This window comes from Pseudophryne corroboree, chromosome 5 (assembly GCF_028390025.1).
Source record: "Pseudophryne corroboree isolate aPseCor3 chromosome 5, aPseCor3.hap2, whole genome shotgun sequence".
Lineage (NCBI taxonomy): Eukaryota > Metazoa > Chordata > Amphibia > Anura > Myobatrachidae > Pseudophryne > Pseudophryne corroboree.
Window position 1 is genome coordinate 569,316,622 of NC_086448.1, and position 144,179 is coordinate 569,460,800.

General features: G+C 43.2%; 1 protein-coding gene across 6 annotated transcripts; it reads right to left on the reverse strand.

Moving 5' to 3' along the window:
• Positions 1–60,141: 60,141 nt before the first annotated feature.
• SALL3 (spalt like transcription factor 3) lies at positions 60,142–116,597 on the reverse strand. Of its 6 annotated transcripts, none has more exons than XM_063923323.1 (5): positions 116,512–116,597; positions 110,107–110,172; positions 67,481–70,420; positions 66,924–67,264; positions 60,142–62,810 (listed from the first exon to the last, which is right to left on the reverse strand). In XM_063923323.1, the coding sequence occupies exons 2-5, from the start codon at positions 110,156–110,158 to the stop codon at positions 62,379–62,381; spliced, it is 3,765 nt and encodes a 1,254-aa protein (XP_063779393.1). In that variant the 5' UTR covers positions 110,159–110,172; positions 116,512–116,597; the 3' UTR covers positions 60,142–62,378. The 6 variants fall into 6 exon arrangements, with proteins under 6 accessions (XP_063779393.1, XP_063779389.1, XP_063779391.1 ...); XM_063923319.1 differs by having other exon boundaries at positions 116,369–116,597; XM_063923321.1 differs by lacking the exons at positions 110,107–110,172; positions 116,512–116,597 and adding an exon at positions 81,034–81,773.
• Positions 116,598–144,179: the final 27,582 nt, after the last annotated feature.

The following is a 144,179-nucleotide window of genomic DNA, read 5'->3' on the forward strand; positions in this document are numbered from 1 at the left end:
AGTAAAATGCAGGCGTGTCCAGGAGAACGGAGGGCGGAGGAGTGACGTCAAAGCCGAGCCCATCAACGCTGGATCCATTGCACAGGGTAAGTAGGTATAGGCCTAGTCTTGTTTTGTGTGATTTTTTTTTTAGCTTAGCAGGGCTGCACAAGCGATCGCAGCCCTGCTAAGCTAAAATACACTCCCCCATAGGCGGGGACTAGTTGATCGCAGCTTCACCAAAATAGTAATAGTTAATATGTGCAGCTGTACAGTTACCAAGATAATAGATTCAAGTTCTACTCATCACTTAATACATTTCTTACACTGGTAAGATGTATAAAAACACTTTGATGTTTCTTAAGCAGTACTTTCTAAATTTTAGGTCTATTACATTATGGAATTATTCAGTAGTGTACTTAGAGATTGATCTTGTATAGGAACTGTTGTATGTTATAAAGTCCAGATTAAATGCAAATGACCAACTGCATATAACGGTCAACTGGTTAGTGGATAAATGCCCAAATTAAAATGATGTACCACCTAAACTGCACACAACATCAATGAACTTTTATATCCTACTTATTAACCTTTCTCTGGGTTTGCATGAACAGATAGAGAGAAAATTTACTCCGAAACCAAACTTAAAGTCCACAGTGAATTAATAGAAAATCATGAACAATACAGGCAAGGTGACTTCAATTGTTGATGCCTTTGGCAAGAGTCCATTCAAAATCAGTGGAGTTCAAAGCACTTCATAAGCTTTTCAATGAATAAATATGTGTTGTTTAAATGTTTGTAAGTTCTCTTTGAAGGTAGTTATGTAATTACTTTAGTACAGATGTCCCTGCAAGTCTTTATCCATAAGGCATGTCAGGTCCAATCATCCCCCAATACTCCTCCTCGTCAACGTGTTTCAATACTCCAGTGGTATCTTCCTCAAGGCATGAGGAGGATGTGCTCCCAGGAGGGAAGATACCACTGTGGTATAAAAATACAATGGTGAGGAGGAGTATTTGGGGATGATTGGACCTGGTTTTCAACATACCACTGCTTTGTTTGTCTGCCTTCCTTTTATACTTTTTCTATGGTGAGAGTTCAATCCAAACTTATTTTAAGTATTGTTCTGCTATTTGTCTGTTTGAATTTAATTACGTATTACATTTGGCGTTTCTTTCTCTATTTATCACCCATATATATATTGGGGAGTCTTATGAGGATGGTAGTTAGAGGTGAAAGGAAAAAAGAGTGAGATCTGAGCTTAACAAGGCATGGTCCTCTCCCTACGGTGTATGTGCTTTATCCAGTAGACTGATTTTTGCCTATAATGAGTGGATTCCTAGCTAATGTTGAGTCATTACAGTATTGAACTATGGAATATTTCATGTTTCTTTGAGTATGTTTAAAGTTGGGAAGAACAAGAACTCTCAGAATCATTGCATCTATTGAAGACTACAATTCATTTTGGTCATATATAGCACCGGTGGACCCATTGGTGACTGTGTTGGATTTTACTTGTATTCATAGTGTGGGTTGACACTATTTGACAAGTTGGCACATTTGCAGCTTTTAGTGGTACTTATGTTTTCACTATCATTGATTTGCATGCTGTTTTCAATCACATATATCTCTTTAAAGGTGCTGATCTGATACAGCATACATCAATTCTGTGTAAACTTTATTACGCATTTCATGGAAATGAACCGCTGCTCACTTATTCAAACAGGGTATGCTTGAAAATTTTCTGATGATTGAAATCCCAAATCTTAAGGTAAAAAAGCAAACTTTGGGCCTAATTCAGATTTGTATGCAGACCCGATGGTTTATGTACAAATCCGATGGTGTGGGGTCTGCGCAGGTGCAAGACCTGTTTTACGCATGTGCAGATTGGGTCTTGCAATATTGCTCATAGTTGTTTGAGGAACGGAGAGGGGGCAACACCCATGCACTGTTCTTCAAAAATGTAAGGTGGTGGCCAATCCCAAAATCCCCAGGATTGGAAATTCCAATCGCAGGATGGAATCCTGGTCAATTTTAAGCCGGGATCCCGCTGATCCAGGGATTGGCCACCATAGTTTGCAATACAGGTAGCATTTTGAAATGGGGCCAAAAAGTTACAGTCTTGTCGGGTGGTCTTCTGGTTGCCGAATGTCGGGATCCCGGCGCACAGTATACCGGCGCTGGAATCCCGACACCCGGCATACTGACACATATTCTCCCTCGTGGGGGGCCACAACCCCCCTGGAGTGAGAATAAATAGCGTGGCACGTGTAGCTCGGCGAGCGCAGCGAGCCCGCAAGGGGCTCATTTGCGCTCGCCACACTGTCGGTATGCTGGCGGTCGGGCTCCCGGCGCCGGTATGCTGGTCGCCAGGAGCCCGGCCGCCGGCATACCATACTACACCCGTCTTGTCTGACCACAAAACTTTATCCCACATTTTAGCTGGATCACTGTGATGTTTTCTGGAAAACTCTGATATTGTTTTACTTCATGTTGTTTTCCTTCAGTGTGTTCTTTTTAGCCACACTCCTATACCACTCATCCGGGAATGCTCCGGACAGTCCAGTAATTACAAAGACTGTACGGAATTTAGATGCCTGCAGATGGGTGATGTTCGGGAATACTCTTGCCCACTATGATGCTTCATGCCTACAGGTCACGCCCGCCACACACCTCTTTCCAAATGCACATACTGTACATCAGTGCCGTCACTGTGGGTGTAATTCACACCTGACCATAGCAGCAAATTTGTTAGCAGTTGGGAAAAATCATGGGGGTAATTCATACTTGATCGTAGCAGCAAATTTGTGAGCAGTTGGGCAAAACCATGTGCACTGCAGGGGGGGCAAATATAACATGTGTAGAGAGAGTTAGATTTAGAACAGAGCATTTTCTCCTTCATGGAGAGGGTCAGGTAGGCAAGTATGGCTACATGTGAGCCACAGCCTGCAGTCACTAGTGATAGAAGCACTGGTAAAGGGATAAACGGGAGATAAGTTTGTCCCTGGTATTTGGTCTATGGATTTTAATCACCCAGGAAATATCTGTTTTGCTAAACGAATTTGATTAGAGTTTGGGCTTTCAGTTAAATGGATGTGGATATGAGAGAGAAGGTAGGGCTCCATCCACAAGGTCTATTTCGGGTCTTTAGACCTTCAGCCTGAGAGCAGGATAATTTAGTGCCTGCACCTGTAAGAGGCTGATAAAAGTTGTGTCAGCTTGGCTCAGGGTCTGACTACCTGTGGAAACAGGCAATAAGCTTGTGATGAGAAACTCAATTACTGACTGTAACTACTGTGCATATGCCTGTGTCTGTGGTAGGTGCATTAGGTCCTACCACCCTGAGAGAGGAAATATGTTAAGTTTTGTTAGTGCTGAGATGGGCTAGGAATTATTTTTATGTTTTATATGCTGAACAATAAAACTAGCCACGAAAACCCTGGTCTGATGTTTTCTTGGCTGCTGAGTGTTTGGAGATGCCCATCTACCCTATGAAAGGGCACCCCTACCCTGATCTCACAATTGGTGGAATTGAATGTGAGCAACACCCTAAAAATTGCAGCAATAGGAAACATTTTGAGTTAAGATTTAAAGTGATACACACCAAACTTGTTTTGGACTAAAATTTAAGTGACACACACTAATCTTGTTTTGGACTTTAACGCATATACTCTGAAATCCATGGTGGTGGCATCATCAAATATTTAGAAAAGCCAGATTCTGATATTTTGCTTCAAACCTACACCCAAAGTTAACATGGAAGACATTGTTAAGGCCTTGCTGTAGGCTACATCAGCTCAGCAGGAAACCAACAAGATTCAGCAAGAAGCTACCAGGGCTCATAAAAAAAACGGGTGTGGTATTGAAAGTCGACAGTAACTAGGTCGACAATGTCTAGGTCGACCACTATTGGTCGACAGTAACTAGGTTGACAGGGTGTCTAGGTCGACAGGGTCTTTAGGTCGACATGTTCTAGGTCGACAGGTCAAAAAATCGACATGAGTTTTTAATGTTATTTTGGTGTCGTTTTCTTCGTAGAGTGACCGGGAATGCCAATTAGTGCACCGCATCCCCTCGCATGGCTCGCTTCGCTTGCAATGCTTTGGGCATGGTGCCTTCGCTCCGCTACCGCTTCGCTCGGCACAGATTACCGTTCCAATCGTAGTCCACGTGGATCGTTAAGTATGAAAAGGTTAAAAAAAAAGAAAAAAATTGTGAAAAACTCATGTCGACCTTTTGACCTGTCAACCTAGAACATGTCGACCTAAAGACCCTGTCGACCTAGACACCCTGTCGACCTAGTTACTGTCGACCAATAGTGGTCGACCTAGACATTGTCGACCTAGTTACTGTCGACTTTCAATCCGGATCCCCCAAAAAACACCAGGGTTCAACTATTGGCCTTTGAGGCAATCCAGAGGTAACAGCAAGTGGCTATAGAGAAAAAATTGGCACACCTTAAAGGAGCTAATCTTGTTTTGGACTTTATCAGTGGATGCTTCCACTGATATCCAACTAATACTCACTCCATATGGGTCAGTCACTTTCTGTAAAAAATGACCCAGAGTGATGATGTTGAAGCATACAGTGGTGCTTGAAAGTTTGTGAACACTTCAGAATTTCTATATTTCTGCTGAAATTTGGCCTAAAATTACTTCAGATTTTCACACAAGTCCTAAAAGTAGATAAGGAAAACCAAATCAAACAAATGAGACCCAAAAACTAGACAAGCTAATTTTTTTTTTAATTGAGGAAAATGATCCAATATTGCAAATCTGTGAGTAATAACTGCTTGTAAACGTTTCCGGTAATTGTTGATTAATCCTGAACATCGGCTCAGAGGAATTTTACCCCATTCTTCCATACAATCCAGCTTCAACTCTGTTATGTTGTTGGGTTTCCTCCCATGAGCTGCTCTATTCAGGTCCTTCAACAACATTTCGATTGGATTATGGTCAGGATTTTGACTTGGCCGGTCCAAAGTTTAAATATATTCTTCTTTAACCATTCTGTGGTCAAATGACTTGTGTGCTTTGGATCGTTATCTTAGTGCATGACCCACGTTCTCTTGAGATGCAGCCCATGGACTGATGTCCTGACATTTTCCTGTCCAGGACATCTGTATATTATGTATATCAGCGGATTCCTCAGGTGTCTAAGGAAGCCGCTGATATACATAAAAAGGTGGAGAAACGCGTTATACAGGAGCCCAAACCACGTGGAGGGAATACTGGCTGAGGTGCAAGCATTAACCAGCTAAAAGTACCCGGCAAGGATGGTATGAGATTAACTCCAGGGGGTGACCTGGTTCCACCAGCACTGAAAAAAATCGGTGAACACCAGCAGCAGTGGGCAAAAGGGCCATTACTGGAGATAATAACAAAAGGAGACTCAAACCTGGCTCTGTGGCTATTTCTTATAAGCAAGCATTTTTTGAGCAATTAAGTGGCTCAATCTGAATCTCACAGAAGTATTGTGTGCTTCATTGTGGTAATTATACACATGAGACTGAGAGATTTTTTTTACTTTTTACAGTTGGACTGCTTTATATACAATGTGATCAGGTGCCAAGAATCAGTCCAGAGATATATGAAAAATGTGATAGTGCTTTTTAAATTGATGATTTGTAATTTTAGGTGTAATATTTATGTGAATTTTATATGGGATGCTATATTAAATTTTTATGAAGGTAATTCCCAGCATATTGAGTATTAATTAATGAAATAAATTATAGGTTTATAATTGGCACAGCAGCTTTGTCTTAAAGTGCTTTTATTCCTTCACTTCTGTCGCCATTCCTTACCTGCAACAGTGATTATTGTGTTACATTCTGATCCTGCATTATAGCCCTGGTTCATAGCTGTGTCCTCTCTGCTGGTTCTCATCTGTGTTAAAGTTCAGTGCTGTACTTCAGTCTCCACATCTCAGTCCTATGGTAGATTCCACAGTATGCTAATCAGTACACTGAAAGTATCTTGTCTCTCAGCACACCATCACCTACACCCTGTATTGCCTCTCAGCACACCGTCACCTCCCCCTGCGACGTCTCTCAGCGCACCACCTCCCCCTGCGATGGCTCTCAGCACACCACCACCTCCCCCTGCATCGTCTCACAGCACACCATCACCTACCCCTGCATAGTCTCAGCACACCATCACGTCTCCCTGCGACGTCTCCCAGCACACCACCACCTACCTCCTGTGTCATCTCGCAGAACACCACCACCTAACCCCTGTGTTGTCTCTCAGCACACCATCACCTACCCCCTGCATAATCTCTCAGCACACCATCATCTCCCTCTGCAAAATCTCTCAGCACACCATCACATTCTGTTTCTGTGTCACCCCCCTTAATTCTGTGTGTCTCAGTGTGTCCACCTTTCATGTTTCGAGGTGTCTCTCTCTCTCTCTCCCTTTCTATGGGAGTCATTCAGACCCGATCGCACGCTGCCTTTTTTTCGTACCCGTGCGATCGGGTCTGAACAGCGCATGCGTATGAACCGCAATGCGCAGGCGCATCGGCCGCCGGCAACAGGGATCGCCAGGCAGCGACAGAACTAACGAAGAAAGCGATCGCACCAGCGATCGCAAGAAGATTGACAGGCAGAAGGCGTTCGTGGGTGGCAACTCACCATTTCCAGGGAGTGTCCAGAAAAACGCAGACATACCCAGCCATTCAGGAGGAGGATTCCTGACGTCAGCACCGGCCCGGATTGTCGCAGGGGGTGAGTAAGTCCCGGGCTGTGCAGAAACTGCACAAACTTTTGTTTGTGCAGCTCACTGCACAGCTGATCGCATCTCTGCACAGCGATTACCCCCTGCCCTGTAGGCGGCGATTACCTGGTAGCAGCAGTGCAAAAAACTGCCTGCGTGCGACCAGGTCTGAATTGGGCACTATGTCTCTCAGTGCCCCCCCTCCTATGTCTGTCAGTGTCTCTCCCCCCCATGTCTCTCAACGTGTCTCTTCTAGCACCCCCCCCCCCCTTATTCTATTTATTCTAATAATATCACAGGGACACCTATCTTCCCCCCCTTATCTCCTGGAACTTGGGAGCCGGCGGGGGGTGAGGCAGCTGGGAGATGGGAGCTGAGGACAGGGAGCCGACAGGGTGAGGCGGCTGGAGCCGGGAGCTGATAACTAGGAGCCCGTGGGGCGAAGCGGAGGGCAGCAGGTTTGCCCCCTGCAGTGTCACGCTCCCTGCAGCAAGAGGATGCTCCCTGCAGCAAGAGCTGGTGGTGGGTGGGAAGATGGTAGCTGATGGTGGAGGGCAGGGGAGGACTGGCGGAGCTGCGGCAGGCGATGGTGGGTGCAATGGTGGCACAGTGGGACGTGCAGGCCATGCAGGTGCTGGTGGCTCCCCCCTCTATTGAGCCTGCCACGGCGCCCAGGGCATGTGCCCTGCTCGCCCTGTGCTTGTTACGTCTCTGGTTATAAAATTTAATTCTGTTTTCAATATAACGGAGGTACCTGTGCACAGACTACCCCCACCTTTCTTACTTTTTCAAAGATTCATAGGTAGAGGCTGATTTAAAGCCAACTGTTAAAGCAGATTCTTTCATTTGTGTAAGCCTGGAGACTTATGTGTTATCATTCCACGTGGTCATTTAAGTTTAAAATGCAAGGAGGTCTTTGCTCACGATATTTCTATTTATTATACACAGTGTTGTGATCTTCCATTCAGTCATTTATTATTTAATCTGCTGCTGAACCTCTTGTCCCAGTAGCTGTTGTTTTGTGTTCTGTTATGTGGTGATGTATTACAGTATGTGCATGTATTCACTTCCTGTGGTATCTAACTCTACTGCACAACCTCTTGCTAGTGTTTCTTACTGTAACACAGTGTTCCCTTTGGGTACTCTATAAAACCTATTTATCTGAATTTGCATTGCTGCAGAAACTCTTTCCTATGGCTCTAGCGTTATTACTATACAGATTCTTTATTCACATTTATACTGTACCCAATGGCGTGACAGCACCTCCCACTTCTCTTGGGATACGGTCATTAGATCGACAATACTTAGGTTGACAGTCATTAGGTCGACCACTATTGGTCGACATGCACTAGGTCGACATGGAAAAAGGTTGACATGCGTTTTTCACATTTTTCTTTCATTTTTTGAACTTTTTCATACTTTATGATCCATGTGGACTACGATTGGGAATAGTAACCTTGCCCGAAGCATGGCGAGGGGACACGGTGCACTAATTGGGGTTCCCCGTCACTTTACGAAGAAAACAACACCAAAAAAAGTAAAACAAAACTCATGTCGATCTTTTTCCATGTCGACCTTGTTCATGTTGACCTAATGACCATGTCGACCAACAGTGGTCGACCTAATGACCAATACCCCTTCCCTTTGCCGCTTCCAGGAAGGCACTGACCGCGTCATGCTCCATGTCCTGTAGTGGCTGTGCTTTGCTTTACCACCAGCTGAACAGACAGAAGGCAGCACCAGCGGTGAGTGAACTGCGCTGCCGCTGCACAGGGACAGGGCGGAGGGGGAAGCGACCAATGTGTTGTACTGATGCTGGAAGACAAATAATTATGGGCTGGGAGACACAGAGTGAATTAGGGTGTGTGTGCAGGTTGAAAGTGAAGGGGGTGCAGGCTGAGAAGCACAGAGTGAAGGGGGGGGGTGTCAGGTTGACAGGCACAGAGGGAAGGGGGGGGGAGACACAGGCTGAGAGCCACAGAGTGAATGGGAGGGAGGGTGCAGGCAGAGAGGCACAGAGTGAAGGGGAGCATACTGATAGACACAGAGAAGGGGGCAGGCTGAGAGGCACAGAGTGAAAGGGAGTAGGCCTAGTGGCACACAGTGAAGGGGGAGCAGGCAGAGAGGCACAGAGTGAAGGCGGCAGGCTGAGAGGCACAGAGTGAAGGGGCCAGGCTGAAAGACACAGAGAGAAGGGAGCAGTCTGAGAGGCACAGAGTGAAGGGGCAGGCTGAGAGACACAGAAAAGGAGGCAGGCTGAGAGACACAGAGGAGGGGGCAGGCTGAGAGGCACAGAGTGAAGGGGATAAGGCTGGAAGACAGAATTAAAAGGGACTGGATGAGAGACACATATTTAAAGGGAGCCGACTGAGAGTAGAGGGGGTAGATTATGTGTGGCTAAAAGACGCAAGGGGGGGATGATGGTGTGGTTGGGAGACGCAGGCGAGAGATGATGGTGTGGCTGAGAGTAGTGGGGGGGGGGGGGATGCGGTGGCTCAGAGACCCAGGGTGTGGCTTACGGTGTGGCTGACAGACGCAGATGGGAGAGAATGGTGTGACTGAGAGTAGCAAGGAGGAGATGATGGTGTGACTGAGAGACACAGAGTAGATGATGGTGTGGCTGAGAGAAAGAGGGGAATATGATGGTGTGGCTGAGAGATGCAGGGGGAAGATGATGGTGTGGCTGAGAGATGTATGGTGAGATTATGGTGTGGCTGACAGTCGCAGATGGGAGAGGATGGTGTGGCTGAGAGTAGCAAGGAGGAGATGATGGTGTGACTGAGAGACACAGGGAAGATGATGCTGTGCCTGGGAGATAGAAGGTGACACATGTGGCATGAGTCTGGTTGAACCTATGTTGTATGACGATTATTTGATTATAGTCCTACACAAACAGGCATCTTCTGGACCATGTGATTTGCTACATGAATAGTGAATATCGACTGAAGATGCTGTCTGACCAGGGAGGATACATTTCTTCAGAAGTTCTCCATTGTGAGAAACCACCATATAGGTAAGGTGCATTTGGAATGGAAAGGAATGTTCCCAAAGTGACGAGAAATGAATGGCGTGTCATGTTGGCATGCCCCCATTTTCAGTGTCCATCTACATTCCTGCTGCCTCTCTCTGTCTCTACGTTCCTGCTGCCTCTTTGTCTTTCCCTAAATACCTGCTGTCTCTCTATCTGTCCCTGCATTCCTGCTGCCTTTCTGCCTGTCCCTACATCTCTGTTTCTATGCCCCTGCTGCCTCGTTTTGTCCCTTTCTGCCGGCAGTCTCTCTCTGTGTCCCTACCACCACTCTCTCTGTCTTTGTGTCCCAGCTGTCACTCTCTATGGGGGTAATTCAGACCTGATCGTTAGGCTGCATTTTCTCACAGCCTGCGAACAGGTCCAAACTGCGCATGCACCGCAATGCGCAGGTGCGTCGGACGACTGCACCGTCCATGGTGCATAGCAACGGGATGCTGCGAGAAAAGCGATCGCAAGGAGACTGACAGGAACAGGGCATTTGTGGGTGGCAACTGACCATTTTCAAGCAATGGCCCTCATTCCGAGTTGTTCGCTCGCTAGCTGCTTTTAGCAGCATTGCACACGCTAAGCCGCCGCCCTCTGGGAGTGTATCTTAGCATAGCAGAATTGCGAACGAAAGATTCGCAAAATTGCGAATAGAAATTTCTTAGCAGTTTCTGAGTAGCTCGAGATTTACTCTGCCACTGCGATCAGTTCAGTCAGTTTCGTTCCTGGTTTGACGTCACAAACACACCCAGCATTCGCCCAGACACTCCCCCGTTTCTCCAGCCACTCCCGCGTTTTTCCCAGAAATGGCAGCGTTTTTTCACACACACCCATAAAACGGCCAGTTTCGACCCAGAAACACCCACTTCCTGTCAATCACACTCCGATCACCAGAACGAAGAAAAATCCTCGTAATGCCGTGAGTAAAATACCTAACTTTTGAGTAAAATAACTAAGCGCATGCACTCTGCGAACATTGCGCATGCGCAGTAAGCGACTAATCGCAATATAGCGAAATTCGGCTACGAGCGAACAACTTGGAATGAGGGCCAATGTCTGGAAAAACGCTGGCATGTCCAAGCTTTTGAACGGAGGGTGCCTGACGTCAATTCCGGTCCTGAACAGCCTAATGTGATCGCAGCGGCAGAGTAAGTCCTGGGCTCTGCTACACATGCGTTCACACACTTGCACAGCTAAAATACACTCCTCCAGTAAGCGACAACTATCTGATCTCAGGACAGCAAAAAAAGCTGCCCAGCGATCAGGTCTGAATTAGGCCCAGTGTCCCTTCACCACTCTCTGTCTCTATGTTCCTGCTGCCATTCTCTCTCTCTGGAGACCTGAGTTGGGGGCCCCTTAAAATTTTTGCTATGGGGCCCACAAAGTTTTAGTTACGCCCCTGACTGTACCTTATGACCCATTGGAGAATACTTTATTATACCAGGTACTGTTAATTTATCTTTAGTTAAATACACCAATCCTTCAAAAAACTCTACTATACAAGCTGAGGGTCTGGTGACATCCAAGTACCGCATATTCAGCATTAAGGGAACACAGCTGTTATTGGGGAATATCTGGGTTCTCATTCTAAATTTTTATCTCTAGCCTATATTTATAGATTTGTTTTAACACATCCTTACCATTTTTGGCCTCTGCTTACATGTCTAGTGTTGGACTGGAGCATGAAGGGTCCACCGGGGAATGCTTAAGGGGAGTGATCAACTACCAGAGGGGATGTGGCCCATCACCAGAAGCTTGGCTGACCATTAAAGAATGCACGGTCTGGGCCTCTTTATAAATATATTTAGTAAAGACTAATCGTGCATGCAGAGCTGTAACCAGATATTTTGGTGCATTGCTTCTCCCATATAAACAGGTTAGCATGCGTCGTAAAAATGTAGTCTCCCAGGGAAGGGGCATGATCATGCAATAATACACACAGTTTCAATTATGCCGCACAGTACTGCAAGATTATTCACATTACATCACACAGTAGTGTCCCTTATTCACATTACACAGCACACTAATGCCCTTATTCACATTACGTCACACAGTGGAGTCCTTTATTCATGCTATGTCACACAGTAGAACCCCTTATTCACATTATGTTACACAGTAGAGCCCTTTATTTATGTTATGTCAAACAGAGCTCCTTATTTACATTATATCACATAGTAATGCCCCTTATTCACATTATGCCACACAGTAGAGCCCCTTATACATGTTACATCACACAATAGTACCACTTAAAGCACATTATGCCACACGATAGTGCCCCTTATACACATAATGCCAGTGGCATATTCAGGGTGCTTTCAGCGCCGGAGTTGGGCTAGGCATGCAGTGGGTGCCAGGCTAGGCATTGCAGTGGCACACTGGGCCAGTGAGGCAGGGGGCCATTTGTCCCCCAGATCGCTACAATATGAGAGATCTACAGTTCTGTGCAAAAGTTTTAGGCAGCTGGGGGAAAAATGCTGCAAAGTAAGAATGCTTTCAAAAAATAGAAGTGTTAATATTTTTTTTTATCAATTAACAAGATGCAAAGTGAATGAACAATACAGAAAGCTAAATCAAATCTAAATCAAATCACTTCTAGGTACACTTGCACACCGTTTTTGAAAGAACTCAGCAAGGAGGTTGTTCCAAACTTCCTGGAGATCTTACCACAGATCTTCTATTGATGTATGCTTGCTCGATTTCTTCTGTTTCTTCATGTAATCTCAGACAGGCTTGATGATGTTGATATCAGGGCTGTGTGGTGGCCATATCATCACTTCCAGTGCTCCTTTTTCTTCTTTTTTTATGCTGAAGATAGTTCTTAACAACATATGGCTGTATTTTTTTGAGTCATTTTCCTGCTTTGGGATAAATTTGGAGCCAATCTGATGCCTTTGTGATGATATTGCATGATGGATAAGTACCTGCCTGTCTTTCTCAGCAATGAGAATACCATTAATTCTGACCAAATCCCCAGCTCCATTTGCTGAAATGCTGCCCCAAATGTACAAGAAAAATCAACGATGCATCACAGTTGTCTGCAGTCACTCATTATTGTATGTTCTCCAGCCCTTCAGCAAACAAACTACCTTCTGGTACAGCCTAATATTTCACATTTTGACTCATCAGTCCAGAGCACCAGCTTCCATTTTTCTGCACCCCATTTCTTATATTTTCATGCATAGTTGAGTAACTAGGCCTTGTTTCCACATAGAAGGTGTGGCTTTTTGGACGCAATTCTGGCCAGACTTCTCCAAACAGTAGATAGGTGTAACTAGGTAGGTCCCGCTGGTTTCTGCCAATTTTTAGCTGATGGCACTGCTGGACATCTTCTGATTTCAAAGGTAAGTAAGCATGATCTGTCTTTCATCTGATACACTGTTTCCTTGGCCGAGCGCTGCATCTATGGTCCTCAACATTGCTAGTTTCTGTGCTTCTTCAAAAGAGCTTGAACAGCACATCTTGAAACTCCAGTCTGCTTTGAAATCTTTGCCTAGGAGAGACCTTGCTGATGCAGTGTACCTACCTTGTGTCTTGTTGCTGTGCTTAGTCTTGCCATGGTGTATGACCTGTAAAATGGAACTGTCTTCGACAACCTCATTTTTTTAGCAAAGTTTGGCTGTTCCTCACCCAGTTTTAAGCCTCCTACACAGCTGTTTCAGTTAAAAACAGTGTTTCATCCTACATATAAAAATTATGATCATTTTCACCTGTTTGGTATGATTGGGTAATCATACAACTGACGATAATCCTACAAAATCCCTGCCTTTGTGCAAGTGTACCTAGAAGGATTGATGCTGTTTTGAAGGCAAAGGATGGTCACAAATATTGATTTGATTTAGATTTTGCTTCGGTTATGATCATTCACTTCGCATTGATAAATTTTTTTTATTAACACTTCTATTTTTTAAAGCATTCCTAATTTACAGCATTTTCTTCACACCTGCCTAAAACATTTGTACATTATTGTATGTCACCCATAACATATATTCCACAGACACTCAACCTGCCCCCTTTCAGACCTGTCCTTGCACACTCTCCCTGTCCCATATGAGACCTGTCCTCACAACTCACCATGTCACCATCAGATCTGTCCCTGCACACTCATCCTTTCACCTATCAGACCTGTCCCTGCACACTCACCCTGTCACCCACAACTTCTGTTACACAGACACTCACCCTGTCACCTACCAGACTTGTCCCTGTACACTCATCCTGTCACCTACCAGGGACCTGTCTCTGCACACTTACCTGTCACCTACCAGACCTGTCCCCATACACTCACTCCATTACCCACCAGACCTGATTTCACAGACTCTTTTACCCTGCCAAACACCAGACCTATGCTGCCAATGGTTTCTGCTACTGACAGGTCAGGTCAATCTTGTGTGTGTGTGTGTGTGTGGCAATTTTTTTTCCTGTGTGGGCAAATGTGTTTTATTTTGTTCTTGTGGGGGCTAATGTATTTTTTCCTGTGGGAGCCAATGTTTGTTTTTCTTGTGGGACTTGTGTGTTTTATTTTTTTTGCTGTGGGGGCTAATGTGTTTGTTTTTCCTGTGAGTGCCATTGTGTTGTTTTTTTCCCTCTGTGTGGCCGCAATGTGTTTTAATTTTTAATGTGGGAGCCAATGTGTTTCAATTTTTCCTGGGATGGGCAATGTGCTTGTTTTTCTTTCTCGGGGAAGCCAATGGGTGTGTTTTTGAAATATAAAAAATATCCTGTGGGTACAGCATTTCTTTTGAGGCCACGCACCTTATGTGACCACACCCACTTTTCCAGGATCATGCACACCTTTGTTGGGCACAAATGATCCCCCATCTTCCCATATCATGGTTCCCCTCTATCATTTTGTTTTGGGTCCGGTACTGCATAATACCACAGAGTAGTAGTGCTCCTTATACACATTATGCCACAAAGTCATGCCCTTTACACATTATGGCACACATTAGTAGTGCTCTTATACACATTATGTAACACAGTAATGCCCCTTACACATTATGCACTTATATATTTTGCTACACATTAGTAGTTCCCTTATACACATTATGCCTCAAATTCATGCCCCTTACACATGCCACACATTAATAAATGCCCTTATACACATTATGCCACACATTATGCCTTTTACACCTTATGCCCTTACACATGCCACACATTAATAGTGCCCTTATACACATTATGTCACACAATTATGCCCCTTTCACATTATGCCACATAGTAATGCCCCTTACACATTATGCCCTTAAACATCTCCCCATATCACCCACCCCCATCTAGCCAACAGCTTCTGGCTCTACACAGGTCTCCCTCTGGCAGCAGCTTCTTTGATAGGAGCATGTCCCTAAAGGTGCCCGTCACCTTAGGCTAGTCTCTCCCTGACTTTGAGACTCCGCCTCCTCCTCCTATGCTGCTGCACAGTGAACAGCCCTTCTCCCCTGGCTGCTCTGTAGTCTGCTTAGTGCTTAGTTTGCTTAGTGCTGACTCTTAGCAAGCAGAGGGCTGTTATTTACAGCGTTGGTTAGTTCCACTCACAGGGCATCTGCGCTCTGTGCAGTGGCACCAGCCACACCACCCTAGTTACAGCTGAGTAAATGTATGATAATGTACCAGACTGAATGTAATGTAACATATATGTAATAGTTAAGCATTTGATAGGGAAACCAGTCTATATAATATAACACATTGGGGGTAATTTAGATCTGATCGTAGATGTGCTAAATTTAGCACATATATGATCATTTACTCTGACATGTGGGGGGAATGCCCAGCACAGGGCTAGCCTGCCCCGCATGTCAGGCCCTACCCCCCTCCCACACAGGTGCAAAAGCATTGTATGGTGGTGACGCTTTTGCACCTGGTTAGTAGCTCCCTGCCAGTGTAGCTCCTGCATGCGATGTCACGCATCTGCCACTGCCCACACCCCCCAACCATCCAGACACGCCTGCGTTGTCTCGACCGCACCCCGTCTAGATCGTTCTGTCGCCGTTGGCACACCCCCTCCCACCCCTGTCATGCAGGCAGAGGTGATCGCAGCCCGGAGATGCTGTTAGCATCTCTCTGGGCTCCCAGGTTGCGCACGCGCAATGCACCTGCGCACTCCACATAGGGATTCAATCTGTGATCGCTGCCGCTGCAGTGATCCAGTCTGAATTAGGCCCATTAATACATTGTACATGTGATAAGGGACCCAAGTACTATCTAGCCAGTGTCTAAAGCTCATTAATTATTGTACAGGTTGAGTCTCCCTTATCCAAAATGCTTGGGACCAGAAGTATTTTGGATATCAGATTTTTCCGTATTTTGGAATAATTGCATACATAATGAGATATCATGGTGATGGGACCTAAATCTAAGCACAGAATGCATTTATGTTACATATACACCTTATACACACAGCCTGAAGGTCATTTTAGCCAATATTTTTTATAACTTTGTGCATTAAACAAAGTGTGTCTACATTCACACAATTCATTTATGTTTCATATACACCTTATACACACAGCCTGAAGGTCATTTAATATAATATTTTTAATAACTTTGTGTATTAAACAAAGTTTGTGTACATTGAGCCATCAAAAAACAAAGGTTTCACTATCTCACTCTCACTAAAAAAAGTCCGTATTTCGGAATATTCCGTATTTCGGAATATTTGGATATGGGATACTCAACCTGTATTAGGTCCAATAAAGGTGAAATCCATGCAGCTGTAAACAAAAATGTATCTACTGTATCTTACTACAGAGACTACTTTATTGTAGGTTAGTGAAAGAGTGCAGCACTACAATGCCATTCCAATCACAAGCAGGATCTACACTCCACAAGAGGAGGGCACAGATTGTGTCATTGCCACACACTTTGACTGGCAGGAGAGCAAATTTTGGTGTAGTTTCTGTAGAAGCAAACCGGGTACCCCACCAAGTAACTAATCCCTCTAACAGAGTAACAATTTACAATTTGAGTGCACATACTGGAACTACCTAGAGAGCGGGCCCCTGAAGCCATGTGGGCAGTCTGACCCTGTGCCCACCTCTTCCCACCACCATTCCACCTCTCTAAGCATAGCAAATATGAAGTGCAATAGTAAGTGCAAAATGCAACTAAATCTACAATACACGAATATAAGCATAATACTTCTTATACGCACACAGGGTGGGATGCCGGCCGACCTCGGATGTTTTTTTAAAGGGTCAATCACTTACAAGGCATTGCCCTTTTTTAAAAAAAGTTTGATTTTTAACTCGGGCGGCATTACATCCCGCACAAAGATTCTACATGAGCCCCATAGTGTACAGAGTATGCAGTCATGGCTACATAGTCTAAATGTCAACATGGACATAATGCTGACATTGTGAATGTTGACAATGTATTCTAGTGTTAGACTGCAGTTAGAATTAGGGCTCAAATATGCTAAAAACGCTATGTCTATGTGTCAACAAACTGGCAATGTCGACATTTAGATCATATTGACATTCTGGTGTTGACATTCCAAATGTCAACATTTTGTACCACAGCAGCTTGCAATATGTGGTGGGGGATCAGTTTTGGCATCATACAGTATATGTTCCTGATTGGATAAGGCAGAGCAGCTGAAGCAGTAAGCAGTAGTGTATACATTGGGAAATCTGCGCCTGAATTTCAACTATTTGTATGAATAATTCATTTATATAGAGAGATACATTTTGATTTAACTAAAATAAAATATGTATAAATAACGCATGGAGACTCCATCCCCAACCCCCGTTACTGGGGTTTTTTAGTGTTAATGTAGGCACAATATAATACTATTGTGGTATGTTCCCTTTGTATCTGTAAAGGCTGTGAGCTTGTTTTGTATGGTGCACAAGGAAGAGTGGCAGTTTTTGAAAAATCAGTATGTCTTTCCCTTTATACATTTGTTTATGGTAGATGCAGCTGTCATCCATTCAAGCTTGTGACATTTATGTGACTTGTTACTCGAGTGTGCACATTATACTATTATTTAAGCAGCACCTGTTTCTTACAGACACCTGACTAACTGCAACTTGTGTTTATTCCAAATATGCCACAGACATATACCTGAAATAATAGATATCCCAGGACTGTTTTATTAGTGGTAAGCCAGTGCAGAAAACAAATGACATTTCCAGGTTTTAAACCCTTTTATGTATAATGTACTAAAAACATAACTGAATAATTTATTGCAAATTTATATTAAAATCTTAAAACACTGAAATACAATTGTTGACAGAGAATTGAATATAGACAATGGGGGATATCCTATTAGCAGCGGTACTTTACCTATTAGCCCCGAAGCCGGTGTCCTTTTCCCCGATACCGGCACTTATTGGAGATTATGCTTTGCATGCCTCAGGCACGTGAAACATAGGGGTCATTCCGACCTGTTCGCACGCTGCAGTTTTTCGCAGCCATGCGAACGGGTCAGAACTGCGCAGGCGCATCGTTGCCTGGCGATGGCCCTCGCCGGGCAGCGATGAAAATAACGAAGAAAGCATTTGCAGTGGCGAACGCAAGAAGATTGTCAGGAAGAGGCCGGCCGGGGGTGGCAACTGACCGTTTTCTGGGAGTGCTGAAGAAAACACAGGCGTGTCCGGCCGAGTGCAGGGAGGGATCCTGACGTCAGCTCCAGGAAGGATCATCACAGCGGTTGAGTAAGTCTTGAGCTGTGTAGAGACTGCACAAACTTTTTGCTTGTGCAGTCTCTGCACAGCAGATCGCAGCCCTGCACAGCTAATCCCCCCTCCCCAGGCGGCCACTACCTGATCGCAGCAGTGCTAAAAGTAGCCTGCTAGCGATCAGGTGGGAATTACCCCCTTAGTACCCAATAAGCAGCCAGCAGAGCAGCGATAATACATGGGATCAGGGATAAGTCCCCGATGCCATGTGTATTTGTGCAGTCATGGGTCCATCCGTTAAAAATGTCCTCTAATTGGATACTGCGATGATGACCATCGATCATTAATCGCGATATCCGGCCATTTTTAACAGCTGAAATTGCATCAGGGCTAATTGGATACCACCCAGCATCTGGTAATTGTATTTCAGAAAATATCCTAATTGTTTTTAGCATAAATCACATTTTTGTGCATATATGAGTGGTCATTTTACTATTAATGTATGTACATTAGTACTTTAGTAACGGTATTTTAGTGAAGAACATGTAAGTGTACATTCTGACATAATATGTCTGTAGTATTTTATAACATTGACACAAACACGCAGGGCAATCTTGAATTGGACCCTAAAGATCCTAGAGATTGTATTATTTTTACTTTACAGGATGTGAAGTTGATTTATCTAGAAGAGTTTGAGGTCTTTCTGGCCGTTTTGTGAGCTGCATTGCATTGCAATCCCATCTGGCACTGAAGTGCCATAGAAAATATGTTGGTATAATTGACACAGTAAACCTGTCAAAGACATGGAAGGTCATAGGAAATATCAGCAATGATATAAATGGCTAGTTGTGCTCGATTTTAAGTCATGTGTACTGGAATAGAATGTGAAGCGCTAAATGGAGAAGGATAATAATGTAATATCCAAGTGTGAAATACACCGAAGGCAATACTGTATTGATATAGTAGACACTGGGTTCATAGCACAGTATATTCTACCTCACTTCTCCTGTAGCAGAATCCGAAAGCCTAAACGCTCGAATAGAAAAGCCCTGCTTCTCCATGCAGCAGTCTGGAGACTGGTACTGATCTATGTATGTATGTATGTATGTATGTATGTATGTATGTATGCATGTGTGTATGTGTATATATATATATATATATATATATATATATAAAAGAAAGTGACAAAAGGAATTAGCATCTATCATTGTTTATTTCATATTTAGTAGCAATCAGACTTTGCATTTGGTTTTTGTTTCAGCAGAATCTATATAATATCTTTAGGTTGACTGTTCTGTCTCCTCAATGTGCGTGCAGTGGATTTATGGATGTGCACCCCTTCAAAAAGAAGGACCAGCTGGCAGAGCCATAACTAGACTTTTTAGTGCCCTGTGCCAGGGAGAGAATTGGCGCTTGCTTTGTAGGGAAGGTACATGTCAAGATTGATCCCACAGAAAGCCCATGCTATGATGCCCCTTCCCACATTTTCACACCTATAACCTGTTGAATTCTAATCAAACACCCTACTCATTGACCTATTTGATCCTGCATAAAAACTATGAACTATATGAAGCTACTGCTACTTTGTAAAAATAGAATCAGCATTGCAATTGAGCAGATCTATGTAGTGTAGTGTGCAGCCATATATCCAATTTCTTACAGCCACACACTACATAGATCTGCTCAGCCGCAATGCTGATAATTTTTTCACAAAGTACAAGGTAAGCTTCAAATAGTTAGAGTTCTCTAGCTTAGAATTATTGTTGGGGGTTACAGGGTTGTACTGTCTTGGTTTGGAAGATAGCTCCACGTATGGCCTTCCTGCTGTGAAGCTCTGCCCTCTACCATCAGGGGTGGTGCCAATGCATGGATGGGCTGGTCCCTATTAGTGATGAGCGGGTTCGGTTTCTCGGAAACCGAACCCCCCCGAACTTCACCCATTTTACACGGGTCCGAGGCAGGTTCGAACCTTCCCGCCTTGCTCGGCTAACCCGAGCGCGCCCGAACGTCATCATCCCGCTGTCGGATTCTCGCGAGATTCGGATTCTATATAAGCAGCCGCGTGTCGCCGCCATTTTCACTCGTGCATTGGAGATGATAGGGAGAGCAGGTGGCTGGCGTCCTCTCCGTTTATTGTTGAACTTGATTGCTTTATTGCTTAATTGTGGGGAGGACTGGGGAGCAGCTGTTAGGAGGAGTACAGTGCAGAGTTTTGCTGATAAGTGACCACCAGTTTTATCCGTTCTCTGCCTGAAAGAAACGCTCCATACCATATCTGTGCTCAGTGTGCTGCATAATATATCTGTGCTCACACTGCTTAATTGTGGGGACTGGGGAGCAGCTGTATTATATAGCAGGAGTACAGTGCAGAGTTTTGCTGACAGTGACCACCAGTATACGTTGTCTGCCTGAAAAACACTCCATATCTGTGCTCAGTGTGCTGCTTTATTGTGGGGACTGGGGACCACCAGTATAATTAATATTATATAGGAGGAGTACAGTGCAGAGTTTTGCTGACACAGTGACCACCAGTATACTATATATAGCAGTATGGTAGGCCACTGCTGTACCTACCTCTGTGTCGTCATTCATTAAGTATACTATCCATCTACATTCTATACCTGTGGTGCATTTTAGTTTTGCAGTTTGCTGACACAGTGACCACCAGTATACTATATATAGCAGTACGGTAGGCCACTGCTGTACCTACCTCTGTGTCGTCATTCATTAAGTATACTATCCATCTACATTCTATACCTGTGGTGCATTTTAGTTTTGCAGTTTGCTGACACAGTGACCACCAGTATACTATATATAGCAGTACGGTAGGCCACTGCTGTACCTACCTCTGTGTTGTCATTCATTAAGTATACTATCCATCTACATTCTATACCTGTGGTGCATTTTAGTTTTGCAGTTTGCTGACACAGTGACCACCAGTATACTATATATAGCAGTACGGCAGGCCACTGCTGTACCTACCTCTGTGTCGTCATTCATTAAGTATACTATCCATCTACATTCTATACCTGTGGTGCATTTTAGTTTTGCAGTTTGTTGACACAGTGACCACCAGTATACTATATATAGCAGTACGGTACGGAACGCCACTGCTGTACCTACCTCTGTGTCGTCATTAAGTATACTATCCATCTACATTCTATACCTGTGGTGCGCCTCTTTTTTTCTTTGCATCATGTGCTGTTTGGGGACAATTTTTTTGAAGTGCCATCCTGTCTTGACACTGCAGTGCCACTCCTAGATGGGCCAGGTGTTTGTGTCGGCCACTTGTGTCGCTTAGCTTAGTCACACAGCGACCTTGGTGCGCCTCTTTTTTTCTTTGCATCATGTGCTGTTTGGGGACAATTTTTTTGAAGTGCCATCCTGTCTTGATTGACACTGCAGTGCCACTCCTAGATGGGCCAGGTGTTTGTGTCGGCCACTTGTGTCGCTTAGCTTAGTCACACAGCGACCTTGGTGCGCCTCTTTTTTTCTTTGCATCATGTGCTGTTTGGGGACAATTTTTTTGAAGTGCCATCCTGTCTTGACACTGCAGTGCCACTCCTAGATGGGCCAGGTGTTTGTGTCGGCCACTTGTGTCGCTTAGCTTAGCCATCCAGCGACCTCGGTGCAAATTGTAGGACTAAAAATAATATTGTGAGGTGTGAGGTGTTCAGAATAGACTGGAAATGAGTGAAAATTATGGTAATTGAGGTTAATAATACTATGGGATCAAAATGACCCCCAAATTCTATGATTTAAGCTGTTTTTTAGGGTTTTTTGAAAAAAACACCCGAATCCAAAACACACCCGAATCCGACAAAAAATTTTCGGTGAGGTTTTGCCAAAACGCGTCCGAATCCAAAACACGGCCGCGGAACTGAATCCAAAACCAAAACACAAAACCCGAAAAATGTCCGTGCACATCACTAGTCCCTATGTCACTGCCTTGGCGCTAGACAAGCTGGGCCACCAGTTTTAAAGGAAAATAATTATTGTTTTGCTGGTTCTCATCCCCTCTCCTGTGTTCCTCTGCATACTTCACCAGGCTGAAGCTGCTGTATAACGCTGAGGACGTTCCTGATCTTTGCAGGAATCCCTCAACAGTGTCTGCTGTGCTCTGATTGACTGAGTGACACATCACACACAATCGCTAAGTCAATCGCAGCACAGACACTCTACCATACAGTGCTGAGAATGGAAGAGGATGGAGGATTAGCAGTCAGGAATCAGGATGGCTGCTGTAGGGGAGATTGCAGGGAGCAAAAAGGGAAGAGGTCAATCAGAGGCAAATGCAGGATTTAGGGGGGAGGTTCTCTATATATGTTATGTGTGTGTATACATACACACACACACACACACACACACACACACACACACACACACACACACACACACACATAGAAACATTCACAAAAATACACATACTTTCATATACACATACCTGGGGCATTTTGTATGCAGATAGCTCTACCGATCAGAGATCTATGTAGCGGCAGTATCGATCACAGATGTGGTCACGCACTGTGCTGAACTGTGCCGATGTGAAGAAACAGCTGTCTTCATCTGAGGAAAAATATTTGACCCATTAGAGAGGAATTTCTGGGTACTCAGTACACCCACCACCTTCCTGCATGAATCACTGTCAGTGTGTGATAGGCATAGCTTATCTGTGTGACAGCACAGTGTTTGTGTGAGACAGTGTGTGTGAAACAAAGTGTAATATTTTGTGTGTGAGACGTGTGCATCAGTGTGTGTGGGATACAGAGTGTGTGTCAGTGTTTGTTTTGTATGAGACACAGATTGTGCGTCATTGTGTGTGTGAGACATGGAATGTGCATCTATTCTGTGCTTGAGGTACAGAATGTGCATCAGTGTGTTTGTGTGAGACATGGGGGTATATTTACTAATATTCGTGTTTGAGTCGATTTGTGTTGTGTTTAAACTCATTTTTTATCGGGTGCATTTTACTGCAACTTTTTGAATCCTGATACTGTCATTTACTAAGCTGCCGAGTTTGCCACATTCGTGTTTTCCGATGTCGATGTGATTCGTAATGTCAGGCAGTGTTTTACGGGAGTGATTAGTAAAACACTGCCTGACAAAACACAATGAATCCCGGCCGGATCTGTGAGATCCGTGCAGGGCTTCATTGTGTACCTTAAAAAAAATGTTTAAAGTGTTAAAAATTCTGAAAAAAATTGCGTGGGGTCCCCCCTCCTAAGCATAACCAGTCTCGGGCTCTTTGAGCCGGTCCTGGTTGTAAAAATACGGGGAAAAAATTGACAGGGGTTCCCCCATATTTTAACAACCAGCACCGGGCTCTACGCCTGGTCCTGGTGCAAAAAATATGGGGGACAAAAGAAGTAGGTGTCCCCCGTATCTTTAACACCAGCACCGGGCTCCACTAGTCCACTTTTTTTTTTAACACAAAAGGCTCTCAGCCTCCCCTCCGCCGCCCTTGGATGGTGGGGACAGCCTCGGGCTTCAACCCTGGCCCTTGGGTGGCTGGAGAGGGGGACCCCTTGATTTAAGGGGTCCCCACTCCTCCAGGGTACCCCGGCCAGGGGTGACTAGTTGGGGATTTAATGCCAGGGCCGCAGGGACCAATATAAAAGTGTCCCCCGGCTGTGGCATTATCTCTCTGACCAGTGGAGCCCAGTGCTGGTGTTAAAAATACGGGGGACCCCTACGTTTCTTGTCCGCCATATTTTTGGCACCAGGACCAGGCGCAGAGCCCGGTGCTGGTTGTTTAAATATAGGGGAACCCCAGTCATTTTTCCCCCGTATTTTTACAACCAGGACCGGCTCAAAGAGCCCGAGGCTGGTTATGCTTAGGAGGGGGGATCCCCCCCCCCCAAAAAAAAAAAAATCTCCCATTTTTACACTAAACAGACCCTTTCCCATAGATAACCATGCACAGATCTCACTGATCCGTGCATGATTATCCAAACTCGCCTGGAAAAAGCAGGTCTATTTTGTTGCTGCTTTTTTTAACGAATCGCAAAAAAATACACCCGCAATTGAGCATTCAGAGACTAACACCCAAATACGAATGAATAGTAAATTCCCGTGTTTTATGAACAAACAGCCGTGTTTGACCGATGGTCTATTCATTCGTATTTCTGAACTTTGCCATCAAAACCATTATGAATAGCCCAAACACTGCCGAGATTTGTGCTTAGTAAATTCCTGTGTTGCCACTTAGAAAAAAACCCACAAATCGGACAAACTCTGATTTTTAGTAAATATACCCCATGGAGTGTGCGTCTGTTTCTGGGGGCTGTTTAGAGATGGAGGCAGCCACTGTGTTTGCATGCAGCGGCCGTGTCCATGTGCAACTCTTCACTATGCGATTGCATAGTGATTGACATCAGGGGGGGCGTCAACGCAACATTTGGTGGGCATAGTCCTTACAATGCAGGTATGTGTTTGGACCATTTTTGGGGTCGGTTGCATGCAGCTGTGAGAAAAAAATGGCACCGGATCGACTGTCAGCACAGCCAGGCAAATCAATGCGTTCACAATTAAATTGCAAATTCATCACTAGGCAGTGCAACACACATGCTGGACGTCCTTGTCCTGTGCTGGTCAGCACCGAAGCAGATCTGTGTCCATCTCTGAATAACCCCCTCTGTACGTGAGGCACAGAGGGTGCATCAGTGTATGTGAAATGGAGTGTGTGTCAATGTGATTGATGTAGCATGTGTTAGTTTGTGTGTGGCACGGCGTGTGCCTCCATTTGTGTGTGTAAGACATGAACTGTTCACCAGTGTTTTTGTGTGAGACATGGGGTTATAGGATTTTAGAACTGAAGATGTTGCCCATGGCAACCAATTAGATTCTGGCTATTATCTTCTAGAAGGTGCTAGATAAATGAAAAGTATAATCTGATTGGTTGCTATGGGCAACATCTCCACTTATAAAAACTTGCACTTTAGTAAATATATCACACGGAGTGTGTGTGTGTGTGTGTGCGCGCGTGTGCGTGCGTGAGTGAGTGAGAGAGAGAGAGAGAGAGAGAGAGAGAGAGAGACATAAAATGTGCATCTGTGTTAAGATTGCTCAGCTCCCTGGTTATACTGTGCGAGCAGTAAGAAACACTCGCTTGCCTGTCCCGGCACAGGGGTGTTATTAAGAGTTTGTCAGGAATCAGCATTCAGTGGTGTTTCACTTACCAGCGCGCTGGTGTGCAGGCCTCCGGAGGTCACGGCCCCAGTTTGCGGCTGTATGAAAATCCTGTCTGCAGAGCGCAGTATCCACTATCGTGCTGAACCCCTGTCGACCATCCTGCATGTACCGCCCATCTACACAGCATGGGCACCGCCATGACACTTGCGGTCAGCTGACCTGAGAGCACCCAATCCTGCGCTTTGTTTGCCCACATGATCCAAGTATCCAATGACTGCCGGCCAGGGGGTATAGGTCCAGAGCACCAGCTCAGTCTCATCACCTTGGGCAACGTGTTGCATTGCTGCATAGTGGCTCCAGTTCCCAGTCCCCAGTCCCCAGTCCCCAGTCTTCAATCTTCAATCTCCATTCTCCATTCTCCTATCTCCTGTTTCCAGCGATCTCCTATTTTTGGCATCTTCAGTGATCTCCTGGTTCAAGTATTCTCGTGGAACTACAGGTCCCAGCTATTTACTTCTGCTTCAACTTCTGCTACAGTCAGCCTCCACCTTTTGCAGTAAAAGACTTTCTTCAGGTGTTATTCATTATCTTCACCTGTGTATGGTTAACCTGCATTCAGCATTGTGCTATGGCATCTGGCACTTAATACAACCATTCTAAATGTGTTTCAAGTTGTCTCCTGCTTAACCTTGCTTGGTTGTGGACTTTGCATAAGAAACTGAATTGTGTGAAGTATCGTTGCTGGTTCTCAGACCAACTGTGGGAGTGATCACCATCTGATTTCTATACTGGTTTCCAGACTAGTTCATTGCCTTATTACTACACTGGTTCCAGACCAGCTAAATACCTGTGACTGTTAATTCATCATTGTCAGCATTTCTTGTACCATCCATCTCAAGTTATCATCTGCTTCAATTACTGTACATATTCGTGAGCATTTAATAAACATCATTGCGCACATGCGCAGGAATCTCTTACAGCCTCCTCGGTTTCTCTATCGCACCACCACTGACCCACTAGTGCCCCCTCCGTGGACAGACATAACTACAGATCTGACAGAGTTATAAGACCCTTTATAATATCATATTTTCTATAACTTATATACATATTTACTTAATATAGCAATTCAACCTTTCTATGTGAATGGGCTTTGCTCACTGCTCTGGAGGATCTATAGAGGATAAGCTGAGAGGCCGGACTACAAGCTACACGGTAGGTGACTTAGTGACACGTAGCTTTTATCAGTCCTTCTGGCTCTTCAGTATTTTGTAGCTACAAAACAGAGAGGGGCAGATTCTGAGTCATGCGTAGCAGTGTCCATGTATGTGTTGAGGCAACCAGGATGCCATGTCACTCCACCGCACTGCCCGCTGGTCCCACCGGTTGCTAGGCAGCAGGACAGGGAACTCTGGGGCTGCTGTTACATAGCAGCCAGGACACTGGCTGTATATGTAGCAATGCAGCTGCTGGGAATACATAATTAGGGGGTCTTGTCTCTCTGGCTGCTGTGATTGGTATTTGTTCCTGTTATAAGGCAGCCAGCCCTGCACCACATTGCCTATTATAGTTTATGCTTCTATGTAAGTTCGCTGGTCAGTATTTTGGAATCCTGAACCATGGTGTCCTTCTTGCATAGGTCCTGCGGTGTCTGTTTACCTGGTGACTCCATTGGATCTTTGTCTTTGTCTCTGCTCTTTGTGAACATTGTGTTTATAGCCGCTGCCTTTTACAATTTCTTCCACCTCTCCTGTTATGTCATCTACAAGCTATATTACCCTGTTGCACAGTTACTACCAACTCTGCTATTTACAGGTTTCTTTTCACCTCTGCTGCCGCTGTTACCACTGGCTTGCTATTTATACTCTTCCCTGCTCTGCAGAATAACCCTGAAGATGCTTAACCCTGAAGGTTCATTTGCCTCAGTCCTGCCTGGGGTTGCTCTTGTCAATACTACTACAGTCAATTATCCTGCGTTCTCCTGTCAATAGCTTAAGCTCCTACTGCCTGGAGGTTTGAGTGAGGCCTGGTGGCATTCTAAGTACCAGTGTGTGCCTAATACACTAAGGGAAAAACAGGCGGTTGTTATAGGCAGAAGACATTCCCTAGTGGCTCTAGGGGTCTTATATAATTGCACAGGAGTTTTGTAACAGCCACGTGGTGTTGTTGTTGTTATTATTATTAGACTTAAGGGGGCACAAGCTGTGTATAGGAATCTGAGGCTGCTTCATGTTATGTCTTTTTTTCCTTTGTGGGAAGGTTATGCCCCACCAGTTAATGATCACACCTATCAAATGGCTGGTCACAAATCTTCAGCAGGCCCCTGCCATTGTATTTCACTGATGGGGTGCAGCTGAGAGAGTGCAGGATCAAGTGGGGCGTGGGGACTGAGGTGACCAGGCATAGACCGTGCCCAGTATGCTACTATTTTATATAATAAAACAAAATAAAATATTGTGGACAAAAATGATGGGTCCTTTAACCTAGTATTTTTGTTTTTACACAACCTTTAGACATAATCACTGGAATCAATTTCTGTAGTGCTCTATAAGATTTATGCAGCTGTCAACAGGTGGTTTGACCCCCTGTTCTTCCAAACTGTGTAAGTTTGATGGGTGCCTTCTCCAGAATACATCTGTCAGTCCTTCCATGGGTGTGCAATAGGATTCAGATCAGCGCTCACAGAAGGCCACTTCACAAAGTCCAATGTTTTGTTCTTATCCATTTGTTCTTGGTTTTTAGTCATTTGTTTTGGGTCATTATCCTGCTGGAGAATTCCTTGATAATCTTGAGATTTCAATGTGCCCTGCACAGATTCAAGGCACTCCATGCCAGATGCAGCAGAGCATCCCCAAAACATAACTGAGACTTGTCCATGGGGTATATTTACGAAGATGTGAGTTTTTTTTTAGAATTGGAGATGTTGCACATACTGTAGCAACCAGTCAGATTCCACTTAACATTTATCTAGCTGCTTCTAGAAGATAATAGCTAGAATCTGGTTGCTATGGGCAACATCTCCAAATATACCCCCAGGTTTCACAGTAGGTGTGGTGTTCTTTTCTTTGAAAGATTAATTTTTTATTTTCTGTGAACATAAACTGATGTGACTTGCCGAAAAGTTCCAGTTTTGACTCATTTGTCCAACAGACATTCTTGTAGAAGCAAGTGGCTTGTCAATATCAGAATTCCAGTCTAAATTTTATATCCTATTTTTTTTTTTTCAAAGATGGAGTCTTCCTGGGTCATCTTCTATGCAGCCCACTGATGCTCAAGAAGCATTGGGTGGTGCAATCAGCCACTGACATACCTTGGAGTTCAGGTTGCATTCTCTTGCAAATTTAGCTTTCTACCATTTTCACTATCCATCTGTTTAATCTGGAATTGATTTTCCACCTGCAGTCTGATCCAGAGAGGTTGACTTTAGTCACATGGATTTTAAACATCATAATAACATGTGCAACTGAAGTCGCTTGAACGTTAAGCTTTTTGGAGATGATTTTATAGCTTTTACAGTTAAAATTCTTGTCTATAATTTGTTTCTGATCTCCTCAAACAAATCTCTCCTTTGCTTTCTCTGGTCCATGTTCAGTTTGATGTACATGATGACACCAAACAGCAGAGTGGCTACTTCTCTCCATTAAACTAGGCTGAATGACTGAGTGAGTATATGATTAAAGTTGTCTAATACTAATTCAAAAATGCATAATATTTTGAAATCCAATTGTTTATTATCTTTCCTAAGTGCTTTCCAAAAAATTGGCATTTTAGAAAATATCTTTGGAGAATAAGCAATAATTTACCTCTTTTCATTTTCTTTGCTTTATTCTATGACATTAATACATAGCAAAGGCATGCAGTTATACATAAGATAATAGTTTTTCATTTCCTTGGTTTTAAGGCAGAATGAAGTATTGTTTCCACAAACTGTGAGGGTGCCAACAAATTTTTCCCTGTCTGTGTGGGTGATGGTGGATGGACAATTCATATAGAACATAAATATAAATATAAATAGTAGTGACACCCCTCCAAGAAGACAACATTTCCACTCCCTGTTTGTTGAAAGTCAAAAAAGTTTGTTAAAAATAGTATAGAGACATCATTCTGATCCACTTGATAAATATTTGAAACACGCAATTTGTATCTTACATGCATATATCAGCCTTAAGATTAAAACCTCAGGCAGGTTAAGTGAATAACATTGATTATCTTGTTACAGTGGTACCTGTCAAGGGTGGGCTACATTAGACAGCAACTGAATACTCATGAAGTCGATGTGTTGGAAGCAGGATAAATGGGGATGCTTTAGGATCTGATTTGATAAGGGCCAAATTGTGATGGTAGTGGTTAGTCCCTGTGAAAATGGTCCAACAACAGGATCATGGGCGCCCAAGACTCACTGATACACGTGGGGAGTGAAGGTTAGCCTGTCTGGTCCAGGCTTACAGAAGAGCTACTGTAGCACAATTTGCTGAAAAAGCTGATGCAAGGTGTTAGAACCCACAGTGCATTACAGCTTGCTGCATAGCCACAGATTGGTCAGATGGCTCATGCTGAACCCTGTTCACCAGCAAAATCACCTACAATGAACATGGTAGCATAGGAACTGGACCATGGGACAATAGAAGAAAGTGGCCTAATCTGATATATCACATTTTCTTTAACATCATGTGGACAACTCGGATGCACTATGGGAAGAAGGGAAGCCATCAGAGGCAGTGTGAGGCTCTGGGCAATCTTCTTCTGGGAAACCATGGGTTTTGGCAATTATGTGGATGTTACTTTGACATGTTCCACCCACCTTAACATTGTTTAAGATCAAGTACATCCTCTCATGGCAGTGGTATTCCCTGATGGCAGTGACCTCTTCAGCAGGATAGTGCATCATGCCATACTGCAGAAATTGTTCAGGAATGGTTTGAGGAACATGACAAACAGTTCAAGGTGTTGACTTGGCCTCCTAATTCCCCAGATCTCAATCCGATTGAGCATCTGTGGGATGTGCAGGAAAAACAAGTCCACGTCATGAAGGTCTCACCTTGCAAACTTAAAGGGTTTGCTGCTAACTTTTTGGTGTCAGATACCAGAGGTCTTGTTGAGTCCATGCCTATATAAGTCAGAGCTGTTTAGCAGGTAAAAAGGAGACCTACACAATGGTGGTCATTCCGAGTTGATCGCTCGTTATTTTTTTTCCGCAACTGAGCGATTAGTCGCTAATGCGCATGCGCAATGTCCACAGTGCGACTGTGCCAAGTAAATTTGTTATTAAGTTAGGTATTTTACTCACGGCATTACGAGGTTTTTTCTTCGTTCTGGTGATCGTAGTGTGATTGACATGAAGTGGGTGTTTCTGGGCGGAAACTGGCCGTTTTATGGGTGTGTGCGAAAAAACGCTGCCGTTTCTGGGAAAAACGCGGGAGTGTCTGAAGAAATGGGGGAGTGTCTGGGTGAACGCTGGGTGTGTTTGTGACGTCAAACCAGGAACGAAACTGACTGAACTGATCGCAGTGGCAGAGTAAGTCTCGAGCTACTCAGAAACTGCTAAGAACTGTCTATTCGCAAGTCTGCTAATCTTTCGTTTGCAAATCTACTATGCTAAGAATCACTCCCAGTAGGCGGCGGCTTAGCGTGTGCAAAGCTGCTAAAAGCAGCATGCGAGCGAAACAACTCGGAATGAGGGCCAATATTAGGCAGGTGGTTTTAATGTTATGGCTGATGGGTGTATTTACAAACTTACACACATATGGTGGAAAAACTATTAACTTTATAGATGTTTCAGAGATCAGAGTGGATGTGTGAGGCATTGCAGACAGACAAGATAGGACACCTGTTGTAACTACTTTTTTAGTAAGTGCTACTGAAGTTTGGAGGTATCAGACTCAAGAGGAGAAAGACATGGGTTTGACATCTGTCAATCAGGCTAGTGCTGGGAGGGGATGCAAAAGGCTTGTGTATTTGTGGACAGGTCACTTAATGCTATACAAGCTTGTCAATCTAATAGAGAGGTGAACTGTGTTACAATAGGGCTATGACACAAGAGGAAATGTAAATATGTGTTTAAATAATGTTTGCCATCCTGACAATTATTTACAAGGTTTTTTCACCAGAATCACATTGTGGGCAGAATCTTTGAGGTGTCAAAGTAACTAATATCTGTGTACCATACATAGGGGCATATTTATTAAACACAATTTGTGGGCATACCTGCAAAATGTGAGCATTCCTAGATCGAATTATAGGATTCCATGGGTTTGGTATGATATCCCGCTGCACGGGATGCCGAATGTCATTATACGGACATCGACATCCCAAGCGGTGGAATGCCAGCCAGGGGGCGAGCGCAACTAGGCCCCTTGTAAGCTTGCTGCGCTTGCCATGCTGCGGGCTTAGGGACGAGCTTAGCTTGCCACAGGTTCTATTCTCCCTCTATGGGTGTATTGGACACCTATAGAGGGGGAACCACCTACCTCGCCAGTATACCGATCGGTATGCTAACCGCATACCATTTCCATAGTAGATATCAGAGATATCTGTTGCAGTTTCTAGCAATAAGCATTCCAGGGTTGGCCCCAGTAGCTAGCAACATCTCAAGATGGCATTTGCCATTGTAGCTTATAGGGCTACAGATTGCACACTTTACCAGAAGATACCAGCTTACTTCTCCAGTAAGACTGATCACACATGAGCTGAACACACGTGTGCTGCATTAGCGATTGCTTTACATTACAAATCAAAGGGATGGCTCCCCTATCCCTGGATGTGTTTCTTAATTCATCCCAGTGGTACATAATTCCTTATTACTGCAATTTTATTATAATATATAAAACCCAATAATTAATATGCTCATAGGGAGATATGGGGCAGCAATAACATTGATACATAGAAAAGCTGTTTTATCTGAAGGTAAGGAAGGGACATAGTGTTGCATTTATCGGCCCAATCAGCCAATTAGCCTCTGATCAGTCCAATAATTGCACAATGTATGCAGCAACCGAAAATTATCAATTAAGCTTGGTTGAACTGAAAACAAGCTAATGTTTCTGCTAGTGGGAGGTGCTAAAATCTGTGCTACTCATAAAAAAATAAAATCTCTTAATGTTTCAGACTTTCTGCCACTCTACACTGAATTTGCATGTGTTTGCCTAAAAGGAGGATGAAGTAACCAGGATAAACTGTAGGGAATATGGGCAGATTATCGCGAATGAACACACACTGCTTCATATCTGAACCTTTTGGACAATATTTTCTGTCAAGGCTGACCGAACGTATCAACGAAGCAGAGAGTTTCTGGACATTTTTAACCTGTTTTATCAGCGTTTGACCAAAACACTCATACCTACAAACTACACAATAAAACTGTCCGATTACCAGATTTGTTGGCAAATCCACCCAAATTGGTGCTCATATCTGATAGTGAATATCAATATGAATCAAAATGAACACTTAACCTGTACAGAATAAAAACCAAAGTCTCATTGCACTGAGAAAGACAACAGAATAACTTGAAGCTGAAGTATCTGCTTGACTAAAATACCTTTAGTTAAAACTAAAATCTTAGTCATATGAGCAATAAAAACTTTCAAGTTCAAGATTTGGTCTTTTAACAAGAGAATGAGTCAATGGATGTCTGGTAGCTCTTAAACATATCATTGCTCTAACATTGGAATTACTCATGTTGAGTCCACAGTGTGCTCTAGTCACATCATTCATAGACTCATGGATTATAAAGCACGGAAGCAAATGAAATAGTGTACATTACAACAAAAATGCATTCCAACTTTATAATTTGTAATCTTCTACTTTAAATAAATAAAAGTTTTAGTATTGTCTTCAATTTAGTGAAAAAAACAATCACTGCAATGTATTTCCTAGAAGAGCAATGATTGTCTTGATCAACATTGCTGAAAATGAATTCTGCTCTCAAGATCATAGAGGAAAGAGAAAAACTGTTTATGAGGCTCTTGTGCCAAGCTGAGGAAGGACAAAATGAAGAATTGTGTCTGTAATAAGGTCTGAATTAGCATTCCACAGTCCCTAATGATTGAAGCTAGTAAAATGATTAATTTTCTGCAGCATAAAAGGTAATTGTGAATAGACAAATTGATTACTATTTAACTGCTGCCATAGGAGTGGTTCACATGTTCGCAGTGAACGATCCTTTTTTTCTGGATAACATGGGATTATGACAGTAAATTTAGGTTACAGATGAAACCATAGAACACAATGTGTATTTTATTGTGAATCTCATTATAAAGAGAAGAAATGTAACCCAGAAATATGCGATGGCCTAGAAAATTAATTACTGCACAATATACAACTTAGGAAGAAAAATATGTAAGTGAGACAAGGAGAAATATTTGCAATTTATTGACCCTGTTGAGGTCCTCATTTCTTTTGAGTGAGGCTTCAGATTTGGAGGTCTCTGACACAGTGCTCAGGCCTGAGCAGTTTCTATATTATCAGGGGAACCTAAAGGAGCCACCTCTGCAATTTTTGTGAATCCATGTGGCTAGCCCTCCAATGAACTTGTTCCATTCCAAGCCACTCTTCCCCTCTTGTCTCCCCTTCATACCGCACTCTTCCTTCTTCCCCATTGCCATATTATGTGGGAGTCATCTCTGAGAAGAGGTGAACAATGAGGAGGTACAAGTTGATTGCATAGAGAAGTAGTGGTAGCACCCTATGAACAAAAGTAGATAACCATTAAAAAAGGTTTTATTTTATTGTCATTTTATGTACAGAAAGTGTGTACAAATATTCTATTTACAGTATTGTCCTTCATTCAGATATCAACATACCATTATGGTGCAAAGATCATCTTAATGTAGGGTCCTTTTATTGATAGTTACTCACTGCGAGTTCTGGAGTTCTGCCAGTAGCTTTGCCACTTTAAATTCTTTACTGTGCCCACTTTTCTGCAGCAAGAATTGAATGAGGGTCAAAGTATCCTTGTCTACATGGCTCTGAGACTAATTTAAAAATGTAGCGCTTACCCAGTTTTAGCTTTTACAGTGTCTATAAGAGGAGAAGAAGTCGTCTTGTCGAGCAAGAAATGTTTTTTTTTTTTTAACTAATGTACCATATTTGTTTCTATGAAGAAATATTTGAAAATTAGAATTTTCCAAATAGTTTGCAGGTAATGGAATTATGCCGACACTATTGTGCAGTTGTTTCATGGCACTTTGTGTACTAGTTGAATGGCAGAGATATAGGCTTGTTTGTAGCTTTGGTGTAGAGATGAGGCATCTTTTCTACACAATTTCCAGGTATTTCATTGTTTTATTTCTTATTACCAAGTGTATTCAATTGGTAATCTATAAATATAATAAAACTGTAAGGGTTGTGTCTGTATGTGCAGGCTCCTCAAGATATATATATATATATATATATAAACACAAAAAAGTCCAGAGTGCGCTCAATTTGTTATGTTGATTAAGAAAGTCTCAATTTAGTTTCTTCATTCAGAAGTTCTTCCTTCCAAAAGTCTTTGGCTTTTTGGGATCCTCCCACTTGTAGCCTGGAAGTATACCCTCTCACCAAGAAAACGTATCACCCGCAGAAAGTTTTTTTTAGTAAAAATATTTTAATTGATTCCATTAAACATACATAGAATTCTTCTAAAATCACAGAAGTATCAGCCGAAACTTTGAATATACACACGGCACGCTAGTTGGTATACTGATATTTCACCCTCCCCTTACGATGTGAGCTCTAGGGTGAGTACAGGTAGATTTGTGGTGGATGGAAAAGGACAAACCCTACCCCTGAAGAAGTCCAAAAGGATGAAACGCATAGGGTTTGTTCCTTTTCTCTTCATTTTAACAGTATTGACATTTTGTAAATAAAAGTGTGTCACACTCGCGGCACTGCGGCTGCCGCGCTTACCGCTCCGGGTGCGCTGGGTCTCTTGGCGGTCGCCGCCCCCGGTGGGCATTGGGTTGTTGCGTCTTGCTGGTGCTGCCTCCGGCGGGTTCCTGGGGTGTGGGCGCCGCCATTGCGCCTGGTGTTCACGGGAGCGTGGTGGGCGAGTGACGTCATCGGCCCCTTCCGCCAATTGGGAGAGAGCGGGAAATTCAAAGGAAGACGCTGTGCAGAGCTCCGGCGCCTGAGTATCGTCTCTTCTATGATCACCAGTGCTAGTAGCGTTCAGTGAGTTCTCTAACTGAACGTCTCCTGTGTACCAGCGTTTGCAGAGTATCTCTCAGTGGAACATTCCTTGTGCTTCCAGCGTTTGCAGAGTATCACTCAGTGGAACATTCCTTGTGCTTCCAGCGTTTGCAGAGTATCACTCAGTGGAACATTCCTTGTGCTTCCAGCATTTGCAGAGTATCACTCAGTGGAACATTCCTTGTGCTACCAGCGTTTGCAGAGTATCACTCAGTGGAACAATCACTGTGCTACCAGCGTTACAGTGTATCACCTAGTGGAACAATCACTGTGCTACCAGCGTTACAGTGTATCACCTAGTGGAACATTCACTGTGCTACCAGCGTTACAGTGTATCACTCAGTGGAACAATCACTGTGCTACCTGCGTTACAGTGTATCACTCAGTGGAACATTCACTGTGCTACCAGCGTTACAGTGTATCACTCAGTGGGACATTCTCTGAGTTACAGTGTTTCTCTTAAGGGGACACCTCCTGTGTTTCCTGTATTACATGATATCTCCAAGTGGAACGCCTTCCATACTTCCAGAGTTACACTGAATCTTAAATCCTCATTCATTTCTTCAACATCGCTCACAAGTTTCTCATTTCTTCAACATCGCTCACAAGCTTCTCATTCTTCAAACATCGCTCACAAAATCTTCATTCTTTAGTGTGCTTCACCATCGTTCTCAAATCCTCATTCATTTCTTCAGCAACGCTCACAAGTTCTTCATTCTTCTGTGTGCTTCACCATCGTTCTCAAATCCTCATTCATTTCTTCAGCAACGCTCACAAGTTCTTCATTCTTCTGTGTGCTTCACCATCGTTCTCAAATCCTCATACATCTCTTCAGCATCGCTCACAAGTTCTTCATTCTTCTGTGTGCTTCACCATCGTTCTCAAATCATCATTTAATTCTTCAGCATTATACGCCAGTTACTACGCCTAGTTCTGCATGAGGAAAACCTACATCCGGCCATCACTGCTCCGGCCCAGCTGTGGTTCCTCCTTCCGATCATCGGAAGAACCCCCGAGTTCTCAACACTCCGAACCCAGGTCAGTGACCGTATATTCAGGCCACATGGACCCGGGGGATCGGAACCCAGAATCAAGTGCCATCCAAAATGTAGTTTCCCGAGTTCAGAGTCAGGAGGCGGTACAGGGCCAGGTGATGCAGTATCTCCAGGAATTATCCAGCCGGCTGGATCAAATTCAGGCTTCCCTGGCTTCTGTAGTTCCGGCTCCAGTTCCAGTACCCGCTCCAGTGGTTGCCACCAGTAATGTTCAATCCTTGTCCGGAACCAAGTCACGCCTTCAGCTTCCCACTCCCTCTCGCTATAATAGGAATCCATAGAATTGCCGTGGTTTTCTCAATCAATGCGAGGTGCATTTTGAACTTCTCTCACTCAACTTCCCCACGGATCGGGCCAAAGTGGCATACATTATTTCCTTGCTTGAAGGTTCAGCGTTGGATTGGGTGTCTCCGTTGTTGGAGCGATCTGACCCTTTGGTTTCCAGTTACACCAATTTCATCGCGTCATTCTGAAAGATTTTTGACGAGCCTGGCAGAATGACCGCTGCTTCCTCGGACCTGCTTTGAGTCCGTCAAGGCTCCCGTTCAGTGGGACAGTATGTGATTCACTTCCAGACCATAGCCTCGGAACTACGCTGGAATAATGATGCTCTCCGGGCCGCTTTCTGGAACAGGCTCTCCGACCGTCTAAAAGACGAGCTGGTCACTAGGGATCTGCCAGATTCCTTAGAACAGTTGATCTCACTCTGCGTTAAGGTGGATCTCCGCATGCAGGAACGAGGTGGCGAACGTAGTCGGTCGGATCGATTCAGATTCCGGTCTCTCCCGTCTAAGCAAACAGTTACCCCAAGTTCGGATGAACCCATGCAAATCAATCGATCCCGGCTGTCCCCGGAAGAACGACAGCGCCATCGTGAGGGTAAACTCTGCCTCTACTGTGGGGCCGCGGCTCACTTTACCAAATACTGCAAGTCCCGTCCGGGAAACGGGCAGTCCTAGCTTGTTCCGGAGAAGTCGAGTTAGGGGTTACATCTAAATCTTCTCCAACAGTGGATTGTTAACTCTCCGTGTCTCTGTTTTCTGAGTCTATAGCTAAACCTGTTAAAGCCCTGCTGGACTCTGGGGCTGCAGGGAACTTTGTTTCTCTTTCTTGTGTTCAGAGTCTGGGTTTACAGTTACAGTCTGTCAAACAACCTATTACGTTGACCGCCATCAATGGTACCAAAATATCTAATGTTCTTATTACAAGTCGCACAGAGCCAATCAAGCTGCAGGTCGGAGCTCTGCATCAAGAACATCTGGAGTTCCAACTTCCTAGTAATTCCGGAGATGACTCACGATCTTGTTCTTGGTCTACCTTGGCTTAGAATTCACAATCCTCACGTCGACTGGAAGTCGTCACAAATAGTGTCCTGGAGTTCGTTTTGTCACTCTAATTGTCTCACTCCTGTTTACCCGCTCCGTGCATCTTCCAAGTCGGATGAGGAGCTTATTCCAGAGGCCTATCGGGAGTTCACAGATGTATTTTCAGAACAGGCGGCCGATCAGTTACCACCGCATAGACCCTGGGACTGTCCCATTGAGCTTATCCCAGGGAGAATGCCAACTCGGCGGCGCACATATCCCTTATCATTACCCGAGACCCAAGCTATGTCGGACTACATCAAGTCTAATCTGCTGAAAGGATTCATTCGCCCCTCTATCTCCCCGGCTGGAGCAGGTTTCTTTTTCGTGAAGAAGAAGGACGGAGGGTTAAGACCATGTATTGATTATCGTGGCTTAAACGATATCACCGTTAAGAACAAATACCCTCTACAGCTAATCACGTAGCTATTTGATAGGGTTCGTGGAGCCCACGTTTTCACTAAGCTCGACTTAAGAGGATCCTATAATTTGATACGTATCCGACAGGGGGATGAATGGAAGATGGCCTTTAATACCTGGGACTGGCATTACGAGTATCTGGTAATGCCGTTTGGCCTCAGCAATGCCCTGCCGTTTTTTCAGGGATTTGTAAATGAAATCTTCCGAGATATGTTATATCAAAGCGTAGTGGTGTACTTTGATGACATTCTGATATTTTCTAAGAATCTTGCAGACCACAGAGTACAGGTCAAAGAAGTACTTCTTTGCCTACGAAGGAATCATCTCTACGGCAAGATTTCCAAATGTGTCTTCGAGGTCCCTTTAATTCCATTCCTCGGATATGTCATCTCAGGTACGGAGCTTCGCATGGATCCGGAGAAACTCACTGCCATTCGGGACTGGATTCAGCCTCTCTCCTTGAAAGCGGTACAAAGATTTCTGGGCTTTGCAAATTACTACCGGAAATTTATAAAGGGATTTTCTACCATTGTTGCACCTATTACTGCCCTAACCAAAAAGGGGTCTGACCCAAGTCACTGGTTTTCAGAAGCTGAAGTAGCATTTGCCCGGTTTAAATCATCCTGCATGTCTGCTCCGGTACTCCAACAACCAAATTTTTCTAAACCATTCTTCTTGGAAGTCGATGCTTCTTCAGTAGGCATCGGTGCCGTTCTTTCACAGTACTCCTCTGATGGGAAGTTACATCCATGTGGTTTCCATTCTCGTAAGTTCTCTCCTGCTGAACATAACTACACCATTGGAGATCAGGAGCTTTTAGCAATAAAATCTGCCCTAGAAGAATGGAGGTACTTATTGGAAGGTGCTAAACATCTAATTACGATCTATACCGACCACAAGAACTTGTTGTATATCAAGACGGCCCAGTGCTTGAATTCCCGTCAAGCTAGATGGGTGCTCTTTTTCACTCGATTCTCGTTTGTTATTAAGTACCGGGCCGGGACTCTCAACGCTAAGGCTGATGCTCTGTCTCGTTCTTTAACGGCCTCGGATGAGGAGAATTCCTTTGAAAAGAGTTTGATTCTCAGTCCAGTCTCTATTTCAGCAGCTCCCACTACTCTGGGTCCTCCTCCTGGGAGAATGTCTGTACCAGTTGAATTTCATCCAAAGTTGCTGCAGTGGGCTCCTATCTCCAAGTTTTCCGGTCATCCTGGTGTTCAAAAAATGTGTGAATTTCTACGAAGGTCATATTGGTGGGACACCATGAAGAAGGATATACAAGATTATGTCAACTCATGTCCTCAATGTGCTCAGCACAAAACTCTTCGTCTGCAACCTGCGGGGTTGCTTCGTCCACTGTCCATTCCTAAGAAACCCTGGACCCATATTTCCATGGACTTTGTTACCGAATTACCCCTCTCCAAGGGTTACAATACCATCTGGGTGATTATTGACCGCTTTTCTAAAATGGCACATTTTGTTCCGTTGTCCGGGTTACCAACGGCTCCCAAGTTGGCTTTACTATTTATTCGTGAACACTTCCGCCTGCACGGGTTACCTCGGGAGATAGTCTCTGATCGAGGGGTACAGTTCACTGCTAGATTCTGGAGGGCCCTCTGTTTAGCTTTACAAATAAAACTCAAGTTCTCATCTGCTTACCATCCACAAACTAATGGGCAGACTGAACGCGTCAATCAAGATTTAGAGACTTTTCTCCGCGTTTATCTTTCTCCTTCGCAGGATGATTGGGTGGAACTGTTACCCTGGGCCGAGTTTGCCCATAACCATCTGTATCACTCTTCCATTGGTGAGTCTCCATTCTTCATTAATTATGGATTCCATCCACGAGTTCCAGAATTACCCATCCCTCCTTCGGAGGATGTTCCTGCTGCAGCTTCTACTCTCCAGCACTTCAGTCAAATCTGGAGTAAGGACTGTTACTTTGACTTTGCGCCAATAGTAGGATCCCATCCTATCTTTTATTTATCCTAATCTCCTATATGTGTGTGTGGTGACACATCAGGATAGGACCCTACGCAAGGCAGCAGAGTGCGCAGGAACATACCTTACATTTTATTTTCAAATCTGGAGTAAGGTTCATGCTAATCTCAAAAAAATCTCTGGCAGCTACAAATTCTTTGCGGATAGAGAACGGCGAGCAGCTCCTCAATACAAAGTTGCGACAGGGTATGGCTCTCTACCCGCAATCTTCGTTTAAGAGTGCCCGCTATGAAGTTTGCTCCGAGGTTCATCGGTCCTTACCCTGTTTTGCAAGTCCTGAACCCGGTTGTCTGCAAATTGGGGTTGCCTTCCCACTTTCGGGTACCAAATTCGTTCCATGTTTCTCTTCTTCGTCCCCTCATCTTAAATCGGTTCCATTCAGAGTCTCCTAGGCCGACCTCGGTAGAGACTGAAGCTGGAACAGAATTTTAAATCAAAACTATTCTTGACTCTCGTTATCTTCACAATAATTTACAGTATCTGGTAGAATGGAAAGGTTATGGTCCTGAGGAGAGGAGCTGGGTCAAAGCTTCTGAAGTCATTGCTCCCCGACTAGTCCGGATCTTTAATTCTTAGCATCCCACGAAACCAGGAAAGTGTCCAGGGGCCACTCCTAGAGGAGGGGGTACTGTCACACTCACGGCGCTGCGGCTGCCGCGCTTACCGCTCTGGGTGTGCTGGGTCTCTCGGCGGTCGCCGCCCCCGGTTGTTGCTTCTTGCTGGCGCTGCCTCCGGCGGGTTCCCGGGGTGTGGGCGCCGCCATTGTGCCTGGCGTTCTCGGGAGCGTGGTGGGCGAGTGACGTCATCGTCCCCTTCCGCCAATTGGGAGAGAGCGGGAAGTTCAAAGGAAGACGCCGTGCAGAGCTCCGGCGCCTGAGTATCGTCTCTTCTATGATCACCAGTGCTAGCAGCGTTCAGTGAGTTCTCTAACTGAACGTCTCCTGTGTACCAGCGTTTGCAGAGTATCTCTCAGTGGAACATTCCTTGTGCTTCCAGCGTTTGCAGAGTATCACTCAGTGGAACATTCCTTGTGCTCCCAGCGTTTGCAGAGTATCACTCAGTGGAACATTCCTTGTGCTTCCAGCATTTGCAGAGTATCACTCAGTGGAACATTCCTTGTGCTACCAGCATTTGCAGAGTATCACTCAGTGGAACAATCACTGTGCTACCAGCGTTACAGTGTATCACCTAGTGGAAAAATCACTGTGCTACGAGCATTACAGTGTATCACCTAGTGGAACATTCACTGTGCTACCAGCGTTACAGTGTATCACTCAATGGAACAATCACCGTGCTACCTGCGTTACAGTGTATCTCTCAGTGGAACATTCACTGTGCTACCAGCATTACAGTGTATCACTCAGTGGAACATTCACTGTGCTACCAGCGTTGCAGTGTTTCACTCAGTGGGACATTCTCTGAGTTACAGTGTTTCTCTTAAGGGGACACCACCTGTGTTTCCTGTATTACATGATATCTCCAAGTGGAACGCCTTCCATACTTCCAGAGTTACACTGAATCTTAAATCCTCATTCATTTCTTCAACATCGCTCACAAGCTTCTCATTCTTCAAACATCGCTCATAAATTCTTCATTCTTCTGTGTGCTTCACCATCGTTCTCAAATCCTCATTCATTTCTTCAGCAACGCTCACAAGTTCTTCATTCTTCTGTGTGCTACACCATCATTCTCAAATCCTCATTAATTTCTTCAGCAACTCTCACAAGTTCTTCATTCTTCTGTGTGCTTCACCATCGTTCTCAAATCCTCATTCATCTCTTCAGCATCGCTCACAAGTTCTTCATTCTTCTGTGTGCTTCACCATCGTTCTCAAATCATCATTTAATTCATCAGCATTATACGCCAGTTACTATGGCTAGTTCTGCATGGGGAAAACCTACATCCGGCCATCCCTGCTCCGGCCCAGCTGTGGTTCCTCCTTCCGATCATCGGAAGAACCCCCGAGTTCTCAATACTCCGAACCCAGGTCAGTGACAAAGTGTATTTATAAAAACCTCTTTGTAGTATCCCGTTCACAATTCCTGGGCAGATACGTGAGGTGAATAAACCTTTGTTTCCTTAGGGCCTAATTCAGACCTGATCGCAGCAGCAAAATATTTCTCTAATGCACAAAACCATGTGCACTGCAGGAGGGGCAGATATAACAGAGAGCATTAGATTTGGGTGGGTTATTTTGTTTCTGTTCAGGGTAAATACTGGCTGCTTTATTTTTACACTGAAATTTAGATATCAATTTGAACACACCCCACCCAAATCTAACTTTCTCTGCTCATGTTATATCTGCCCCACCTGCACTGCATATGGGGCCTAATTTAGACCTGATTGCTCGCTAGGGTTTTTTTGCACTGCTGCAAGCAGATAGTCGCCGCCCATAGGGGAGTGTATTTTTGCTTTGCAAGTGTGCAAACGCATGTGCAGCCGAGCGGTACAAAAAAATGTTGTGCAGTTTCTGAGTTGCCCTGAACTTACTCAGCCGCTGTGATCACTTCAGACTGTTTGGGGCCGTAATTGATGTCAGGAGCCCTCCCTGCAAACACTTAGACACGCCTGTGTTTTTCCAAGCACTCCCTGAAAATGGTCAGTTGCCACCCACAAACGCCTTCTTCCTGTCAAACACCTTGCGATCGGCTGTGCGAATGGATTCTTCGTAAAATCCATCGAACAGCAACGATCCGCCTTGTACCTGTGTGACGCGCCTGCGCATTGCGGTGCATGTGCAGTTCTGACCTAATTGTGGTGCTGCAAAAAACGCAAGCGAGTGATCAGGTCTGAATGACCCCCATGGTTTTGCCCATTAGAGAAAAATGTTGCTGCTGAATTGGGCCCTTAGTCTTCAGTAATCACTCTCTGCTCAAAAGATAACAGAAGTATCACTGTTTAGGCTTTTTATTCAGAATGGCATTTAGCAGAATGCTCGGAACATGCACTATTAAACTGTTCAATGAGAAATCACAGTGTAATGATTCCTAAATTTGTACAAGCATTAAAATAATACAAAGACAGGACCTTCCTCCGTACCCAGAGCAACTAATCATCAATAATAACTATTCAATATAAGTAGCACAGTTTGGTGTACACTGTGTGATTATTGCAAGAAAAGAAAAGAAAAGGAAAAAGTGTGAAAAAAGAGTCTAGAATTCTCTCAAATAAGGTGTAGCATTTCTTAATTCTGCTTTCCAATGCATTGGAGTTACTGCACCTGGTATTCTCAGGGGTTCTCCCACCCAGGTACTGACCAGGTTTGTCACCAGTTGGCCGTATCCAGTGGAGTATGGCAGTAATCTGCTGGATGAGAGAGTACTTGCTCCACTAGATGAGAGAAAAAGGAGTGTATACTTCTGCCAGGGGTGGATTGGGATGGAAAACCAGTCCAGAAAATTTATGGAAGCAGCCCTAATGGTGGTTTTGTCTTATGATGGGGTCTGTTGAGGGGGGTGAGATCCCTTCTCATAGGGCCTGATTGTATGCAATTGTGGCTTTCCTTGTGTCTTTTGCTGCAGTTGTGTCCGAGACCAGGGGCGGATTGGGAACTAAAAGTGGCCTTGTCAAATTTTGTAGAAGTGGCCCGATATGGGCAGCACAAGAAGAATCACATACCGTGTAGCCATGGCAGCATCACTGGATGGCAGAGTGCTGTACTGCAAAGATGGAATAACAGAATGAATGGGGATAATGCAGTGTACTGAGTGTGGTGGGCTACCTGTCATGTGGGGGGTGGGGCTACATGACAACAAACCAAACATTAACCACAGACATATCAGCCTACCAGGAATCTTCCTGGTGAGCCCTATGGACAATCCGTCCCTTTCTTCTGCTTTTCAAAATGTTGTGCATGCGTATCTCTGTTTCTTGGGCATTGCATGGATTATTTTGCACATTTGGATGAGTGGGCAAACAGATGTATAGATAAAGAAAGAACAGAAGGAGCAATTGAAGATTCACCCTGCTGCCTCTACTGTCACATTATCATCTATAAGATAGCGGAAAATGGATGAGAAGGCATGCAGTGTCAAGACCTCAAGGAGATAAAGATAGAAAAAGAAGAAAGGGTAAGGGAAGAAGAGATAATGAAGGACACATAGTGGTAATACACTGGAGAAATGCAAATTTTGTTTTTATCTATTGCAGAAAAAAAACGAAAAAAAACCATAAACACAGATTATCTCAGTTAGTATGTGGTGAATCTCAAAAAATATAAATAGGGTAAGATTTCAAGAGCATGTATTTCACCCTTGCAGAGGTGTTAGAGATGGCTATCAATATTGATATTATGTAGCTGACTAAATGCCTAAGCGACAGCATACAGGTACTAGCAGTGGATGCAGAAAATACTGATAATAGCAGTGGTATAGAACATACAGTAAATATAAAATTGTTTAAACCCAAATGGGTTGCATACAATACCAAGGTACTCTGGAGGTGGGTCCAGGCTGTACACTTCCCGGTACCCTTTTTCAGAAAGTTGTTTCACCCTTGGGTGGTTTGTTCACTGATCAGGTTTAGGAGTAGTACTAATCCTAGCTTAGAAGGCTGGAAGACCTTTGGCTGGATGTGCAATAATATTAGATGTGCAAAAATGTAAAAGTGCAGTTTACATTTTGAATATAATCTCAGTGTTATACCTCTATTATTAGCTACAGTATAGTTTCATGTAAATGACTTCTACTCATTGGGGTATATTCCATTAAAGTCAAATCCATTCCAACTTGCATTTGTTGGAATGGATCCGACAAGGGCTATTCAATGAACGGATTTGGACGTTCCTAATCAACTCAATGCGACTTTAAAAAAAGTCGGATTGAGATGAGGGAGCTGAGAGGAGGAGACGGGGGAGAGCAGTGGAGAGACGGGGAGAGCAGCGGATACAGCACAGTGCAGCAGGAGGATGGGGCACTGCCGCGAGACCTCACGGCAGCGTCCACCCGGCTCCATCAAGCGGGACCTCGCTATTTGGAGCTGGGTGGACGCTGCCATGAGAGGCGGTGCCCCATCCTCTTGCTATGCTGTGCTGTACCCGCTGCTCTTCCCCATCTCCCCACTGCTCTCCCCCCTCTGCTCTCCCCCATCTCCTCCTCTCAGCTCCCTCATCTCAATCCGACTGTCTTCTACCATAGTCAATATAAAATACTTTTACTTACCTACAAGACCATTACCTGTCTTCTACCATAGTCAATATAAAATACTTTTACTTACCTACAAGACCATTAACCAAACTACACCAATGTTGCTTATCTCAAAATATCTCCCAACGTGACCTCTTCGTTCTTCACAAGATCTATGTCTCTCATCCACACTCCTTTTTTGCTTCCTTTAACGATTGCAGGACTTTCTTTGGGCTACATGCTCTCTGTGGAATGTCCTCCCATACACAATAAGACTCTCCTCTAGTCTCCAAACCTTCACTTTAAGCGATCTCTGAAAACTCACCTCTTCAGGCAATTTTATCAAATTTCAGAACCACCCACATAACCTTTATAAACTTTGCTATCCCATTGCATCCCCACTGTACAGTCCACACATATCCTTGAATGTTTTCTTTCTTCATTTTCCTCCCCTCCTGTTCCCAGGCCAACATTACATTGCTCAGATTATAAGTTCATTTGGGCAAAGCCATCTTTACTTCCTGTTCTATGCAGTCATTTGTAATATATTTTTGTCATGATCCCCACATTGTTAAAAGTTGGCTAATATGTCAGCACTGTATAAATAATAATAATAATAATAATAATAATAATAATAATAATAATAATATTTTTGTCAATATACTGTCCCAAACCACAAACTGAACTTTGGTCTATTTGTTCATTTTTAGCTGTAAACTTACTTTTTTTTTTTAAATGTTTTCTCTTACGTCCTAGGGGATACTGGGAATCCATTTAGTACCATAGGGTATAGATGGGTCCACTAGGAGCCAAGGGCACTATAGAAGTTTGATTTTGTGTTCTGGGTCCTCCCTCTATGCCCCTCCTACCAGACTCAGTTTAGAAAATATGCCCAGAGGTGCCGGTCATGTCTCTGGAAGCTCCTGAAGAGTTTTCTGCATTTATTTTCTAAGTTTGTTATTTTCAGGGAGGACTGGATGGCACCAGCCTGCCTGCTTCGTGCGACTTAGGGGGGGAAATGGGCCAACCCCACTAAGGGTTAATGGTCCCGTTCCCCGCTGACAGGATGCTGGCTTCTGAGGGAACTATTTGCAAGCCCCACCATGGCGAGCGTACATTCCTGCAGCACGCCGCCACCCCTAACAGAGCCAGAAGAAAGAAGAGTGGTGAGTACTAAGATGGTGTCCCAGTTAGAATGTTGCTGGCCATTATGGCGGCATGACGGCTTCTACGCGGGGTGGACTGAGTCTATTGATGAAGTACACTGTTGTGTACACAGTGCCTAGATTGACAACACAGCCATAAAAGGAGTCTGTCTCCATTTTATGCACCCAGACACATCAGCCAGTATAAAGAAGAGAGGGAAGACCGTGCACCATTCTCTTGAGGTAAGGTGTCTAACCCCTCAAGTAAATTACCTGACCATATAGCAATTTTCCTCTTGTCTTGTTTGTTACTGTGTATGAGAGATGTTCTGTTAATCTTCATTGTGCCAACTTGAATTTCTTTGAGATCTTCTGGATGGTAACCCTTTTCAATGAAGGCGCTTTTCAATTTATTGATTTGGGAGATGCAAATGGTATCCTCACTACAATCCTCCGTATTCTTAAGAACTGGCTTTTTGGTATGCCATTCAGCCAATTTTTATGGTGTTCACTTTCTTTAGAAATATAGTTATTAGAATCGGTAGGTTTATTATAAGTTTTTGTGTGGATAATGTTATCTTTGATGTAAATAGTTAGGTCTTAAAAATTCACCTCACTTTGACTTCTTTCAAAAGAAAAAATGATGTTTCTATCATTCTGGTTAAGGTGGTCACAGAATTTCATTAGACTGTCCATGTCTCCCTTAATATGACGTCATCAATGTATCGGTTCCACGTTATTAATTTATCTTGCCATGAGTTATGCATGTAGATGTTTTCCTTCTCCCAGTATGCCATTAAAAGGTTTGCAAAACTGGGGGCAAAGCGTGTTCCCATTGCAGTACCCCTCTTTTGGAGGTAATAGTTCCCATCAAAGAAGAAAAAGTTGTTCTTCAAGATAAAATCGATTGATTCAATGATGAAAGGTTTTCTTGCTTCGGATAGTTCTGTTTGATCTAGAAACCAGGATGTGGCTTCTATCCCCTTCTGATGTTCAATTATGGTATATAATGAGGTGACATCAGCTGTCACCATGATAGTGTCAGGATTCAAAGATATTTTTCTTCTAGTTTCTTAATTGTATCACAGGTGTCCTTCAGATAAGAGGGATTCTTCACTACTAGAGGTTGGAGTTCATGGTCAATCATTGATGACAGATTAGAAGTTAAACATCCTGTTCCCTCCACTATCGGTCTTCCTGGGGGGCTGTGCTGCTCTTGTGTATCTTGGGTAGAATGTAGATTGTTGGGGTAACTGGATCTTCAATATTCAAGAAGGAAAATTCAGATGATGAAATACCCCCTTTTTCCAGGTGGCTTTGTAATAATTCAAGTTGACACAATGAAGATGAACAGAACATATCTCATACACAGTAACAAACAAGACAAGAGGAAAAATAATTCCCCCAACCATTCACAGTGGTCCTTCATCACAGGTTACGATCACCAACACAGGAAAGTTGAAACCATCATTAGAAAACATTGGCATCTATTATGTTCAGATAACACACTAAAAGTCATCATCCCAAAGAAACCGACATTTATTTACCGGAAAGCATCCAATTTAAAAACCAAATTAGTACGGAGTGCATTACCACAAAAAAATATCAACCCAATTAGAACCAGTGGATTCCATAGATGTGGTCTGTGTCTACCATGCAGACAAATAAAGACAGAAACCTCTAAATATACAGAAGTGACAGCAAATGGAACCACCATTAAAATAAAAGACTTCATCACATGCCATACTAGCAATGTGATTTATCTCGTAGAATGCACCTGTAACAAGATCTATATTGGACGGACATCTAGAGCTTTAAAAACGAGATTAGGCGAACATCTTCGGAACATCAAGAATGGCCTTCTCACGCACAATCTGTCTGAACATTTCAAAATAGAACACAATTGTTCCCATGCATCAATAAAAAAGTTTGTCGGACTTTAGGGTCAAGGCCAGAGGTTCTTTACCGCCGCCAGAGGTGCTAGAGGTAAACCACCCAAACCAGCGACTGCTGGTTCACAGGAACAGAGCTCAGGCTCTGCTTCCTGAAAACCTTCCGCATGATGGTGGACCACTGGAAGACATGACGGTGGGAGCCCGGCTAAAATTCTTCAGTCACATATGGACAGGTTCGTGCCAGGATCCCTGGGTCATAGACCTTATATCCCAGGGCTACAGACTGGAATTCCAGCAGCTCCCACCTCACAAATACTTCAAATCAGGCTTACCAGTTTCACAAGAGGTGAGAGTAAACTTACAAGACGCTATTCAAAAACTGTTACAGACCCAGGTCATTATTCCATTTCCACCTCATCTACACAACAAGGGTTACTATTTCAGCTTGTTAGTGGTACCGAAACCGGACGGTTCGGTAAGACCGATTCTGAACCTCAAGTCATTGAACCCGTACTTACGTGTGTTCAAATTCAAGATGGAGTCATTGAGAGCAGTAATCCCAGGTCTGGAGGAGGGGGAATTCCTAGCGTCTCTGGATGTCAAGGATGCGTACCTTCACATTCCGACCTGGCCGCCTCATCAGGCTTATCTACGGTTTTCACTGCAGGACTGCCACTACCAGTTTCAGGCCCTGCCATTTGGTCTCTCCACGGCACCAAGGGTGTTCACCAAAGTGATGGCAGAGATGATGCTGTTACTCCGCAGACATGGAGTGATAATAGTTCCGTACTTGGACAATCTTCTGATAAAGGCACCATCCAGGGAACAGCTGTTGGAGAACATTGCCCTCTCAACCAGACTACTAATCATGGGTGGATTCTGAACTTGCCAATATCTCACCTAGAACCAAGCAGAGGCTTCAGTTCCTGGGATTGATACTGGACACAGAGTCTCAGAAAGTATTCCTTCCCTTGGAAAAGGCAATGGTAATCCAGTCCATAGTTCAAGCCATCTTGAAGCCGACCCGGATCTCAGTGCATCTCTGCATACGCCTTCTGGGGAAAATGGTGGCTTCTTACGAAGCAATTCATTATGGAAGGTATCATGTGAGACCATTCCAGCTGGATCTGTTGGACAAATGGTCTGGATCACATCTTCACCTGCACCAGAGGATTTGTCTGTCACCAAAAGCCAGGATCTCCCTCCTGTGGTGGTTACAGACTTCTCACTTAGTCGAGGGTTGGAGGTTCGGGATTCAAAATTGGATTCTGCTATCCACAGACAGAAGCCTCAGGGGTGGGGGAGCTGTCACTCAGGGGGTGTAGTTTCAGGGAAGATGGTCAAGTCAGGAAGTTGTCCTACCAATAAACATCCTGGAAGTAAGGGCTATCTACAACATCCTTCTGCGAGTCTTATTTCTTCTTCAGAACCAGGCCATTCAGGTCCAGTGGACAATGTTACGGTGGTAACGTACATAAACAAACAGGGCAGAACAAAAAGCAGAGCCGTAATGTCAGAGATGTCAAGAATTCTTCTGCTGTCGGTGATCTTCATTCCAGGGGTAGACAACTGGGAGCAGACTTCCTCAGCAGACATGATCTGAACCCGGGGGAATGGGGCCTCCACCCGGAGGTGTTCCGGCGGTTAACACGTCGGTGGGGGTATCAACAAATTGATATGATGGCATCTCATTTGAACAAGAAGCTCAAGCAGTATTGTTCCAGGTCGAGGGACCCACAGGCAGTGACGGTAGACGCCCTGACAACTCTGTGGGTCTACCAGCTGGTGTACTTGTTTCCTCCCATTCCACTGATCCCAAGAATTCTAAACAGAATAAAAAGGGAAAAGCTTCAAGCAATCCTCATTGCTCTGGACTGGCCATGAAGGGCCTGGTATGCAGATCTTCTGGAGATGCTAAGTGAAGATCCGTGGCCTCTGCCTCTTTGCGAGGATCTTCTGCAACAGGGCCCATTCGTTTATCAAGACTTACCATGGCTACATTTAACTACATGTACGTTGCACTTCTGATTCTAGCCAGGAGAACGGGTTCCTGACAAGGTCATCCTGACTATGATCCAAGCCAGAAAGGGGGTAAACGTCATTACCATCGTATCTGGAAGAAATATTAGTGATGAGCGAGGTTCGGTTTTACTCGGTTTTACTCGGTTTTACTCGGTTCTCAAAACGGCATCTTATTGGCTATCCAAAACACGTGACATCCGTGAGCCAATAAGATGCCGTTTTGAGAACCGAGTAAAACCGAGTAAAACCGAATCCGCTCATCACTAAGAAATATGTCTCTTGGTGTGAGAGCTGACAATTTTATGCGGTGGAATTTCATCTGGGACGTTTCCTGCTTTTTCTGCAGTTGGGAGTTGATGTGGGCCTACGCCTAGACTCCATTAAAGTTCAGATTTCGGCCTTGTCTGTTTTCTTTCAGAAACAATTGGCTTCTTTCCCTGAGGTCAAGATGTTCTTGAAAGGTTGTCTTCACATCCAACCTCCCTTTTTGCCTCCTATGTCACCTTGGGATCTCAATTTGGTGCTGCAGTTCCTCCAATCGGACTGTTTTAAACCGTTACAGGAAGTGGATGTGAAGTACTTTACATGGCAGACCGTCACACTGTTGGCATTGGCTTCAGCAAGACTTGTGTCGGAACTGGGGGTGTTGTTTTACAATAGCCCCTACTTAATTTTCCATGAGGACAGAGCTGAACTCAGGACTCGTCAGCAATTTATTCGTAAGGTGATGTCCACATTTCACATCAACCAACCTATTGTGGTTCCGACTGTTACAGATGCCTCTGCTACTTCAAAGTTTTTGGATGTCGTAAGGGCTTTGAAGGTCTATGTGAAGAGAACAGCTTGTCACAGAAAATCGGACTCGCTGTTCGTTCTTTATGATCCCAATAAAATTGGGTGACCTGCTTCAAAGCACTCTATTGCATGCTTATTCCACGGCAGGATTGCTGATTCCGAAATCTGTTTAAGCTCACTCTACTAGGTCAGTGGGTTCCTCTTGGGCGGCTGCCCGAGGTGTCTCGGCTGTACAGCTCTGCCGAGCAGCTACTTGGTTGGGTTCGAATACGTTTGCTAAATTTTACAAGTTCGATGCTTTGGCCTCTGAGGAACTTCAGTTTGGTCAATCAGTTTTGCAGGAACCTCAGCACTCTCCCATCTGGTTTGGGAGCTTTGGTACTTCCCCATTGTACTAAATGGATTCCTAGTATCCCCTAGGATGTAAGAGAAAATAGGATTTTAATTACCTACCGGTAAATCCTTTTTTCGTAGTCCATAGGGGATACTGGGCGCCCGTCCGGTGCTTCATTATTCCTGCTCTGTTACTTGGTTCAGTAATGTTGTTTGGTTCAGCTGTTGCTTTACCTATTTGCAAGTTTGGTTAGCATGGCTTTCCTCTTGTTCTGGTTGTGCTGGTTCGAATTCTCACCACTTTCCTTTTCTATATCCCTTCTCTCAAAGTATGTCCGTCTCCTTGGGCACAGTTTCCTAGACTGAGTCTGGTAGGAGGGGCATAGAGGGAGGAGCCAGCACACAGAATCACACTTCTATAGTACCCATGGCTCCTAGTGGACCCGTCTGTACCCCATGGTACTAAATGGATTCCCAGTATCCACTATGGACTACGAGAAAAGGATTTACAGGTAGGTAATTAAAATCCTATTTTTTTTTTTTAGATTTCCATAAGACAAAAAAGAAAAATCCTTGAAAATCTGGGGGTAAATAGATAATACATTAGGAGTCCATACAGTTTTACTGCCCACACTATCCCCACTAATTGCACTCATTCCAGCTGTAGATCTCTGGGTTTTAAAATAAGATGTCAAGATGTCAGGCTAATTTTAATGTTTTTCTAAAATAATGTTTTAATTCCCAATCCAGATATTGATAACATATGAATAATATGGTGGTATTTTTCCCTAAAATAAATATTATGTTATGTTTACAAATATTTCCAAAAGGGAATAATAATGCAGTACTCTTTTTAAGTGAAAACTTAAAAATTTATAATTTCTCTGTAATGTGTACCTATTGTTTATAATGTGGTTTTTATGTTGTTTTACAGTGATTCAGTGGGCCATGACTTTGATTATTTTATTGGCATATTTATCACATTCTGCATTTTTTGTGTGGTTCTGATGTGTAAATTCACAAAGCAAATATATCGAGAGCCATCCCGTCGAAGGATTGGAAGCAAAATGACAGCTACAATACTGCCATCCCCTTGCTTCCACGTACATACTCAGGGGTATATTCAATTAATGTTGGATCCATTCCAAAATGTATTTGTCGGAATGGATCCGACAACCCCTATTCAATCCCATCTTAATTCGACTTTTTCAAGTCAAATTAAGATGGGACGCAGGGGAGGAGAAGGGGGCGAGCTGCGGGGGGACAGCCGGCGGGCATACAGGGAGATCAGCGCTACGGAGTAGTGCTGCAGCAGGATGTCACTCAGCCTCCCGACCTCACGGCAGCTTCCACCAGGCTCCAGCAGCGTGCTGGAGTCGGGTGGAAGCTGCCGTGAGGTCGGGCGGCTTAGTGACATCCAGCTGCAGCGCTACTGTAGCGCTGATCTCCCTGTATGCCCGCCGGCTGTCCCCCCATCTCCCTGTGGCTCCCCCTCCTCGCCTCCTCTGGGTCCGCATCTCATTCCGACATAATTTTGATGTCGGATTGAGATGGTCGAAAAGGGGGCCAAAACCTGTCTGATTTGGCCCCGTTTTCGACACATGGATCGGCAGCTATTCCTCCGATCCACGTGCTTTTTGACAAGTCGAAAGCCTTGACTTTTCGAAAAGCATTGAATAGGTCGAATCACGTTTCAACCTTAAAAAGTCGAAAACTGACGTCTTTTCGACAGACGGCAGTTTTCGACTTCAATTGAATATACCCATCAGTGAGCCTAACGTGCTTTGGGCTGTGTATATGACAGAACAGGCCATCAGGAAAGGATCAAAAAGATGTATCTCTGTAAACAAAGTGATCCAGTAGCCTGTACTATGATTGATAAGTAATTTCTCATTTCTTTTTCTATAACAATAAGTAACTTCTCCGGCGCTAACTGGGTATTTTGAAACCACAATATAATTTTATAGTGTCTTTGTTGGACAATCCTCTTTATGTAATAATAACTAGCTATTTATGAATAAGAGAATGTTGATTCCATGTAGGTATCATCATACCAAGTGGTTTTATATAAAAAAAGTACTTATCTATTACAACGCTTCAGTGTAAAGAAGAACAGGTAGTCCTGGAATTGATGATATGGCCCCCACAGAGCCCTGATATCCACATCATTGAGTCTGTCTGGGATTACTTATAGAGGCAGAAGGATCTGAGCCAGCCTACATCCACAGAAGATCTGTGGTTAGTACTCCAAGATGTTTGGAACAACCTCCCTGCCACATTTCTTCAAAAACTATTGAAGTGTACCTAGAAGAATTAATGTTGTTTTGAAGGCGAAGGGTGGTCACACCAAATTTTGATTTAGATTTGTCTTCTGTTCATTTACTTTGTATTCTGTTCATTGATAAAAAAAAAATTAACACTTCTTTTTTTGAAAGCATTCTTACATTGCAGCATTTTTTCCACACCTGCCTAAAACTTTTACACAGTACTGTTATATATATATATATATATATATATATATATATAAATATATGAGTATTGCCTAACAAATATATTATAAATTATATTGTTTTAAAATACCTTATTGCTTATTGTTATAAAAATGTGGTGGGGTTCTTGGGAAGCCCCTATTGTTTCTATTTGACTTCCAACTACAATAATTTCTTCCATTACATTGATACCAGTCACTAACCTTTCTGTGTTACTATAGACTGATGCCTCTGAAGATGACCATGCTCCGGAATGCAGAATGACAATTTAACAGCTCGCATGGAAACCTATAGGGGCTGCTTTTATGATAAGAAAAAATATTTCCGATATATGCTGTATAAACCCTCTTCATACATCCTGGAAATGCTTAATATTTAGGGTTTTCCACGAAAATGGCTATTTTGATAAATTGTTTTAATAAATATGCCAGTTAGTCATATATCTCTACTTATTATGGGGAAGATGTAAATGTATTAATAATTGGAGTTATAAAGAGGAAAGAAATAAAGTACTAGCTAATCAGTTTCTAACTGCCATGTTATAGGCTGTATTTGAAAAATTACAAGAGCTAATTGGTTGGCAGTTTATTCTCTCTCCACTTTATCACTCTCTAAGGCTTGGTACATCTGCCCCAATAAGTGTTGGAAAACAGAGATTTTGTGAAAATTTACTGTGTATATTTATAGACATTTTAAGTATTATAATTGCATATAAATGTGCATATACTTAGAAGTTTAGCTGGATGTATTGTAATAAGACTTCCCAAAGTAGATGGCAAGGCAAACCAGTGAACAAAAACTATATCCACTTGATCTACATGCACTTCATCCCAAACGTCCTTATCTATTTAGTTTATGGACCTTAGTCAGTCCTATCTTTTTAAAAATAAAACAAGTTTGTACCTCAATATACACCTTCTTTTTACAATGTTACAATGTGTTGGTTACCCCCATTATTCTGTTTTTAGATAAATTATCAAAATCTTGTTCATGATTATAGCAACATCAGATGTGTGCAGCCTCAGTTATAGGGAATTTACTGAAGTGCGGATTTTCAGAAGTGGAGATGTTGCTAATAGCAACCAATCAGATTCTAGCTATTATCTTCTAGAAGGTGCTAGATAAAAGATAAGAATCCGATTTGTTGGTATGGGCAACATCTCCACTTCTGAAAACCCTGCACTTTAGTATACATCCCCCCTAATGCGCATGCATCTGTCTCAGGACATATGTCTAGCAAATGGTAATAGGATATATATATATATAAATTATAATGACTGTTATGATTGCCACGACTTGTACATAGCTAAGGGAGCACAGCCTCCCCTCATAGTTTGAAGCCCTGTTTTAGTGGCCTTTCATCTGGATTGTTGACATTAACGTCAGGCAGTTTCAGAATTGACCTCTCTATGTTCACCAGTAAAATATACCCCCAAGTTTCCAGAATTCAAGATAAACAATCTTATTATTTTCATTATTACTTATTGATTTTTAGTCAGTTTTATGCAGTGGTATACAGACTGTTTTGAGAGACAAAATTTTCAGTTTGCCTTCCCAATCAAATGTACAATCTAGTTTTTGGTTCCTGAAATATATTGCAACATTGACATTTTTACAAGTAGTTTACATCATGACTTAAACCAAACTTTCCAGTATACAGTATCTCTCTGTGTTCCTGAACAGTAAGACACTATTTATCCATTGAATTAGATAAATATATAAAATACCTGTGTTCTGATAAAATGACAGAATGATGCATGTTTTCAAAGGTTTGGAATCCCTTTCATTCAGCATGAAAATTTTACAACCATCTCAAATGATTTATTTATTCTTAAAAAACAAAATCTAAACCAGTTGTGCGCTTTATTGGTCAGGTGTTACTACTGGTTGTTAACATTGTTATTTATCTAGTGCTACCCAGATTATGCACTCGTTATGTCAACACCTCAATTTCAACAGTTATGAATTTGACAGTCAACATGCTACCATTCTTAGAATATCAACATGTGAAATGTCAACATTTTCAAAGTGGCAACATTAGGGTTAGGCTCCAGTAGAGGTTAAGGTAAAGCACTAAGGGGAGGGATTAGGGTTAGGAATAGGGGGAGAATACTCACTGGATCTTCGGTTTTGTTAGATGTCTGCTCTAGAAGTCACACTCAGATGACCGCTGGGACCCAGAAGACAATTCTGGAGCAGCTGCAGTTGTCCAGGAGCAGGTAAGTCACTGCTGAACCATCCAGTATGATATATCAACCTTGTAACATGCCTTCATTGTCTACATGATGAATATCGACATGGTAAATGTTAACATTATGACAGTGTCTAGATTCTCATGTCAATATTGTGAATGTTGACATGACTGTTGACATTACATACCACACCCCTACCCAGAACCTTCTTGCACTTAAGCGTTTTCCTGGTGACATTATTTTACATACCATTATCACCATTATCCTGGAGCCAGCATCTGTTTTTATTAGCTAAACACTTAGATAAAAGCAGAATCAGTGGCAGACATTATTTCCTAATTTTGATTTTAATCTTCTTTTAGCTCTTGATGGAAAACCACCATGAAAATATCCTTGTAGTTATCTGCAATATTTGGCATTATACAGAAATTCTACTGTATATACAAAATAATTAGGTTTATACTATGGAGTAACAAATACTTTAGCCATGTAATAAATACATTGCAGTAAATAATTTACTGGTGTAACAAGACTTGACGTCAAAGTACTGAATTAATTGCACGCAAACAATTTTATGATTACATGATAGTGTACTTCAATTACATGACAGTGGATTACAAAGAGCTAAAAAGTTCTGAGAAAACTAAAATTGCGACAAATAAAAGCAACAGTCCTGCATAGAAATTTTATTTTTCTTTGAAGTTAAGTACTTTTTAAGTGTGCATCTTGTTCTTATCTATCATCCTACAGATCAGTAGCTCCTTTTTTAGATTTCATATGTTGATAAATAAATATGGCTTCACGGGCTCACAGCTTGTCATGTGATGTCATGAGGGGAGTGGTGCTGGAGGTTACAACCAGTGGCAGATTTTACCTTTGGGTTGCAGGACTTTAGCCCCCCCCCCCCCTCCCCAGGTAAAATCCGCCACCAAGCTCAGTGTTAGTGAAGCCACATGCAGTTCGTGACTGTACTGGCTTCACAGTGACTGGCAGTGATTTCCTATTGGAAGAGCTACCTGACAGTCACAGACACTACAGGCGGTTCCATTGGGAGGTGTTTACTCCCTCCGGGACTGCCAGACTGGGCTGTGATAACCAGAGAGCTGGCTTCCGGTAGGAAGCCACTCCTTTCCTCATCAGCCCTAGCCTGCTTCTACGGGCTGCAGTCGGTGCAGTCCATAGCAGCTGGGGTTTGTGCAGTCACAGTATCTGCGCATGTGCCGGTCCTGGCATTTGTCAGATTCATTCTGCAGGTACCGGGGCTGGCTGTCTCCACTCCTCTCAGGGCATGGCAATAGCGGTAGCCCCCTACTAAATGTAAGTAGGAGCCGCAGCCATTATAAGTGTGCACAGAGCAGACACAAAACACACCATTTGGCTACCAGACAGAGACTTCTTAGGCTTGCAGCATATCATGTGAAAACAGGAGATGGAGGCGGGGGAGGATATCACAGTCAAATACAGCTGAGAAGGGCATTCCAAAGCCTCTCTGCTAACACTATCATACATTTTTTCTTCTGATAGACACTAAGGAGCATTTGTTTAAAATCCTTTATAATAAAAGGCTAATACTGCTACTCACCTCTATGGGGGAATTCAAGTGTTTTGCACAATAGTGTCCAGTAGATGGTGCCCGATGGAGCAATTCAAGTGTTGCTCCATTCGGCAAACACAACGGCGGTGCTGACATTACTGTTATACCCTTTTCAGACCACCAATGGTGGGCCGCACCCGAGGCTTCCCGTGTGCAACCCGCCTCAGGCCCCTTTTGCAGTGGTATCCCCAACACGGCATATTGCTGAGTTGGTGACATCAGTGGTAACGCGCGCGGAGGCGGTGCTTGGAGATCAGATGATCTCCAAGCACCGCCCATCCATATAGTGTGAACGGGAAACAGGTTGCATCGACCTGGCAACCCATTCACACCGCACAGTGTCCAGGATTGAAACAGTAATATTTCCCAGGATGTTTCCCCTGTCCCCTTTCAGACAGCACAGAAACACGGGTTATTCACGCTCATGTGCAATAACCCATGTTGCAAGCTGGCGGTCTGAAAGGGGTATAAGGTTGTTTTGTCATTTTGACGGGCTGGTAACTAGTTATGTAATATTATGTAATATTATTTGATTACAACAAAGAATTTTAATGTTCTTATAATCTCTATATTATTATACATTTGCATATACCTACAGTTGTTTGTATCATATAGAGAGCTTTTTATCATAATCTTTCTCAGTTATTAAAAATGTTTTATGTTTATCAATCAACCAACACATTACATATTGTTTTTATATAATTTTACTAATAAATAGACTACCCAATTACAATATGTTAGGTTATGCTATTTTCAGTTAAAGTAGATTTTAGCATTTCTTTAACTGCTCATTAGGTTAGATAGATGAATTACATGTAGTTGACTAATATTGTCGCAACAAATAACAATTCTAATATAATGAAGTAGAGTGGGATACAATATTATTAATCCTTTGTTATATAGCAATAAAATATGAGTTCTATATCAATATATGTATTTTAATGGTGCTCAAAATTACAAAAATAAAACTAAATGAGCTAATTAAAATTTGAGCTTTCCACATAAACATTAACAGAAGAAATATAGAAAAAGTGCATCAAACATTGTTGTAGTATGGATGGTCTAATGGTTAGCCTTACCGCTTCACAGCACTGAGGTCATGGGTTTGATTCCCACCATGGCCTTAATAGTGTGGAGTTTGTATATTCTCCCTGTGCTTGCGTGGGTTTCCTCTTAGTACTCTGGATTCCTCCCACAACCCAAAAAATATGTAGTGAATCTCTAGAAAGCAATGGAAGTCCCTCTATATACATAGATTTGTTTATTTGCCAATTAAATCACTGATCATTTACTTTATTACTGTAAACAAAATTACAGTCAATTATTGAAGTTGACTTTGTCATTGAGGTCAGTAGATTCATCTGTGGCTCATGTATTTTTCCACTCCATTGCGTCAGCATTTGGTGTATTGTTAAAGACTAATATATATATATTTTAAATACAACCCTGAATATTTGGTTCTAGATTACACTTTTCAAGTGTTATATATATATATATATATATATATATATATATATATAAAAATGAAACTACGGAAGCCTCACCCCTGATTAGGAAATCCCCACATAATAATATATGTGTTTTTTGCTGGTCTATACACGGTAGAACACTGTATTACACTAATAAGCCAGGAACTGTGACTTCTGCTTACTGGCCAAGGACAAGTGTCAGTGATAGTCCGGTTCCTTGGGGGAGGAGAGAAGATGATGGACTTGCCATCGGGTCATTGAGAAGGGCTATACCTGATCTTGAACAGTGAAACATGATATGTCAGGTGGATGTGAATGATTGAAATTGTTACTACTTTTTTTTCACTGAAAAGTAAAGGTTTTCTCAATTTATATTGTCACTAGTATCTGCTTATTTGGTATCCACATACTGTAATCTTGTTTGTAGGCATTAAAAGGGTGAATAGGTAGAATTCTCATCGGCACAGAATGGGATTGTCCTGTTGAAACCAGGCTAAATAGAAGTCATATATTATAATTGTATTGTAAGCACATTATCTGAGACATTATGACTTATGTATTAGTACAGTATTATATCATTGCGTTAACAGGAATCAAGGGACACGATTCACAAACAAAATTCCATCCTGCATTTTATTCAATTCCATGTCACAGAAAATAGTCTAAACTAAGACATCAATTTAGATCAGTGTGTGGTTCAAGTCCGCAAGATGGAATAGTAGAAAATAGGAATTTTTGCTTCTAGGCCCAGTTGTTTCAAGCAGGTTCTCACTTCTGCGTGGTAATGCAGTATAAAAATATGTTGTTTTTTTCCAATCACCACACAGGAAGTAAGACCTAGCTCTAATTATACAATGACCCCATCAGTCTTATATCAACCATCTTATATACAACATTTTACATCCCTTGTTTAAATAAAACACATCTTTCAATTAGCAGATGTAACAATAAAAAATACCAAACACCCACAGAGAATTGAAAATAAAATAAAACATTCTGGTGCTGGAAAATAGCCACGACAAGCCACCTTTTTACCTCTTTTTAAATAGCCACTAGGCTAATAATCTTCTTATATTACATAAGAGCTTCTTGGCGCTACAGTGCCACATAATTTATTTTTATTGGTTTATTCTATTTTTTTTTAACAACAAATACAATAGATAGTAGGGATTGTACATTTTAAATTTGAAGGCAACTAATGCTTTAGATACAAAACATCATTTGAAATGGCTTTATTAATCTGTACTGCGTTAAAATGTCATGTGCCGCCAAATGTATTTTATAATACTTCATTGTTGATACCCCCCTCAAATCAGATTTGGTCAATGCATTTAATGAGGTAGCACATAAGACATATCTAGTCCATATCTTCACCATATTGATGGGTATATTCCAACTTATTGATGTAGATAATGCAAAGAATCTACAATATCATGGGTAGCATTTGTGCTTAAGTAAAATTTTATGTGATTTAATTACCTGGAGCTTGTATAATAGGTAAAGACCATAAAAAATACAAAAATAGTTACACAGAACTAAAGAAGCAAAAATCTTTCTACACTCGTTTTCAAAACTCGTCTTTGAATAGCTCAAGCATTTGATTATAAATAAGTTAGTTCTGTGATTTTTAGGGTGCTGACTCAAATTAAGAACCACTGTTTTAGAGCAAGTAGTTCAGTTTGTTCAATTAAATGCACATCTGTCCCACCTGAGGTGAATTGTATTGTGCTTACTGTTAAATATTTATCATTTTAGAAGTGCTCTGCTGCATATGCAAACCAATTTTAAATTGACTGAATTTTCTGCACAAGCTGGAATAGGACAAAATATTATTAAGACAGGAGAACTGTAATAAGATTTTTTTTTCTTTGTTTGGCCCAATAAGCATCTTTAAACAATTTACATATCTTTTCATTTTGTTTTTCAAATAATAGACAATTTAGTACAAAATACCAAAAGTGCAATAGTATAAATTAAGAGTTTGCAAGCACATTATACAAACATTACCTTTTATTGTACAGTGAAGTTAACATGGAGATTTTTTATTCACAGCTTCCTATGATGTGAATACTTTAGAGTGAAAAAGTGTGTCTGTAAGTGGTTTTTCAACCGTTAAACTATTTCTCCACACAACATTTTCTCATGTATATTGAATGACTGTCCACATAGCAGCTACAAATATTTAAATAAAAGGATTTGTTACAGACAGATACTCGCACATGTAAAGCATGCTATCTTCCCAAATAAAATGTCACAATTTTGCCTGCATTGGAATAAACACCACCGGATTGTAGCAAACAAAACTTGCTAAGAAAGGTCACAAATTAAAATGTACCTAGCTGTACAAAATTTAATTGAAGGATGGGGATTGTTTCCTCTTGAGTACCCGCATAATGTTGTTATAAATACTACAGACAAGGAATACTTTAATAATACACTGTATTTTGGAATACTAAATTGATTATTTAGCACTGTATTAGAATCCTTACAAACAGACTTCAAGATTATATCTAATTTAAACAAAACCAAATATTTTGGACAAAGAAGTCAGTTTTTACATGAGTTGAATCTTTTTCAATCTCAAACACACATAGCTATGGGTAGCCGGTGTACATTTGAAGTCCAATGGGTTTTAAGTAGTGTTAAAAGGGGACAAAGTCCATTCCAGTCAGTTTAACTGCCGAAAGAAGGTACCATGCACAATCTTGCAAAAACATCTCTTCCGCAACCACAAGACTATGCATTTCTGTTATGGGAGAATAACAATAGGAATTTCAGTTAGGACACTATAATACATGTTCAAAAAAACTGTACATCAAATAGTACAAGACTTAAAGAGAAGTGGCTCAGACAGTTTTTGCAGCTGCACTCAGTTTATGCCAATTTCCTTGTTCTCCTCAATAAACCTTGTGAATGGTCGATTTACAATGGAGTCAGAGCCGACTTTGTCTATACTAATGAGAGGAGAGTTACTGCCAGTACGTGTTCGGTCCATTCCACTGGACAAATTGGTTAAGGGTGAGATTGCGCTTCCACCTAAGCTGATTGGGAGCTGAGGAATGCCTCCGTTCTGTATAACAGAAATCTCATTGTTTTTCATAGCCAGCCCATTTGTGATAGCAGCAGCATATTGGTTCCAAAAGCTAGGGTCAACATTCATTGCTCGAGCTGCCAAATCCTTCTGAAACATTTCGGAGAACTTCAGAGCATCTCCTCCAAGCAAAGCCATGGGGTTTTCCACTGAAAGTCTCCGACCACGTCTTGCAGGAGCATTATTCCACATGTGAGTCCCCATATGGACCTATGTATAAAAAAACAAAAACAAAAACAAAGAGCACATAGGTTCAGTTATATTTGTATACTTTTAAACTATAACAAGTAAAAAACTAAAAAAGGAGTAAAAATATAAAAAAAACATCAAAAGGCTACGTGATGAATTGTAATTACATACACCACCCTGTGGAAATCCCGGGGACAGGAAGAAATGCGTTACTTGATGCAGACTTTTAAAGAACCCTTCTCTATGTTGTGCCACCAGCAACAAACTTTTTATGCTGATTATACAGCCACTTCTTTGGAAATATACCATGGCTTACATTGACAGCACAGAGCAAGCAGTGGTAGCAGGTGTGACAGGTAGAGAAGTCACAATCATTTGGTGGCTTTGACACTGGGTGCAAGTGCTACATAAGCCGCCAATGATTGGCCCATAGCATGCACTGTTAACAGGTGTGGCTAAGATGCAAGCCACCACTACCTGGCAAACAAGAATCCCTAGTATCAGGTGTGGCTAAACGAAAGCCAACACTGTTTAAATCTTACAGAAAATAGGGAGGCCCCAGGACTACAACTTCGGCTGACTTATGTGCACACAGCCAGCTGGAGAGACAGCAGCATACTAATCAGCGCTTCTCCCTGCCTTGAGCTTTGAATTGCCTGCACTTTGCAAAGAAACAATTCGGTGGCTTCCAGCTCACTGAGTAGACTGTACCACTACGACTATAATTGGTGACATAAATGCTGTTCATTTGTATTTATGCATACTGATTTATGCCATTATTCTGATGCAGGCTCAATATATCAGCCATATTTCATTTCATCTGTGATTGCTGACCTCATTACTTAACATTTATTCAGGATTGCTCAGGCTGCTACGTTTTTGGTGGTTTCTCCGAGTTTGACCACATGAACTTTTAATTCCAATGTATTCATTATCTACACTTGAAATTTTTGCATTTATCTGCATTTTTATATTTTATTTTGTTTTCTATTAAATAGTTTTTAATTAATCAATATTTTCTATGTAGATTATTGAATGCATCTCTGTTCTATTTTTCTTTTTTTTAATAACCAAATGGATTTCTATGTAATTTTGAGCTCTTTATAAAAGATCTCGAAACACAAGTAAAATACTGTTTATGCAGATATCCAGAACTGCTGTAACCCACAAGGTGTATAATGCATGTTTACAGATTGTCGCTTCTCACCAGTTGGTCATTTATATTTGCACTAATTATGTATTTATACTGTCCTTGATTGTTTATTTTATATCCTTATTTTTGTTACAAAAATAGTGCTGGCAAATATTTTCAAAAATATTTGTGAGGTCTACAATTACAGCTCGCAAGCGCTCAAAATAGTAAAGCCAAGCATTACATTATCTTTCAAAGAAGTTCCTCTAAACGGGTATTTTGCTAAATTAGAGAATATGCATAACAGGCAGCACAAACAAATAACACTATGTATAAGAAAAAATTCTCTCTTTTCTAAACCTTCAGAAAGAAAATAAGACATGCCATGGCTTGTTAAATATCCAGATGGCCGAGGAAACGTGCTTTGTACCTAGGGGGAGTTGGCAGTGAGGATGAACTCTGTATATCTAAATCCCATAAATATTTCATTCACCGACAGAAAAAATAATAATAATTTAACATAAACACACAAACATATTTTTTTAGTCTAGTTTCTATTTTCTATTTGATGTCTCTTCTATGACCTTCTCTTTACAAATAATTTAATTGTACAACATTATTATAATGATAACATCAGAGACAATAAATATATAAATTAAGCACTCCTCGGAAATCCAGAATTGTTCTCAACTTTCTGTGTATGTGCTATTCTTAAACAATAAATATATATATGTTTTTAGTAGTTAATGAACATATATAAAGCCAATATTAATTATGTACTTTTTTGTACTTTTTTGTATTGTTTTAGACAATAAAAATAATTTCTTTGGAAAATTTAAACTTTGTAAGCTCATTTTTAAAAGCCTCTTTGTGCAAAATATTTAACAGAAAGAGGGTAACGGCTTCAGTCAATTAGGTGCTCACAGAATGTTAAAATTCTAGACTCTAGGGGAGATTACATTTGCCAATTATTCCTAATGGAAGAGTCTCCAAGCTGCATAATGATACTACACATTTTTTTTTTAAATTTGGAAATTACTACAAATTAACACACACAAACGACATTGCACATTTTGTCTACTTAATCCATTACACATTGTAGACATTGTGCTCAGAAGGATCAAAGGGACAGACAGTTAAATCCCACAAACAATAGCAGTCAGAAAGGGCAAACCAAAACCTTGCTTCTGTACAAGAAAAATATAAATCTAAACTATATTCTTGATTTTAAAAGACATATTTAATCCTAAGCATGCATTTTCATCATTTTTTAAATCAGTTTAGAAAAGAAAAGAAAAATATGTATACGTAATTATGTAGTTTAATAATATTGCAATAAACATAACTGGAAAGATTGTATATAGCAAAATAACAAATAATCTTTGTATTGTTTAATTATAACTTTCATTTGGCTAACCTTAATTTGAAACTGCTTCCATGACTGTATAAAAGTTTTTAAAAACCCTATGGACCTCATTTAATGTTAGCAGCAAGACCGGCTAGGCTAGTGTACAAATTTGCACATGGTCAAACAATGGGCCTAATTCAGACCTGATCGTAGCAGCAAATTTGTTAGCAGATGGGCAAAACCATGTTCACTGCAGGGGGGAAGGGGGGGGGGGGGGGCAGATATAACATGTGCAGAGAGAGTTAGATTTGGGTGGGTTATATTGTTTCTGTGCATGGTAAATACTGGCTGCTTTATTGAACACACCCCACCCAAATCTAACTCTCTCTGCACATGTTACATCTGACCACCCTGCAGTGAACATGGTTTTGCCCAACTGCTAATAAATTTGCTGCTACGATCGGGCCTGAATTACCCCCATAGCTGAGATACAAGGAGTGCAAGTGCAATTATCTGAACTCACACAGACACTGAGCTATTTATTTTGTTCTGTGTGATTTAGAGTTGAGCGAGAATGCTCAACACCCAACTCTAAATTTGAATGCACATTTTAAATTTGCACCCACTATGACAAAATTGCACCTCCTAGATGGATTACTCCTAACTGTAAATCAGGCTGTTTAATGTCTAAAATAAAATGACAGCACATTGCTGTAATGTTTCCAATCAATAATCTGACAAAATTGGATATTTTTTTTCTTACCATGTGGCACCATCATAATAATCAACTGCAAAAGACAAACTAATTCCACATGCACATAGGCAATTTCATAAACAACAGTATTAGCAGCATTTACTAAAATGTGTTTACAATAAGGAATTTAAATGTATTAAATGTGCCTCTGAGGTGTTTTACTAAACTGCATTTCCCAGATATTATGGGCTTGAGGACATATGTCATTGTCATAACAATACAGCTTTTTGTTATATAGTATTGACCTTCAAATATTATACCTATTTGTTTTGAAAGTCTTTTTTGTATAGAGTGTGAATTATTCACAATGATCTAATAAACTTTGCAAAGTTTTCAAAACTAAATTGAATTTAGAGCTGGCTACAGTTTATAGTAAATGTTTGTTCAATGGGCCTAATTCTGAGTTGATCGCAGCAGCAAATTTGTTAGCAGTTGGGCAAAACCATGTGCACTGCAGGGGGACAGATATAACATGGGCAGAGAGTTAGATTTGGGTGGGGTGTATTTAAACTGAAATCTAAAGTGCAGTGTAAAAATAAAGCAGCCAGTATTTACCCTGCACAGAAATGAAATAACCCACCCAAATTTAAATCTCTGCAAATGTTATATCTGCCCCCCTGCAGTGCACATGGTTTTGCCCAATTGCTAACAAACTTGCTGCTGCGATCAACTCAGAATTACCCCCAATGGCTCATTTGCAGCATGTGCATACATTGCTAGCATACTATTAAAGCTTTCTGCTCACCATTAAGCAATGGTTAGCTATTATGCTATTTTATGTTATGAGATGACAATGACATTTGCAGCTATATAAATTCTGATTTTTTTTTTTAAATGAACTGACAGTTGTTCCGCAAATCCTTACTTTTCTTTTGTATGACTGGAGAGATTTCACCTTACCTTAAGGTTCCCTTTTGTGGTAAATGCTCTACCACAGATTGTGCAACCAAATGGCTTTTCACCAGTATGAGTACGTTCATGTATCTGTAGTGCACTTGCTGAGGAGAAGGTCTTCCCACACGAATGACAGTTGTGTTGCTTGGGAGTTCGTCGTGGTGGGGGTGCCAGCATAGGAGTGATGCCTGGGCTCATCGCTGTCTGTGGTGCAGCAGGAACCTGGATTCCAGCTGGAAGGTGGGGACCTTCACCCAATGAGATCGGCTTGGTGTGACCATTCACTTCCATTTTGATCATGGCAGGCGCTGTGCTGGTGACCAGGCTAGTAGTAGTTTGGCTGGGACCTAGAGTAAAGTTGGGTTCAAATAACTGAGATGGGAGCTCTTTCAATTTGTGTGTCAGTAAGTGTTGTTTTAAATTACCCATAGTGGAACACCCACGATTGCAGACTGTACAAATAAATGGCCGTTCTTTAGTATGGCTGCGGTAGTGAATTTCCAATGCACTTTTGCAAGCAAAAGGCTTGCCACAGATATTACAAACAGTACTTTTAAACTTACCACGTTCTCTGCTCAGGAACAGCAGGCTATAAGGAGCCTCTTCTTTGATGATTGGTCTCCCAGGATTAGTGGATGTCAGATCCAATGCACCTTCACTTTCAGAAGCAGGTAAAGGGCTGTCAGACTTTTCTTTTTTAAGCTGTAGTTCTGGCGGCTCTTCTTGATTAATTACATGTGGAGATTTTGATCTTATGCTTTCGCTATGACTATGTACAGGTGACAAAACCTGCATTGATGAAGAGGACTCAGACATTGCTGGACTGCCTGCACTATGGCTCTCAAGATCCCCAGCAGCAGATGAAGAATCATTGCTTAAATGATCACTGTCCCCAGACCCATTTTCTAAGGTTTTCAAACCAATAAATTGCTGTGCGCACATAACAGAGTCAATCATTTTCATCTGATTTTCTAAAGCCGCAATACTTGAAATAACAGTGGGAGGTGAAGCAGGCGATGACTCAGAGTATGGTATAAGTGGTTTAGATGAGTCACTTACTGTGTCTTTTATATCTAGTTCTTCATCCATAGAATTATCATCAAAGTCATCATCATAATTACTCATTGTTTCTAAATTCTTTTCATCATAAGAAAGCTCAGAGTCCATTGCATCTTGGAAGCCCTCTGGTAATGGGGTGTTTGGAATCTGTCCACCCATATGCATACGGATATGTTGCTGTAGGACTACAGCATTCGTAAACTTTTTCTGGCAAATGGGACATGAATGTTGAACCCTTAGTGGCGGCTTTGCCCGATGAACACCAAAATGGGTTTTCAAATTGCCTTTAGTAGTAAAAGCACGTCCACAAATTTTGCATTTAAATGGTCTTTCTCCAGTATGTGTTCTGTAATGCATTTTAAGAGCACTCTGACAGCTTAGCACCCTGTGGCAAATTACACATTGGTTTGGATCTGTCATTTTTTTATCAATGTTCTCAACTAATTGTTGCAGTTTTGATGTTTCAGATGTTTGCATAGACTCCAAAAGCCCACCAAATGGAAATTTTGCTTTGAACTGCTCAGACATAGATGGAAGCACATTGTTTGGGAGGCTTGTTGATATACTGGTATCTGTAAGAGTAGGAATAGATGTGGTGACAGGAGAAGATATATGTCCACTCACAGGTTGCTCACCTGTCCTTGCAGCTGTAGGGGGCAATACAATGGGTTCCGTTTTTGGGACAGCAATAGTTACTGTTTGTGCAGATTGTGGAGATTCAGCAGATGTTACCATGCAGGATTCAGAGTGATTTATGCTTGGTGAAAAAGAGTTGCATTCACTGGAAGCAGGTGATAGTCTTTGAGGGGATCTGTTCATCGGGGTAATGCTTGGGGAATCACCATAGCTGTTAATACTTGATATTGTGGGAGGAAGCTGTAACCCAATAGATGTTGGAATTGTTGGTAATATGGGTTTGCTATCTAACCATGTTGTGACTGGCTTTTCAGGAGGAAGAGACATTCCATACGGTATTCCAGAACTAGTTGGGACATTATCGAGGTATTCTGGAACAGGGTAAGGATTCATCTGAATATGTGGGTATTTTTCTTTATGTCTCTGAAAATGAACTTTCAGATTGCCTTTTGTGGAAAAACGATTTCCACATATATTACACTTAAAAGGTCTTTCTCCTGTATGAGAGCGCAAATGGATTTGTAAAGCACTGTCACTTCCAAAGACCTTGGCACAAAACCTGCATTTATGTTTAAAAAATGGGTCTTCAGAGGTTGACTTGGTCTCAAATACTGAGACATTTGGTGGCTTTCCCTTACGATGTTTCATGAGTGCAGAAAGAGGGTCTAATGCATTAGCTGTTGCAGCTATGCTGACAAGCGGATTGGGGAAGATCACACTATTTGAGGAACTCTGAGGTAGAAGTGGGCTTGACAGACTGGAGGGTGAAGTAAGAATATTTCCATGTCCAATGGATGGAGGGGTTGAGGAACTTTGAGGATGAATTGAGCTAGTTATAGTATTGGACACAGGACTATGTGTTACTGATGCTGACTTAGCATTAGTTGATAAAGTTGTGACTGCTTCAGTAAGTGTACAAGTTACAGAACATGGTATGTTTGGTGTACTTGCCCCAGAAGCAGGTTGTGATGTATGTTGTGGGTTCTCAAATGATGGTGGTTGATTGTTGGGTATTGGTCCTGCAAGGGTTGATGGGACTACTGGTGTTAACTGAAGGGTTGAGTGTGTGGTAAAGCCCTGCAGCTGACTGGGTGAGGGATTTGAAGGATTTTGTACTGGAACTGAAGAGGTCAATGGAGGACGTAGTGGCTGACGATTCATCAGTGCCACCTGACTGCGTATTTGTTCAATAAGTTGCAGCTGGTGAATTTGCTGCTGCTGTAGTGCCATTAGCTGTTCTAGAATCATAGGAATTGCCATAGCTGTAGCTGCGGTAGCAGCACCGGATCCACCTATGCACCGTGCATTCTGTGAAAACTGTGCTACTGCCACTTTTGTACTTTGCAGAGTCTCTAATGTTACATTAGTGTTTGGCATGTTGTAATTAGTGATGGAAGATGGATCAGGTAACTGAGGTAGAGGATTAGCAGTGCTTGAGTCTTCTTGACTTGGGAAGGTTTTTTCTTCAGTGGTTTCAACCTCCATGGGTTCCTCTTCCTTTTCTATTTCTTTTGTATCACAAATGTCATTATTTTCTACCAGGACAGTTTCCTCTGCAGTCTCACTCTCTGCGTGATCACTTGAAGAGCTTGCGGGTGAAGGCTCAGGAAACTCTTCTGAAGCGGCTGCTGCTACATCGTCATTAACAATCAACACTAGAGGGTTTTTAGTGCATGTCTTCTTGTGCTCTAAGAAGTCGGTCCATTTGAAGAATTCAGCACAGCATTTTTCACAAACATTGGTTTCCTCGCTTCCACTTCGGCTTTCATTCCCGCTATCACCATCATCTGGTCCTTCCCCAGGTACTGCTACAAGTAAATCAAAAGATTGCATAAGCTATTAAGTAAAAAGATAAACCACTTTACATTCGAAAATTTTGCACAAGTAAAATCAATACTTTTTATTTTGTACAAATTACACCACTTCAACAATTTTCTATGACTCCTTATACCTAGCTAATATTTTCTTTGCACAATCCATCAAATTATGAAGCTCTATCAATTGTGGATACTGCTTCTTAATGAAATTCCATAGAAGTCATTGATTTCCAATATTTTCATACAATTCACCGCAACATTGTCTGTTGGGTACAAATCAAGTTTTGATGGGGTCATTCGGATTCCCCTTTTAGCATCAAGCTTCCTAATTTCCAGCAAAATTAGAGATGCCTTTGCCAGTTCACTTTACCATTGCTAAACTAATCTGTAACCTTTTAAACTTGAAGCAGTACCTGACAGCACAAACCGAGCCCCTGTTACTGAAGTGAGGACTCTGACTACGTATTTTATACAAATCTGAGTCATATAATTGTATATAATTATTGGATCAGTAAGAATTTATTTACATTTAGTGACATTTCTGTGAATTGCAATCATATCTAAAAATGGCTGAAGAAAATGCACCTATTATATAACTAAAAATAAATAAATAATCATTTTACTAATTAAATGTACTAACTATTATTAGATCTGGTTGTTCTTTGTAGTGAACACACCAATGCTATAAGATCTTAATGACATTAACCTTTGACCCGAGTGCTAAGTACTTTTAAAGACATTTTGTCAATTTCGTATAAAATAAGGTTCTTGTATATGCAAAATTCTTGCTAGCAGAAAATGAATATATACTAAATGCTTGATGTAAATTGTATGTTCAGTACACAAAAATACCTGACACTTAACTGCTAATCCTCCACAAAAGTAATTGATGCTGTCAAATGCCATATTTTGTTAGCAGAGAACTAAAATTACATGTTATTGCGACACAGAATTGAGTTCACAGATTTGTGAACAAACTAAGAATTACATATTTAAACTACATTTCTGTTGACATGTTTAAACATAAGTATGCTGTAGTCAGACACACGTTTTGTACCTATTTTCATCTATTCTTATAGAAAGACTCTGTAAATTATATGCTTGCGCCATTGTAGAAAACCCACTAATTGGTTACACATGTTTAATTACTGTTGTAGGCAGTCACTTCCTCTGACTTGCGTTACCCTCTTGTGCTGAATAACAAGCATGTTTAATGAACAGAATTCTAATTCACACCTGATCAAATAAATAACTGTGTTGGAATGAGAAACTAATATATATATATATATATATATATATATACATATCTAGTATTTTAGAATCTGCTTATTAGGAACAAATACTTATTGCTCTGTTATTTTAATTATCTTTCTGGATATTGCGAACATATAACATATTTTTGTCAGACAGAATAAAAGACCGCAGCAAATACAAGGTACAGTTCAGAAAGGAGGCGACAAATCAAAATTGTTTTTAAACTGTAAGATTACTATTACTGAAAACAAATTATTCACTATATCACTGCTGTATTGTTTTAATGCTTATTTTAAATACAGTGTATTATTTATAGTGTATGTTAAAACCAAAAACTATTACACTTTTTAGGATTATATCATTTACAGTAAGATTATTTTTTTTAAATATCCTATTTAAAAAAATGTTTTTGTCAATAATACTTTCTTTTAGAAATTCCCCAAAAATCCTATGTATGTTCTATAAATTATTTTATAAAATATTTAAAAATGTAGTAAATGCTAAATATAAGGCAATAACATTAATATATGACATATATAAATAAATAAATAAATAAATAAATATATATATATATATATATATATATATAAAAGGACTAATAAGTAAACATATATACAGGCATTACTAGGATACTAATGAATTTATTAAATATATTGAATACTTGGTAAATGCATAACAACTAATTAATTACATTTTAACTGATCTTTTTGCACATACTAACATAATTTCTACAATATGTAACACATGTCACACAGATTTTTTAAAATGTAAACAAAAATAATTTCCATTGCTCAATTTTTATATAAATCTTACTTAATAAATAAGCACCTACCTAGAGTATATCAAATCAAAGCATGGTAATATTAAGCTGAAAGCATAAGACTAAATGTAACATGTCTCACCATATATGTCTTGTACTATTTTAAGTTTAACTGAAAGTCAATGTTCTTAAATTTTATTTATGTTAATATTATTATGATAAGGTCATATTTATAGTGAATTAACATTTTAATATAATACAATGACGCTAAAATATTTTCTTAAAATAATATCATAAACTTAAACATATGATTTTATCTAAATGTTATTTCATAGGTTGCCAAGATCATGTTAAGTAAATAAAATTAAATAAAAAGCTTTTAAATTGCATGAATTTCAGATATTAACTCTAAAAACCTTTTCTATGTGAACTGAGGTGCAAAGTGCTTTGCTCGTTCAAGAATACTTTTGGATCCGCTTATGCAGTTACACTGTGTGTATCCCTGAGAGCAGCTGTAGTGCATTTTTTTTTAAATCAAACACAGTACCATGTTCAGAATTGGCTTTTTACAGCAGTTTAAAAATACAAGAGGCATGTTTCTCTTCAAGTGGTTTCCTGTAGAATTGGATGAATTAACACTGTCGGATTTTTTTTTTTTTACGTATTCTTGTGAAACAGTAGTGTGCTGACATACCTCCATGAACATGCACATGTAAATTCCTGGTCGTTCACAACAGTTACTTTTACTTAACAGCATCACTATAGACTATACACTATTAATATATTTAAACAGGTGTCTGGAATGAGTTTAATACACGATGAATAATAATAGAAGATGAACTAAACTAACTAGTTTTAAAAAATATATTTCTTTTCAATCTGTGAATTTTTCTTTGAATTATTATGGTCTAAGAACAGGGAAGAAAATACAAAAAAAGAAAGCAAAAATAGAAACAAGGCAATTGTTATTATTTCTTGAAATGGGTACAGCTAAAATATTTTTTAAATAAGTGTTTAATGGAAATAAACACTTCTTCAAAATGTAATTTTATGATTACAAAGCAATATTGGTGACATATCTTTTTGTACAGAACTATATGTTTACTGTACTATTCTGTTCAGAAGATAGAAAAATAAGCAAAAATACCCAGTTCACCTATTTGCAAAGCACATGCATTTTTATTCTAGCCAAAGCAGCACTGCTCCATATAAAGGCCGCTATGTGAAACAACATCTTGCAGTGAACTTCAATTACACTTTTGTTTGATGTGTGGCTTTAAGAAGAAAAGGATAGTACACAGAACAACACAGCCAACACATATATTAAGATTCCCTGTATTTTCCATTAAGTTAAGTAAAATTTGAGTAAATGAGAAGTGTCACATACACTGAAGAAAACTATGTTTAGCAGGCCTGCTTAATATTTAATTGCTGCTCCTGCTCTTAATGGACTTGCTAAGTAATAGCTGATAAAGCAATATCAGTTTATTTAGGCACTAAGTATAGTATAGTGTACATATATATTTTTTAAGGTTATTTTTTTTTTGCGCACAAGAAAATAATAAGGATGAATTAAAAAGCTTATTAACAAGCAGGCCTAATGGTAAGATACTAAGCTATCTTTAACAACTAGAGGAAAATCAAATGTTTAAGCAGTAAATATATCTAAAGGTCACTTTTCTGTAAAAATATTACATTTTTCAACTTTATGTGATGGCCATGAGAAATAGCTTGCCTATATGGTGTTTTTATTTCCACTAGATTGCAAGCTCTCCCGTGCCAAGAAAGCTGGTCCATTTGTTTATTGTGAACCTACTTTTCTTCCCAGTTAAACAGTGGAGAAAAAATATCGACATTTTCTTAAACAGTAAGATCTTATACACAGGATACATCCATATTTATCTTGAATTTGTTGTGGAATACATTGTAAGAACTTTTTTATTTTTTAAGATAGTAAGTACCACATGAAGCATATACCAATATATTAAATCAAGGGGATAATATTACAGTTCTTAGATTATATACTATGAAGGATGACTGCTTAGTGCTGTTATCTCTAGCAAATTGTTAATTTATGATTGATTTTTTTACACACCTAGAATTCTCCTTTTTTGCAATATATTTGAATTTCTAAAAAGCCTCATTCAGTATATAACATGTTGTACTGGCAAATTAGACATTTATCTAATTATTGTATATGTTCCACTATCCAGCTGTATTCATCTACAATCATTTTTATAAAATTATTAGCCTACAGTTTTTTTTGCAGTCAGCATAAAGTTGGAAGTGTAAAATGCACAAAGTTTTATTTAAAAAAAACATTAATCTACATGGAAACACAAACTAAAGAAAGTGGTTCATAACACAATGTTAACCATGATAGGCCAAGCTTTTTCGTTATGCTAATATATGGCAATGAGTGAACTATGGTTGTTAATGTATTTCGTTTTAAATTGTGATTGAACATATCATTAACTACTGGATTAAAATTGATTTAGCATATTATGTGGGAGGCTATAGTTACTAGTTCACTGTCACCAAATAGTAACAAAAGACAATTCTGCATTGCTGTATACCATTCGTGCTAGATTCAAACACTCAAGTAACATTCAGGTATACACATAAATTAGACATACCATTATCACCGATGAAAACCTTGTCTTGTTATATATTATACTAGAAAGATTTCTATGCAAATCTTTTTTCCTAATTGACTTAGTAAACAGCAATAAATCTGGAAAAAAAAAAAGCTGCATTTAAAAATGCTGCAAGATGCTTTTCGGGAAGGTATTTTACTGTACTCTAGAAAATAGTTTGAGGACATTATGGTTTCTTGCAAATTAAGTCTTTTTTTTTTTTAACTCTTTATGATGGCTCTGATTCCCATAAAAGAAAATGAATTATCACATACAGGGACCAAGCTGTGAAACAGGAGGAGACAAATAGAGACCCCTACTGTGTTCAACAATGTAGATGAAATTCCAGACTCAAAAGAAATTTTTGCCCTCTTTCAAAAACCACAATGGTTGTCAACATGACATTGAACAGTGGAGGGCACTATTGCTATGCACAATGTTATAGATGTAGCATATTTAGATGAATCTATTCAGTGGCCTAAATCTCAGAATTTGTTAAGTAACAACCACCTGTGGCATAGTCACCAACTGTCTTCTTTTTTTTTTTTTTTTTTACGTTTGTAATCATGAAAGCAATCCATTAGCTACTTAAACACTGTGTAAATAGAGGAAAGCTTAGCCATCTACAATATCATTAGCAAATACACAGATTAAAAAGAAACACATTTTAATACTGAAGCATTTGTTGTTATTTAACTTGAGGTGTTTTCCTTTCTTGGGATTTTGCATTGCAGAGGGTAGCTATATTATATATTTTCATTCTATTATATTTTTGAAACAGTTTATTTGAAAGGGATATTTATGAACAGATAAATGTGTTTATTTAAAGATAAAATAGTGTGTCATTTATTACCAAAGGTTTTAATAACTTGCATCCCATTATGGTAGCTAGAAGATAAATAGTATTCTTTAATAGGATTTTTTTTAAGTGGCCATTAACTTTTTACTCAAAATAATAATTATTTTCTATTGCTAAAGATTCATATTTTTGTTTTTTTATTCTTCTTTTAAGCCGATTGTCATTTTATCCATTGAATAGATATTGTCACATAGGTTTATAATCTATAACAACACCTTGAAGGTACACAATATTTTAGATACAACTTCAGATTCAGATTTTTAATATGGTCGGAATTATTTTAATTAATTACTGTATATCTCGTAAATTACTCAGAAATATGCATCAACTACATGACTTGTGGGAAGTGAACACTGAAGTTGGGACCTAACCATTCCAATGCAGTAAAAATGGCTATCATTTGTATTTCAAAGCTGCACCGCACTGCATGTTATTTGTGTTGATTTGCAGAAACCTGTTCTCTTTTGTATGGATGATATGAATAAAATAGACATATGAAAAAATATGTGGCTACTGACATATAATATTATTATTATTATTATTATTATTATAAGTTGATACAAAACACACACACACACACACACACACACACACACACACACACACACACACACACACACACACACACACACACACACACACACACACTAGAGCTTACAATAGGCATTATGCAATATGTGTATAACTATTTCCCTATCTATGATACAATATTTGTGTTACAATTATATCTTTTTATTTAGTAAAAGCCTATAATGTTAAATAATATAAAAATGTATAATCTTTGAAGGTGAATTGTCACATAATTGTCAGTGAAGCTAGATTAATCTGATTTTTCTGTCAAAGTACACATGGAAATTAAATAGCACCGAGAGAACATGATTTCCTGCTTAAATAGTCCTATTAAAGACGCCCGGCACATGCTAATCTGTGTAGCATGTAGCAGGATCTCTAGGTAACACTCAATTCTAGTGTTAACACTTATCACAACTGAAGCAACCATGCTGCCAAGGTCAACTGCACAGATGTACTAATTGTATTATGAGCTTGACATCTAGTGGCCACCCCTGGCAGGGCAAAACAGGCAAAGGTTAAATCAGCCAGCCTTGTCAAAGCACTTCTAAACACCCACCCTCAGGGACAAGCCATTGGAAACCTGTTGGCACTTCATGCAGTCCCACCTTTTCAATGTCACCAAACAAAATTAATCTCTAGTGTATGCTGGGCATTAATGCTTCGAAACAAGACACTAATAGGCTATCTTGAAACAATTTAAATAAAACTGCATTGTGCACACAAAAATATGTAAAGCGATTAGCAAAGTATGTTTGCTTCCAAATCCTATGTCTAGAACCTAAATTATTATTCACTGCAAAAAAGGGGAACAAATAAGAAAATGCTATTATTATGCTTTTAATATGGCTATTTTTTTTTTTAAATAATTTAAATATATTGACCTTAGGCAACAGTGATTATATATTTGTATGTGTTGGTAAAAATACATATATTCAGGTTCTCAACCTATACAAACCACGTTAAAGAATATATATATATATATATATATATATATATATATATATATATACACTTTACCAGTATGCTATGTCTTTTATTATCAGCACTACCTTACAAGCTTTCTCAACATTTTATGGAATTAAGATGCAATAATATAAATATCAACGTTTGTTGTCTAAATGCAGCATTTTCATTGCCATGACAAATAATCTCATAATCATTTGTCTTTTACTGTATTTCTTGTCTTGGTATCATACGTTTAAACCAAGATAACTTTTTTATTAATATTTTAGGAGAAAATAGATTTTACTACCACAATCAATGTACAATAGTAGAGAAAAAAAAATATCCTTCTGGTCACTTTAAGATCAATAGGAAGACTTCGTCAGGATTAGCTCGACATGATGAGGAAACCTGACCCACTTTTGCCAGATTTCACTCACATGGCATATAAAAGTAATCACTTGTTTAACAAATTCCTAATTGTTAATGGTGTACTTTTCACCTCTATATTAACCTGGGAAACTGAAACACTCATCTAAGGGAAGTTGTCCATCTATGTTTTGTTTTTTCCATTTTGTTTTTGGTACAGACTATAGCATTTCTTTGTTATTCAGTATTAATCAGAGCGTCTAAGGACAGAAACCATGGTTGTCTCTAGCTGTAATATACTGTAAACGAGCTTAAATTCTTTCTGTGTCTGATGCAGGTTGTCTCCTAAATTTGTAAAAGAAAAAAATATATTCTTAAAGCTGCTTAAAGTGACACTCGCACTGTGTTGTCTGTCCTGTGTTAACATTACTTTAGTTACCCAACTAATAAATGCAACAATAAATACATTTAAAAAATACATTTTAAATCTATGTAATCTAATATGCACCCAGACCCATACTCAAAATCAATATAAGATTTGGGTTCACAGTAACAAATAAAACTGCACATGATAAAATATCACTTTTACTGACCTCAAACTCTTATTTACTCATAACAAATAGGGTTTCTTTACATTTAAACAGTCCATTATGTGTTTGTTTTTAACAAAAACAAAAAAAAAAACTGAATAAGAATACATTTAGATTCATGTCTATTTTACAGAGTTTTTTTTAACATTGATAATTTAGTTCCCAAATCATGTTGAAATAAAAACAATGTCATGGTAAGCGAGAAATCAACACACATACACTTAATAATTACAAATATATATATATATATATATATATATATATTTACACACACACACACACACACACACACACACACACACACACACACACACACACACACACACACTTGTTGTAGGAGGTAATTCATTTAACATACATTGTGTTTTTGTGTAGTCTGGCTATGTATGAAAGATGTATGTGCTCTGAAAAACAAATAGAGAAACATGTCTGTAAATACCTTATGTCTCATGATATCCTTAGTTATATGGATTACTTAAATTAATCTATCATGCTGACCTCATCTACAAAGTTTTTGTAATCTAGTTTTCCATAGAAGTTTCACATATTTGTATTTACTTTTAATTTATAAGGATTTAGTTTTTGTTAATAAGATATTGTTTAGCAAAATGCAGTTTGCAGTTCCAGAATTATTTACATAGTATAATTTTTGTGGCTATAGTGAAAGGAGATTTTGAGCTATTCAGACCCACAATAATCAAGCTTAAAAAAAAAATACAAAAAAAAATCCTTACTGGGATGCAGTGTAGCCCCTTTGATGGAAAGGCTGTCTTTCTGATTCTGCAGAAATAAATCCATTCATTTGATCGTGTAGTCATTGAGTGCAATACAAAACAAACCAAGTGTAAGAAATGCTAAGTGATGAAGTAAACAGAAAAACATTTCCATGACAAAAAGATCCTTTGCCCTTAATCTACACACCATATGCAAGCGTTTCTTTTTACCATATCTCCTGCTCTAATCTCTGCTGACACAGATAAGACTCACTCTTAGCCATAAAAACAGTTCCCAAGAAAGATACTTTCTTCCACAAATCCAGAAAAGTCCTCTGAAAATTGACAATGGCTTGTTCTGTTTAATGGAATAATAGAGAGCAGCATCTGGGACATGAAGCCAGGCCTCTCCTGCACAGCACCTCTCTGCTATTAGTGAGGGTGATAGGGGCACTCTGAGGCTGCAAAGCTGCCCAATTGTCACCGGGCAGATGTATCTGCTCTCATGTTCCTAGAAATGCCAACCAACACAATAGGAAGGTTATGCTGCTTATATGGATCTGTTACTTTTCTCATGAGACTTCACTGAAGTGACTGAAATTAAAGTTTAGACTTTTAAATGTATTCTAAGTTAGTTATTTCTCTGCCAGCACAGGGCCTTGCAGGATGGGACTAGATCGGTGTCTGGACAGCATACTTATCTCAGGAACAAGCAATTAGCACTTTTGTCATCTCTGTGATAAAACTATAATATACTGCGGGAAGTAAGGAAAGCTGAGACATAATTCGGGTAAGAGACTTAGGAAAACTGCATTCAAAATAAACACTCTTCTATTAAAAATAAACTGAATAAAAAATATCCTCTGCAGGTAAAATATAAATAAACACCCCGGGTTTGTGCAGTCGGGGGGACTGTAGTCCTAGCAGCTGTGGGTCTAGGGGCTGGAGAGAGGAGTAGAGGCAGCAGGCAATGCAGGACCTCCCCTGCTTCTTTATGGGACCCGCTCCTCTTATCCTGTTCCATCTGCCCTTCTCCCTTCTAGTAACCGTGTAAGCACACGCAGCAGCGCGGTTTCCTATGCAACCCCCCTAACTAGCCCCAAACAGTGGCTGCCCACGGGATGCCCTCACCTTTGGTTGAACCTGGGAGCAGCTCCCTGGCAGAGAGGGCAGTGGCAGACATTGAAGCAGCCTCTTCTTGTGTCTGAGACATGAGAGTGCACGATGTTTCCGGAAAAGCTTTCACAAGCCTCGATCTTTCTCCATCTCCAAAACAAGATGAGCAAGCCCCCTCCTCCTCCTCCCTTCCCTATTCCCCTAATACTTGCAGTTGAAGAACACAGACTGGGTTGGATACAAGCTCCTGCTGATCACTGGAACTTTTTGCAGCTCCTCTTTCTTCTATCCAACTAGGAAAGGTCACCATATACCTATTGAGTGTACTACCCCCTGCCACTAACACACACACAACCTCTACACACCCCTTACACCTCACCAGCTCCTCTCAGAGCTGTGCCCATTGTCTGCTATGCAGGTGTACATAGTGTAACACAGGACTATTAGGTATTAGCAGGAAAGTCAATATATAAAGCAAACCAATAAAATTCTTTTATGTTCTCCAAATACTGACCTGTGGAAACGCAATAAAGAAATATTCTGATGGTGAGATGATAAACACAAGTAGATGAATAGAAGACATGCAAAGAATGACAGATAGTTACAAAAGGTTACTTTCTCCCAGTTGTTCTGATCGGTACTTTTGCAGATAACGATATGGAAGTACCCACTGGCCAGGGGGTGTATGGGAAAAGTGAGATGCTGACCGGGATGTGATGGGGTGAAAGTGTTTTTTTTTTTTTTGGTAAATAGTAAGGACAGCGATAGGTAAGAAGCGCCCCCTCCCCTTACCGTTGTCAGGGAGCACCTCAGTCCCGATCTCCTCGTCTGATTTCAGATGCTGGGGCTTGGCTTGCTTTCGCCGAGACATGCTGCTGCTGCTGGGAACTGGGACTGCTTTCTGCTTTTTTGCAGATACATCAGTGGCAAATAAAAAAAAAATTGTTCACAAATAGTCGAGTTGCAAAATTAGGGAAATTAGCTGGTGTCGGTGCGGCGCGGATTGCGCATGTCGGTATATAATTGTGATTGTGAATAATGCATCGCGATTAGCGGCGGGGGTGAGAGGGGATTGGCTCGGGGCCAGCGGACACAGACTGCATATGGAGATGAGGGATGGGCTCCAGCAATTAGCTGCCTCACTCCGCCAAGTGCTCTGTCTCCCCTGCACCGTGCGGCACAGCAGCAGCAGCGCACTGTCCGGGCGCACACACAGGGAGCATCACTTTTTGGGGAAGGTCACATTCTTGCTTCCCTTTCCTCCCCCTCACTGACTTGGGCTGAGCTTTTGTTATGTTGGCTAGGTCTTGGTTTATTTTTATTTGGGTTCCTCTGGCACACTCCACCCCCACCTTGTGATTCCTGGGATCTAATCTTCTGACCCTTGATGTCCTTTGTCTGTGCTCTCCAGTGTTGCTTTTGGTTTGTATTGTGGTTTCCAGTGATGTTTCTCCCCAGTGAAGGGAAACTTTGTTGCTATGTTCACATCTCCTGTAGTTCTGTGATTGTGTCCCTGCAACTTTCTCCCCGCCCCTACCCCTTCACTCCCCACTCAGTTACTGCTATTGCCCTCTTCAAAGCACACGACCTTGCCCTCTGTCCCTAATTCCTTGCATCTCTCTCTCTCTCTCTCTCTCTCTCTCTCCCCCGGCCTGTACCCCTCCTTGGAGCTCACTTCCTGCAGTCCACGGGTAAGACTACGAGGAGTCTTCTACAATTTCCTTGACCGTGTCAGTGAGTCCCATCCGCCTGGATCACATCCGCGCATCCATCGATCCGTTAGAAACAATAATATGTATTTATTTATTTATTTAGGTTGCTGAGTGATTGATCTGTGCCCAGGGACACAGATTGAAGTGGGTGGGGTTCTGTGGGGGCTTGTAAAAATCAATTTCAATCACGATTTGATCTAAAACACAACAGCCATCCAAGTTGGTTCTCCTGTTGTTTTGTGTTATTGGATATTAATGTTGAATCTTCAGGGGTAGTGGATGACTTTACCCAAGCAGGGAGGGGTGGTACGTGCTCCTGTGCTTGGTGCAGATGGGGCTGTTAGTGAAGGTGTGATGGCACAGTCAGTATGTCCTGCCACCTCTCCCTCCTATGGCAATGTATCCTCAGCAGTGCGCTCCTGAGCCCCTCTCCAGCCGCTGCCTGGACCCTCTAAGCAGCACTTTCCTCCTCTCACACAGCACCCGGCTGTCCTCCTGTCTCTCCTAGCAGAGGAGGGGGTGGGCTATGCTGTGGGTGGTGAAGTAGATGGGAGGGGAGCCAGGTTAAGCGAAAAATGTGAAGCACTTGTACGTTTCTCACCCTCCCCTCTAACACGCACACATCGGGGGCGTATGTTGGCTATTGAGAGTGGGTGTTAGAGGATTTCCCAACTACTAATATGGAGCATGTGCTAGCAGACAGTAGACATCAGGTAGCTGTACCAGACACCCACTTGATGGGCTCATTTGGCAAGGTACCTGAGTTTCCTTCCACCCAGTGCAGAGCCAGCTGGTGATGGATACTGCGCTGCACCTGTCCCTTTCTCCTTATCTCCCCGGCTTGTAACTGTACTTTTGTAGAAGTCGCTCATTGGCGCAAATGCAGCCGTCAGAGAGAGGGAAATGCCTTCCCATGACAGGGAGCAGCCGCTAGGATGTACCACACACCCACCCGTCCTCAGTGCCACTACACAGGCACTGCAAATCTACACACACAACACATCCCTGATCAGGACTGTTACCCAAGCACCCTACACAACACTCTCATTTTAATTATTATAATCGTAGACAATAAAGTTATTGGGCATCTCTATAGTTTCAGCATATAGAGCTGTAGAATAAAATGTGCAGCCTTGGTTGTTCCCCATCTAATTATTTTCATACATGTCAAGCCTTGGCTTACCTCTGACCCACTCTTCCCCTGTCACACTGACCCTATTGTTACATAATTACCTGCCTGCTTCCACCTTTCATATCTACACTCTTTATAAACCATTATATTCCTGCTGGAAAAGTCCTGTCTCTTTTCCTAAACACTTCTCACCGGTTCTTCCGCAAGAGGCTTTATAAATGGTCCGCTAAATTATTCATGAGGTGTAATTCCTATTAATCGTACAAATGTGCGATCGGTGTGTTTGAATTCCCAACATTAATCTTCTTTTTGTGTTGTAATAAAAAGAGCAGTGTGTGTGTCTGTGTGTACTGAGTGGTCTTATTTACGGTGATGGATTACGCTGATGGACCGACGATCTTAACTACTCGTGTCCTAAGGGCAAGTGGATCAGCGGAGTCCTGAGCGCAGGTAATCGTTGTCGGAGCGCACCTGCGCCTACTCCCAAATTCTATTCACCCGCCCCTTATCTTGGCAAATGGAAGACGGAAAAAGCATGTTTGCTCTTTGTTATGTCTGTACGGGAAAAGTATTGTAATGTTTGTAAAAAAAAATATATATAACTAAGCGTTCCATATAAAGGTTAGCGCATCACTGAGCTAGTGTCACAATAATATTAATACAAGTCACATCATTCCTGAAGAACGATCTAGAGAGCTTATAAACCATACTGTATAACCCATTTATAGCATAGATAGATAGATAGATAGATAGATAGATAGATAGATAGATAGATAGATAGATAGATAGATAAAATCACCATACCTTTTTTAAACAATTAAAATATTTTAACTAACTACTTTGCTCCTAAACCTTTGCTGTTAGGCACACTGACTCTGGAGTGCGTCAGAAGTAAATATTTTATGAACTGTGTTGACTTAAGACAAAAACTGTGGAAACATTTACACTGTCTGCTTCGTCTTATGCAGTTACACCACTTAGCTCGGAGACGGAAATAACATGGACTGTACAATGTAAGATGTTCCAAATGTCTGAAACATACCAGTTTTTTGTTGTTGTCTTATTTGCATAGCAGAAGAATATATTGTCTGTGTTTAATGACCGCCTCCTAGGTCAGAGCACTGCAGTGGGTTAATACTGTGATGGGCAAACCATACGCTGAACGTTTTTTAATTGACTTGCATGCCAAGGATCAATTTAAGAAAGTAAAGATTAAAGTATACTCAGCAGTAAATGGTGTGAGGTGAGCACCAGCTCACACTAAACGTCAGTAATGTGCGATTTTCTCGCAATTAAACAATTCCATAGCACTTTAAATATTACAAGAATGTGCAATGGAAAATGCACATGTATAATAGTGAGAACATTATCTATCTATCTATCTATCTATCTATCTATCTATCTATCTATCTATCTATCTATCTATCTATCTATCTATCTATCTATCTATCCATCTATAAATATATATATGGAGAGATAAATGTGTATCCGTGAGTTATGGTACTGTACACATCAGTCATCCAGTGTGTATTCACGTTCCGATTACCTAGATAGTTATGCTGAAAGTTGCATTTTCTCCCCTGTAATTACATCTCATTTGTCCATTATCTGTTCCTCGCATTGTTATTTGTTATGTAAAATAGCGACATGTTATTTTGTCTGCTTGGTAATATTATTTGCAAATTACTACTGTATTTCTTACATTAGTTGAACGTATAATTACGTATTTTAATTCATTTGTGTGATTTATTTAGACCATAAAGCCTCGTTTGCATGATTAAATATTCTAAAAATACGGGACAGAGCTTGCCTTTAGAAAGTATACCTTTATTCGTTCTCTCCAGCGCTTGAAAAAGCCAGGACTCGCTAAAAATAAATCAGACAGGGCTTACAAAACTATGCCATCTGCTTTCAACTTTTACAAAAGATGTTGCTCGGGTGCAAGAGATGTGATCCGATCCAGCAAGGCATTAACCAGCATTTCGTCTGCGACAACTGTCCACTAATTTGCTGTCACAGGAGCACAGATATTACCATACTAATATTATTATTGGTAAAAGAGGTAATTGATAACACCACCTGCCACTCTTAGGCAATCACCATGATAAATGTTTCTACCAGAGGCAAATCTGCTCTGTCTTTTTATACAGGCTTCCCTAAACAGCATATCAAATGTCAATTACAGAAATCTTTCATTTCTCTTATTTATTTGCAAAATGCCGTCCACAACGCCCTAGGAATTACATAGTTGCTGCACGAAAAAGTTTCTACTCCAATTATTAAAAACACTCATTTTGTAAAAAAAAAATAGATAAAAAAAATTAAGCAGAAATAAAAGAAATTAACTTTTTTTTGGACGTGATGCTTTTAGTACTGCAAATAAAGAGACCGTTTTACTACAATATATATATATTTACTCGTATTAATTATACATCAATAATGTCATACAAACGTCGCACTGCAGTCGTTGTTCTAGAGAATATAAGTGTATTATTATGTACACTTAGCTCAGTATATGCATGTTTATTAATGCTCCTGATATAAGGTTACTTCTAACATTATCATAGGAAATTGGCGATTTTCTGCAGGAAACTGACTTTCTATGCAGTCTTGACCACCTCACCCAAGATCAAGGCACCGTATTTTTGTTGGTTGGGGAGTATATGAAACGCTACAGCCACTACTGCCTCTTTCTAAATCACTGCTCAAATCCTCCACTGAAGACTCTACTAAACCCACCCCCGTCAGAGTAGACTAGGAGAATACCCCTGCTCAATCACAGGTTAAAGACCAGAGATATTGCCCTAAAGTGTCCTGTAAGTTACACGAACAATGAAAAGGATTCAGCTAATGAAGTCAAAGGTTACATGAATTGTTTAGCTACTATTGGAAGGTGTTCTGTCATTTGAGAGGGATTATGTGATTAAGAACAATAGATAAAAGGTTTAGGTGTGAACACAGCCACTGTAGGTGCCACACAGAGGGGCGGCTGTAATCCACTTCATTGCCCAAAAATAGAATAAAACATAATTGTTACGCATTTAATTACTTTACCAAACACTGTTTTTTTTACATATAGTGTAGTTTTTTTTTGCACATTGCTGCCTAGGGTCTGTTTTTTTATATCTGTAAATGGCCCATTTTATCCAATTATGAATTACAACCTAAATACTGTGCTTTATCTGTAGCTCCATTCTTTCCTCTAGCTATAGCACTCCTTTTGTACATATAATTTTAGCTTGTAGCTCATTACCTATCTCTCTACTTAACACTTCACATTTCTCACCATATAGGTCTCCTTAAACATTTTCAGTTTATGCATATTGGAAGCAGGAGAGAGGCTGGCCAGCTCCCTGTAATTATATATACCTCGCTGTCCAAGATACAAACATGTGCCCCTTCTGTTAAGAAGATTATTATTAGCTTGTATTAATAGATGCAGGTCTGGACAGAGGGAATCAGCTATTGATAATTGCAAGAAGTATACAGCGGCTACTGTATCGATCGGCTTGTCCCTTATTCCCCTGGTATAGCAGAGATAAGAAGACACACTCTTTAGTGCAATATAATTTCTTTTGACCTATCTGCTTGCTACAGACTTATGATGAATAGCTGGAGTGGTTAAAGTCTTTTATCACGAAAGTTACCCCTTGATATAATATTGATTCTTTATAACTAGCTCCAAACACAAAAATCAAACTGTCCACTTGGCCATCATCATCATCAATATCATCACAAAGGCTCTGGAATAAAGATCAGCACGGCAGAGAGAATGGCTCCTATAATCTGACCAACTAATCTTTATTTCCTGTTGATGAAAGGGGGGGGGGGGGAGATGTCATTTCTTCAGAAAAGGAACAATTCTTGGTGTTTGCAGAAAAATATCAGTAACATTTATATATCAGTACAGTGGGCTTTAGTTATTTAAGTGGATGGGATAAAATTGCAGCATAATCAGTGACTTGCCTTCATTGCTGCAAATTACAGCAAAAATGGCAACAGTCTGTTTTGATCAATAGTAACTGCTTTACGTTCACCAGATGGTCTTTTGTAGTTTAACTCTACTTTGTAGATTATTATTATTATTATTATTATTATTATTATTACATTTGTAAGAAACAATCTACAATTGTTGACATTGAGTGATTTTATTTTATTTGGGATTTTTTTTTGTAAGTGTTTCACGTGGGACTTTAAAACAAGTGTATTTGGGTTAAATGGGGTGGATTTCCTGCCTCACCCTGGAGTGTGCCAGCGGGATTCTGCGGAGGGTCGCATTAGCACAATCGCCAGTAATTACAGGCATGTGTGTACACTGGGAGGATGAGGATTGGGAAGGTGTGAGGGACAAGCACAATCCCCTTTGGAGCAATCAGAACTGCAAAAGGTTTCCCTTCATGCAAACGGTATGTTGATTTTATTTAATGGCTGATTAAATTAGTCAAATTTCACAGCAAGTTAACCCATTCCAACTCATCTATCTAAATGCAGTGCAGCTGCTGGCCTTCTTTTTGGCAGCCAAAGGGTTAACATTGTAAAGCTGCATTTCACCTGCTACTTATGTAACCAGTCAGACGTAATCTACTTTTAAATGCAGTCGTTAAATGCTTTCAAATGAATCCGAGCAATTTGATGCAGAGAACTGATCTGCCTGTCATTGTCAGCTGGTCAATAGGCAAATGGTAAAATATAACTCCATCATCTCTGAGGAACTGTCTGTAGTCCTGATGTGATCAGCCAGCCTGGCTAGGAGGGGAGTCTTCCATTTAGCATCCTCTCCCACCTTTGCTGGTGCTTTTATTGTCTCCAAGAAACCATCTGTTGTTGAATATTAAGCTGAAGAGCTAGGGATGCTTTTACACAGCAAATAAAAGGCAGCTTTTAGCTGTGAGATCAATGTCACAAGAAGTGTCTGCTTTACAATGGCTTTCCCAGCTGAGTGCCTGTGATCAGTGTCTGCCCCAGCATGTAGTGTATGCGGTGCTGAGCTCGCCCACCGCCTGCACTGCACAGGGTTACATCATGCAGTGCTCTCCAAGGCTAGCTGTGTGCTCTGTGCTATGTTACTGTGCTGCTGGGGACTACATACCTCCCAACACGACCCTCTCCAGGAGGGACACAATGCTCTGCTCCTGGAGTTACCCTCTTACCATCACTTGTGTTGAACAGGTTACTGGATAAGACAGGTGTTTCAGCACAGGTGATGGCAATCATACATATAGAGAAAAGTCCAGGAGCAGAGCATTGTGTCCCTCCTGGAGAGGGTCATGTTGGGAGGTATGGGGCTAGAATTGTGACGAGGACCTGTGCTGTGTTACATACATGAGGGTCCAGCTAGTATATGGTTAATCCGTGCAATATAAGGACGTTTTTAATACAGTATGTGGCTGCTTAATTTATCAAAGTTCTCTGGAAAGAGAACTGAAATTACTCAGAAATTGGTATGTGAAATGTATGTAACTGAAGACAATGGCAGTGCTCAGGAGAGAGGGGGAGGATGGTCATATGTGACAGGTGTATGGTTTATTCATTTGTTTTATTAAGTTATTTATATAGCGCCAGCAAATTCCCCTGTGAGGAATCCTATAGTTAGGATTTTGGTGGCATAGAGGTACAGTACCTTAAATGTGGGACCTTGTCCTGTTGTTAATTTCACTGGGTAAATAGTTTGTACATTGATTTGATTGATGATTTTGGGAGGCTATGTATTAATAAAGAATGTGGTGAGTCAGGTAGAGAACCGGTCTCAAACTCGGTCCTCAGTATCCCAAACAGTTCATGATTTCCAGGTCTTCTCACAGAATCGCAAGTGACATAATTAGCTCCACCTGAGGGCCTTTTAAAATGTGTCAGTGATACCGTTTTCAGATTGCTAATGCCGGGTCGTATCCGGGAATTGGAAACGGGTCCTTCCTGGGTGCGACCCAGTATTGAACCCTGAGAACTGGCTGCCCGACCCGGCATATTGCCGGGCAGATTGCCATCGGGGGCGGGGACCGCGGCATCATTGGGGGTGGGTGCCGAGGCTGCGCTAGGAGATGAGAACATCTCTGCGCAGCCTCTCCGTATGCTGTGAGCGGGCACCAGGTCACATCGACCCGGGAAACCTGTTGAGATGAGATCATCTCTGCGCCGCCTCTCCCTATGCTGTGAATGGGTCCCGGGTCGCATCGACCCGGGAATCCCGTTCACACTGCACCTGACCCGGTAATCGCTCGAGAATAACCCTTCTTTATTCCTGGGTTGAATTACCGGGTCAGGCGACCCAGGAATTCGGGACTGACCCTTTCACACCACACAGTGACCCACATTAATCCGGCAATATATCGGGTCGATACCGGGTTATGTGTGCGGTAGTGATGTGCACCGGACATTTTTCGGGTTTTGTGTTTTGGTTTTGGATTCGGTTCCGCGGCCGTGTTTTGGATTCAGACGCGTTTTGGCAAAACCTCCCTGAAAATTTTTTGTCGGATTCGAGTGTGTTTTGGATTCGTTTTTTTTTTTTACAAAAAAACCTCAAAAACAGCTTAAATCATAGAATTTGGGGGTCATTTTGATCCCATAGTATTACTAACCTCAATAACCGTAATTTCCACTCATTTTCAGTCTATTCTGAACACCTCACACCTCACAATATTATTTTTAGTCCTAAAATTTGCACCGAGGTCACTGGATGGCTAAGCTAAGCGACACAAGTGGCCGACACAAACACCTGGCCCATCTAGGAGTGGCACTGCAGTGTCAGGCAGGATGGCACTTCAAAAAAATTGTCCCCAAACAGCACATGATGCAAAGAAAAAAAGAGGTGCACCAAGGTCGCTGTGTGACTAAGCTAAGCGACACAAGTGGCCTACACAAACACCTGGCCCATCTAGGAGTGGCACTGCAGTGTCAGGCAGGATGGCACTTAAAAAAAATTGTCCCCAAACAGCACATGATGCAAAGAAAAATGAAAGAGGCGCACCAAGGTCGCTGTGTGACTAAGCTAAGCGACACAAGTGGCCAACACAAACACCTGGCCCATCTAGGAGTGGCACTGCAGTGTCAGGCAGGATGGCACTTCAAAAAAATTGTCCCCAAACAGCACATGATGCAAAGAAAAATAAAAGAAAAAAGAGGTGCAAGATGGAATTGTCCTTGGGCCCTCCCACCCACCCTTATGTTGTATAAACAGGACATGCACACTTTAACGAACCCATCATTTCAGCGACAGGGTCTGCCACACGACTGTGACTGAAATAACTGGTTGGTTAGGGCCCCCACCAAAAAAAGAAGCAGTCAATCTCTCCTTGCACAAATTGGCTCTACAGAGGCAAGATGTCCACCTCATCATCATCCTCCGATTCCTCACCCCTTTCACTGTGTACCCCCTCCTCACAGATTATTAATTTGTCCCCACTGAAATCCACCATCTCAGGTCCCTGTGTACTTTCTGGAAGCAATTGCTGGTGAATGTCTCCACGGAGGAATTGATTATAATTGATTATAATTCATTTTGATGAACATCATCTTCTCCACAAGTAACCTCGTACGCCGATTGCTGACAAGGTGAGCGGCTGCACTAAACACTCTTTCGGAGTACACACTGGAGGGAGGGCAACTTAGGTAGAATAAAGCCAGTTTGTGCAAGGGCCTCCAAATTGCCTCTTTTTCCTGCCAGTATACGTACGGACTGTCTGACGTGCCTACTTGGATGCGGTCACTCATATAATCCTCCACCATTCTTTCAATGGTGAGAGAATCATATGCAGTGACAGTAGACGACATGTCAGTAATCGTTGGCAGGTCCTTCAGTCCGGACCAGATGTCAGCACTCGCTCCAGACTGCCCTGCATCACCGCCAGCGGGTGGGCTCGGAATTCTTAGCCTTTTCCTCGCACCCCCAGTTGCGGGAGAATGTGAAGGAGATGTTGACGGCTCACGTTTCGCTTGACTTGATAATTTTCTCCCCAGCAGGTCTTTGAACCTCTGCAGACTTGTGTCTGCCGGAAAGAGAGATACAACGTAGGTTTTAAATCTAGGATCGAGCACGGTGGCCAAAATGTAGTGCTCTGATTTCAACAGATTGACCACCCGTGAATCCTGGTTAAGCGAATTAAGGGCTCCATCCACAAGTCCCACATGCCTAGCGGAATCGCTCTGTTTTAGCTCCTCCTTCAATGCCTCCAGCTTCTTCTGCAAAAGCCTGATGAGGGGAATGACCTGACTCAGGCTGGCAGTGTCTGAACTGACTTCACGTGTGGCAAGTTCAAAGGGTTGCAGAACCTTGCACAACGTTGAAATCATTCTCCACTGCGCTTGAGTCAGGTGCATTCCCCCTCCTTTGCCTATATCGTGGGCAGATGTATAGGCTTGAATGGCCTTTTGCTGCTCCTCCATCCTCTGAAGCATATAGAGGGTTGAATTCCACCTCGTTACCACCTCTTGCTTCAGATGATGGCAGGGCAGGTTCAGGAATGTTTGGTGGTGCTCCAGTCTTCTGTACGCGGTGGCTGAATGCTGAAAGTAGCCCACAATTCTTTGGGCCACCGACAGCATCTCTTCCACGCCCCTGTCGTTTTTTAAATAATTCTGCACCACCAAATTCAATGTATGTGCAAAACATGGGACGTGCTGGAATTTGTCCAGATGTAATGCATGCACAATATTGCTGGCGTTGTCCGATGTCACAAATCCCCAGGAGAGTCCAATTGGGGTAAGCCATTCTGCGATGATGTTCCTCAGTTTCCATAAGAGGTTGTCAGCTGTGTGCCTCTTCTGGAAAGCGGTGATACAAAGCGTAGCCTGCCTAGGAACGAGTTGGCGTTTGCGAGATGCTGCTACTGGTGCCGCCGCTGCTGTTCTTGCTGCGGGAGGCAATACATCTACCCAGTGGGCTGTCACAGTCATATAGTCCTGAGTCTGCCCTGCTCCACTTGTCCACATGTCCGTGGTTAAGTGGACATTGGGTACAACTGCATTTTTTTAGGACATTGGTGACTCTTTTTCTGAGGTCTGTGTACATTTTCGGTATCGCCTGCCTAGAGAAATGGAACCTAGATGGTATTTGGTACCGGGGACACAGTACCTCAATCAAGTCTCTAGTTGCCTCTGAATTAACGGTGGATACCGGAACCACGTTTCTCACCGCCCAGGCTGCCAAGGCCTGAGTTATCCGCTTTGCAGCAGGATGACTGCTGTGATATTTCATCTTCCTCGCAAAGGACTGTTGGACAGTCAATTGCTTACTGGAAGTAGTACAAGTGGTCTTCCGACTTCCCCTCCGGGATGACGATCGACTCCCAGCAGCAACAACAGCAGCGCCAGCAGCAGTAGGCGTTACACTCAAGGATGCATCGGAGGAATCCCAGGCAGGAGAGGACTCGTCATACTTGCCGGTGACATGGCCTGCAGGACTATTGGCTTTCCTGTGTAAGATGGAAATTGACACTGAGGGAGTTGGTGGTGTGGTTTGCAGGAGCTTGGTTACAAGAGGAAGGGATTTAGTGGTCAGTGGACTGCTTCCGCTGTCATCCAAAGTTTTTGAACTTGTCACTGACTTCTGATGAATGCGGTCCAGGTGACGTATAAGGGAGGATGATCCTAGGTGGTTAATGTCCTTACCCCTACTTATTACAGCTTGACAAAGGCAACACACGGCTTGATACCTGTTGTCCGCATTTGTGTTGAAATAATTCCACACCGAAGAGCTGATTTTTTTTTGTATTTTGACCAGGCATGTCAATGGCCATACAACACAATATGTGGGGTGATTCACAAGCACTGCGAGTCACTGATCAATTATAATTAGTTCATCACAGTAATATTCTCATGTTCGATTTCCTGGGTCACAGAGATTCCCCAACTTGTCCCACTCCACGGTTTTTCAAAGGTTCGCACCTTTTGACTAACCTCCTTAAGGTGGGATATGTACATCAAAAGGTTTCTTTAGATATTCTCCTTGTGCACACTTATTTTTCAGGATCAAGATTACCACAGCCCCGTCCCTCAAAAAGGGCACTCACCTTCCAACAATGCCCTATGTTCCTTGAAAGGTTTCTTTGCTGCTAGTGGATCCCCGGATTTCCACTGGTAACCACCAGTATTATAGTAGATATGTGGATAAAAAACAATGGATATCCAGAAAAATACACAAATTTATTGTATCTTATAAAGATATATCCATAAAACGTTAAAAAATGAGCAATAATAAAATAAAATAAAAAAGTTAATAAAAACTTTTTTGTTGCCCTGGTCAGTCGGGAATTGCTTCCACCCCCAAATACCTCAAGGTACCAAACACTCCAGAATTATGCACATAGGTTAAAATAAAAACCGAGTGTTGGTCCTCTTTGGCAATCAAAAGGCAAATGGAGGAGCCCATACGACCTGGGATATATTAATACCACACCGACGCGTTTCGGATTCAAGATCCTTCTTCAAGGTGAGGAACAAAAAAGTTTTTATTAACATTTTTATTTTATTTTATTATTGCTCATTTTTTAACGTTTTATGGATATATCTTTATAAGATACAATAACTTTGTGTATTTTTCTGGATATCCATTGTTTTTTATCCACATATCTACTATAATACTGGTGGTTACCAGTGAAAATCCGGGGATCCACTAGCAGCAAAGAAACCTTTCAAGGAACATAGGGCATTGTTGGAAGGTGAGTGCCCTTTTTGAGGGACGGGGCTGTGGTAATCTTGATCCTGAAAAATAAGTGTGCACGTGGAGAATATCTAAAGAAACCTTTTGATGTACATATCCCACCTTAAGGAGGTTAGTCAAAAGGTGCGAACCTTTGAAAAACCGTGGAGTGGGACAAGTTGGGGAATCTCTGTGACCCAGGAAATCGAACATGAGAATATTACTGTGATGAACTAATAATAATTGATCAGTGACTCGCAGCGCTTGTGAATCACCCCACATATTGTGTTGTGTATTGTTTCAAGGAGTAGTGCTCTTGGGGGTTCGTACTAAGCTGCAGCAGGGGCGCAAGTTACTTTTTTCTGTTGTTTGTTGTATAATGTCAATGGCCATATTCGTCCCACGGACAACAGGTGTCTCCCCGGGTGCCTGACTTAAACAAACCACCTCACCATCAGAATCCTCCTTGTCAATTTCCTCCCCAGCGCCAGCAACACCCATTTCTCTAACGTCCTAAGTGGATGCTGGGGACTCCGTAAGGACCATGGGAATTAGCGGCTCCGCAGGAGACTGGGCACAACTAAAGAAAGCTTTAGGACTACCTGGTGTGCACTGGCTCCTCCCACCAAGACCCTCCTCCAGACCTCAGTTAGATTCTTGTGCCCGGCTGAGCTGGATGCACACTAGGGGCTCTCCTGGGCTCCTAGAAAGAAAGTATATTTTAGTTTTTTTTTTTTTTACAGTGAGATCTGCTGGCAACAGACTCACTGCAGCAAGGGACTAAGGGGAGAAGAAGCGAACCTACCTAACTGGTGGTAGCTTGGGCTTCTTAGGCTACTGGACACCATTAGCTCCAGAGGGATCGACCGCATGGAACCGGCCATTGATGTTCGGTCCCGGAGCCGCGCCGCCGGCCCCCTTACAGAGCCAGAAGCAAGAAGAGTCCGGAAAATCGGCGGCAGAAGACATCAGTCTTCACCAAGGTAGCGCACAGCACTGCAGCTGTGCGCCATTGCTCCTCATACACACTTCACACTCCGGTCACTGAGGGTGCAGGGCGCTGGGGGGGGCGCCCTGAGCAGCAATAAAAACACCTTGGCTGGCAAATATATCACAATATATAGCCCCAGAGGCTATATATGTGATAAATACCCCTGCCAGAATCCATAAAAAAAGCGGGAGAAAAGTCCGCGAAAAAGGGCGGAGCTATCTCCCTCAGCACACTGGCGCCATTTTATCTTCACAGTGCAGCTGGAAGACAGCTCCCCAGGCTCTCCCCGGTAGTTTTCAGGCTCAAAGGGTTAAAAAGAGAGGGGGGGCACTAAATTTAGGTGCAATATTGTTTATACAAGCAGCTATTGGGGAAAAATCACTCAGTTATAGTGTTAATCCCTGCATTATATAGCGCTCTGGTGTGTGCTGGCATACTCTCTCTCTGTCTCCCCAAAGGACTTTGTGGGGTCCTGTCCTCAGTCAGAGCATTCCCTGTGTGTGTGCTGTGTGTCGGTACGGCTGTGTCGACATGTGGGATGAGGAAGGTTACGTGGAGGTGGAGCAGAGGCCGATAAATGGGATGTCGCCCCCTGTGGGGCCGACACCAGAGTGGATGGATAGGTGGAAGGTATTAACCGACAATGTCAACTCCTTACATAGAAGGCTGGATGACGTAAAACAGCAGTGGGACAGCCGGCTTCTCAGCCCGCGCCTGCCCAGGCGTCTCAAAGGCCATCAGGGGCTCAAAAAAGCGCCCGTTACCTCAGATGGCAGACACAGATGTCGACACGGAGTCTGACTCCAGTGTCGACGAGGTTGAGACATATACACAATCCACTAGGAACATCCGTTACATGATCTCGGCAATGAAAAATGTGTTACGCATTTCTGACATGAACCCAAGTACCACATAAAAGGGGTTTTATTTTTGGGGAGAAAAAGCAGCCAGTGTTTTGTTCCCCCATCAGATGAATGAATGAAGTGTGTAAAGTAGCGTGAGTTCCCCCGATAAGAGACTGGTAATTTCAAAAAAGTTACTGATGGCGTACCCTTTCCCGCTAGAGGATAGGTCACGTTGGGAGATTTCCCTTAGGGTGGATAAGGCGCTCACACGTTTGTCAAAAAAGGTGGCACTGCCGTCTTAGGATACGGCCACCTTGAAGGAGCCTGCTGATAAAAAGCAGGAGGCTATCCTGAAGTCTGTAAATACACACTCAGGTTATATACTGAGACCTGCATTTGCCTCAGCATAAATAGTGCTGCTGCAGCGTGGTCTGATACCCAGTCAGATAATATTAAAACTCTAAGACAGGGATAATAGTTTGCTAACATAGAGCATATTAAAGACGTCGTCTTAGATATAAAGGATGCACAGAGGGATATTTGCCGGCTGGCATCCAGAATTAATGCAATGTCCATTCTGCCAGGAGGGTATTAGAAACCCGGCAGTGGACAGGTGATGCTGCCTATAAAAGGCACATTGAGATTCTGCCTTATAAGGGTGAGGAATGGTTTGGGGATGGTCTCTGGGACCTCGTATCCACAGCAACAGCTGGGAAGAAAATTTTTTACCTCAGGTTTCCTCACAGCCTAAGAAAGCACTGTATTTTCAGGTACAGTCCTTTTGGATTCAGAAAAGCAAGCGGGTCAAAGGCGCTTCCTTTCTGCACAGAGACAAGGGAAGAAGGAAAAAGCTGCACCAGCAGCCAGTTCCCAGGATTAAAAAATCTTCCCCCGCTTCCTCTGAGTCCACCGCATGACGTTGGGGCTCCACAGGTGGAGACAGGTGCGGTAGGGGCGCGTCTCGGGAACTTCAGGGACCAGTGGGCTTGCCCACAGGTGGATCCCTAGGTTCTGCAAATAGTATCACAGGGATACAGGCTGGAGTTCGAGGCGACTCCCCCTCGCCGTTACCTCACATCAGCCTTGCCTGCTGCCCTCGGAGAAAGGTAGTACTGGCGGCAATTCACAAGCTGTACTTCCAGCAGGTGAAATCAAGGTACCCCTCCTTCAACAAGGCCGGGGTTACTATTCCAAAATGTTGTGGTACCGAAACCAGACGGTTCGGTGAGACCCATTCTAAAATTGAATACCTTGAACACTTATATACGAAGGTTCAAGTTCAAAATGGAATCGCTCAGGGCGATTATTGCAAGCCTGGAGAATTTCATGGTATCACTGGACATCAAGGATGCTTACCTGCATGTCCCTATTTACCCTCTTCACCAGGAGTACCTCAAAATTGTGGTACAGGATTGTCATTACCAATTCCAGACGTTGCCGTTGGTCGGTCCCTGGCACCGAGGGTATTTACCAAGGTAATGGCCGAAATAATTATCCCGTACTTGGACGATCTCCTTATAAAGGCGAGGTCCAGGGAGCAGTTGTTCGGCGGAGTAGCACTATCTCGGGAAGTGCTACAACAGCACGGCTGATTCTGAATATTCCAAAGTCGCAGCTGGTTCCTACGACGCGTCTACTGTTCCTGGGTATGGTTCTGGACACAGAACAGGATAAAAAGGGTTTCTCCCAGAGGAGAAGTCCAAGGAGTTGTCGTCTCTAGACAGAGACCTCCTAATACGTATACAGGTGTCGGTGCATCAATGCACACCAGGTCCCAAGCAAAGGATTTTCCAGTGGGATCTGTTGGACAAGTGGTCCGGGTCGCATCTTCAGATGCATCGGCGGATAACCCTGTCTCCAAGGGCCAGGGTGTCGCTGTTGTGGTGGCTGCAGAGTGCTCATCTTCTAGGGGGCCGCAGATTCGGCATACAGGACTGGGTTCTGGTGACCACGGATGCCAGCCTTCAAGGCTGGGGGGCAGTCACACAGGGAAGAAACTTCCAAGGCTATGGAAAAGTCAGGAGACTTCCCTACACATAAATATTCTGGAACTAAGGGCCATTTACAATGCCCTAAGTCAGGCTAGACCCCTGCTTCAACACCGGCCGGTGCTGATCCAGTCAGACAACATCACGGCGGTCGCTCATGTAAACCGACAGGGCGGCACAAGAAGCAGGATGGCGATGGCAGAAGCCACAAGGATTCTCCGATGGGCGGAAAATCATGTGTTAGCACTGTCAGCAGTGTTCATTCCCGGAGTGGACAACTGAGAAGCAGACTTTCTCAGAAGACACGACCTCCACCCGGGAGAGTGGGGACTTCATCCAGAAGTTTTCCAAATGATTGTACACCATTGGGAAAGGCCACAGGTGGACATGATGGCGTCCCGCCTCAACAAAAAGCTACAACGATATTGCGCCAGGTCAAGGGACCCTCAGGCGATAGCTGTGGACGCTCTGGTAACACCGTGGGTGTACCAGTCGGTGTATGTGTTCCCTTCTCTGCCTCTCTTACCCAGGGTAATGAGAATAATGAGAAGGAGAGGAGTAAGAACTATACTCATTGTTCCGGGTTGGCCAAGAAGAGCTTGGTAACCAGAACTCCAAGAAATGATCTCAGAGGACCCATGGCCTCTGCCGCTCAGACAGGACCTGCTGCAGCAGGGGGCCTGTCTGTTCCAAGACGTACCGCGGCTGCGTTTGACGGCATGGCGGTTGAACGCCGGATCCTGAAGGAAAAGGGCATTCCGGAGGAAGTTATCCCTACGCTATTTAAAGCTAGGAAAGAAGTGAACGCAAACCATTATCACCGCATATGGTGGAAATATGTTGCGTGCTGTGAGGCCAGGAAGGCCCCAAAGGAGAAATGTCAGCTAGGTCGATTTCTGCACTTCCTACAGTCAGAGGTGACTATGGGCCTAAAATTGGGTTCCATGAAGGTCCAGATTTCGGCTCTATCGATTTTCTCCCAAAATAGAACTGGCTTCACTGCCTGAAGTTCGGACTTTTGTTAAGTGAGTGCTGCATAGTCAGCCCCCGTTTGTGCCTCCAGTGGCACAGTGGGATCTCAACGTAGTGTTGGATTTCCTGAAGTCGCATTGAGTTGAGCCACTTAAATCCGTGGAGCTACAATACCTCACGTGGAAAGTGGTCATGCTGTGGGCCTTGGCGTCGGCCAGGCGTGTATCAGAATTGGCGGTTTTGTCATGCAAAAGCCCTTATCTGTATTTTATATGGATAAGGCGGAATTGAGGACTCGTTCCCAATTCCTTCCTAAGGTGGTATCAATTTTTCATGTGAACCAACCTATAGTGGTGCCTGCGGCTACTTGGGACTTGGAGGATTCCAAGTTTTCTGGACGTGGTCAGGGCCCTGAAAAATATATGTTTCCAGGACGGCTGGAGTCAGAAAGACTGACTCGCTATTTATCCTGTATGCACCCAACAAGCTGGGTGCTCCTGCTTCTAAGCAGACTATTGCTCGCTGGATCTGTAGCACGATTCAACTTGCACATTCTGCGGCTGGACTGCCGCACCCTAAATCAGTAAAAGCCCATTCCACGAGGAAAGTGGGCTCTTCTTGGGCGGCTGCCCGAGGGGTCTCGGCTTTACAAAATTGCCGAGCTGTTACTTGGTCGGGGTCAAACACTCTTGCAAGAGTCTACAAGTTTGATACCCTGGCTGAGGAGGACCTAGAGTTTGCTAATTCGGTGCTGCAGAGTCATCCACACTCTCCCGCCCGTTTGGGAGCTTTGGTATAATCCCCATGGTCCTTACGGAGTCCCCAGCATCCACTTAGGACGTTAGAGAAAATAAGATTTTACTCACCGGTAAATCTATTTCTCGTAGTCCGTAGTGGATGCTGGGCGCCCATCCCAAGTGCGGATTGTCTGCAATACTTGTATATAGTTATTGCCTAACTAAAGGGTTATTGTTGAGCCATCTGTTGAGAGGCTCAGTTGTTATCATACTGTTAACTGGGTATTGTATCACGAGTTATACGGTGTGATTGGTGTGGCTGGTATGAGTCTTACCCGGGATTCAAAATCCTTCCTATTTGTGTCAGCTCTTACGGGCACAGTATCCTAACTGAGGTCTGGAGGAGGGTCTAGGTGGGAGGAGCCAGTGCACACCAGGTAGTCCTAAAGCTTTCTTTAGTTGTGCCCAGTCTCCTGCGGAGCCGCTAATCCCCATGGTCCTTACGGAGTCCCCAGCATCCACTACGGACTACGAGAAATAGATTTACCGGTGAGTAAAATCTTATTATCCTCATCCTGGTGTACTTCAACAGTGACATCTTCAATTTGACTATCAGGAACTGGACTGCGGGTGCTCCTTCCAGCACTTGCAGGGGGCGTGCAAATGGTGGAAGGCGCAAGCTCTTCCCGTCCAGTGTTGGGAAGGTCAGGCATCGCAACCGACACAATTGGACTCTCCTTGGGGATTTGTGATTTAGAAGAACGCACAGTTCTTTGCTGTGCTTTTGCCAGCTTAAGTCTTTTCATTTTTCTAGCGAGAGGATGAGTGCTTCCATCCTCATGTGAATCTGAACCACTAGCCACGAACATAGGCCAGGGCCTCAGCCGTTCTTTGACACTCCGTGTCGTAAATGGCATATTGGCAAGTTTACGCTTCTCATCAGACGCTTTCAATTTTGATTTTTGGGTAATTTTACTGAACTTTTGTTTTTTGGATTTTTACATGCTCTCTACTATGACATTGGGCATCGGCCTTGGCAGACGACGTTGATGGCATTTCATCGTCTCGGCCATGACTAGTGGCAGCAGCTTCAGCACGAGGTGGAAGTGGATCTTGATCTTTCCCTATTTTAACCTCCACATTTTTGTTCTCCATTTTTTAATGTGTGGAATTATATGCCAGTATCAATAGCAATGGCCTACTACTGTATATACTGCGCACAACTGAAATGCACCCCAGGTATGGATGGATAGTATACTTGACGACACAGAGGTAGGTAGAGCAGTGGCCTACTGTACCGTAATGCTATATATTATATACTGGTGGTCAGCAAACTGTGCAAAACTGAAATGCACCACAGGTATGGATGGATAGTATACTTGACGACACAGAGGTAGGTACAGCAGTGGCCTACTGTACCGTACTGCTATATATATTATATACTGGTGGTCAGCAAACTGTGCAAAACTGAAATGCACCACAGATATGGATGGATAGTATACTTGACGACACAGAGGTAGGTACAGCAGTGGCCTTCTGTACCGTACTCCTATATATTATATACTGGTGGTCAGCAAAATTATGCACTGTACTCCTACTATATACTACAATGCAGCACAGATATGGAATGTTTTTCAGGCAGACAACGTATACTGGTGGTCACTGGTCAGCAAAACTCTGCACTGTACTCCTCCTATATAATACAGCTGCTCCCCAGTCCCCACAATTAAGCAGTGTGAGCACAGATATATGCAGCACACTGAGCACAGATATGGAGTGTTTTTCAGGCAGACAACGTATACTGGTGGTCACTGTCAGCAAAACTCTGCACTGTACTCCTCCTATATAATACAGCTGCTCCCCAGTCCCCACAATTAAGCAGTGTGAGCACAGATATATGCAGCACACTGAGCACAGATAAGGAGCGTTTTTTTCAGGCAGACAACGTATACTGGTGGTCACTGTCAGCAAAACTCTGCACTGTACTCCTCCTATATAATACAGCTGCTCCCCAGTCCTCACAATTAAGCAGTGTGAGCACAGATATATGCAGCACACTGAGCACAGATAAGGAGCGTTTTTTTCAGGCAGAGAACAGATAAAACTGGTGGTCATTGATCAGCAAAACTCTGCACTGTACTCCTCCTATATTATGCAGCTGCTCCCCAGTCCTCCCCACAATTAAGCAATAAAGCACAATCAAGTTCAACAATAAACGGAGAGGACGCCAGCCACGTCCTCTCCCTAACATTTTCAATGCACGAGTGAAAATGGCGGCGACGCGCGGCTGCTTATATAGAATCCGAATCTCGCGAGAATCCGACAGCGGGATGATGACTTTCGGGCGCGCTCGGGTTAACCGAGCCATACGGGAGAATCCGAGTATGCCTCGGACCCGTGTAAAATGGGTGAAGTTCGGGGGCATTCGGTTTCCGAGGAACCGAACCCGCTCATCACTAGTGTGCGGTATGAAAGGGGTATGAGGAATGAGTACACCTGTGTACCTGCTAGGTTACCAGGAAAACGTGAACTGTTTGGGGTCTGGAGGACCGAGTTTGAGGACCACAGCAGAGTATAAACTGTAAATATGCCGCCCGTTGGGACTTTGCACACAAGCGAGAGTGTTTTTCATAAAATGAAAGGCTGCTTCCACTTCCACTGGAGACTTTATTTATATTGGAGTAAGGGGCTGTTTGGATTCGGGCTATTATTACTAAAAGCACAAACAAATTTCAAACTGATTTATTAAAGTCTCTAAAGCCATACATTCTGCAAAAATTTAAATCTTTTCAGGATTATAGTAATGAAGTAATTTTGCTATTTATTAAAGTTATTACATCAGAGATATTACAAAGATTGCTGGTGTTTACAAAACGGTGGGTACACACTGATAGATATATCTGCAGATCAATTGATCTGCAGATATATCTATGGACGGATCGGGCAGGGTGCTGTGCATGCACACTACCCGATCCGTCGGGGACTGACATCATGAACTGGGCGGGCGTGTACACACGCCCACCCAGTTCAGCTGTCAATCACCGCCGGCTGCCGCAGCTTGTGTACGGGCGGTTGGCTGGCCGCCCATACACACACACAGCGATGCGCCAATATATCGGTAGATATATTGGCCATCGGCTGTGCTGCAGGGCTGACGTGATATGTCTGTGAACGACGGAGTTCACAGACATATCGCCCGTACACACTGGCCGACGGACCCTCGATATATCGGCCGTTCAATAGAATGGGCGATATATCGGCCAGTGTGTACGGGCCACTTCTGCATGAACAAGAAAGTAGTATTGGTCATTTACTGTGATAGCTTGAATAACCTAATCTACTTTCTACTTCATTCTAAAGTTAGTGCTGATTCTTCTTATTCCTATAGAAAAATACATGATAAATATTGTGTATGTGTAATTTCTTCTTGATCTCGCATGCTGGATTACATTATACATTGTGGTATTGTGTGCTGCATTTCTTCTTTTGAGACTTTATTTAGCAATAGATAGATACAGAACACAAAGATCATAATTGGCTGTGGATGAATGCCAAATGTTTGACTAAAATGGAGTCAATGAAATCGACAGATGAAATGTACTATAGGCTGGGGTTTCTGGATAGCTCTTTCATTTTGATGAACAGTGAAACATTGCAGTATAATATACGGCAGAACAGAGTTTTGGACTGGCCAGAAACTGAAGGTTTATAAAGAATTGCAGGATGGGACCTGCAAAGCATTAAATAATGTATGTGTGTCTTCAGATTAATCTGAGCCTGTGTTTAGTGGTTTTAGGCCCTGTGGCAATCCTGCTCTCACCATTCACATCCCCATAGGACCGCTCATTGACATTTCTGGTAGATATTGTTAGAGGATTAGATCAATCCATCAAGAATAAAATTTGAAGACCTCTTGTCATATGACAGATTGCATCTGACACATTTAAATGCTGTAGGATGATCACTGACAGAGCGATAGTGTTTTGAAGAAGACTATAGGCTAAATGTAATAGCCTGTGAATTGCAGGCAGCCACAATATTTCTACAATTTAGCCACACAATTTAAGAGAGCAAATTTTTAAAAAGCAAAAAAGTTTTCAGTTTTTAAAACTGATTCTTTAAATGTGTGTTATATTCATACAGTTTACTCTTCTAAGCAGCTATAAATATTCATGATTATTAATCAGTGTGTGTACTTGTAGGAGCATGATCATTGTGCAAGAGAGAATTTCTATGACATCTTGAAATGGAAGCTGTCACAGGAAGTTCTGCAGAGATCCCGACCACCGAGATACCAAAGAAAGATAAGACGGGCCGCCAGAGAGCTAAGTCACTGGGGGGTGGGGGTTTATATGGAAGGTTAGGTTTAGGCTGCAGGGGGGAGAGTTAGGGTTAGGCTGCAGGAGGGAAGGTTTGGTTTAGACTGCGGGGAGGGGGCTTAGGGCTAGGCACTCCCGGGGAAGGTTAAGCTTCATACACACGGCGCAATGAAGACTTTTGGCTGATACTAACTATATTGTGCCCGGTATCGGCCCTGCCTGCATTCACTATATTTTCTTGTAATGCTGATCCCGCAGGACTGCGTGTTGGTATCGCAGGCTTATACACATGATGCGATATGCACTTTGTTTCCGTGCGATATGGACTATATAGTTCATTTTGCACTGAAAACTTCACCATGTGTATGCAGCTTTAGGTTTAAGGGCCCCATACAGTAATGTGACATGTCCGACCCACATGTCGCAGGCGATCACCCCAGCAGCCTCCGGGGCGGCAGGATCGCATAAGATACATTGTATTCTGTCCTTTTGCATACAATGTATCTTATGCGATCCCAGCCACGCCTGCGGGGCTCGGACATGATCGTTAGTGCAGCACATTCAATCTAGGGTATCCGATCTGATGCTCACGGGAACGCGCATTGGATCGGAAACACCTCAAAAATGCCCGATTTCACCCGATATATCGGTCCAAATGCCCGAAATCAGATGAAACCGGGCATTATCATTCTAGTGTATGGGGACCTTTGGGCTGTGGTTGGGTGTGTTAGGTTTAGGCTGCGAGGAGGGGGGTTAGGGTTAGGCTAAAGGTGGTGAGGGTTAGGGTCAGGCTGTAGTAAGGAAAGTTAGGATTTAGGGCTACTGTACTTTCCACCTTGGTGTCAGGATCTTTACCTTCGGGATGCCGCTATCGGTAATTTGACTGCCGACATCCCAAGTTCCAGTATCCCGATACCATCCCTTTCTGCCCATGTCAAAAGCTAATGTATTTATTAAATTATTTGTATAGTGGACTCATATTACACAGCACTTTACAGAGTCATTTACATCAGACCATACCCAAGTTGAGCATGTAGTCTATATAGGGCCTGATTCAGAGTTGCACTTAAAACTGATGGTTTATGTTAGCGATGAGCGGGTTCGGTTTCTCGGAAACCGAACCCCCCCGAACTTCACCCTTTTTACACGGGTCCGAGCCATACTCGGATTCTCCCGTATGGCTCGGGTAACCCGAGCGCGCCCGAACGTCATCATCCCGCTGTCGGATTCTCGCGAGATTCGGATTCTATATAAGCAGCCGCGCGTCGCCGCCATTTTCACTCGTGCATTGGAAATTTTAGGGAGAGGACGTGGCTGGCGTCCTCTCCGTTTATGTTGATGCATTGCAAATATTTTGTGCTTGCTTATTACTTAATTGTGGGGACTGGGGAGCAGCTGTATATAGGAGGAGTACAGTGCAGAGTTTTGCTGACAGTGACCACCAGTAATACGTTGTCTGCCTAAAAAACACTCCATATCTGTGCTCAGTGTGCTGCATAATATATCTGTGCTCACACTGCTTAATTGTGGGGACTGGGGAGCAGCTGTATTATATAGGAGGAGTACAGTGCAGAGTTTTGCTGACAGTGACCACCAGTAATACGTTGTCTGCCTGAAAAACATTCCATATCTGTGCTCAGTGTGCTGCATAATATATCTGTGCTCACACTGCTTAATTGTGGGGACTGGGGAGCAGCTGTATTATATAGCAGGAGTACAGTGCAGAGTTTTGCTGACAGTGACCACCAGTATACGTTGTCTGCCTGAAAAACACTCCATATCTGTGCTCAGTGTGCTACTTTATTGTGGGGACTGGGGACCTCCAGTATAATATTATATAGGAGGAATACAGTGCAGAGTTTTGCTGACCAGTGACCAGCAGTATATAATATATAGCATTACGGTACAGTAGGCCACTGCTGTACCTACCTCTGTGTCGTCATTAAGTATACTATCCATCTACATTCTATACCTGTGGTGCATTTTAGTTTTGCAGTTTGCTGACACAGTGACCACCAGTATACTATATATAGCAGTACGGTACGGAAGGCCACTGCTGTACCTACCTCTGTGTCGTCATTAAGTATAATATCCATCTAGATTCTATACCTGTGGTGCATTTCAGTTGTGCAGTTTGCTGACACAGTGACCACCAGTATATATAGCAGTACGGTACGGAAGGCCACTGCTGTACCTACCTCTGTGTCGTCATTAAGTATACTATCCATCTACATTCTATACCTGTGGTGCATTTTAGTTTTGCAGTTTGCTGACACAGTGACCACCAGTATACTATATATAGCAGTACGGTATGGAAGGCCACTGCTGTACCTACCTCTGTGTCGTCATTAGGTATACTATCCATCTACATTCTATACCTGTGGTGCATTTTAGTTTTGCAGTTTGCTGACACAGTGACCACCAGTATACTATATATAGCAGTACGGTACGGAAGGACACTGCTGTACCTACCTCTGTGTCGTCATTAAGTATACTATCCATCTACATTCTATACCTGTGGTGCATTTTAGTTTTGCAGTTTGCTGACACAGTGACCACCAGTATACTATATATAGCAGTACGGTATGGAAGGCCACTGCTGTACCTACCTCTGTGTCGTCATTAGGTATACTATCCATCTACATTCTATACCTGTGGTGCATTTTAGTTTTGCAGTTTGCTGACACAGTGACCACCAGTATACTATATATAGCAGTACGGTACGGAAGGACACTGCTGTACCTACCTCTGTGTCGTCATTAAGTATACTATCCATCTACATTCTATACCTGTGGTGCATTTTAGTTTTGCAGTTTGCTGACACAGTGACCACCAGTATATATAGCAGTATGGTACGGAAGGCCACTGCTGTACCTACCTCTGTGTCGTCATTAAGTATACTATCCATCTACATTCTATACCTGTGGTGCATTTTAGTATTGCAGTTTGCTGACACAGTGCAACCAGTATATATAGCAGTACGGTACGGAAGGCCACTGCTGTACCTACCTCTGTGTCGTCAAGTATACTATCCATCCATACCTGTGGTGCATTTCAGTTTTGCACAGTTTGCTGACCACCAGTATATAATATATAGCATTACAGTACAGTAGGCCACTGCTCTACCTACCTCTGTGTCGTCAAGTATACTAGCTTAGTCACACAGCGACCTTGGTGCGCCTCTTTTTTTCTTTGCATCATGTGCTGTTTGGGGACAATTTTTTTGAAGTGCCATCCTGCCTGACACTGCAGTGCCACTCCTAGATGAGCCAGGTGTTTGTGTCGGCCACTTGTGTCGCTTAGCTTAGTCACACAGCGACCTTGGTGCGTCTCTTTTTTTCTTTGCATCATGTGCTGTTTGGGGACTATTTTTTTGAAGTGCCATCCTGTCTGACACTGCAGTGCCACTCCTAGATGGGCCAGGTGTTTGTGTCGGCCACTTGTGTCGCTTATCTTAGTCACACAGCGACCTTGGTGCGCCTCTTTTTTTCTTTGCATCATGTGCTGTTTGGGGACTATTTTTTTGAAGTGCCATCCTGCCTGACACTGCAGTGCCACTCCTAGATGGGCCAGGTGTTTGTGTCGGCCACTTGTGTCGCTTAGCTTAGTCACACAGCGACCTTTGTGCGTCTCTTTTTTTCTTTGCATCATGTGCTGTTTGGGGACAATTTTTTTGAAGTGCCATCCTGCCTGTCACTGCAGTGCCACTCCTAGATGGGCCAGGTATTTGTGTCGGGCACTTGTGTCGCTTAGCTTAGTCACACAGCGACCTTGGTGCGCCTCTTTTTTTCTTTGCATCATGTGCTGTTTGGGGACTATTTTTTTGAAGTGCCATCCTGTCTGACACTGCAGTGCCACTCCTAGATGGGCCAGGTGTTTGTGTCGGCCACTTGTGTCGCTTATCTCAGTCACACAGCGACCTTGGTGCGCCTCTTTTTTTCTTTGCATCATGTGCTGTTTGGGGACTATTTTTTTGAAGTGCCATCCTGCCTGACACTGCAGTGCCACTCCAAGATGGGCCAGGTGTTTGTGTCGGCCACTTGTGTCGCTTATCTTAGTCACACAGCGACCTTGGTGCGTCTATTTTTTTCTTTGCATCATGTGCTGTTTGGGGACTATTTTTTTTGAAGTGCCATCCTGTCTGACACTGCAGTGCAACTCCTAGATGGGCCAGGTGTTTGTGTCGGCCACTTGTGTCGCTTAGCTTAGTCACACAGCGACCTTGGTGCGCCTCTTTTTTTCTTTGCATCATGTGCTGTTTGGGGACAATTTTTTTGAAGTGCCATCCTGCCTGACACTGCAGTGCCACTCCTAGATGGGCCAGGTGTTTGTGTCGGCCACTTGTGTCGCTTAGCTTAGTCACACAGCGACCTTGGTGCGCCTCTTTTTTTCTTTGCATCATGTGCTGTTTGGGGACAATTTTTTTGAAGTGCCATCCTGCCTGACACTGCAGTGCCACTCCTAGATGGGCCAGGTGTTTGTGTCGGCCACTTGTGTCGCTTAGCTTAGTCACACAGCGACCTTGGTGCGCCTCTTTTTTTCTTTGCATCATGTGCTGTTTGGGGACTATTTTTTTGAAGTGCCATCCTGTCTGACACTGCAGTGCCACTCCTAGATGGGCCAGGTGTTTGTGTCGGCCACTTGTGTCGCTTATCTTAGTCACACAGCGACCTTGGTGCGCCTCTTTTTTCTTTGCATCATGTGCTGTTTGGGGACTATTTTTTTGAAGTGCCATCCTGCCTGACACTGCAGTGCCACTCCTAGATGGGCCAGGTGTTTGTGTCGGCCACTTGTGTCCCTTAGCTTAGTCACACAGCGACCTTGGTGCGTCTCTTTTTTTCTTTGCATCATGTGCTGTTTGGGGACAATTTTTTTGAAGTGCCATCCTGCCTGACACTGCAGTGCCACTCCTAGATGGGCCAGGTGTTTGTGTCGGCCACTTGTGTTGCTTAGCTTAGTCACACAGCGACCTTGGTGCGCCTCTTTTTTTCTTTGCATCATGTGCTGTTTGGGGACTATTTTTTTGAAGTGCCATCCTGTCTGACACTGCAGTGTCACTCCTAGATGCGCCAGGTGTTTGTGTCAGCCACTTGTGTCGCTTAGCTTAGTCACACAGCGACCTTGGTGCGCCTCTTTTTTTCTTTGCATCATGTGCTGTTTGGGGACTATTTTTTTGAAGTGCCATCCTGTCTTACACTGCAGTGCCACTCCTAGATGGGCCAGGTGTTTGTGTCGGCCACTTGTGTCGCTTATCTTAGTCACACAGCGACCTTAGTGCACCTCTTTTTTTCTTTGCATCATGTGCTGTTTGGGGACTATTTTTTTGAAGTGCCATCCTGCCTTACACTGCAGTGCCACTCCTAGATGGGCCAGGTGTTTGTGTCGGCCACTTGTGTCGCTTAGCTTAGCCATCCAGCGACCTCGGTGCAAATTTTAGGACTAAAAATAATATTGTGAGGTGTGAGGTGTTCAGAATAGACTGGAAATGAGTGGAAATTATGGTTATTGTGGTTAATAATACTATGGCATCAAAATGACCCCCAAATTCTATGTTTTAAGCTGTTTTTTAGGGTTTTTTGAAAAAAACACCCGAATCCAAAACACACCCGAATCCGACAAAAAATTTTCGGTGAGGTTTTGCCAAAACGCGTCCGAATCCAAAACACGGCCGCGGAACCGAATCCAAAACCAAAACACAAAACCCGAAAAATGTCCGGTGCACATCACTATTTTATGTACAGTTCCGATGGTGTGTTGCCTGCACATATGCACAACGGGGTTTGCTTGCAGTGCACCAAGCAGCAGCAGAGCAGGAAGGGAGGGGGGGAGGGGGGGGGGGGGGGTCGGGGGCAGCAACAGAGACCGTTCTACAAAACAGGAATGTGATGAGTCTGAAGGGTAGCGAATAGTTTTGTGTGAGCCCACTGCCGTAAAGTGTGGAAGCTGCTGCGCTGATTCAGCCAGGTGAGGTCATTAGCTGGTAATTGTATTCCCCCTTATGTGTCACACGCATTAAAAACACTTCCTTGTTTCCCCTTTGAAGGTTTAGAATCTTCTTGTTTTTAAGTAGTACAATCACAGAACAGAAATTGATATAATATAACCACTGTTCCACTTTTAGTTGAATTGATTTGGTTTAGGGATACTCACACCACCTATGTCATTACATTATAGTAATACCATGTTCTCAAAAATCCCGGGTTTTTTAAACCATCACAGATCATCTCAGCTCATTACACCCCATTCACACTGCACCAACGACCCGGGAAATTCCCAGGTCGTAACCATTAACACTGAACACTGGTCTGCCCTGGCAACAAGTGTAAGGAATGAAAAGAACATTGGCTAGCAAAGATTATGTCATTTAAAGTGGACTTTTTTTTAACACAAATAGGTGGGTAGGAACTGCAAACTGCATTGCTGTGATCAAGGCCGACGAGATACAACTGTGTAGGCCGAAGTTCCTGGTTTATTGCGTGATTTTGTTGTTTCATACAGCAAAACAGAGCTTGGTTTCTTCTTGGTCCCCTCCTCACCTCTAATAAACAGCAGCTCCCGTACTTTTTCGTCCCTCCAGTGAGCAGCCATGTCTCCTCTCCTCTCTGCAGCATTAAAAAGACATCAGATGTCACATGATCTAATTCCCCAATCAGATCGTTTTTTTTCACACACGGATAGAAAAAGCCGGATCACACCGTTCACACTGGCGGCTATCCGTGTAATACATGGAAATAACCCTCCAAAAGACACGGATGCAATTCCTGGGTCAATAGACCCGGAAAGATGCAGACACACCTGTTCACACTGAGAGATGACCAGGGATTTTTTGGCAGTGTGAACGGGGTATTAATGTAGCCTCACTCTATGGTGGTAATTCCAAGTTGATCGCAGCAGGAATTTTGTTAGCAGTTGGGCAAAACCATGTGCACTGCAGGGGAGGCATATTTAACATGTGCAGAGAGAGTTAGATTTGGGTGTGGTGTGCTCAATCTGCAATCTAATTTGCAGTGTAAAAATTAAAGCAGCCAGTATTTACCCTGCACAGAAACAAAATAACCCACCCAAATCTAACTCTTTCTGCACATGTTATATCTGCCCCCCTGAAGTGCACATGGGCCCTCATTCCGAGTCGTTCGCTCTGTATTTTTCATCGCATCGCAGTGAAATTCCGCTTAGTGCGCATGCGCAATATTCGCACTGCGACTGCGCCAAGTATCTTTGCTATGAAGAAAGTATTTTTACTCACGGCTTTCTCATCGCTCCGGCGAACGTAATGTGATTGACAGGAAATGGGTGTTACTGGGCGGAAACACGGCGTTTTATGGGCGTGTGGCTGAAAACGCTACCGTTTCCGGAAAAAACGCAGGAGTGGCCGGAGAAACGGGGGAGTGGTTGGGCGAACGCTGGGTGTGTTTGTGACCTCAAACCAGGAACGACAAGCACTGAACTGATCGCACAGGCAGAGAAAGTCTGGAGCTACTCTAAAACTGCTAAGTAGTTTGTGATCGCAATATTGCGAATACATCGGTCGCAATTTTAAGATGCTAAGATACACTCCCAGTAGGCGGCGGCTTAGCGTGTGTAACTCTGCTAAATTCGCCTTGCGACCGATCAACTCGGAATGAGGGCCATGGTTTTGCCCAACTGCTAACAAAATTCCTGCTGCAATCAACTTGGAATTACCCCCCATGTTTTTAATAGTTACAATGTTAAAACTTTTCAGCCACAAATAACTGAAACATTGTGGTTTAAAATATAATCACAGTATTTCAATTTCTTACAGAGAGTGGATATAGGACAATGTAATTAGGTTAAAGCCAGAAAGAAATCCACTTTTGAAACTACAATATTTGAATGATTTTATTGTCTTCCTGTATTCCCATGTCATTCAATATAGTGAGGTTTATATGTAATTCCATTGTTCTGATGGTACAGGTATATAAGTCACTCCATAATACAGATGTAGCCACGCTTATTGTGACTACTTCTGCGGCAAGGTGTGCCCATGCCTAGCTGTGTCAAGCTGCATATTTAGCCACTCCCATTCATGCAAGTGGGGCGCATGCACGTCTAAAGTACAGTCACACTGAGATGTAGCCACAGTGAGCATGACTACATCTGTATATTAGCTTCTGCAATTTCAAGTATTCAAATTACTCCTGTCTAACTAAACATACAGTATATGCAGCAGCAGCAGCAGGGTTTGATCTCTCCCATATCTGTGCTATCTGTATTTTAACCCACAAGTGTCTCATCTGCTGACTACACTGTTTCTTTTACACACATAAATATAACGTGATACAGTTTAAGTGAACACAGCAGACACATGTTGCCACCTACATGTGTTTCATTAGGGAGGCAATCACGAGACCGCCTGTCACAATACTGTATATATAATTATATGAAGGACCCATATTCTCTGATACGTATTCTTCTCTATTGCTGAATTATTCCAATCGTACTCACATACAAGCAAGACTATTAATATTACCATGCTCAACAATTAATATATTATTATTATTATAAAAGAAGTACACATCGGGACACCAGTTTTTAATCACTTTTCTTGCACTACTAGATATGAATCTTTAGTATATACCTCTTGTTTTTAACATATTTTAGTGGTCTCAATATTTCAATGTGACAAAAAAACAAAAAAAAAACAACCCCTTCTATTTCTTGGTATGTCTTGGTATTTGAAATATACAGTACAGAGCTATTGGGCCTGATTAAACAATTAGATGACTAATTAAAAAAAAATGCTCATAAATTAGATTTTTTTAAAAAAAATGATTGAATTAGGTTTAGAACATATATTTAAATATATCCAATCTGATTTTGTAAAAAATAAAAAACAAAACAAAATTAAATTAACATTGGTACAGACATCGATGGTCAGAACATTGGACCATTGATGGTAGAAACATCACAACAATTGTGACTCCACATTTTTTTGGTGCCTGCTTCTATCTGCAGTATCCGGGGGTCCAGATGAAAGATGAGGGCTGCTTTGTAACATTTCCCCAGTGGCTGCTAATGTCTGCAGCCGCTGGGTGGGTGGTACTGATGGGCTGACCAATCAGCAGTGATCGGCAGCATGGCAGGCACAGGGGGGAGGGAACTAGGAATCAGAGGGGCCTAGGAGATCCATCTGAGAGTGGCAACTGCAGGAAGATGCTCTTCCTGCAGCCGCACAATGTACTTTCTGACTGGTCGCATCAGATGCAATCATGTCAGGAAAAGCCCAGTCTGCTATGATCGCTTCTAGTTAATTGGTTTAAGAGGTGAATGCATTGCCGATGTCGGGATGAATGGGAACGATTTGTAACAGCTGCACATAGGTTCCAATTGAGTCTGTATAGAATTGCAGTTGCAATTTCAGACTCAGGCATGTCGTGCACGGGGCTGTGAAAGTGCTTGCACACAGATGCTCAACCAGTGACAAAGATGGTCATATCGAACAGCGAAACTGCACCTGCCACAGGGCTGGTGCAAGTTTTGATCTAAAATGCACCAATATCTATTACAGTGTCTACAGATGTTGAAATTTCCTATTCCAGTCCTTACACATTTGGAAATACAGATGCATTGGTGTTTCTATAATGGGTGGAATGTGTGCAGTGCTCAAGGGCCCCTGGGTCCACAGGGGCCCCACACCGCACCCATATTTGAATTCTTGCCTTTCTGGAGTCCAGAGTTCTGCATCCACCTGTGGCAGGCCTGTTTTATCTTTACTTAATTCTAATTTCCTTGGTAAAACAAAACTGCACAGCATTTGTTCAATGCATGCAAAAGCAGTCAGTACTATCTATGCATACAAAGAATAAATAAATGCATTTGCACCCCTTGCATTGCTTTATAGTCTTACAACATATAACATCTGGTCTTTCACAGGACCGGTTTAAGGCTGGTGGGAGCCCAGGGCAACATATGTTGTGGGAGCCTCCACTACTACTACTATTGCTGACAAAGTGTCCCCCCCAAGATCGCGCACACACACACACAACGTCACTTACAGACACACACACACACACACACACACACACACACACACACACACACACACACACACACACACACACACACACACACACCGTCACATACAGATACACACGTCACTTGCAGACACACACACATGACATCACTTACAGAGCAGCAGCAGGGAGTGCATACACTGGCGGCTGTCAGTCACTGTCTCGTGGGATTTGTCCTATCCTGCAATACTGACTGTGCAGGAGTTCCTCAGCGGCCACTGTTACTGAATAGCTGAGCCACTGAAAGGAGACTCCTACAATTCAAATTGCAGGGTGTGGGGACCCCTAATATGTGGGGGCCCCGGTACAGCCACCCTTGTCGCCCCTACCTTAATCAGGTCTTTCGAATGAGTTCCATCAACAGTGTTTTTTCTGGATTGCTACGTATTGTATTATATGTTACAATTATAGTGCAATGTAAAGAATGAAAGACACATCCGGAACATATACTGTGAATATAGGCCCTCATTCCGAGTTGTTCGCTCGCAAGCTGCTTTTAGCAGCTTTGCACACGCTAAGCCACCGCCTACTGGGAGTGAATCTTAGCATAGTAAAATTGCGAACGAAAGATTAGCAGAATTGCGAATAGACACTTCTTAGCAGTTTCTGAGTAGCTCCAGATTTACTCGGCAACTGCTATCAGTTCAGTCAGTTTCGTTCCTGGTTTGACGTCACAAACACACCCAGCGTTCGCCCAGACACTCCCCCATTTCTTCAGACACTCCCGCGTTTTTCCCAGAAACGGCAGCGGTTTTTCACACACACCCATAAAACGGCCAGTTTCCGACCAGAAACACCCACTTCCTGTCAATCACATTACGATCACCAGAACGAAGAAAAAAACCTTGTAATGCCGTGAGTAAAATACCTAACTGCATAGCAAATTTACTTGGCTCAGTCGCAGTGCGAACATTGCGCATGCGCAATTAGCGGAAAATCGCTGCGATGCGAAGAAAATTACCGCGCGAACAACTCGGAATGAGGGCCATAGTGTGAATAACTACTGGTGTGAGTCCATGTTTGTTTTCCCAAACACAGTCTACCCAACAGTTCCCACATTTTCTTAGTCATCTTCTGGCCACCACTCAGTGGGGTGATTCAGAGTTGCATGCATGCAACGTAATTACCCTGCATTGTGTACATTGAGAAAAATGTGTATATTCACCTAGTATAATGAGTTGTACAGGATACATATGATATCTATGTGATCACACTGCCCTCAACAATACTTTGGTAGCATCATTATGCGTTAGCACTTGCTCGAGCCTTGTCCTTGGGGAAGAGATGGGTCTGAAATCAGACAGGCAAATGCACAACTCACTATAACCCTCAGTTCCAAATACTCTAAACTTAACTTAGATGTGCACACCTTGGTGGTCATTCCGAGTTGTTCGCTCGCAAGCTGCTTTTAGCAGCTTTGCACATGCTAAGCCGCCGCCTACTGGGAGTGAATCTTAGCTTCTTAAAATTGCGAACGAAAGATTCGCAATATTGCGATAAGACATCTCTGTGCAGTTTCTGAGAAACTCGAGACTTACTCGGCATCTGCGATCAGTTCAGTGCTTGTCGTTCCTGGTTTGACGTCACAAACACACCCAGCGTTCGCCCAGACACTCCTCCGTTTCTCCAGCCACTCCCGCGTTTTTCCCAGAAACGGTAGCGTTTTTTCACACACACCCATAAAACGGCCAGATTCCGCCCAGAAACACCCACTTCCTGTCAATCACATTACGATCACCAGAACGAAGAAAAAACCGTGAGTAAAATTCCTAACTGCATAGCAAATTTACTTGGCGCAGTCGCAGTGCGGACATTGCGCATGCGCACTAAGCGGAAAATCGCTGCGATGCGAAGAAATTTACCGAGCGAACAACTCGGAATGACCCCCCTTATTACCAACTAATTACTGCTTCATTTCAGCCACAAATGGATATACGATTGAGTTGCATACAACTCAAAATAACCCGTAGATGCCTGTACTTGACTGCAGTGCGGAAATACACAAGATCTGTCCACAAAAAAGTTTTGCGTTCAACTATGCGTCAACCCCATTATGCCTAAGTGCGCTGCCACGCATTGCACTTAGCAGTGCCCATATACATTATGCTCAGCATATTGTGCCCAAAAACGCTCCAACATTTTTGTCCACATGCATTTTGCAGAGTATTGACCAACTAAATTAAAACTAGTAGGCCACACTTTACTAAGGAACAACAATACTTTCATATATAGCTATTATCGCAAAACATGTAATTTGCAGAAATATGTAGAACCATTTGTTCACCCCTCCTTCCATTTGTCTTACTACAACTCGTTGCCTGTGCCCATCCACCTTCTCACTTGGTAAAAGAAGAACTTTGTTTTTGATGGTGTAGCTGGTGAAGTCTTGCAGAAAATATTCCATTACCAGTACCATTTCCTGCCCTCCCAGCAGTCACTGCCTGCCTCACTTCCCATGTGGGCCCTGTATAAATCATGGCTTTGTCTTTATGAATTAATAATATGCTGAGAACAAAATTGAATGAGTTTTAAGAGCTTTCAAAAATCAGTTGTACCAATCTACATAATAACACCATCTGGAGGCACTAATGATGACTAGTATATGGGGAAAGGGGATGTACAGGAGTTTAGGGGCTGTCCATCATACAAAATAGCAATTCCTTAAAGGACTGACTGTTATGTCCCCCGTGGGTCCAGCAGTCTTTCATATGACAGGTTGAGGGTTGTGGATTATGGAGAATTACACTGTACTGAATGTATCTACCTGTGTTTGCCAGCTGGCAATCACCTTCCACCAGCAGAGGAAGTTGTATTGAATACCACATGGCTCCTACATTGCACTATGGCACATTAATCAGTCAGACGCGATTCCAAAAGACATATAGAGCTTTGTCAGAGGGGCTGCACCTTCTGCTGCTCACTGGATAGAGCTGTCCTTACTCAGGAGGTCAAGAGGTCACTTGTGTTTTCATTCCTGATGATAGAGTGATTTAGTGCTGTAATACAGAGAAAAAAAAAATCTCATTCTCAGATTATGGTCATTCCAATGATTGGGGAGATAATGATACACATAATACATCACACATGTATAGGAAGGTTTACCTATGGTTCACTAGAGTTAAAAAAAAAGCACCTGTTATTTGGGCAGTGTGTTTACTACATACTTGCCTACCTGACCCTCTCCATGAGGGGGAAAAAAAAATGCTCTGTTCCTGGACTTTCCTGGTAATGTATGATTGCCATCACCTGTGGCGAGCTAGTTAATTGATAAGAAAGGTGTTTCACCACAGGTGATGACAATCACACATTACCAGGAAAGTCCAGGAAAAGAGCATTTTCTCTCTTATGGAGAGGGTTAGGTAGGCAAGTATGGTTTACTATCAACAATATCAATATGAATCCACAATCAAGGTGAAAATGTGTGTAAACTTGGGAGAGGACTCAATTAAATAAATGACCTTGGGATACAGTGCATCCAGAAAGAATTCACAGCGCTTCACTTTTTCCACATCCAAAATGGAATAAATTTATTTTTCCCCTCAAAATTCTACACACAACTCCCCATAATGACAACATGAAAAAAGTTTTTTAAAGATCTTTGCAAATTTATTAAAAAGAAAAAACTATGAAATCACATGTACATAAGTATTCACAGCCTTTGCCATGAAGCTCAAAATTGAGCTCAGGTGCATCCTGTTTCCACTGATCATCCTTGAGATGTTCCTACAGCTTAATTGGAGTCCACCTGTGGTAAATTCAATTGATTGGACATGATTTGGAAAGGCACACACCTGTCTATATAAGGTCCCACACTTGACAGTGCATGTCTGAGCACAAACCAAGCATGAAGTCAAAGGAATTATCTGTAGACTTCCAAGACAGGATTGTCTAGTGAAGGGTACAGAAAAATATCTGCTGCTTTGAAGGTCCCAATGAGCACAGTAAATGGAAGAAGTTCAGAACCACCCGTGTAAACTGAGCGATCGGGGGAGAAGGGCCCTAGTCAGGGTGGTGACCAAGAACCCGATGGTCACTCTCTTAGAGCTACAGAATTTCTCTGTGTAGAGAGGAGAACCTTCCAAAAGGACAACCATCTCTGCAGCAATCCACCAATCAGGACTGTATGGTAGAGTGGCAAGACGGAAGCCACTCCTTAGTATAAAGCACATGGCAGCCCGCCTGAAGTTTGCCAAAATGCACCTGAAGGACTCTCAGACCATGAGAAACAAAATTCTCTGGGCTGATGAGACAAAGATTGAACTCTCTGGTGTGAATGCCAGGCGTCATGTTTGGAGGAAAGCAGGCACCGCTCATCCCCGGGCTAGGAGAATAATCAGAAAGTAAGCCAGAGGTCAGAAGTCAATGTGTCTTTTAAATGTTTGCAGGGTGTGCACTAGTGAAGGTTAACAGTGCAATCACCTAGCATTAATTGGGGGTTGTGATGTACATTGATATGGATGGTGTAAGTTTCATCATTGTCATCCAGTTGCTATATAGTAAGTGTTTGTTATACAGGAAGTGCTTCTGCAGCCATTTTTCTGCATGGCTGCATCTAGTAAAAACACACCTATGTAGCTCTTAAAAATCCTCTGGTAATTTGCACACAGACCACTTTACATGGTGCCAGAAGTCTGGCTGTGATGGCACAAGGTCTCCGATGCACAGATCCACTACTTTTCGAAGACGCCAATGTGGATGCATTGCTCAAGTTCATGAAGGAATGATGCATATACTGCTGTGCCAGACTCTCAGACAAATAAAAAATGGTACAGGAATATACTCTACTCAACCTAGTTGGTGCTGAAGATATTGACAAAGCAATGTTTGGAGGGGAGGATCAGAAAAATCCTGACACAATAATAAAAAGCTTGTTGAGATAAGCTTACCATTGAAAAATGTTATAATGAACAGACATGCCTTTAATGGTTAAATACCGCAGAACCTCTATCAGAGTATACAGTCATATGCTACCAGATTGAAACGTCTATCAAAGAAACGTGATTATAGTACATTAGCGTGCAAGCTCATCATGGACAGTATAGTGTGTGGGACTTATAATGATGTTACTTCTGCACATTTACTACATAATAAATAAGTAACACTGGACACTGCTATACACATATACAGTACTTACTTCATGACTGCAGTCCAAATAAAGTGCAGCGGAGTTCAAAAACAGAGACTGATATATACAACCTCCAGGAGCATGTGCAGCAACAAACATGCTGCGTGAATTGCGGCAGTCTCCATTCCCATGAATGCCACAAATGTCCTGCTTTCAATAAATGTTGCAATGTTTGTGGCATTCAAAATAATTTTGCATGCTGGTGCAGGTGGAAGCCTAAGCTGATGATAGGCAACCTTACACTGCATGTTCCAGCATACTTTAGACACTCCGACAGAAAACACTCCAGACACTGGTCTCCAGCGTAAGACTGGTTGACCGGGTAACCGCTTCTGGTCCACTTATGCCAGGACAATATTTAGAAGCACCCAGCTCTTTTCACACGCTACCTGCATTGCAGGTGTGAGTGCAGTGAACCAGGTGCCCCTAAACATTGTTCCATCATAAATGGACCAGAAGCAATTCCCCGTTCAGCCAGTCCGATGCATCTGGTCTCCACTGGCAGAGTAATTACTTCAGGGCTGAAAAGGATTAAATATTTACCACCATTATACGAGACAAATCCAACAAAATAAATCTTAACGTTGGCAGAAAGTGTAATGTCATATCACATGAACTCCTCCAGCACACAAATCCCCAAAACGTATTCACTGTTCTCACACTGACTGCAATTGCTTACACCGGCCAGGTAATCACGACCATTGGTGTATCTATCTATCTATCTATCTATCTATCTATCTATCTATCTATCTATCTATCTATCTATCTATCTATCATCTATCTATCTATCTATCTATCTATCTATCTATCTATCTATCTATCTATCTATCTATCTTATATATAGAATTCATTGGTCTGTTTGTGAATTCATTGGTCTGTTTGGGGTGGAGTTGGAACCTGGACAGGTTTTAGGCGAGTGAGGTTCCCGGTGGGCAGAACATTGACCCAGGGAGCCTGTTCTGACCCTTCTACTGATTGGATTTGGAAGAAAACTTCACAGAGTGGTAACATTGGATCCCAGAAGACGTACTAGGGTGTTGGGGTCGGTCATACCTCATGGTGGAATGTGCTGGGAAGAACTTTGACCCAGAGAGCCTGTTCTGGGTCTTCCACTGGATGTATTTGGAAGAAAACTTTACAGAGTGGATCTCAGAATACATGCTAGGGGGTTGGGGTCAGTCATATTTCATGGTGAAATGTACTGGGAATAACTTTGACCCAAGGAGCCTGTTCTGGGCCTTCCACTGGATGGATTTGGAAGAAAACTTCACCGATTGGGATGAAACCAACACGAGCAAGTCCAGTTAGTCCTTGTCAAGTTTTAGGTTGGTTAGAGTCCCAGTTGGACTTCACGGCGGAATGCGCTGGATAGAGCATTGACCCAGAAAGACGGTTCTGGGCCATCCACTCAATGATATGGAAGAAAACTTCACGGAGTGGATCCCAGAAGACATGTTAGGGGGTTGGAGTCGGTCGGACCTCATGGCGGAATGCGCTGGACAGAACTTTGACCCAGGGAGCCTGTTCTGGGGTTTCCACTGGATGGATTTGGATGAAAACTTAACAGAGTTGTAACATTGGATCCCAGAAAACATACTAGTAGGTTGGGGTTCTGGTCAAACTTTCTGTTAGTGTATTCTGTGCAGAACTTTGACATAAGGAGCCTACTTTGGGCATTCCACTGGATGGATTTGGATGAAATCTTTAATGAACTGTAATAACTGACAGAAATGACCATAATTCAATGACCTGAAATAACTGACTGAAATGGAGGTGGGAAGACAAAAAAATGTTGTGTACCCAAAAGCCTTGGAACAGCAGCATTGATAACAGAAGGAAAACTTTAAACCCATCTCACAATGGAACAGTGATTATAAACTTAAACAGAAAGAAAAGCTAGGGGACAGGGCTATTGGTGACACACCAAAACCAAGAACAACACTGGTCAGCCACCTCATGGGTGTGTTGGAAGAGCTCTAAATATTTTTTTATATGTTGACATTTACATCCAACTCATTGATAACTTAATAACTGGAAAATTTAAACCTGGGCAATGCCGGGTAATCCAGCTCGGTATAATGCAATTCGGAATCTTCCAGACACCTATAGCATGTGTTTAGATGATCCTCTCACAGTATGTGCTCTCAAACATGTGCTTCTGGCCATGAAGGACAAAGTGATTGCGGTTTTAAGTTGCATGACAACATTGGGTGTCATTGCTCCAGTGGTAGATGCTCCCCTGTGGGTGTCAGCTATGATTGCTGCAGTAAAAAAAGATGATACACATCTGGATTGACCCTGTGCATTAGAACAAATCTCTGATGTGACAGAATGACTACCTCAGGACTGTGGAGCAAGTAATAGCTGATATGCCAAATGCAAAGTTATTTACCACTTTGGATGCCAAATGTGTATTCCAATAGATCAAATTGAACAATAAATTTTCCATGGTCACCACATTCATGACATATGTGGGCAGATATACCTTCCTCCAAATCTCCATTGGCATATGCACAATAGCAGTAAAGTATTCCAACATTGCATGGAGCTTCTCTTCGAGGGATACCCCTATGATTATGTTATTATGGATGGCATCCTCACTTGAAGAACACAGCATGTGCCACCACCATGTCCTCCAAATAATCTATAAAATCAACATGCATCGTAGTAAATTCTGATGGTAAAATCTGAGGATGTCTGAACACCCATTATCATGGACAATGAGTTCCATGAAGACGCACCTACTTTTAGTACAGGACAGTTCCATGCCTTTGCCCAGTAGTGAGCCTATTCAGTAACTGGCCACACCACTAACCCCTTTCATTGTCTAGGTCTAATTAAAAATTCCAGGAGTATGTTATTTAACCTCCCATATTTTAAGTTTTTGGTTGTACTTCATTGTACACTGTCCCTGCATGCAACACCCGTCACACGGTCTTACAGCCAAACACCTGTTTATTGGCCCTCATTCCGAGTTGATCGCTCGCTAGCTGCTTTCAGCAGCAGTGCACACGCTAGGCCGCCGCCCTCTGGGAGTGTATCTTAGCTTAGCAGAAGTGGGAACGAAAGGTTAGCAGTTCTGCTACTAAAAAATGTTATGCAGTTTCAGAGTGGCTCAAGACTTACTTCTAGCTTGCGATGACTACAGTCTGTTTAGTTCCTGGTTTGACGTCACAAACATGCCCTGCGTTCGGCCAGCCACTCCCCCATTTCTCCAGCCACTCCTGCATTTTTACCTGGCACGCCTGCGTTTTTTAGCACACTCCCTGAAAACGCTGAGTTGCAGCCCAGAAACACCCACTTCCTGTCAATCACACTACGATCACTCGAGCGACTGAAAAGCGTCGCTCGAGCTTGTGTAAAACTACAAAGTTTTGTGTGAAAGTACTTAGCGCATGCGCGCTGCGTACCATGCACATGCGCAAAAATGCAGAATTTTTAACTGATCGCTGCGCTGCGAAAATCGGCAACGAGCGATCAACTCGGAATGAGGGCCATTGTTCTCTATGTTGTAAAAATGGGGATGTAAATGTATGCAGCGTGGTGGAAGTTGCATCATTGCCATCCCCTTGTTATACAGGAACTGTTGTTATACAGGAAGCACCTCTGCAGCCATTTTTTTTTTAGCATGACTGCAACTCTTCAGAATCCTGTGGTGAGTTGAATACAGACAACTTTACAGGGATGTGGCTCCAGTCACAGACAAATTACTTAGCAGCACATATGCAGACACTTTCACAGATGCCTGGACCTGGAGACCCATCTTTGCTTATGAGCAGTGGGGGTTATTCAGGTTTGTTAGCAAACCAAAAAGGCACACAAAAGGGCCTAACCATGTTTCACTGCAGGTGGGGCAGATGTAAAATGTGCAGAGAGATTTAGATAGTTACAGGTTGAGTATCCCATATCCAAATATTCCGAAATACGGAATATTCCGAAATACGGACTTTTTTGAGTGAGAGTGAGATAGTGAAACCTTTGTTTTTTGATAGCTTAATGTACACAAACTTTGTTAAATACACAAAGTTATTAATAATATTGTATTAATTGACCTTCAGGCAGTGTATATAAGGTGTATATGAAACATAAATGAATTGTGTGAATGTAGACACACTTTGTTTAATGCACAATGTTATAAAAAATATTGGCTAAAATTACGTTCATGCTGTGTGTCTAAGGTGTATATGTAACATAAATGCATTCTGTGCTTAGATTGAGGTCCCATCACCATGACATCTCATTATGGTATCTAATTATTCCAAAATACGGAAAAATCCGATATCCAAAATACCTCTGGTCCCAAGCATTTTGGATAAGGGATACTCAACCTGTATATTGTTTCTGTGCATGGTAAATACTAACTGCTTTATTTTTACACTGCAATTTAGATTTCAGTTATAACACACCCCACCCAATCGAAATCTCTCTACACATCTACCCCACCTGCAGTGCAACATGGTTTTGCCCATTGGTGTGCTTTTTTGGTTTTCTAACAAACCTGAATAAGGCCCTATATCCCCAAACATCTTATATGTCCCCAGCCAATTTGTCAAACTAAATGGCACAAATTGGGAATGAGTGCTTAGCACACTATACATCTGAACTGAAATTTTGTCATTCAAATTACACTGCACAGAGCTCCTTATACAAGTTACAGCACAGTAAAAGCACCTTATACACGTTACAGCACTGTAAGAGCCCCTTATACACGTTACAGATCAGTAAGAGCCTCTTATACACATTGCAGCACAGTAAGAGCCCCTTATACATGTTACAGCACAGTAAGAGCCCCTTATACACGCTACCGCACAGTAAGAGCTCCTTATACATTATGTCAAGTAGAGCCCCTATACAATGGGGGTGGTGGTATGTTTGTGTGTGTTTGTGAGTGTGTCCCGCATGTACTCACTGCCACCAGTGGATCACAGACACAGCCATAGGTGTGCGCAGCACATTTTATTAGGGGGTGCACCGTTGGAGGGGGTGGTCTTCTGTATGCCGGCGGTCGGGCTCCCGGCGCACAGTATACCGGCGCCGGGAGCCCGACAGCCGGCATACCGACACTTATTTTCCCTCGTGGGGGTCCACGACCCCCATAGAGGGAGAATAAAATAGTGTGGCGCGCGTAGCGCGCCACCGTGCCCGTAGCGTGGCGAGCGCAGCGAGCCCGCAAGGGGCTCATTTGCGCTCGCCACGCTGTCGGTAAGCCGGCGGTCGGGCTCCCGGCGCCGGGATGCTGGTCGCCGGGAGCCCGACCGCCGGCCAGCCGTAGTGAACCCGTTGGAGGGGCGTGTCTAGCACCATCTATTGACGGTCAACGCAATATAAAATATCCACCCTTGTACTAATCCTAATAAAGCAGATACATTGTCAGATGTTGTGATGTGCACCAAATAAACACCGCTGGTGGCACTCGCTGCAATTACACTGCTCCTCCTCAGCCTGGTCTGGCTCCCCCTCTCTTTCCCCTGCAAGCTGCAGCAGCTTACTTACAAGGCAGTCACTCACTGACACTGACAGTCGCAGACTAGTACTGCTGCTGCTGGAAAAACGAGTGACGTGTCAATGTTGCTCCCGACCGCCTGCCAGTATTGAATTTGTCTTCCTAAGAGGAACGCTGGCTGCATGCTGATCCTCATCAGTGGCTGGCGTTGGCATAGCATAGAAGGAGAGAGGTGGGCGTGTGGCGGGTGTGACGGGTGGGCGTGCGAGCAGCATGATGTAATCACGTCACATCACGCTGTTTTTGTAAATGGAGGTGGAGACGGGAGTTTGAAAGCCGGTGGCAGTGGCACCCTTGATTAACCCAGGCGTCCGGTCAGTAATGCAATCCTGACAGGGTGCAGCGCAAAGGGGACAGTAATCAGCCTGCTCGGCGATCGCTGCATCAGGCATGTGAGGTCGGGGTGTCAGACATTAGGGGGTGCCTGTGCGCACCAGGCACCCACCCTGCGCACACCTATGGACACAGCACCTGCTTCCTACCACCTACCTCTGACCCGGAAGTCCTGTACAGTGCAGCGGTGGACAAGGGACTCGCCAGCACCGCAACACAAATAGGGTGCCCAATTGGGGTCTCAGAGCACGATGCACTCTCAGCTAAAGTGCGCTGTGTGCAAAGCACACTTCGCACACATGTAGTTTCGGCCCTGTATAAATTAATAAAAGCATATCACACTAGATAAACTTTTCTATTTTCTATGCATTCTATATATTCTGTTTTGGTTTTTCTTTACAATGATTTAGTTTTTTGTGTTCCATCCTTCCATACATCTGTATTTTCCCCTCTACAGATGTGTTGAGATCCAGCATTGCCCGCGATTCCAACAGGGCTGTGTGCCATAGCATTGCATATGGTAGCAGGAGCGTGCATACACATGCTCCCATGGCCCCATACAGCAGATCCTGTAAAAGATGCGGGTGGTAGTGTGCAGTGTTGCTCCGGCAACAGAGAAAGTTCAGGGGGAGCCATCAGCTGGTGAAGCATACTTACCGACGTTGAAAATCTCCTTTCTGGGAGATGGCCGGAGAGGAGAAACAGGTGGGTGGGAAATTGCTGCGATTGGCAGATCTTTGCATAGGGGGCAGTGCTGAATGACGCTGTTGACATAGAAATGAGTCATTAGGCTCCACCTTTTCTCGGATTACTGCTTTATTCTCTACATTCTGCACACTTTTCTATGAAGAGGGGAGAATGCGGGAGAGGTGCCTAATCTTCCAGGGTTGTAGGGGACTACCCAAAAAACCATGTGTCTCCCACAGAAACCAGAAAAGTAGACAAATATGAGGTGAAGAACGTGGGTGGTGGGGAGCAATGCTCCCGCTACCCATGGAAACATTCCAGCACTCAAGGAAGCATTTGCAGGAGCGTGCCCACTTCCATAGACATCAATGGTGTGATCGACTGCTTAGGTACAGTAGCTATGCAGAGCAGCAGCGCCACACCATGCGTCTAAACACAGCAATAAACTGTGAGGACACATCTGTATGTCTGTGTTGCGTAATCTTCTGTCAGTGTGTACCCTTCTATGGCCCTCATTCCGAGTTGTTCGCTCGCTAGCCGCTTTTCGCAGCAGTACACACGCTAAGCCGCCGCCCTCTGGGAGTGAATCTTAGCTTAGCAGAATTGCGAACGAAGTATTCGCAATATTGCGAAAAGATTTTTCTTTGCAGTTTCTGAGTAGCTCGAGACTTACTCTTCCAGTGCGATCAGTTCAGTGCTTGTCGTTCCTGCGTTTGACGTCACAAACACACCCAGCGTTCGCCCAGACACTCCCCCGTTTCTTCAGCCACTCCCGCGTTTTTCCCAGAAACGGCAGCGTTTTTTCACACACTCCCATAAAATGGCCAGTTTCCGCCCAGAAACACTCACTTCCTGTCATTCACACTCCGAACACCAGAACGAAGAAAAAACCTCGTAATGCCGTGAGTAAAATACCAAACTTCTTAGCAAATTTACTTGGCGCAGTCGCAGTGCGAACATTGCGCATGCGCAATTAGCGGAAAATCGCTGCGATGCGAAGAAAATTACCGAGCGAACAACTCGGAATGAGGGCCTATGTCTCCATATTCTGCCCTGCCCCCTACAGTATATGTCCTATGACCTGTATTGTGCTCCACCAGTCTATGTATTCATTACAGTGCTGCCCCTGTCTGTTTTTTTGGTCACAGTACCCATTCGCCCTGTCTGTTTTATATCGTTACAGAGTAGTACCCCCTCCCCCATTGTATGTTTTTTTTGGCTATAGTGCAATTCCTATCTGTTTTTTGTTACAGAGACTATCTTCTCTAATTTTTTGTTATAGTCCCCTTCCGCCCTGTTTTTATAATTGTAGTGCTCCCCGTTTGTTTTTTCTTCCTCATAGTGCCCCTCACTCGCCTGATTTACCGTTAGGCAACCTAAGCACCTGGGCTTCCAGGGAGCCCGCAGCCTCCCAAAATCTGGCCCTGACAATTATACACCCAAAACGCGGCATCACTTTTTCCAGTCGCAATATAAACGATTTATGAGGGAGCCAGGCCTACCTTTCCCCCTGCTTCCGTAGAGTGCTGTGGAGTTCCATGTGCAGAGAGTGGGAGACATCTGGCCCTGGAACTAAGGCCCTCATTCCGAGTTAATCGCTCGCTAGCTGCTTTTAAGCAGCAGTGCAAACGCTAAGCCGCCGCCCTCTGGGAGTGTATCTTAGCTTAGCAGAAGTGCGACCGAAAGGATCGCAGAACGGGGTTAATTCTTTTTCAAGCAGCTTCAGAGTAGCTGCAGACCTACATCTTCCTTGCGATCACTTCAGTATGTTTGGTTCCTGTTTTGACTTCACAAACACGCCCTGCGTTCGGCCAGCCACTCCCCCGTTTCCCCCGGCATGCCTGCGTTTTTACCTGACATGCCTGCGTTTTTTAGCACACTCCCGGAAAACGGTCAGTTACCTCCCAGAAATGCCCTATTCCTGTCATTCACTCACCGATCAACAGAGCGACGGAAAAGAGTTGCTCGACCTTGTGTGAAACTGCATAGTTTTTTGTGAAAGTACGTTGCGCGTGTACACTGCGGCCCATGCGCATGCGCAGTAATGCCGATTTATAGCCTGATCGCTATGCTGCGAACAACGGCAGCTAGCGATCAACACGGAATGACCCCCTAAGCCCGCATTGATTAAAAATGAGACAGCACTGCCACTAACCGTACTAGGGCCCCAGGGGCGTCGGTCTTGTGAGGCAGTGGCAGTACACTGTGACTGAACTGAATGGAGGTGCGGCACGGTGCAGGAGCTGACACTTCATGTCAGAACTGTGGAGTAGCATTTCGTAACATAAGGGAGAGCGGGCGTGAGTGACCTGTGGTGTCAGAGCGGCTGGTGAGGAGGTAGAGCAGCAGGCTTCAGCTGGCAGGTCCTGTTAGACAGCGGACTGAGGGGCAGATGTATTAAGCCTGGAGAAGTGATAAAGCAGTGATAAATGCAAGGTCATAACACACCAGCCAATCAGCTCCATTATGTAAATAGCAGTTTGGAGCTGATTGGCTGGTGCGTTATCACCTTCCACTTATCACTGCTTTGTCACTTCTCCAGGCTTAATACATCTGCCCCTGAGGGAATCAGCACAGCATCCTGTTTACCGGACATAGTGGGAGCCGTGCTGTACTGAAGGAGGACTGTCTGAGGTGACTGAGCAGCAGTGCAGCTGCACAAGGGAGTAAACCTGTAGTGCTATGTGAGGAGGTGATGGGGTGGATGTGAGCTGGCTAATGGTGAAGGGGGTGGATGTGAGCTGGGTAATGGTGAGGGGGTGGATGTGAGTGGGGTAATGTTGAGGGGTTTGGATGTGAGCGTGATAATCGCGAGGGGGTTGGATGTGAGCTGGGTAATGGTGAGGGGTTGGTGTGAGCTGGGTAATGGTGAAGGTGTGGATGTGAGCAGGGGAATGGTGAGGGGGTTGGATGTGAGCGGGGTAATGGTGAGGGGTTGGTGTGAGCTGGGTAATGGTGAGGGGCTGGTGTGAGCTGGGTAATAGTGATGGGGTGGTTGTGAGCTGTGTAATGGTGAGGGGGTTGGATATGAGTGGGATAATGATGAGGGGTTAGTGTGAGCTGGGTAATGGTGAGGGGGCAGATGTGAGCAGGGCAATGGTGAGGGGGTTGGATGTGAGCGGTTTAATGATGAGGGGTTGGTGTGAGCGGGGTAATGGTGAGGGGGTTGGGTGTGAGTGGTTTAATGATGAGGGGTTGGTGTGAGCGGGGTAATGGTGAGGAGGTTGGATGTGAGCGGGGTAATAGTGAGGGAATGGATGTGAGCGGGATTGGTGTGAGCCGAATAATGGTGAGGGGTTGATGTGAACTGGTTAATGGTAGGGGTTGATCTGAGCTGGGTGATGGTTAGGGGTTGATGTGAGATAGGCAATGGTGAGGGGTTGATGTGAGCTCGGTAATGGTGAGGAGTTATTGTGAGCTGGTTAATGGTGAGGGGTTGATCTGAGCTGGGTAATGGTGAGGGGTTTATGTGAGCTAGGCAATGGTGAGGGGTTGATGTGAGCTGGGTAATGGTGAGGGGTTGTTGTGAGTGGCATCCGGTCTCTAGGATGACCACACTTAGGTCAACAGTGTCTAGGTCGACCACTATAGGTCAACAGTAAGTATGTCGACATAGTTTCTAGGTCGACTGGACTATAGAGCGACATGTTCTAGGTCGACATGACAAAAGGTCGACATCAGTTTTTCACTCTTCTTTTTTTTACTTTTTTATACTTTATGATCCACGTGGGCTACAATTGGGAATGGAATGGAAGCATGGCGACTGAAGCAAGCCATGTGAGGGGACGCAGTGCACTAATTGGGGTTCCCGGTCACTGTACGAAGAAAATGACACCAAAAAAGTAAAAAAACTCATGTAGACCTTTTGTCATGTTGACCTAGTACGTGTCGACCTAGAGTCCCTGTCGACCTAGAAACCTTGTCGACCTACTTACTGTTGACCAATAGTGGTTGACCTAGACACTGTCGACCTAAGTGTGATTGACCTTGCATACCACACCAGTTGTGAGCTGGGTAATGATGAGGGGTTGTTTTGAGCTGGGTAATGGTGAAGGGTTGTTGTGAGCTAGGTAATGGTGGTGGCATGAGCTGGATAATGACAATGGTTTTTGTGAGCTGGGTAATGACGAGAGTTGGTGTGAGCTGGGTGTCAGGAATCCACATTCTCCATTGCATCACTTCCAGTGAACAGGCGTCTCCTGGCTTCAGTCCTCTGTTTTCAGAGTATTCCCTGTGAATTGGACCTGTGGAACTACAGGTCCCAGCAGTTCCAGTCTTCAGTCTCCTGCAGCCCACAGCTCACTGTGTTCCACCTAACCAGCTCTATCGTTTGGTAATCACTGGTTTCAGCCAGCAGCCTGGAGTACACAGTGATTCTAGGTAACCAGCATTAACTCCCGGTGCACTACTGATCCCAGCCAGCAACCAGCAGTGCATTGCATTAACTGTCTACAGAATCATTCTCCCGGTTAATCACCATCTCCAGTTAATTCTCAGCTGATCTGGGCACCCAATCCTGGAGGGTGTGTTCTCAGAGATTCATCCTATCCTCACAGAGCAAGGTGTATAAACTCCAGTTCCTAGCTCATTCACATTGCCTTGGACAACACGTCACATCCCGTGAACAGGTGGCTCCTGTTTGCAATCCTCTGTCTTCAGAGATTTCCTTGCGTATTAGACCTGTGGAACAACAGGTCCCAGCCGTTCCAGGTTCCAGCAGTTCCGGTGTTCCTGTGGAACTACAAGTTCCAGCAATCACTCCAGCTCTCCTGCTACATTCGGTGTGTCAAGTCTCCAGTGGTTCCCTGTGTTCCAGTCTCCAGATCCCCTCTGTTCCTGGATATTCTCCTGTACCTGTTACTTCCGTGGAACTACAAGTACCAGCACCAGCAATACCTTTCTGGCTTCACACCTTCTACATCTGCAGTGTGCTCCAGCCTACAGCAGTAGAGACTCCCTCTCCAGGTGCATCCCGTCATCTCACCTGTGATTCAGCCTGCATGCTGATTGTGCACTTCCAACAGCACAGTGAACATTACCATCCAGTCTCCTGCATTTCTACCAGGTTTGCTACCATCATTTCACCTCTGCTGGCTCCACGTCTTAATTACTCTGGTTCCATTTCTGCATTACAAACTCTGCCATAGACTTTCAGTTTCAAACCATACTATTCCATTGTCATTACCATTGCCGTTACCATTGTCATTTCCATTGCATTCGTTTGTTTACTTTCTGCTGCATTATTATCTGGACTTTTCTGTTATTAATAAATCTACATTGTGCACATGCGCAGAAACCCAGTACTGCCTCCTCACTTCATTCCACCTACCTCCACTGACCCACTAGCGCCCCCTCCGGGGACACAAACCAGACCGAACCTGACAGTTTGTCCAAGGCCCATGGACTCGGATGGTGGTCAGAATGTGGGGTCAGGGGCCTTACAAAATCTGGTCTCCCGTTTGGATGGTCAAGAGGCTGCGCAGCAGCAGATGTTCCAGTTCCTACAGGGAATGTCTATCCGTTTGGATACCTTGCAGAAATCCCTTCAAAGTTCTGTTGTTTCTCCAGTTCCTGTTCAAGTCACTCCTGCTCCAGTCATTTCAACTTTCCCTGCACAATCCGTTCCTGTGGATGGCTGTTGCTCAAGTCAGTCCTATGGCAGTCCCTTCGCAGCGAATTCTCCTGAGAGAGCGACTTCCTCCTTTGAAAGCTTCAAGACTCCTTTGTTGTCTGCTGTGAACTCTGAACCACTAAGCACTCTTTATCATCTATTGGAACAACTTCAAAGTCTCCTAACAAAAATCATTCCGATAATGCCAGAAATTCTGAGTGGTGCTTTAAACGCAGTGAAGAGTACTGCTCAAAGTATTGAAACTAGTGCGACCTCCGTGTCAACTTTTTTTCAAACTAAAGTCTCTCCTCTTGTGCAAAGAGAGGGCAGATTCCAGAGCTACCCGCGCTCCAAACTCACGGAAGCTGAACGCCGGCATCGCAAGCAGCTTCACCTCTGCTTTTACTGTGGAAGTTCTAGTCATCTTATTAAGGACTGTTCCTTCCGCAACTCAAAAGTTGGTGACAGGTCCCAACATCAAAGTGTTTTCACCTGCAGACCTTCCAACGTATCCTCTGCAGTTTCAAGTTCCTTTACCCGGGACAGGAGTGTCCAAAAAGTATACGATTGGGGTCCTGTGACAAATAGACCCAATCCCAAGTTCAGAAATCAACAGAGACTATCTATGTTGCCCATAACTAAAGTAGTTTCTGTGCCTACAGCCCGAGAAGGGGCGTCCGTGCCTACAGCCCGAGAAGGGGCGTCCGTGCCTACAGCCCGAGAAGGGGCATCCGTGCCTACAGCCCGAGAAGGGGCATCCGTGCCTACAGCCCGAGAAGGGGCATCCGTGCCTACAGCCCGAGAAGGGGCATCCGTGCCTACAGCCCGAGAAGGGGCTTCCGTGCCTACAGCCCGAGAAGGGGCATCCGTGCCTACAGCCCCAGGTGGGGCATCTGATGTTGTGACCCCAGAAGGGGTATCTGATGTTCAGGTTCCAGAAGTGGCATCCGGGCATGCAGCTCAAAGAAGTGTGTCTGATCTATTAACCCCAGGAGGGGTCTTTAGAGTTTCAGCCTCAAGTGAGGAATCCAGGGCCAAGATCCCAGGAGGAATTCTTAAAGTCACAGATACAGACATGAACTTTTGTTTGCCAACTTCAGAGAGTGCTACCAGCTCAGTACCACTCCAAGAGGGATCATTAGAACATCCGGATTCTGTCTATACAGAATCAAGTATCAATGGACCTAGCCCGGTTCCAGCCGTTGGTCCAAAGTCTCCACTGGTTCCAGCCAGCCTGAGTGGCGCCAATGATGGGCTACCTCCTTCGGTTCCAGCCGATTCCAGAATCCTCGGAGCAAATCCGGTCCTATCTGTCAGTCCGAGGACTCCACCGGTTCCTACCGCTTCAAGCTCTTCCGGACCCAATCCGGTCCCATCCGTCTGTCCGGATCAGCCTCCTCTGGTTCCAGCCAGCCCGAGTAGCTCTGTTTCCAATGCTGAGCTACCTCCTGCGGTTCCAGCCGATTCCAGCATCCTCGGATCAAATCCGGTCCTATCCGTCACTCCGAGGACTCCTTCGGTTCCAGCCGATTCCAGTCTCTTCATATCAAATCCGGTTCCAGCCGGTTCAAGCTTATCTGGACCCAATCCGGTCCCATCCGTCTGTCCGGATCAGCCTCCTCTGGTTCCAGCCAGCCCGAGTAGCTCTGTTTCCAATGCTGAGCTACCTCCTTCGGTTCCAGCCGATTCCAGCATCCTCGGATCAAATCCGGTCCTATCCGTCAGTCCGAGGACTCCTTCGGTTCCAGCCGATTCCAGTCTCTTTGTATCAAATCCGGTTCTATCCGTCAGTCCGAAGACTCCTGCGGTTCCAGCCGGTTCAAGCTTATCTGGACCCAATCCGGTCCCATCCGTCTGTCCAGATCAGCCTCCTTCAGTTCAAGTCAAGTCAAGTAGTCCTGTACAAATCCCGGATCCATCCATTTGTCTAAAGTTGCCATCGGTCCCTGCCGATTCCAGTTCCTCTGAACCCGGTGTGGTTCTCTCCGGTGTTTCAAGTAAACAACTCCTGTCGCTATGTCCAGAGTCTACAGTTCTTGCAGATATTGCAGTTGCCTCAATCCAGATGGAGGCTCTAAGCATTTCACCCCAAGATGAAGCTTCTAGCGTTCGGTCAACCTCAGCTCAGAATTCCCGTCAGTCAATCCAGGAGATGACGTCCTCTCTCCACCCTCGAGCATTTCAAGTTGATTCTACTCCTGCTTCTGAATGCTTATTTCAGTCCTCAACTCTCAAGTGTCCTACATTGTCTTCCGAGACTTCAACTGACATTCAGCCTTCCAAGTGTCCACCAGATACAAAAGCTCCAGTCTACTTTGATGGTGACTATGCTCAGTTTCGTGCAGTGGCGAGCCAATACCTCGCTTTTACTGAATCTGAACCTTCAGTGACTATTTCTCCAGCCAATGCAATCAGATACTTCCTCCTGTTCTTCAAAGGTAGAGCACTGGACTGGGCGAATCCTCTCATTGAATGTAAAGATCCGCTACTGAGTGATCTTCACGCTTTCTGCGAAGCCGTAAAACAGGAGTTTGCTCCAAAGTTTATGCAGTCAAAGTCATCTGGGCATTCCGGCCAATTTGTCAACAGTTTGTCTACTGCTAAATCCTCTCCAACATCTCTGTCTGTGCAAGATCAGGATACATTAGACCAAGCTATTAAAGATTTCCAAGCTGTAAAGTCAAGACAAGGTTCTCAGACTTCAGATTTGAAAGTTGCATATACTCCCGTGTCTCCATCCTACAGCAACACCTCTGAAAGTGAGTTTGTTGATGACGACTCAAGTTACTTTATGGGGGGTTCTATCCTTCCGAGCTTTGCCTTCTCCCAGGAAGAAAATTCTGTCTCAAATGACCATGAATGGTCTTCTTGTTCTGAAGATGAAAGTTGGGAAGACTTTTGAGGACCTCTGCTTTTGTGTATTCCTAAACTCTTTTTCAAGGATCCTCCAAGTTCCAGCGTGGGTGTTCGGTGCCCACCCATAAAAGGGGGGGTACTGTCAGGAATCCACATTCTCCATTGCATCACTTCCAGTGAACAGGCGTCTCCTGGCTTCAGTCCTCTGTTTTCAGAGTATTCCCTGTGAATTGGACCTGTGGAACTACAGGTCCCAGCAGTTCCAGTCTTCAGTCTCCTGCAGCCCACAGCTCACTGTGTTCCACCTAACCAGCTCTATCGTTTGGTAATCACTGGTTTCAGCCAGCAGCCTGGAGTACACAGTGATTCTAGGTAACCAGCATTAACTCCCGGTGCACTACTGATCCCAGCCAGCAACCAGCAGTGCATTGCATTAACTGTCTACAGAATCATTCTCCCGGTTAATCACCATCTCCAGTTAATTCTCAGCTGATCTGGGCACCCAATCCTGGAGGGTGTGTTCTCAGAGATTCATCCTATCCTCACAGAGCAAGGTGTATAAACTCCAGTTCCTAGCTCATTCACATTGCCTTGGACAACACGTCACATCCCGTGAACAGGTGGCTCCTGTTTGCAATCCTCTGTCTTCAGAGATTTCCTTGCGTATTAGACCTGTGGAACAACAGGTCCCAGCCGTTCCAGGTTCCAGCAGTTCCGGTGTTCCTGTGGAACTACAAGTTCCAGCAATCACTCCAGCTCTCCTGCTACATTCGGTGTGTCAAGTCTCCAGTGGTTCCCTGTGTTCCAGTCTCCAGATCCCCTCTGTTCCTGGATATTCTCCTGTACCTGTTACTTCCGTGGAACTACCAGCACCAGCAATACCTTTCTGGCTTCACACCTTCTACATCTGCAGTGTGCTCCAGCCTACAGCAGTAGAGACTCCCTCTCCAGGTGCATCCCGTCATCTCACCTGTGATTCAGCCTGCATGCTGATTGTGCACTTCCAACAGCACAGTGAACATTACCATCCAGTCTCCTGCATTTCTACCAGGTTTGCTACCATCATTTCACCTCTGCTGGCTCCACGTCTTAATTACTCTGGTTCCATTTCTGCATTACAAACTCTGCCATAGACTTTCAGTTTCAAACCATACTATTCCATTGTCATTACCATTGCCGTTACCATTGTCATTTCCATTGCATTCGTTTGTTTACTTTCTGCTGCATTATTATCTGGACTTTTCTGTTATTAATAAATCTACATTGTGCACATGCGCAGAAACCCAGTACTGCCTCCTCACTTCATTCCACCTACCTCCACTGACCCACTAGCGCCCCCTCCGGGGACACAAACCAGACCGAACCTGACACTGGGTAATGACGAGTGTTGGTGTGAGCGATGTAATAGCTGTGGTTTGTGTAATCTGGGTAATGATTAGGGTTGTATCTGACTAGGAGGGGCCTAGGGCCCCATGGGGTCTTAATCCGGCTCTGCCCTCACTTACTGTTTTTTTGTTACAGTTTTGTCTCCTGTCTGTTTTTTGTTACAGTAACCCCTTGACTGTTTTGCTTTGTTTGCAATATTGCCCCTCACATGTTCTTTATTACAGAGCCCCCCTCAAATCAAAACAGTGGTTGTGGTATGTACACCATTTTGGAAGCTCTTTTAATTGATTGCTTAATCTCTTTTTTAACTGCCCCAAATTTGCAGAGGGCTGCGATCAGATAGTCACTGCCCATAGAGTGTAAAAGCCCGTCCTGTGCAAGTGTGCGGATGCATACGGATGCCATGCAAAAACTTTGCCAGACAGCGGACATCTGCAAATCTGTTTGCAACTTGCTTACCATAGAATGATTTTTCTAGTCTGTGCAGTTTGTGCGTAGCCCAGGACTTACTCCTACAGTGAGATAGAATCAGGCTGTTCGGGGTCGGATGCTGACGTCACACACCCTCCCAGAAAATGATTGGGAATGCCTGTGTTTTTCCTGACACTCCCAGAAAATGGGCAGTTACCACCCACAAACGTCCGCTTCCTGTCAATCACCTTACATATGCCTAGCTATTGAAGTTTTCGCATGATTCTGTCGCTATTTGGCCTCACGCCTGCGTATTGTGGGCCACAGTCATTCGATAATCGTCCACTGTGCAATTAGGTCTTGTTAAGCCAAGTGTATACACTCTGATCAACTAAGCAGCTGATGGAGGACTTTAAAATAAAATATTATTGACTTCTATAAAGGAGGGGTGGGCTATAAAAATATTTAAATGCTTCCAGCTTGTACTTTCCACAGACAGAAGCATCATTAGGATATTTAAGTTAAAGGAATGGTCGGCATGGTGTGGAGGAGGCGGAGGTGCAGAGAAGGACTGAGGGTGGTGAAGGGGCAGCTGAGGGCGGCGGCGGTATAGCGGAGGAGAGGGCAGAGGGTTGCAGAGGTGCAAGGAAGAGGAGGCTTTGGTTGGCGGCACTGCGGTCGCTCCTGATTGGCTACCGGTCTGTGGCAGATTTGAAATAGTAGAGCCACGATCATAGGAGCGAGTGCTCAAATGCGGTGGCGGGGGACATCAGTGCTCAAAGAAGTCCGAAAAAGAAAGAATAAGCTGAGCGCTCAGTGAGTGGTGGTGTATAAATGATTGTCAGCAGCAGCTTGGGAAGGGAATGCCAATCCCCTAAAACACACTTATGTAGAAAAATATACCAAGTTGCGCTCAACAATCAAATGTAAGAAACATTTATTTTGATACATAAAATGTAATAATAATTACAACAAATCTCCCGGGAGTACAATTCACAATTTGATATAAAAATACCTTATCTTTGTGTCTATATACTTATTGCTATTCTTATAACTGGAATGCAAATTCTTATTATTCCAAAACTTATGACCCCAGGGGTGTCGTTTTAAATATAATAACAGCAGTGATTGATAACTGTTCAGAGTAAAATAAAAAGTCTGTGTTTGCATACATGTAACTGACTTGGTCCATATGAGTCCCGAACAGTCCTGAGAATTGGTTACTAAAGATTCATTCCAATGGTCCTGGAGTGAAAAGGACCCTTGCAACAATGAATTGATGCTCACATGAATGATACTGTGAGCGAATGCACCGTATGGTGAACCACGAGCCGCTGTCTTGGTGACAGGAGGGAGAGCCCGGAGCGGTATTAATGAGGTCAGCCGCTAGCCCCTGCACGGGGAATAGAGAGCAGTGCCTGATGTGACCGCCGGACTGGATGAAATGCGGCTGTGTAAAGCTGACAAGCGGCTGCAATATCCGGACGGCTAGAAGTCCGGTATGCCATACAGTTGTATACCGGCCCACTTCGAGCACTGTATATACATATATATATATATATATATATACAGTGTCAAAGTCGAAAAATATTGTAATGCATATATCCTGTACTAACCCCATGCACATGCCCGCTGCGCGTGCACTTATTCCGCCGTGCGGGCGCATATCCGCAATTTGCGTAAAGTAGCTCCCCACGGCCATGCGCCTTAGCGCGTGGTATGCACATTTATGGTAGAGTTTGTGAACGCATAGAGGGTTATTAGAACATTACATATTTAACCCAAATAGTGTACATTTTAGATATAGCTCCCTTGTACCACATCAGCAAGTATCAACAGTTTAAATGGTACCAGGACTCAGGGATTCGCCTTTGCATGATAGGAAGGATCAGACTAAGGTTAGAAGGTGATGTCTAGTATCCAGCTGTAGGGTATTTCAAGAGTAACATTCCGGTGTTGGTTAGAGAAAGATTGCATGTTCCTGCGTATAGTTATGTGCAGAAGTAGAATATAGGTATAAACTGTATTTACTGTATATTATGTATGTGGAGGGAAAGAGAATGAAACTCAGTCACACATAAATTAAATCTCCCAGAAACTAAAATACAATGGCCTTATTTACACTAAGCTTTGAGATTCTATGAAGAGGGCAGACACCTTTGTTTACTAACATAGGCAAGTTTCTATTTAAAACAATGAGTACTGAATTGTCATTGTCTCACCTGAAAGGAAGGGACAAACAGGGTGACAATGCTCAGGAGCCGAAGCTGTTTAGAAAATCAGAAACAATAGCTAACCACAACAAGACCAGACAGATAGGAATTTAAGATATTAACATTCCTAGTCTAAAACCCATGGAAATATAGGTGTTCATATATATATATATATATATATATATATATATTATTTATATATACATATATATATATATATATATATATATATATGAATAAATATATAACTCCTAACAAATTGTAATAGCAGGAGTATGTGTGTACGTATGTATATATATATATATGTATATATATATATATATATATTTATATATAAATATATGGATATATGTATATCTTGAAGATTAAAATAGATAACCATATCATGTGTGGGATCATATTGTTCAGAGTCACGTAAACATTAATCTGGTGGGAATAAGAACATTATTAAATCTTACCTCATTAAGTTATTAATAATACCAGATTTATGATTAATGTGACGGGTTTAACTGATCATGGGGCGGGAACTCAGATGTAATCAACAGAAACCACATCTCAAGTCCTAGCCATCGCCCACTTCTTGAACTGACCAATGGTCCCCGGTGCACAGGACATGTCCCACCCCCTAACCAATGGAAGAAGAGCACACAGTGTCTATTGTTTTATGTCTTGATCTACTGAATAAAGAGTGAGCTGCAGGCCAGGTCACTATCACAGACTCTTAACGCTTTCAACCTGATTAGCGGAGGACCGGAACCGGGAAGCGCTTGCGAATATTCACATGTATGTACATTGACTGTAGCCATTTACTCTGTTGTAGATTTATTTTGTTAGCCTGTAGTGTATAATTTGTACTGTGTTACCTTTTGAAATAATCCACGGTGGCCTTAGAACCCTGTGGTTTCAACTACAAACCGGTGTTGTGTCCTCACTTTCCTGCAAGGGTTTAAAGCGTATTTAACTGTATAAGGTTTATAAGTATTGATAAGGTGTACGCACTGCGGGTACTTTATACCGTCAGCGCTACTTAAGGTTTAAGGTGTAACATCATTGCAGAGCTATGCTGCATAAGGTTTAAAGTGTAATCATATCATTGCATTGTATAACTGTGTAAGGTTTTAAGGTGTATTAATTGGGTGCGAACGCACTGCGTGTACTTTGTACCCGCAGTGCGGCGTTTGTACGTTAAGTGCGTACATGGTACGGGACTCTGTGCGCAAATAGCGTACGAAGTACGTAGCGTGAGCTAGCGACCGCAGCAGCTCCATGGTAAAGGTGTGTTTAAAGGTATAGCTTTGTGTTGAAAGGTAATATTGACATTATCAACAGTATGTACACATTAGTGTGGCACTCCGGTAAATAAATAGACAATGAGGCAGGTAATTTGCTATAACTAAGGTGTGAAACATGTTGAATGCATCGTTTGGATGTCATTAGTCCTCGGTGTCTCAATGAATACTTATCATTCTCATGCTTTGCTTGAGTAGTGGTGATTTTTTTGTAATCTTTTGTATAATATCCTATATCCTGTAACTTTTCTGAATCCTTTTAATATTTGTCACAATGTTCTTGCAAATAATGTACTTATTAAACTCACGATGACAGATATTAATCATTGGTGGGATAGTATTTACCAGTATGTCTTAGTTTTGCTTTAAACTGTGTTCTGACTTTAAACTGCATTCTGATCTCATATTAGGACATATTATTGATTGTATTAACTAATGCTCTAGCAGGTCATGGCAGCTCTATATACTGTAGCAATATGATTAACACATTTTTGAGCTAGCAACAATATAATATGTGTCCCATTCTAGTTTTCTTTGCCAGTATTTATTGGTTTCTATAGTGATGGGTCCACTAACGTACACACGCTGGATGCACAATGACATTGTTTTGCCATGACGTTGGCTACCGCGAGGTCTACCGGGATGATGTCTATTTAAAGGTAAGCTGTTTCTTATTATGTTTTTTTATCCTGACAACAATGATAAATCAATGAAGGATAGCTGGGTGAATAAGCTGGCCCTATATTTGACAGGGGATCCCCAGAAAACGTATCATGACATCCCAGCGAACTAGGCATCCACCTATTCACAGCTTAAAGCTGCTATACTGGGTCGCATTGGCGTAACCAAGGCCTGCAAAGCCCAGCGGTTCCAGGACTGGCATTGGACCTCGATAGAGAATTCTCGAATCCAGCTGGCAGAACTGCTAAAAATGGCGAGGTCTTGGCTTCAGCCGGAAAAGAATACGACTGCCCTAGTGGTGGAGACCATAGCCTTAGACCACTATGTGCGGGTCTTAGACAGAGGCATGCTGAGGTGGGTTCTACAGGCTGACCTTCAAAATTTGGAGGACCTAGCTGCCGCAAGCCCTTAGACCGAGAGACTCGACCAGTCCCAAGACCCCGGACACGTCAAACTCCGGAAGCTGGGACCCGGACCAATCCGGTCATCTGCGGGGAACAGGGCCACATCCGAATGGACTGTACCAAACAACCTGAGCCTATGGAGTGTGGAGCAGGGAAATCAGGACAACCAGCCTACAGTTGTGTCGGAAGCAAGGGTTCGTCTGTGCCCTCCCGATTCTAGGTGACCCTCCAGATTGCAGCACGGCCAATCCAGGCGCTTGTCAATACCGGGAGTGAAATGTCAATTATCTCTGCGGGGTCAGTACCTGAAGGTGCTGACCAGGTCTTACCTGTGGTTGAGGTGCTCTGCGTCCATGGTGCCACTCGCAAGTACCCCAGAGTGTGGTTTCCAGTACAACATCGGGGGTGGACAATCCAACTGGTGGCAGCTGTTGCCCCACACTCACCCTATCCTTTGATCCTGGGGCAAGATTTCCCTGGCCTATCGGAATTGTTGGCGTTTCAACTCGAGGAGCTGACTTCCTCTCCCAGCTTCATGGATCGAAGTTGGAGTAAGTCCTCGGGAACCGAGTGTGTGTGTGTGGAGTCGGTACGTCTACACCAGAAGAGCTGACCGACCCGGAGGAGGCGAGAGACGAAAGGACATTAAGAACTGTCATGTCACTACAGGATTTCGGACGAGACCATCAGGAAGACCCGAACTTCGTGAATGCTTTCCAGAACATTTGTACTTATAATGGGAAAATGTATTCGCCCTTACCCAGGGGGGGCAGCCCTTATTTCATAGTAGAGAAGGATTTACTATGTTGGGTTGTCGAGGAATGGAGCAAGAAAGTTGAGCAGCTTATAGTACCACGGGTACATCAACCTCTGGTACTAGAAGCTGCCCATTCACAGTTGTGGGGAGGACATTTGGGGGAGGAGAAAACTGCAGAGGATACAGCAGCGTTTTTTCTGGCCGGGAATCTGAGCGTCGGTAGCAAAGTACTGTCAGGAGTGTCCCATCTGCCGACGTACCGCACAAAGCCCCAATACAGAGCTCCCCTCATCCCTCTTCCGGTACTTTCTGTTCCCTTTGAAAGGATTGGGATGGATATTGTGGGGCCAGCAAAAAAATCAGCAAGGGGACATCAGTATATCTTAGTCCTCCTTGATTATGCCCACAATACTCTGAAGCCATCCCTCAAAGAAATATGAAGACAGCAACCATTGCCAAAGAACTATTGCTGATCTTCTCCCACCAGGGCATACCCAAGGAGGTCCTCACTGACAAGGAGACCCTCTTCATGTCCCGGCTGATGAGCGGCTTATATCGGCTGCTGGGGGTTAAAAAGATTCGCACCTCAGTGTATCATCCCCAGACTGATGGCTTGGTGGAGCATTTTAACTGCACACTTAAGCAGATGCTCAGGGGGGCAGTCACCCAGGACAAAAGAAATTGGGACCAGCTTCTATCTTTTCTGATGTTCGCCATCCGAGAGGTTCCTCAGTCCTCTATGGGCTTCAGCCCCTTTGAGCTGTTGTACGGCAGACAGCCCCAGGGAATCCTGGACCTCCTAAAGGAGGGATGGGAACAACAGACATCCCAGGAACCAAATCTAGTACAGTTCGTTCACCAGCTCTACGGGCGGTTCCAGCAGATAGCTCTGTTGGTCAGGGACCATATGACTCAGGCTTAGTCTAGGCAGAAACGTCATTATGATGTCCCAGCTGAGAAATTGAGTTTTAACCCTGGAGATAAGGTCTTGGTCCTGGTACCCACAGTGTAGGACAAGCTTTATGCCCATTGGCAAGGGCCATATACAGTGCTCGAGGCTTTGGGACCAGTGACTTATCGTGTGAACCAACCGGGAAAGCAAAAGCTTACACAGATCTATCATATAAATCTGCTGAAGCCTTGGAAGGAAAGCTCAGAGACAGCAACTGCAAGAGTTGCCAAGATCTCGGCATGCGCGGTCCCAATTGACAGATTGCTCAATGAGGTCAAGATGCGTCAAGCTCAAGACATGGTCAGGAGAAACTTAGATGTCTTTTCAGTGATTCCAGGGAGGACAAAGATCATCGAGCACAATATCGTTACTCCTCCGGGGGTAGTGGTCAATCTGCGGCCGTACCGGATACCCGAGGCAAAGGGGTACACAGTACGCAAGGAAGTGGAGGACATGTTATGCCTGGGGGTTATTGAAGAGTCCACCAGTGGGTGGAATAACCCCATAGTGCTGGTTCCCAAGCCGTCCGGAGCACTGCGGTTCTGCAACGATTTCCGCAGGTTGAACCAAGTATCTTAATTTGATGCCTATCCCATGCCACACGATGAGATGATTGAGCAACTGGCCCAAAGCCAATACTTGATCACTCTTGACCTTACTAAAGGCTATTGGCAGATTCCCCTCACCGAGGCTGCCAAGGCGAAAACGGGTATTTCCACCCTAGATGGCCTGTTTCAGTATCGAGTCATGACATTTGGTCTTCACGGGGCCCTGGCCACGTTCCAGTGGGCTATGAATAAGCTCCTCCAGCCCCACCGGAAGTATGCAGCTGCATACCTAGATGACATTGTTATCTTCAGCGATGACTGGGAATCTCATCTGGCCAAAGTGGAAGCCGTATTAAAGACTCTGCTTCCACGGCTTCACGGCCAACCCAGAGAAGTGTGCGATAGGTATGTCGGAGGCCAAGTACTTGGGGTACGTGGTGGGACGAGGCCAAATCAAACCTCAGGTCAATAAGGTGGAGGCGGTTGCTGCCTGGCCAAGGCCTGAGAGGAAAACCCAGCTCAGGGCCTTTTTAGGCCTGGTGGGATATTACCGCAAGTTTATCCCTAACTTTGCCACCAGAGCAGCCCCGCTCACTGATTGCTTGAAAAAGTCCAGACAAGCTTGTGTGGACATTCCAGGTACATGAGGCCTGGAAGGATTTAAAAAGTGCCCTGTGTAAAGCACCAGTGTTGATAGCCCCAGACATTGGTAAAAGGTTCATCCTGCAGACGGATGCATCAGGAACAGACCTCGGTGCACTGTTGTCTCAGGAGGTAGGTGGGGAAGAGAAACCAGTCCTCTACCTCAGTAAGAAACTACTGCCTAGGGAAAAGCGATATGCCACAGTAGAGCATGAATGCCTTGCTATCAAGTCGGCAGTAGAGACTCTGAGGTACTATCTCCTGGGATGGGAGTTCACCTTAATCACCGATCACACTCCGCTCCAATGGATATGTCTGAATTAGGAGACCAATGCCCGTGTAACACAGTGGTTCCTTGCCCTCCAGCCGTACCGCTTCTAGGTTCAGCACAGAGCAGGAGGATTACAGGGCAACGCGGATGCCCTCTCAAGGAAGTTCCTCTCCTCAAAAGATGCAGAGCTCTGTGGGGTGAAGCTAGAGGGGGGAAGGAGGACTCAGAGAGAGACCGACCCGAAAAGGGGTACGCCTGTTGAGATTGCCGAGCAGGTATGTGCACCAAAGAAGGACTCAGCTTCACCCGTAGGCTCGAAGCTTAGGGGGAGGATATGTTGCAGTCCAGTCTGGATGCCACCCCGGGTGTTTGCAGGACAAGGCACAACAGTTCGGGTGCCCCGGGCTAAGGCAACCTGGGTTTAGGACTGGACCAAGAGGAAGCCCAGGGAGGTGTTGGGACACAGAAGGTTGTCTCTTTAATGTTGTGTCAAACATTATCTGGCAGTTGGAAATTATAGTATTGTATTGCTATTGATACACAAAAATACCCTGCAATTTCATACATGAGATCCCATCCATGCAGGTCCGGTCCAGGTATTGGAGCAAGCACTCCTAGCAATCAGGCACACCTGTGCCACACTTTTATAAAGCTCGTTAGGGAAAGGGCTCAGGGCTCCTGATGCCAACAAGTGGTCAGGCAATAGAGGGCGGGTCAGTGGGTTAGAGACAGTTAGCCTGAGATTGTGTACATGCTGTTTATGAACTGGTGCCTAATTAAGGTACCCATTGAAACTTGCTGTGAAACGTCGGTTTACTAGGCTGTGGGAGTGAACGGACTGCTTTTCTTTCATACAACTGTGTCAGCATCTTGTCTGGTTTAAGGTCACTTGTTACAATATATATA

Bases quoted from the DNA above. Each gene is read 5' to 3' on its own strand.
- SALL3 (XM_063923319.1), bottom strand. From the start codon at position 116,429: ATGTGGTATTCAATACAACTTCCTCTGCTGGTGGAAGGTGATTGCCAG. The intron at 67,265-67,480 runs GTAAGTTTAAAA...ACTTTACTCTAG, and splicing joins GTTCCTGAGCAGAGAACGTG to GTCCCAGCCAAACTACTACT. The intron at 62,811-66,923 runs GTAAGGTGAAAT...TTTTATACATAG, and splicing joins CCACAAAAGGGAACCTTAAG to GTCCATATGGGGACTCACAT.